Source organism: Eucalyptus grandis, chromosome 8 (genome assembly GCF_016545825.1).
Source record: "Eucalyptus grandis isolate ANBG69807.140 chromosome 8, ASM1654582v1, whole genome shotgun sequence".
NCBI lineage: Eukaryota > Viridiplantae > Streptophyta > Magnoliopsida > Myrtales > Myrtaceae > Eucalyptus > Eucalyptus grandis.
In genome coordinates this window covers 67,798,544-67,924,991 of record NC_052619.1, presented here as the reverse complement: position 1 = coordinate 67,924,991, position 126,448 = coordinate 67,798,544, and the positions used below count along the sequence as shown (strand labels likewise).

The 126,448-nt window shown below is 39.1% G+C and overlaps 6 protein-coding genes, 2 long non-coding RNA genes and 1 pseudogene across 8 annotated transcripts; 8 read left to right on the top strand and 1 right to left on the bottom strand.

Annotated features, from left to right (window-relative positions):
• The first annotated feature begins 6,568 nt into the window (after positions 1–6,568).
• On the top strand, positions 6,569–17,703 carry LOC104417774 (very-long-chain 3-oxoacyl-CoA reductase 1-like). Its single transcript, XM_039300276.1, has 5 exons — positions 6,569–6,697; positions 6,829–7,005; positions 8,758–8,939; positions 10,157–10,226; positions 17,551–17,703. Exons 1-5 carry the CDS (start codon positions 6,569–6,571, stop codon positions 17,701–17,703), a joined length of 711 nt encoding a protein of 236 aa, XP_039156210.1.
• Positions 17,704–41,949: 24,246 nt separating this feature from the next.
• On the top strand, positions 41,950–47,036 carry LOC120287472 (very-long-chain 3-oxoacyl-CoA reductase 1-like). The gene is made up of 4 exons (XM_039300275.1): positions 41,950–41,985; positions 42,144–42,466; positions 43,676–43,745; positions 46,800–47,036. Exons 1-4 carry the CDS (start codon positions 41,950–41,952, stop codon positions 47,034–47,036), a joined length of 666 nt encoding a protein of 221 aa, XP_039156209.1.
• A 3,647-nt stretch (positions 47,037–50,683) lies between these two features.
• LOC120287470 (very-long-chain 3-oxoacyl-CoA reductase 1-like) lies at positions 50,684–51,126 on the top strand. The gene is made up of 2 exons (XM_039300274.1): positions 50,684–50,893; positions 50,992–51,126. Exons 1-2 carry the CDS (start codon positions 50,684–50,686, stop codon positions 51,124–51,126), a joined length of 345 nt encoding a protein of 114 aa, XP_039156208.1.
• A 1,391-nt stretch (positions 51,127–52,517) lies between these two features.
• On the bottom strand, positions 52,518–53,949 carry LOC120286900. The gene is made up of 2 exons (XR_005545615.1): positions 52,940–53,949; positions 52,518–52,777 (listed from the first exon to the last, which is right to left on the bottom strand). It is a non-coding gene; the product is annotated as an uncharacterized LOC120286900 (long non-coding RNA).
• Positions 53,950–61,911: 7,962 nt separating this feature from the next.
• On the top strand, positions 61,912–80,278 carry LOC104415733 (very-long-chain 3-oxoacyl-CoA reductase 1). The gene is made up of 4 exons (XM_010027077.3): positions 61,912–62,394; positions 62,482–62,804; positions 63,160–63,229; positions 79,887–80,278. The coding sequence occupies exons 1-4, from the start codon at positions 62,101–62,103 to the stop codon at positions 80,124–80,126; spliced, it is 927 nt and encodes a 308-aa protein (XP_010025379.1). The 5' UTR covers positions 61,912–62,100; the 3' UTR covers positions 80,127–80,278.
• Positions 77,418–78,762, top strand: LOC120286728. The gene is made up of 3 exons (XM_039299182.1): positions 77,418–77,931; positions 78,003–78,234; positions 78,316–78,762. The coding sequence occupies exons 1-3, from the start codon at positions 77,839–77,841 to the stop codon at positions 78,753–78,755; spliced, it is 765 nt and encodes a 254-aa protein (XP_039155116.1). The 5' UTR covers positions 77,418–77,838; the 3' UTR covers positions 78,756–78,762.
• A 3,714-nt stretch (positions 80,279–83,992) lies between the features above and the next one.
• LOC104417771 lies at positions 83,993–85,009 on the top strand (annotated as a pseudogene).
• Positions 85,010–96,302: 11,293 nt separating this feature from the next.
• Positions 96,303–100,191, top strand: LOC104417770 (very-long-chain 3-oxoacyl-CoA reductase 1). The gene is given in 4 exon segments (XM_039298735.1): positions 96,303–96,691; positions 96,723–97,045; positions 98,584–98,653; positions 99,680–100,191. Coding segments are annotated over 4 exon segments (978 nt in total). The 5' UTR covers positions 96,303–96,343; the 3' UTR covers positions 99,917–100,191.
• A 16,549-nt stretch (positions 100,192–116,740) lies between these two features.
• On the top strand, positions 116,741–118,463 carry LOC108954609. Its single transcript, XR_001980386.2, has 2 exons — positions 116,741–116,911; positions 118,257–118,463. It is a non-coding gene; the product is annotated as an uncharacterized LOC108954609 (long non-coding RNA).
• Positions 118,464–126,448: the final 7,985 nt, after the last annotated feature.

Here is a 126,448-nt window from a genome sequence, read left to right as displayed (position 1 = left end):
CCTTTTTTTAAAATAAAAATCCCCTTGGCACTTTGCTTCACTTCGATCCTAAGGAAATAATTCATGAGATCATTATTAGTCATCTCAAATTCTTTCACCATCGATGCCTTAAAAGCGTCAACCATCTTAGCCCTGTCATTCTTTCCACCACGTTTTTTTGCATGGGAAGGTCTTAACTCTATTGGGTGCCTAATCAATCTCCTTCCATTTGTTGTTGAATTTATGGTTCCCCATACGCTTGAAGCTCGAAACTTTGTAGAAGCCCAATTTAGCAACATAAGCATGGACAGAGGATTTTGCAGCCTTTAGACATTCATTCTCAAATTCAAATGACGCGCTCTATCGTAAAAAATGATAATATTCTCATTATGCGTCATGTTGATTTTTATATGCTCAAAACTGTCAAAAAGAATCCTTATAATAGCATGAACTTGCTGTTCATTAGTAAGGAGTGTAACCTATCAACTTCATCTCACATATCATGTTTAACATTACTTGAAGATGCTGCCTCATCATTAGATTTGAGTGGTTTCAATATGTGTCAAATTTGATGATGAGTCTCCTTAACTTTATGGCGGATGTATTCATAATCTTATCTTTCAAGGCAGTCCACATTACTTGAGCTTTATCATAACCTTCAAATTCATATATGATATCAACCTACATACAACTCAGTAACGTGATGCAAGTAATACTATTTTTCTTTTTCCAAGCTTTATAAATTTTTTTATATCTTCTGTGCTGAAATGAGGTTCCATGCTCAAGTTTATCCATGGTGTTGTTGAGGGTTTCCAAAACCTCCTACCCGTTAAAGATGTACTGAACCTTTTAATGCAAACTATCATAATTATAACCATTCATCTTTTCACCCTTATTGAAGTCGGCCACAATGGTCTTTGATGCCGAAAACATAATCAATTTCTATAGCCACATTGACATAATAAACGCAGAATCAATAGTAGCACATTTTCTACATTAATACACATTTAATTTGTAGAAAAGACAAACTAAGTTAATGATAATTCAATAAAATGTACAGAAACAAAAATTCACTATATTCTCAATCAGCTTTTGTGTACAATTATTTTACTGTCATTAATTAGTTTAATTTGTGTAAATGTCAAGTTCTATGTAAAGACTCCTTTGAATACTTCCAACCTACAACTTTTACTAAAAAAAATAATTATATGACTTCATGTAATTTCTACATTTTCAATTAATATAAAAAATCATAGCATGATGTGAATAAATGTACAGACATTCATACAACAACTATAATCGAAAGCGGAATTCATGATGTAGTGAAAAGATCAAGGATCTACAACCATATTCGAGTTTATTCGAAACTAGGAAATTGCAAGCATATCAAAGCATATACATGCTATCATCAAGCCAAGCTCTACATGACATATATGTGGTCATTTACATGTAGACTAACTTATGTATTTCCAAAACCATAGAGAAATACAAGTTTGAAGGAATAAACAATTCGCTTATACCCTAAAAATTATGCGTATTTAGGGTTTTGTACGCATTTTTACACCTTTAAAAGATTCAAACATGTAAAACAAATACATCATAAGGTAGAGTATATTCATACGAACCAAACACCACCAACCACGCGCCAAGTGGACTCCCACACGCGCTGTTTGAGTGGTTAGTGCATGTGGCACATGCGACGGCAAGCCAATGTGGCTTATGGCCTATCCAATCGATCTAATTACCTAACCAATCAACATGGTCGAGTCTTATAGTTATGTCTTCATCCAGGTCAGATTGGATCTCTAGTTGGTCGGGTCACCAGTCGGTAGGTCAATTACCGACTGTTGGTAATGTCATCGTTGACGTCAGCCCACATTGATTCGCCAACGCATGCGTGGCGGTCATGTGCTGGGCATTCTCGGCATGTGGGTGGGGCTTACACACAGCGGCTTCTGGCACGTGTAAGCGCGTTTGGCGTCGTCCGGTGGCATGTCACCCACCGTTATGATCATCTCGACAAATACTTTCATTTCATATATTCAAAAATTGAATTTGGCCGAAAAATATTCCGAAAGATGGCCAAAACAAAGATGGTCGTCCACGACCTCCAAAGCCATTCATTGCTTTCGTTTGTTTTCGATGATTCATGTTGCAATTTCTAATCTATGAACATTCAAACAATATGAAATTCATCCTCTTAATCCTCATATCAAGTAGTTTGCGAGAAAATTCAACAAAAAAACAAGATAAATATCATGACACAGGCTCTAAGACCAATGAGGGATGAAAGATGGCGGAAGAAACAACTAACATGTTTATTGCGTAATAAATGAATTACCTAGGAACATATGTTGAATCACAAGTGAACGATGGACAATACGATTTCACAATGGTCCAAGTACAATTACGAAGAAAGTATTCACATTCTTCAGCATTAATGTTAATTGTTTTCTTAAAATAGAAATGAAATTGCCTTTTGTTCGTTCTTTTTTATGGAGTGTGAGAGAAAAAGGAAGATCATTTTTTTTTTGAAACATTCTATTATTAGCAGTTGACTATCTTCTAAAATCATCCTATTTATACTTCATTTAAAATATAACTATTCAGACTCCTCTTAACGACATCACATCACATCACATTAAGACAAACCGGCATCTTTATTGCATCTCATCATGCACATATCAACGAAATATAATATATATAGATCACTGCGAGAAAATAATTTACACTCTGACAATTTACAATAGGAATATCCGGGTACAAAACTATCTTTCGGACGGGTGAGGAGAGATGGTACATCGCGGAGTTGTCCAGAGCAGTGAGGTGAGAGACGTCTATAAATGATTGCCACCACTACTTTATCTGGTGAAACCACACTCCGCACAAAGCAATGGTACTTGCGGACTTCTTGATCGCCACGGCCACCGTACTATGCTTCATCTCGCTCTTCAAGAACCTACTCGCCTACGCCCGATGGCTGCATGCCACTTCCTGTTGTGATAGGGCGAGCGATCGAACAAATATAAACAAAAAAAGAAAATAAATCGGATACCAGATTTACGTGGTTCAGTTGTAAAGACCTACATCCACGGGAAAAGTAGCAATGAATTTCACTATAGATCAAACGATACAAGGAGATTACACACTCAAGTCACTCAAACACTTTCTCGGTGTTCTATAGATCAAATGATACAATGGGATTACACACTCAAGTCACTCAAACACTCTTTCAGTGTTTCCCAAGCCCCAATTACACCCAATACACCAATCTTTCTTGAATGTAAATCACGAATAAGTTTTGTTGCACGACAAACATGAAGACCCAAAGCCAAGCACCCAGCACCTATGAATGTCTCTCACAAACAAAGAAAACCATGGCACTCAAAATAAGAACGGCGCTTCGATCAACAACGATGCTTCGGTGGCATGCGGCTTCTCCTTTTACGTAGGTCTTCGGCCGCTCGACACACACTCTCTCGGAAGGAAATTATATTTTTTTTATATGTGTGCCCAGTTGGGCCCACGACCTGATTCTCTCTTCGATGACGTCTCACACAAGTAAGCTGAAGAACCCCTCCTATTTTCTTTATTGACAAATTCAGTTTCCAAATTCAAACTTGAGTCATATTTTAACAATCTCCACATTGGCTCGACGTTTGAGCCAAATTGCAATCGCTTCGCAAAAATTCAAATTATGCCGCTATTTTCTCATAGCCCCAATGGGCTCAACCGCCACAAATATTATCCAAGTCCAAGCCTCGCTTGAACTTCACCATAACCAAGGAGCTCATCAGAATACCAACTCCACATGCATCTTTAACTACTCCACAAGGATTTTCCGACGCAACCTCCTCAACCACAGATAAAGTAAAACTATTGTTGTATCCATATCTGTCAGGAGATCAAATCGTACCTTGTTAATTTCAGCAGTTACAGCAACCGTTGGCTCTATAAGCTCCACCTCGCTACAAGCACCATCTATGTTGATTACTTTGCTAGTACCTGTATACGCTACCTCAAGAGTTTCTGGTCGCAACTCCACCTCAAGCTGAACACCATCCAGATCCGTATTAACACTGCCACAAACACTCTTAGCCAGAAGTACTGGAGACTCATTAAGGGTAATTTCTCTACTGTTAATAGGTGAATTTTTATCTGGGCACCACAACCGATCGCCCCGCTCACATTGTGCATAGCCATGGAATATGCACCTTGCCCTCCAATCGAGCTTACCATCACTCACTCGAAAATAACATGGACAACTAAACATTCTAATAATGGAATAACCAGCAACGTTACCTAACCACACTTTTTCAGGAATCCGCCATTCAATAGTAGTTGATGGGGATCTTTTCACCAAGCAGCTTATCGTACTAAGCACATCAGCTAGGATTCTCCTAGCAATACCAGCACTAGAGATAATTTTGTGGGCCGTCTCTAGTAATGTTCTTCTCGTCAATTCTGCAAATTGTTGTGATTTATTGGCACTAGTGTGGTGTTTCACTATGCTCTCTTTCATGAAGAATTTATTTGTCAGCTCCGAGCAGAACTACATGTTATTGTCAGTCCGCACATGCTTGATCAACTTACTAGTCTCCATCTCGATCAAAGCTCTTGACTGCGAGATCCTAACACCAACATCAAACTTGTGCCTTGGCACAAACACCCAGGTCTTCCTCGAGCAGTCAAAAGACTCTCGAACAAATGCATCCAACGTCTCCATAGTGAAATTTGTCACTGTCTCACTTTGAAGTTTATATAGACCTCCATGCTTGATTCCTTTCATTATCACCAAGACACCTCGAACAACCTTCAGAACTCCACCTTTTGAAGAATACCTGCAACCAGCTAAATCTATGGCACCCAAAGAAATTAAAGTTCTTTTTCAATTCTGGAACATGCCTCACTCCAGTCAATGTCCTCACGATACCATCATGCATTCTGATTTTAACATCACCAACACCCACAACATCACACTCAACGTTATTCCCTAACTGGACTTTACCACTACCCGTGCACTGATAAGTGATAAACCAGTTTCTATTTGGTGTGACATGAAAAGAACAACCATAATCCATAATCCATCCATCAAACAATAAATCATTAGTAACAAACAAGACATAATCAGTATTTTCTGCTACAGCTGCAACATTATCTGTAGAATCAACTATAATTTCCTTACCCTTCTCATTTTTCAGCTTGAGGCAATCCCTTCTAAGATGCCCTCTCTTGCCATAACTCCAACAGACATAATCAACAACCCTAGATTGACTACGTATGTTCATATTAGTACCACTCTTACCCACACGTGTTCTAGATCTTCCTCTATTTTCACTTACTAAAGCAACAGATACAGGTTCGCCAAATTCTCTTCTACGAATATCCTCACTCAGAATCAAATCTCAAACCCCATCAAACATCAAACTTGTTGACCTAGAGGAATTACTAACAGTAGTAACAGTAGTATTCCAACTATTAGGCAATGAGGATAACAGAATCAAAGCACGTACCTCATCTTCAAAGTCAATCTCAACTGAACTCAATTGACTAACAATCACATTGAATTCATTGATATGATCTGCAACTGACGCACCTTCACTTATCTTCAAATTAAACAGACATCGCATCAAATGGACCTTATTGATCGTAGAGGGCTTCTCGTACATATCTGACAGGGCTTGCATCAAATCAGCAGTGGTCTTCTCCTTTAAGATGTTAAACGCGACATTACGAGCCAACGTCAGCTGAATAACACCCATAGCTCGTCTATCAAGCAAATCCCAATCAGCTTGCTTCATCGTCTCTGGTTTCTCCTCAGACAATGGCAAGTGCAGTTTCATCTGGTAAAGATAATCTTCAATCTGCATCTTCTAGAAACTAAAATCATTCCCATCAAATCTGTCAATTCTCACTTTTACTTCTTCTGTCGCCATCGATTCGCTTCAATTTAGCCAAGCCTGGCTCTGATACCACTTGTTGCGATAGGGCGAGCGATCGAATAAATATAAATAGAAAAAGAAAATAAATCGAACACCAGATTTACGTGGTTCAGTCGTAAAGACCTACATCCACGGGGAGAGCAGCAACGAATTTCACTATAGATGAAGCGATACAAAGAAATTACACACTCAAGTCACTCAAACACTCTCTCGGTGTTTCCCAAGCCCCAATTTACACCCAATACATCAATCTTTCTTGGATGTAAATCACGAATAAGCTTTGTCGCACGAAAAACATGAAGACCCAAAGCCAAGCACCCAGCACCTATGAATGTCTCTCACAAACAAAGAAAACCATGGCACTCAAAATAAGAATGGCGCTTCGATCAACAACGATGCTTCAGTGGCGTGCAGCTTCTCCTTTTACGTAGGTCTTCGGCCGCTCGACACACTCTCTCGAAAGGAAATTATATCTGTTTTATATGTGTGCCCACTTGGGCCCACAGCCAGATTCTCTCTTTGGTGACGTCTCACGTAGGTAAGCAGAAGAACCCCTCCTATTTTCTTTATTGACAAATTTGGTTTCCAAATTTAAACTCGAGTCATATTTTAACACTTCCTAAGGAACCCAAAGGACTTGTAGGACTATGGCTCATGGGCCGTTGTCACCAGCACCACCGACGGCATCAGGAAAGCCCTGGTCTTCGAGCTCGCCTCCAAGGGCCTCAACCTTGGGCTCATTAGCTGGAACCCCAGCAAACTCGAAGCCACCTCGAGTGAGCTGAGGGATAGATTCAGAGCAACGACCGAGGTCCATCACATAGTTAGCACTTCATATGCCATACGTTAAAAATTCGCCTGAATTCCCGAGTGATGGTATATCCGACGCATGAGATGGTTTGTCTAGGTCAAGACCGGGGTCACGGACCTCACGAAGCTGAGCGGAGAGGAGATAGAGGCAGCCATTGCGGGAGCCACAGAAGGGATCGACGTCGGGTTGCTCGTCAACAACGCGGGGTCGGCTTATCCGTACCCGAGGTGCTTTCACGAGGTGGATCGAGAGTTGATGGAGAGCATGTTGAGAGTGAACGTCAACGCAGCGTTGTGGGCGACGAAGGGAGTGATCAATGGAACGTTGAAGAGGAAGAGAGGAGCGATCTTTTTTTTTTGGTCAGTGAGAGGAGCGATCTTGAACAGTGGTTCTGGTTCCTCCGTGTGTATCCCTTCGTTTCCTCTTCTGACCTTGTATGCCTCCACCAAAGCGTACGTTTCGATTTTCCTCCAGTTTTGTGCCTTCTTTTTCGGTAATTTGTTAATATATATCGCAAAAGTCTTCACTTTCTTACTAATTTCCTTTTAGGACTGTAGCTATATCAGCATTGTAGCTATATACAAATTTGACATGGTAAACAATGTGATGGACTATAAGTAGTAATAAGAAGTTAATCAAATTCAACGACGGATAAAAGTTTGTGCATCGCTTAACGTTCCAGCTATTTAGTAGGTTTGACATTATTTAGATCTAAAAGGACCTTGCAACAGTGTCAAAGTCTAAATCATATTTATTATTATAGTTCAATCATGTGAACTTGATAGAACAATGTGATTTGTTGCAGTTATTTGGTAATGTTCTCAAAAGCATCAGTTTGAAGTACAAGAGACAAGGGATTGATATTAAGCTTTAGGTAAATATATGAGAAAAATCATATATCATTTAGATATTGTGATGATATGGTTAGAATTCTTGTGTCCCCTTTCTTTTGTCCTTTCTTTTGCTCTTTACTAAACACTCATAAATTCGCGGAAGAACATTGTTATAATGTTTACATTTTTTTTTCTTTTTAAAAAAAAGAAAATCAGACACTGATGAATTTTCCTTCATAACTCTCAATCACTTTATTGAAACTGATTGACTGATTTCTCCTCGTTAGTAGTAAAATGGATGCATAATATACTTTCTCTTCCAATAATGTGACAACCACTCATGTTCCAATAGATCAATTTAATCTTGTTCAATAAGTGATATTTAGCCCAAAGAATAAAGACTAGGGGCAAGTTCTCATTCTCCATGACTTCACAAATAGATAAAAGATGATTAGAAGCCCAGGTACTTGGCGATTAGCAACAATTCCGTAACGCATGTTGGGGGTCGTATAATCCAGCCTATTTCGTGGTCCATGGGAAAATATTGTCATGTTTCATTCCAGCCAGACTATGCAATCACTTATTTGCCGTTTCACTTGTGAGTTCTCCTAAAAGGTAGGTGTTCTCGAAAGATGCTATATTGTCCTGAAAGTATTAAATTTATTATACGAAGCCCAATTCAATACATTTCAATTGTATCAATTTAGTCATAAACATTCATCCAATTAGTCCTAAACGTTTTGATGATTTGGCAATGTGGCCCTTTCGGTTGAATATCCAAATAATAAGTTTAAGACTAAATCGACAAATCTTCAAAAGGTTTATAATAAAATTAGCACAATTAAAAAGTTTAGGACTAAGTAAATCGTCCAAAGGTTTATGATTAAATTGATATATTTAAAAGGTTTAAAACTAAATTGCTCACTGTATAATAGGTTTATGACTTTTTGGACAATTCTCATGGAGTGATATTATACTATAAAAACTACAAAAAAAAAAAAAAAAACATTCTATGGAAAGAAGCGTGCAATACTGATTGTATACTTTTGTAATAAGTGAAATGGGTCGGTAAATTTATTAACCCTGCATGCCTCACTCACTTACTGCTGACCCCCAAAACCGTACCCCAATACCAGCCATATACGGTCCAAAAAAGTGGAAATTGACATATTCTCGAATTCTCCTGATATAGGTCCCCCTTTTCATAGCTACAAAGATGACCATGTCGAGGAGGTGCTCGATGCTCTTGCCGTCTCCCGAGATGTTTAGCGGAGCAAGTGTGCGGTGGATCGGGTACGAGCGTCAGCGCAACCCTTACTGGTTACATGCGGTGCAAGGGTTCGTGGTGCGTGCCACAGAGGCATTCATCATTTGGTATGGTCAACGCTACGTAAAATGGATGAGAAAAGGAGGGGTTGGAGCACGATGGCCATCCATGGCCATGCGCCACAATAATTCTCGGACGGCACCGCCTTTGATGTTGGGTGTCTAGGGTGCATGGTCTTAAAAAGCCTGTCGTGGCTCTTTTGGAATTGTCATATTATGCTGTAAAAGCTCTTGGTTGTGTGCTTAATAAGGTTTCCACCACTGGGCCCGCTTAAAATCGTTGTCCTCTCCTATCTTTACTTCACTTATAATGAAATCAGATTCCGAAAATAAATAATAAATAAATAAATAAATAAATATGTATCTAAAAGTTGGTATAAGCATTGTTTTTGAGGTCTTTAGTAGTTAATATTATAAAAATCAAAAAATGGTGCGGGTTCCACAAATACTGTCCAATTACAGCTTCCATTTAGATGGAGTGTGGCGTTCCATGTTAGAGGGAGTGTGACATTTCATCGGTGGCCGAAAATTTTTAAGCATGAACCAAGAGTTTATGTACGAGGGACAATACTAGCCATGGGATGATTAGAAGCACAAGAAAGGAAGGGAAAGTTCATTGGATTGTAGTGTGCATTCCACGTTAAGGGAAGGAATAGTTTTTTTTTTTTTTTAATCTCTTTTTTTTCTTCTACAATGCCCGTCATGCCTATTTATACGGAGATTTACAAGAGGCAAAGACACAGGCTTCGTGTCTTCTTTTTAACCCATTCACTCATATCTTGTCTAAAATTTTTCTACAAAAGGTCTAGACAACTCCACGCACTTCAATTACCGCCTGATGACCAGATTTTTTTGTATAATTATCCTAGATTTCTCTAGTAAACCGATCACTTCTTAACAGTTATGCAACTAAGAAAGCTAGTCTTCAACTGGGACGACCGCTTCAGCTCATCCTCTCTACCTGGCCACCTTGCCGCCGCCACAGTCGCGACCGCCGGTCACCGTCCCAACCAATAGAAAGATGCGGCCTCGACATTTCCTCGTCCATAGACACCATCCACCACTTCTAAGCCGCCTCGCTCTCTCTGTCAAATAGCCGGCGTCACCTCACCTCCTCCGTCAATGGAGGAGACCAGACCGTATCATCGTGGACTTTGCATATGCTAAATGAGAATTCTTTTTTGTTTGTTAATTGCAGTTTTATGGTAATGTTCTCGAGGAGCATCGGTCTTGAGTAAGAATTGTAATTTGTTTGTTAATCGCAGTTTTATGGCAATGTTCTCGAGGAGCATCGACCTTGAGTACAAGGAGGCGGGGATTGATATTCAATGTCAAGTAAATATTTACTATAAATTGTTTATGTATAATATACAAAGATCATGTCGAAATTTTCAATACATGAACGTAAGTAAAACGATCAACCTAGCTCAAATTTTATGAACAACCTAACTAGCGAGCTTTCTTATATTTTCCATAACGACAAGTAAGGACCACCCTGGTTTTCATAGACAACCGCAATAGAGGGTGTCATTATTTCGAAGAAAATTTCATAATATAGGAAAATAATCTTCGGAAAATCAAACCCCAGGAAAATATTTTTCATTTTCAGATTAAAAAATTCATTTTCCTAACTTTTAGCATATATTGTAAGAGTTTTCCTAATGTGAACTACATTAATTGATATTGTAATTTACTGTTTTTATGGTTACTGTAAAATAGGGTTGGTCTAAGATGAGATAGAAGGTTTCTTAATTAGTCTAATATGGGACTGGCTAAGTGTGGGCCGAGTTGAGCTTAGCCGTAATAAGAGGGCCTGACTGGAAACTCTATAAATAGTACTCAAGTATCTCCTCTAACCATAATTCTCACGTATATCCTCACCTAAGGAGTGTTTAACTAACGCTAAACATGAGGGGGCTGCCTCATTGAGCCAGTGATACAGAGGGCAATAGAAGAGAAGGACTTACACGTGGAATATTGTGTTTCCGCTTCCACTTCAAGAACGATGGATCCCAAAACAAGTGCGTTAATCTTTCTACTAAATTATGCATGTTCTTGTTCTAGTTATGAAGATCTTGAGATTGTGCAATTTGCATCCAACATGTGGTATCAGAGAAACCATAACCTTAGAACTTGAACGCATAAGATTTTGCCCTAATTTGTGATTTTCATGATTTTTTGTTCAATAAAAATAAAATTAAATCACATATTCGGACTGGGCTTGATGAGATGAGCACAACCGTGGGCGGCACATCACCGGGGGAGGCCCCATGCGGCCCCACGCGCAGCCACGCGTGGCCTGGGCGTCAAGCACTCACCCTCACGCGTGGGCACGCGGGCGTGCGGCTCACACATGCGAAGCACGCGGGTGCTAACGTCACGATGACGTCAATGACCCGGACCCGACCCGATTCGCGAACGACCCGACCCGACCTATTGACCGATCCCGACCCGGTCAACCGTTGACCAAACCGATCAACCGGTCGGACCGGGTGGCTGGACCGGATGGTCGAGCTGGGAACCGATCGGACCGCGACCAGTCGAATCGGTTTTGACTAGTCTCTTGACGCCAGCGCATGAGCTCCATGCGCCACGCACTCTGGCGGTGCCTGCAGGGGCGTGGTTAGTGGCGTTGGATTCGTATTTCCATGCTCTATCTTGTGATGTATTTTTTTTATATGTTTGATGATTTTGTAGATGTGAAAATACATTTTCACAAAAAGCTGTAAATATGTGTATTTTAGTGTATTTTTACATATTTTTCTTTTATTTTCTGTGATTTTGAAAATATAAGTGTTGGGTTATAAGTATGTTATCACATAAACATTATAATGGTGTGATTCATTAATAAATTAAATTTTATTGTGAACTAAAGCCGGCTTAATGAGATACAATCACTATGAGATAGTAATTGAACTATGTATTGAGGTGATGAGAAATAGTAAAATGTTATGAAACTTTTGTTGCTTATGCATATTCTTTTACATGCTGGTAACCTTTGAATGATTGACATCTTAAGAACCTGTGACCAAACTGATTGTACTAATTAACATATCTGCTGAATGTGGGTAATGCATGTCAGTTAAGTTATTGCATATTGTACCTAAACTCATTTGGTCACTAGTTAATGTCCATTAATTTGAATTTTTTTGTTAAGAAATATGACAACATTTACGTAGAACAATAGTATCTACTATTATAGTTTAGATATTTGGTTCTCTAGTTTGATTCAATTAATAGGTCATTGGTTGATTACAATGATAATTTATTACTTAAAAATTAGCTAATAAATCGGTTGTTGGCCTTGAAGTCATTTTTTGCCTTATGAAACTCATGAGTCATAATAGATCAGTTGTTAGGCTTGTCAATTTGGCGTACCCTGTATTACTATTGATGTTAATTTATGGGAGATCTTCTAGATCAGCATTCTTTTATATTGTTCTGGTAATCTGTAATCGGGATGCATAAAAGATGCTTTCTTCTCTGTTATGAGAAGTTTCTTCTATTGCTGTGATCGGTGATCTCATTAGAATTTGTCTTTCAGGTTTGCTATATATATATATATAATTTTTATTAATGAATAAATATATGTATGATTAATTTTTATTAATGAATAAAGTAATGTAATTACATGACATGTGATTTTAGTGATTTACTGCCCATATTACTAAAGTTAAAATCACATGTATATGGTGATGTGAGAAGTAAAATTATATCCCTAGTATGAGAGAGTTTCATGGATTCAATTGAGTAGTGACTACCAAAGTGGCACGCTTGATTGAGTTTAAGAAATTTCGGTCTCATATATTGATTTGGATGTCTTCCTGGTCTAATGCGTGGTTATACTCCTCAATGAGGTGATTGTGTATTAGTTCATGGAGGGATACATGATGGTGTGGTGGATGAGTAACTAATCTTAGTGATTCATATACCCAAAGGTGATGAATTCACGAACATTGGAATATATTCTCATAACCGCTATCATGTGATGAGTGTACAACTATATGTCATGTATTCTGCCCAAAAGTAATTATATGATTATGCATGTAACTCTCTGGATGTGTACTAATACGTCAAGTTACACGGTACTCACATGATACTAATTATATATATTGCTTGTTTTTTAGTCACATTTTTCTATAATTAAAAATTCAACTATTATTGATGTTTTACTGCTTCAAATTTTAAGTTGTGAACATATGATTTATTGTTTGAGAAAAGAGTAATAGAATTTGTTTATTGTCCATGAAGCGTTCCATTCTGGAACATTTAAAAAGTGGTTTACCTACGGACTGCACTACTATAAGATGATGGAAGCCTTAGTGGCTTGTAATTATGTTTTGTCTAATATCGAAATTAGGACACATCTGCAAAGATTGTGTTTAAATCCTAATGGCATATACATCTGGTATATGGTTAAAATCTTGTTTCCAAAAATTTTCTATTTAAGGAAAATGACCCAGATAAAATATTTTAAAATTAAAAATAAAAAAAAAAAAAAAACAATCAGCCCTTAGCAGTGTACAATTAGTCTTAAAAGGTTGTTAGGTTTAAAAGTGGCCGTGAGTATTTTGGCAGGTATGACAATGCGAAATAGCTTAAATGGTCATTTGTCGAATACTTTGTAGATTCTGGGGTGGTAACTTAATTATTATACCTGAAAATCCTGACAAAAAATATTTGACCGAAAGGCATAAATGCACCATATTGAACATGGTGATGAGTATGATTAGTAAGACTAATTTATCCAGTCTTCTTTGAGCTGATATTTTAAAAGCAACATTTTCACATACAAAAGTTGTTTCATAAACTTCTTTTGAGTTATAGACTGGACATAAATTACTTGAATCATATTAAATTTAGAGGTGTCATGAAGAAGTGAGGTTATCTAATTCAATATTAAATAGGTTGGAATTTAGATCCACTTGGAATTGTTTTGTATCTTACTCAGATTATTCAATGGGTATTAATTTTATGACCCTAAAGAAGGTACAAGAATTATGAAATCACATATTATAAAGTTTCTACAGTTTGACATAATTGTAAATGATAGCTGCTCTTAGATTATTAAAGATAATAGTATGATGGAAAATCACTGTGTCTTTGTATTTGCTTATACAGATAATTGTGGTACAGACAATTGTGGAATTTCCTATACCATAGATTAAACTTGTTGAGATTCAAGATACTATTCTTGATATAGTTATGATGAAATTTTTTCAAACCTCTCAAGTATAAAATGAAGTGGTTATAGCTTTACTTAGGAGATTTGTTAGGAAAAGATGATAAGTTATTCCATTAGACTATATGGTCTATTTATGAGAGCATGACTGCAATATCCACTACATGGTTGATTTAGCGACATAAATAAATGTTGTTTTTTATCCTCAATCAAGTATGTGATTAGATGCCATAAAAAACGATATGCAATCTATGAAACATCATAATGTTTGGAAATTTACTGACTTGCCTAAAGATCACAAGTTCATTAGTTGTAAATTGGTGTACAAAACTAAAAGGATTTCAAAGAAAGATTATGGAGTTTAAAACTAAACTTGTAACTAATGTTTTCACTCTAAAAGAGGGGTGGATAGTTAATAATGAAGAAATAATTATTCTTTTCTAATATTTTTTAAAGATTCTTTCAGAGTGAACGTGACATTAATAATTTATTTTGATATGGAGTTACGCCAAATAAATAGATACAAAATTTATATAGTGCAACTGGAGGATTTTGTAGCAAATTCAAGTAAACTTGTGTGTAGACTGAAAAGTCTTATTCATAATTTTAAGCAAATTTCCAGACAATATTATTAAAGTTTCATAGTGTTGTTATTTTGTTTAATTGAGAACAAAGTAATTTAATATATACTGTAAGGTTAGTGGGAGGAAATTTATTTTTCTTGTACTCTATATACGTAATATTTTGCTTACTAATAGTGACCTTGAGACATTGCATCTTTTATCATTTGTACTAAGGTCCGTAAAAATTGTTTTCGCAATATTATATTAGATTTTCTCAGAGGACATTTTCTAATTGTATTTTGGAAATATACAATATACATCGTTGCAAGTTAGGAATTGCTCATGTTGTTAAGGGTGATTGACTTAATCTATCACATTGTATTTATTTAAATATTGAGAAAATCTAGTTAAATGGTGTACCTTGTGCCAATGCATTTAAAAGTATAATATATACTTGAATTTGCACTAGACTAAATATCGTCTTTACGACTAGACTTATAGGCAAATATCAGTCAAATTCAAGATGCGATCACTAAGTTGCTATCAATAAGGTTTTAAGGTACTTAAATAAGACAAGAGATTATATGATGTTTTACAAACATATTCAATTTTGCAGCTAGTAAGGTATTTATATATAAACTTTGCCGGCTGTTAAGATGATATGTGATCAATAAAATAATACATATTTATGTTAGCATAAAGTGCAGTAAATAAAGTTTTTTATCATTTTCTACTATGTAAACAAAGTTTGTAACATTTTTTTAGGTTGTTACTTGGGTCATTAGGCTCCAAAACCTCATGAAGAAATTGATTGTTTTTTAACTTTATCAATAAACCCATACGGTTGTATTGAAACAATAAATTTGTAGTATTATTTATGTACTACAAAGGTCTCAATGGGTCTAAATATATGGCGGTCAAAATTTTTTACCATAAAGAACCGGTACAAAAATGTGACGTTATAATATAACATATTTCCACGAATGATATGGTTGCAGATCCACTAATTAAAGGTCTACGCCCATGTGTATTTGAGTGACATGTCATTAGCATGGGCCTAGGAGTATCATGAGATATTGTTGTTTAGTGGAAGCTATTTTGGTTTTGTTCTGATAAAGATTTCATCCGTGTTCATTACATTTAGTAACGGTTTGATATGTATCAACTTTTACATTCAATAAAATATTTTTGAATGTGTTGTTATTATATTGAATACATATCGATAAAGTCTCAATGTATTATATAAACCTTGAGTGAAGGCTAGGGGCATCCGATTATTAGCATTGTGCATTTGCCTTGTTATACATAAAGAAAGATTAATCGTAAGGACAAGGCATATGGGGTTCATTGGAACCATAAAGACATTCTCTAGTGGTGCAAGTTTTTTTGTGTCGCCTAAGATAAGAGAATGGTGATTGACAAATGGAATTTCTCTATGAGAGATGTTATCCATTTGCCACACTACCATATTAAATCCATATCAATAAAGTTGAGAGCACTCATGACCATGGAAGGCTTTGTGTGTATACATGTAGTTACCGCCATGATTCGGTATTTAAGATTTTATGGGATGTGATTGACTATTAGAAATTATCTCAAGACCAAATGTCCGCACATACAATACGATTTCAATTAATATAGTCCAAGTGGGAGAATGTAGAGTTTTCCTAATGTGAACCACATTAATAGATATTGTAATTTACTATTTTTATGGTTAACGTAAAACATGGTTGGTCTAAGGTAAGATAGAAGGATTCTTAATTAATCTAATATGGAATTGGCTAGTGTGGGCCGAGTTGAGCCTAGCCCATAATGAGGGGGGCCTGACTAGAAACTCTATAAATAGTGCTCAAATCTCTCCTCTAACCCTAATTCTCACATGTATCCTCACCTAATGAGCGTTTACCTAACGCTAAACGTGATGAGGCCGCCTCATTGAGCCAGTGATACAGAGCGCAATAAAGAAGAATGACTTGCGCGTGGAACATTGTGTTTTGGCTTCCGCTTCAAGAACAATAGATCCCAAAACATGTGCGTTAATCTTTCTACTCAATTATGCATGTTCTTGTTCTAGTTATTGAGATCTTGGGATTGCGCAATTTGCATCCAACATATATATTTTCTTTGATCATAAATAATTTTTTGTTGACTGATCATTTTCAACAAACCAAAGTGTGAAAGTTAAGGAAATTAATTCGCTAAAAATTCTTTCACTTAAACTAACACACACCAAATAGTTCCACGAATTCAATGTTTTCTGAATATTTCTAATATATTAAGAAAGACCAACTTATCTAGTAAAATGAGGGCAATGTGTAAAGAATGGTCATACAATAAAAAATCCTCGTGTCATCGGTTCAGATATCATTTCTCACACATAATTAATTAGTATGAGCAATTCATGAATTAATTAATATCTACTACTTAACTGATAGTTCCGTACCGTCATCATTCCCATGTTACATCCTCTCTCTCTCTCTCTCTCTCTCTCTCTCTCTCTCACATGCGTGTAAGCATGTTCAGTAGCACCTGCTACCGTGCTGGTGTTATCACCTTCGTCTTTCTTCGCACATCAAACATCGTCTTCGAGCCCCATGTTGATTCCCCGGTTTGAAGGATGAAAACCCTGGTTTCTCCGTGTTATCCCAACCGTCGATTTGAACGATGAAACTTCGTGGAAATTAACACCATTACACCCCCATGTTTGTCTCCTAGGGCAAGGCCATGTGTAGCTACTGTGCTTGCAAGTTAAATTAATGCTACTCCATGCTGGGCTAAAGCTACGCATTAGATAATACATGTATAAAGCACCGGTCAAAAGAATCACTTTACACGTTGAATTAAGTTTACGTACAAGCCGTATACGGTACAGAAGAAGTTGAAACTGACATATTCTCGAATTCTCCAAATAAAGGTCCCCCTTTTCAAAGCTACAAAGATGACCATGTTGAGGAGGCGCCTGATGCTCGTGCCGTCTCCAGAGACGTTCAACAGAGCGAGCGTGCGGTGGATCGGGTGTGAGCGCCAGTGCAACCTTACTGGTTACATGCAGTGCAAGGGTTTGTGATACGTGCCACAAGTGCGTTCAACATTTGGTACGGTTAGCGCTACCTGAAATGGATGGGACAAGAGGGGCTAGAGCACGATGGCCTTCTTTAGGTCGATTATGGCCACGCAACACAAGAATTCTCGGACGGCACTGCCTTTGATGTTGTGTGGCTAGTGTGCATGGTCTAGTTATGAGAGTATGGGGTGTCAGATATTAATGGGAAATTCTTATTGTGGCTCTTTTGGAATTCACGTGTGATGCTGTAAAAGTTCTTGGTTATGTGGTGCTCGATTAGGTTTCCACCAATGAGCCCACTTAAATCGTTCTCCTCTCTTATGTTTACCTCACTTATAAACAAGTCAGATTTAAAAAAGAATTTTAAAAAAATATATGTATCCAAAAGTCAGTATAAGCAATTTTTTCAAGGTTTTGAGCATTTAATATTATAAAAAGTTAAAAGGTGTGTGATACCCTCCCCTTTTTTTTTGTCATAGAAAAATCCAGACTTATATATATATACATATACATCCATATATATATATATATATACATATACATATTTTAAATATATATACCATCCATGTATATGTATATAGTATATATATATATAACATATACATCCTCTATTTTAAATCCATCCGAGATACATTTGTCACACTAATATAAATTCAGTATTTTTTATAACACAAAAAAGTTTAAGATGTTTGTTTTACAATGAGCAAGTTTCTAATTTTTAGTGATACAAAAAAAAAGTTTGAGGCATTTGCATCATAGTAGACATAGTTTGAAATAATAACAAGAAAAACAAAGTTACTCAAAACATACATTCACATTCAAAAAGACAATGTAAAAGGAACGAGAAAAGTACATTACAAGTGTCATAACTTTGCTTCAAAATGACACTTAAGTGCCATAACTTACGAAATGTACACTTAAGTGCCACATTTGAAGAAAAGTGGGACATCCAAGTGCCATCTCCGGCGAAGCCAGCCGGAAATCATACGTGGCATTTAAATATTAATATTTCTCGTCAAGGTGGCCCGTCGGAGAGCTAACTCAGCTCTAATTCACCCAAAACGACGTCATTTCAAGAGTTGGCCAAAATAGAGCCCTTAAATCAATCAAAATGGCGTTGTCTCCCCAATTGCCCTAAATCTAAAACCCTAAATCGGGCAAAATGCCATTGAAGCATTGGAGCCCTAGTCCCGAACCCTAAATCGATTTGCCTCAAATTCTTCAGTCGAAATTGGAAATGGAGAGCATGACTTTTAACAGCGGCTCAAATTTATCTCGTCGATGCGAAGGAGAAGGCGAGCATTTCTGTTTTTGTGGGTTACCAAATCCAAGAAGAACATCGTGGACTCGAACAAATCCTAGGAGAAAATTCTATGGATGCGCTCGATACGGAGAAGAGTCAAAGTGCAAATATTTCAAATGAGTCGATGCGAAATTCTCTCACCGAGCCACAGAGGTGATATTGAACCTACTTGATGGATGTCATCAACCTCCATCTACACTTGTGGACAACTTGGACAATATTGACTCAATGCAAGCTCAAGCATCTTCTGCTAACCAATTGAAGAATGAAGTTTCAATGATGAAAATTGAACGGAAGTGTTATAAGCGTTTATTGTGTTGTTGTTTTTTTGTCTTTCCTACTTTATGATGAAATGTAAAGTACTAGAAGCTGAGAAGAAGTTTCTCCGACTGCTATAGTTGTAAATGAGTGGAGAAATGTACTTGTTTTGAATGAAATGTAACTTATCTTTTTGGAAGATGAGAAGAAGTTTTGTGTTGTCTATAAGATTGTTGTGGCTTTTTATTTTTTGGGCTATCATTGTATTATGTGTTACTTCTTGTGCTTGTGGGGAGGTCAAGGAAAATGAATGAATGAGATGTTGTTTGTACTACGTTTTTATTTATTTATTAATATAAATCGGTGATGATGGAATGTATATTTGGTCGATGTGTTGTGGTGACTTCTTTACTTGAACTGAATATAAACCGGCAGCAAACATTGAATTGAATGAAGTTGCCATATTAAACTAACAGCTTCTCTGGTTTGCTATAAACCACCATATACATAGGACAGACACGAGTGATTACTCGAGTGCTATAAGTTGTATGTAATGATCTCTTAAGTGCCAGTCATGATAAATAAAATAAAATAAAATAAAAAGAGTCATTTAAGTGTCAAGTTATTAGTAAAAGTGATCACTTAAGTGCCACTTGTAATTAAAAATGAACACTTAAATGCTAGGTTTTTTAGAATGTGATCAGTTAAGTGCCAATTTTTTTGTACATTTCCTCTATAAATTGCACCAGCCATTCAACTACTACCAGCCACCACCACCGCCCACCACTGGCCACCATTGGCCTCCAGCCATCACCACCAGCCACACCAAGCATCCCAGGCATCCACTTGAACCACCACCAGCCACCACTATGCTGGTGGTATGCTGCTGTAGAAATTGCTAGTGCAAGGTGCCTCACATCAGCTTGCACCATGTTGTAGCACAAACCCCAATCCAACCCCTATAATAGACCCACCATCAATAGGCATTAGCAGTCACCACCGACCACTACCACTAGCAACACCAACATCCCAGCTACCACACCAGCACATAGCCACCACCATAGACCTGTCATTAGCAGTCACTGTTGGTGGTGGGTTGTGGGTTCATTGTAAAGGGGCTCGTGCAAGCTAGGCTATGCATACTACACTCTTGCACCAGTAGTAGCTGCAGTAAGAGGCCCTAACCCAACCCCCACAATGCACCCACCACCACCGGGCTTCACTAGCCACCACCTCCAGCGACACGAGCATCCCATTCACCACCACAGATCCACCACCAGAAGCAATAAGTAAAAGTAAAAACACAATAAAAAAAAAAAAAAATGAAAATGCAAAAATGACAATCAATTAGATCGTTCCATTGATATTGAAATGAAGTCTGAAGTCTCATAAAGTCAATGACAAACTATTAAAAAAAAAAACATCCACAGTTGTTTAACTGACTCCTCAACCGCACAAATCATATCACATCCCATTTTATCAATCAATATGCACAATGCATCATGTTCGTGCTCTTTTTGATTGACTTTTCACTTGATTCATAATCCGTGCACTTTTTCTAACTGAATGTGAGACTTCTTCTTCAACTGTCTCGGTATGTGTTGATTCTGATGGAGCTGCAATTGTCATAGGCTGAATTGATTTAGAAGGAGCTACAACTGTCGTAGGCTGAACTGAATTAGATGGACCTGCGACTGGGTTCTTCTTACTCTTCTTTCTTGTTGGCGTAGCCAATGTCTTATTCTTTGTTAGTGCAGCCATTGATTCTTGAGTTGGGCCTTGAGAGATAAGAACCTCTAAACTTCTCTCATGCTTCAAAAAGAAAACTCAATTATCAACAACAATTTGCACTATAAATTAAATTAAATGCAGCCTATAAAACTTACATTAAGAATAACTATTCCAGAACGCTTATCTGTATAAAGGCCATAACCATATTATTTTAACCTCTTCCCAAGAGCCCTTCTTATTCGAAGGAGAGCGTCACTTTCAGGTACTTGTAATTGGTTGGCTCTTCTTCTCGCATTTGATTTCTTGGGCTCTTGCTCTTCTTAGGCCAATTCTTCGGCCAATTCTTCAATTAGGCGTTTTCTAGATGGCCTTTTTGTAGGTGGCTCTTGATTTGGCTTTCTTCTTGTTGTTTTTCTATTTAGCCCTTCAACTTCAGTGACACCTTCGATTGGCTTTTGTGGTGGCCCTTGTGATGACCCTTCTAGTGGCCTTTCTGGTGACCTTGGTGATGGATCTTGTGGTGGCCCTTCAAGTGGGTCCTCTATTGGCAGCTGAGCTATAGCTTGCCTTCTTCAAATCTAAGAAAAAGACAAAGGACATCATAAATATAACATCATGCCATATAACAACATCAAGGAAAACTAAACTCAAATTATTGAATTTACTGGGTATTTTTTTCTCTGCTGCTGCTAACGAATAGTCGACTTAACTGGCTCTCTAGTTGCTTCAGCCAATCCTGCAGCTGGCTGTCTTCTACCTTACCTTCTTTGAACAGGCCCTTTAGTTTCAGGTATAACAGAGGCTTCGGCCAATCCTTCACATAGCTGTCTTCTTCCTTGCGTTCTTTGAACAGGCCCTTCGGTTTCAAGTACAGTAGGAGCTTCAGCCAATTCTTCACGTGTCATTCCCGTGACCTGACAAAGACAAAAACATTACATACATGTCACTTATATAAATGTACATATTTGTAACCAACCATAAAGTAAAATAAACACAATTGTCAAGATTTACTGGGTTTATTGTCATGGATTGAAGAACAGTCGACTCACTTCGCCTTTCTTCTCCAACTGTCCCTTCACTAAGGCCTTTGGCCCTACTCAATTGTTCTTGCTGCTTCCTTAATTGACAACGCCTAGTATTGTGCCCTACTATGCGGCAAAAATAGCATTTTATCAGTACACCTATCTTATTCATCCTACGCTGACATGAGACCTCTCCCTCCATCATTCTCATTTTCTTCTTTATTGGCAAAGGTTGAGGTGTTTTGCGATCTGTTGGCTCCCAGAACTTGCTACTTCTGATTGGCTGCAACATGAATTGATACGAAGCAAGATATATCGGTTTATTGTACTAATCATCAATGTAGTCTTATGTGTTGTGGCCCTTCAATTCAATGGCACATGTGCACAAGAAATTCCACTTAGTTGTCATGCTCTACATAAACACTTCATTGTATCTAAATGGACAACATATTTATCGGAACCCTTCATAATCTCATATACTTCATCATCATTCCAAACGGGATAACAATACTTGCTTGCAGCCAAGTTCTCATCCAATTTCTTAGCAATCCTAGGACCACATTGCATAATCCACTTTGCAGTCTCATCTCTTTATCTGTGCAGCCGAGTCATGACCATAACCCGTATGTTTTCAAGTATCAAGGTAATTGGTTTGCATCTGGCCTCTATTATCCTCCCATTGAATGATTCTCAAATGTTGTTATCGATGTTATCGCGCTTGAATTCCTCGCTGAAGAACGCCCTACATCAATACTTCGGTTCTGTTTGGAATAGTGCATCATAACATTCCTTTGTCATTTGAAGTAGTTCTTCTTTGGCCATCCTAAAGTTAGTCATATTCGTGCTCTTTGCTAGCTGCCAAAAGTGTGACTGCAGCTTGTCCCCTTTAAATTTCTTTGCCCAATTTGCGTATATTTGCAGCGCACACAGTCTATGTTCAGCATAAGGCAACAACTCAGCTATTGCTAGAACCAATCCCTGCAATAATTCAAAATAATAAATGTAAACAAATAACATGTTGATATCAAAAAGCAAACAATTCACCAAATTTTTCAAAAAGCAAACATTACCTTTTGTTGGTCACTCATGAATGCCCACCCTACCCCATTTGTTATCTCCAAATCAGTTATCAATTTTTTTAGGAACCAAGACCAATTGTCCTTGTTCTCTACCTTCACAATAGCCCAAGCCAGTGGAAACATTTGGTTATTTGCATCTCTTCCAATTGTTGTCAACAATTATCCCTTGCACAAGCCCTTCAAAAAACACCCATCCAATCATATAATTCGTCGACAACCAAATAAAAATCCTCGTTTGCATGCATCGAAGCAAACATAAAACTTATCAAACTTAGTCCCAATATCAGGAAGTGGTCTCTCCGCGACATTTACATACACTCTACTTGAAGGATTTTGCAGCCTACACTCCCAAGCATAATCCCACAACTGTCCATATTCACTGCTGTATTGACTAATGAGTATTTTCATCACCTTTTGTTTCGATCTTTTGCATTGAGTCCTAGATATATTGATGCATATCTGCTCCTTCACCAGCATCTTGAACTGAGTAGTATTAATCTGAGGCATCAGCTTAATCAAGTCAAAGAAGTGGTTTGACAACCATGCACTTGTTACCATTTTATTTTGAAAATTAATGAAACAAGTATGTTCCTCTTGGTAGGTTCTAATCTGGAAAGATCCACTTCTCTTAACAAATGCGCCATAGATCTTCCATAGGCAATTTTGCTGCGAACACCTAGCTCTTACAAAGGTCTTAGTGTTTCTAATGAAGTCAATATTCTTCTGTACAGCAATGGAGTTCTTCAGTATAGCTTATCTAAATTGTTTTACATCATGAAATTTCATACCTACCGACAAAGTAGAAGAGGCAATGGATGGATCATAAGAAGGAAACTTATTTTTCCTTCTACACACAACTCCTTCATCTTCTTCAAGCTCATCCTAGAAGTAGCATTCTCGACGCTTTCTTCAAAATCAGTCTCCTCGCCAGCAGCACTAGCACCAACATCTACAGGGCCTTCGGCCCTATTTAAAACTTCATTAGCTACCTTCAAAGCTGCAAACTTATCTGTCAAAAAATCCCTTCGTTTTTTTCTTGACTCTATAAGCTCCTCCTTGTCGTTATCACTTATGAAATTTTCAGCAAGACAATCCTTCATCATCATCATTAGTTGATTCAACTACTTCCCACTCTAATCCAGTGATTGTGACATCATCTATGTTATCATCAATTTAGTGAACTGCATATGCTATCCTCTCTTGTCCATCATATCTATCCTGCCCTCCTTCGACCCTAATGTCAATACTACCTTAAATACCATCTCATGTTTGTCCTACTTGGGCACTCTCTCCATCATCATCTTTGTCCTCACTTTCACTATCGTACTCAACATATATTTTTACCTCTTCACTATGAATATAATGGTATAAAACATCCCCGAAACCATTATCATCTTCTAAGTATCTCAAACCATCTCTTAACTCTTTCCCAAGAATACAATACAACAACTTATGAACTTTACAAGGCAAATAAGTCCTTATATTCCTAACAAATCCTATATAAGATGCTTTCTTTATCTCAACAAAGATGGTGCCCTCATTTCCACCATCATACTCCCACTCATCCTCCTCAATCACAAATTCCCCACCGTAGCAAACTATGACAACAACATAATCCTTGTCATAAGCCAAATCTGCACCAAGAATAAGAAAAAGAATAATTAGTTTTTGGGACCACATCCACAAAGGACAATAGACAATTGCATATGGGAGTCCCCTCACTCTCATGAACTTTATTAAATAGAGGTCCCCACATTGACAATATGCCCTACATGACAGCCAAAAAAGAGGTCGCCACTTTAATTATTTGTCTTCCCTTCTCTTAAAATATTAACTAAAAACAGAGGTCCCCATAACAAGCACAACCCAAGCAATTTTGTCTACTATCTTTTGCCGAACTAAACCTGCGATGTGAGAGAATGTACATCAACTTAATCAAATCTATTTTTCACATGAAAACACATACAAAAAATTAAGGAAAGCTCGATGTAAAAATATAGGGTGAAAGTTCTGTTTCTCATCCAACTAGGAGAAATCATACTCTACTCTATGATGTCTGGCCATTAATATATTATGTCAAGAGGTCATTACACAAACCAAGAGAAATTCAGAGGAAAATCCAAGTCTTGAATTTATCCATTACACAATAGACTAATACTACATGTCAAAAGAGCTAATATAAACTTTAAAATGAGGTACTTACATGTAGTTCTAAATATGTCCCTTGTAGGTAAACGAGCTTATATAAAGTATCAAAACAAATTTTGCACTTCTCAATGTTCCCTACATATATGTTGACTATTTGATTAGAAACAACAATGGAAAGAAGAGTAAAAGAACAAAAGTAGATTGATAGCAAAGTTGCATGCTTTTTGCAAAGCACTTGAGGGCTATTATTTCACACTTTCCACCTTAATCTATCTATCATATCCCACCTAATTCAATATTTCGTTTCCCTCAAACAAACTAGTTCTTAGTTCCACCTTATTCAATATTTTGTTTCACTTGAGCATCGACTACAGAAATCATTGACCGAGGCGAGCATCTCCACACAAGGGAGTAGCCAAACAAAGCGCGCGCATATCAACAGAAATTCTATCGGAGCCCTAATAAAATAATTGAGCGAGCCCTAATAAAATAATCAAGCTAGCCCTAATAAAATAATTGAGCGAGCCCTAATAAAATAATCAAGCTAGCCCTAATAAAATAATCAAGCCCTAATTTCATCACAGGGGAGGGGAAGAAGGGGTTGAGCGAGCCCTAATAAAATAATTTAGCCCTAATTTCATCACAGGGGAGGGGGAGAAGGGGTCAAGCCAGCCCTAGTAAAATAATTGAGCCCTAATTTCATCACAGGGGAGGGGGAGAAGGGGTCGAACCAGCTCTAATAAAATAATCGAGCCCTAATTTCATCATAGGGGAGGGGGAGAAGGGGCCAAACATGGAGGAGCGACAATGGTGAGAACTGACGACGAGCGACGATGGTGAGCGGCGATGACGACCAACAACGACAATTGATGATGGCGACCGATGACCACCTCTGGGCGTGAACGGCGACGGAGAGAAGGGCCTGAGATCTAATGTGAACACGGACGGGGAGGAACGACGACGGCCAAGTGTGCTTAAGCAAAAATAACCTAACGACGTCATTTAGGTCAGCTCACTCAGTGTGGATGGACGACGTCGTTTTTGTCGTCCACGTGGGCTTTTAAAAAAAAAAAAACATTTGCCACATCAGTAAAAGAAGTCACCGGAAAATCCCACGTATGCAATTTGGCGGATTTTGCCTGGATTGGCACTCAAGTGATCCACTTTGCTCCGATTTTGACACTTAGGTGTAACTTTCGTAAGTTATGGCACTTAAGTGTCCATTTCTACAAAGTTATGGCACTCTAGGGGTCCGCAACTCTAAAAGAAACTTATGGGAGCTACTCTTTTTCTATATATGGAAAATTTTATAAAATTGTACATAACAATTTGCACCCATTACACTTTACCTCATCTATATTTAGGGATGAGCACGAGACTCAATTCGAACTGCCCGGTTTGCTAAGGTTACTAGTTGTTAGTTTATAAGTATAAGAAAAAGCCTTATTCTTTAAACTAGCTTATGGGGTGGTAGAGGCCAAAAACCACCCAAAATTAATATCAAAGCTGAGGTTGTCAACAAATCTAAACCCAATAGCCACACGGGAGATTGTTGAGATTGTCTCACATCGGTTGTGGGGTGGTCAATTTATAAGTGTGAAGGAAATACTCATCATTTAAGCTAATTTTTTTATGTGATAAAGATTTAAGACCACCCAACACGATTTTGGGAATTTCCCAATTCTAGAAATTTGGAACTAGTAAATATCGATTTAGTTCCTAATTTTATGTGTGGACCAAACCATCCAAACTAGATCGATATATATTAATTCTTTTTATTCCAAAACCCTAATTCTTATTCTCTTCCCATGATTTAGTCATACTCATCGCTCACGCCTATCACTCTCACTTCTTTTTAGTCACTCAGTGCTCATGCCTCCCTTGTAGCTCAACGCCTCTTGCTTATGTCTCTCTCATGCTCATGCCTATCACTCTCACTTCTTTTTAGCCACTCAGGTCTCGCTTGAATCGCATCCCTCTCACTCAACGCCTCCCTCTCATGGTCTTATCTCAAGACTCAACTCTCGCCTCTCTCTCTCTCTTGCTCTTGTCTCCTCTCACCAATTTAGAAACCGATCATATGTGTTAGTTAAAATGCTTGAATGAAATGCGTGAACAAATCTAAAAAGTATTCTTATGCTTAGTGTTTCAATTGATATTGTCAGTTCCTGAGAACACTAAAAAGCAAGACCGGACCCATTGATATGGTTCCTAGGTGGGTCCAGGCCTAGGTGGGCCAATCCTCGATTTCACAAACTAGGAACCGACCATTTTGGTTTGATTACCAGTTTTAGGGTGGGAATTGGCTCTCTCTAAAATCAGTCACCCCTGTCTATATCAAAGTCTTAGAAGTTAGAAATTAGAAGAAAGCTTCATAAGCAAAAAGATTTAACTACCCTTTGTTTATAGTATGATAAAATAACAAATGGTATATATACTTTGCCTTTTTTAGCCCAAAACACCTAAAAATTTCGACAATATACAATTACTGACTCATATATTTACATATAACTTGTTAAATATCCAACAACGGGTGGCACTATTCCCCCCGCGCACGAGAGAGGGAGAGTACTGAATTGATCGGCAGGCCCGTATTTTTTCAAGATGATGGCAATTTCTTATCTAAAAGTCACGAAGTTAAAATACCTATTGTCTAGTAACAAAACTCAAGATGCAAAATTGCTTTTTAGCTCTCTATTAATTTAGTGAATTGATAAGAGATTTTTTTTCCTCGAACAAAAACCATGATTTCTAATATGAAAGTTACAACGTTAACTCTAATAAATATTCGAGACACAGAATATAATCTTAGGAATGAAATTCTAATCTTATATTGTATGTGTATTTTAGTGCAAAAGAAATGAGATATCAATGGAACAAACAATTTTAACAAAGTTCTTTCCCTTGAAAACTAAAGAAATGTTTTAATTTAAAAATTAAAAAAATTAATGATATAAGGAGGTCCCAAAAATAATGATTATTTAGTTTTAGGGAATTCGAAATGGTCAACATTAAACAGAAGTTAAGATCTAATGCCGAGAGCTGAAAGTTAAAAAAAAAAAAAAAAACAAGGTCGATTCAGATAGTGCCTAACTCCATTTGGTTTATTACCCAAATAATTATTATTAAAGCAACTCCGACTTTAAAATCTGCAAAACAATTTTATCATCCTTCACCTTTAATTTGAATTTATCTTCTAGTCATGGTTCAATTTGCAAACCGGAATTATCTTATCTATTATGAGCACTTATAACCTTAGAATGGAGGTGCCCAAAAGGGAAAAAGTACAAAAAAAAAAAAAAATCCAAAGCTATTGCATCTATGCCAATTTAGTTTCAAATATTTCAATTGTGTCAATTAAATTTTAAATATTTTCACGTTTTACCAATATAGTCAATTTGACCAATTTTTGTTAAAAATCATTGACATGGAAATCGATTATATCACATGACATGGCTAGTACTAACGCAAATGTTTTTTTTTTCCCAAATTTGTTATTATTTTTTTCTTTTTCTACTTTTGTATTTTCTTTTCCTACTTTTTATATTTTCTTTTCTTTCATTTCTTTTTCTTTTCCCAACTATGGGTTGGCAAAGTCACCAGTCAACCCTCACTGGCCACAGGTGAGGTCTAAGAGAGGGCTTCCACCCCTTGTTAGCCACAGACAAGGGCCTCCATGCCCTTGTTGGCCACAGGTGAGGGCGTTAGGCCCTCATCTATTTGCCGACGAGGGCCATTATGCTCTCAGCTAGTCTAAGCGAGGGCCACATCACCCTCACTTGGATCTTAGCAACAATGATGGTGAGAACCATGACACCCTTGCTTGGCCGATGTCACGACTTAAATTTTGGGTGCACCATCTAAGGTTTAGGCTAATTGATTACTAAGTTTTTAAATTTAGGTCATGATTTTCCAAACTCATATTAATTTGCAACTTAAGATTCAAATATTTAATATACAAATGATTATCATTTAGGAGTCGCCACAAATCGGTTTACGGTAGGTCAATTAGACACATAAGTAAAATAATTGGAAAATTATTTCACTCCTACGAACCAAAGACTAAGAGTACGGGGATTTAATTACACTAAATTTCTCTAATGCTCTTTTAGTACCATTTCTTTTTAATTTTCAAAAATATTTTTGCAGGCAACTTGGATTTATTTTAACCTAAATTACTATCATACATTGTGGTGATCACACAGATGCTCAATCATTATTAAATATTGAATAAAATAAATTGTGCCAAAGGAATTCAACACACTAAAGCAAGTATTTTTTTTTGGATTTTTCCTTTAACTATAACTTTATCATAAATATCATTTAAATCATGCATTTAAACTTTACCAAAAAAAATATATGACCTAATTTTACTAACAAGTTATTTCTAATTAAATGAGCCTAACATGCAAACTAATTGACATGCACTTGATATTTTGTATTTTTCTTATTAAAATTCGGAATTAATAAAAACCTAAATGAAACTATCTAAAATGAATAATTTTCTAATATGTTTTAGGGATTAATTTGACTTAAACCCTATCATATCTTAAAAACTATTTTTTTTTAAAGAAAAATGAGATTATCTAAATGTGCTAACATTATTTAAGAGTCTTTTTCAATCCTAATTTATTCCAAAAATTATCTAAAAGTGCAACCCTAAAAAATGCAACCCTAAAAATTGCAATCCTAATTTATTAACACACTCCAATACAAGATTTGATTTTTTTTTAAATGTTTTTTAGTGTTTTTCCAAGATAAGCAACTATATCTAAACAATCAAAATATTCATCAAATGAGAATTAAAATAACCAAAAAATAATCCGTTGTCTCACAGGTTAAATTAACAGTTATTTTAACCCTAAACATCACAACATAAAATTCAAAATATTTAAAAATATGATTGAAATCTTATGGATCAAATTAATAACTATAATGACTTAATGATTAAAATACTATCAAAATCCCCAAAAATTAATATAATTAAAAAAATGATCCGACATTTTACGGATAAAATTAATAATTACAATAATTTTGGGCAAAATCCCTGCGGTTAATGCCTTAATATTCATCACCCAAAGGTTCCAATTTAAATAACTAAACTTAAAAGGATAAATAAAATAAAATAAAAAATAAATGAAAAATAAAATAAAAACTACCAAAGGGGAGCTTGAGAAAGCCAGCAACGAAGGGTGAAGCACGGCTAAAGCGGGGGCGCCGGTTCTCGGGCAGAGGCGGTGGTACGGATTGCTGCGGCGTCGGCGACGTCGGGCTCCGGCGACGAGCGGGCAGGGACAGCGGCGCGGCATCGGAGCTTCTGGCGAGGGCTTGCGGGTGGCGACGGTGAGGCCGGTGGCTGCTGCAGATTTGAGGTGAAGGGGCGTGCGATGGCTGGCGCGGCAAGCTACTACAGCTGGTTCGCGGCTGAGGACGCTGGCAGCAGCAACGACGACTGGCGTGGAGGTGCCCGCGGGATTGGCAGGCCGCGGGCTTCGAAGGCGCGACGTCGAGTAGCGGATCCGGAGCTGCAGGGAGACGGGCGAAGCAGAGTGAGGGGGCGTCGGATGCTGGTGCAGGCGCGGCAGAGGTGGCGCGGTGACGGAGCGACAGCAGCGGCGCGGCAATCAGAGGCTCGGGGGCACGGGTTGCTGGCGTCGGGGCGTCTGGTGGTGCTCAGAGATGTCGGCGTCAGTGCAGCGACGGCAGGGAACAGCGCTGGCTACAGGCACCGGGTGGAGGCCAGCGACGGGTGCTGCGGGTGTCAGGCGTTGGGCGCGGCCGCAGGGCTCGGGTAGAAGCTGCAGATCGGCGATGGTGCAGCGACGAGGGCCCGGTGACGGATTCTGGCGACGCGGGTCGCTACAGCTAGTCGCGGGTGGAGGCGCTACAGGGGCGTCGCACTGCGGCGATTCGGCGAAGGATCGAGTGCTGCAGGGGCGTCGCGGAGCGCATGGGCGCGGCACGGAAGTGACGAGCAGCAGCAGCGGGGGGAAGCTCCTGGAGAGGACGAACAGTAGCGCTATTTTTTTTTTTCTTTTTTTCTCTCTCCTCTGTCTATTCGCACGTCCTCTCTCTACCGCCTTTCTGCCCTCACGTCTCTTCTCTCTCACTCTTTTCTTTCTCTCCTTCCCTTCTTTTTTTTTTTTTTTTTTACTCTTTTTCCTCACGAATTCTATCCTCAAGCTTTTCTTCTCTCTTTTCATGAATTTTTCTCTCAATTTTTGCCCATTTGTCACGAAAATTGTGGCTCTTTTTATAGTGATTCCAGACAGCCACTTTCTATAGTATTTTTCAAGTTCCATCTTTTGTTGCATTGATTTGGCTGTGTATTGAAGCGTGATTTCACAATCAGTTCGATTTTGTTTCGATTCCTTCCCCTTAATCAAAATCCTTACCCTTTATTTACCTAATTTCTTAATTACTTCTGCATTTATCAAAATCTAAATATTTATCAAAATTGCGAACTTCCATGTATAATCAATCAAATTGATTTTCTCCATTTTTTTCCTTTTATTTGTTTTGATGTAATTTTTATTTTATTTCTTTTTTTAGAGATTAAAATTAATCCATAATTTTTATGCAATAAATCAATAAGTGGATTGTCAAAATTTGGGTGTCAACAGCCGGCTAACAGGCGAGAGTGTTGGCCCTCACTTGTGGCTAGCGATGGTTGGCCGATGACCTCACTACCCCGAGTTGTGAAAAAAAAAAAAAAGAAATGTTGGAAAAAAAATATTTAAAAATTGTAAATAAATTTCGCACTAGCGTCGGTCGTGCTATGTAGAACAATCGGTATTAATATTAACAATTTCCGGTCAAAATTGGCCAAATGGACTACGTTCACAAATAGTCAAAAGGCTTGGAACTCAATTGTTATAATTAAAAGTTTTAAGACTAAATTAGCACAAGTGTAATAAATTTAAAATCTTTTTGTACTTTTCCCACCCAAAAATGTAATACTATTTGCATTTAGTTATTGTTGACATCCAAAATTACCCTCGGAACCACATGCCAATCGCAAGAGATCATTGGATGAAACGCTTCATTTTGACTTGCGAAGTTAAGGGCAAAACAATTTTCGTGAAGCTACTTAAGTTGAGCCTCAATGGATTCTGAAAACCAACTCTAGAGTTGATGGCCTAGAGATTAATTGCCACGTGTCATGCTATAGGGGATAGTGCACCAGATTTGAAGACAAAGCAAAATTAACATTAGAACTCAACCAAGAATACCTATTGTGAGAAATGCACATAAAAATAGAGAGCGATTATTTGCTTGAGGAACAAGCCGCACAAGCATCATCGACGGGGCAAGAAACAATTATTAAAGGATAAGGTCATCAAGAAGAAGTGGAAAACATGGAGAATGCAAAGAGTAATGTCCAAGAAAGAGCAGCCAACTAAGGAACAATCAATCTACTCTATAAATGCTGCAGCCCTACTATTGAGAAACACCCCCCCAAACAATACAACAATTATCTTTACTTTATCTTTACTTTATTGCATCTTAGTTGTAGTTTCGATATTGCTGTCGCTAATTAAATTTCAACATGTATCTCTATCCAGTCCAGTATCGTCGATTAAATTCCAATGTTGTTCCACAAACCTAGTGTCATTAATTAAATTACAGCGTTATGTTTCCTACTTAGGAGTATTGTTGTTGGTTAAGTTCTAACTTTACACTTAAAACAAGTTTTGTTGTAGATTAAGCTCCAGCATAATTTGAGCTTGAGTTATAACTATTAGTGTCCAGATTACATAATTGATTAAATTCTAGTGTAATTTGAGTTCAAGAGCAGTTAGTTTTCAAGTCATTCGAGTATCAATTGTTAAGGCTGTATATATAAGTTGATAAATAAGGCTCTTTACTGCATTTGACATTCTTTGTCCAAGTTTAACACAGAACTTAAGTCTCCTATAATAAAAACCAAAACACAACATTTGATGAGAGTTTTAAACAGGGATCAACACTGTTGAAAGATTTTCACCGGATTCAAAAGTTAGCATGAAATTGACCATAGAAAAAAAAAGGACTAAATTCAATCTAATACAAAGAAAACATCAAAAGAATTATAATCCATATTTCCCGTTGATTTTTTCTTCTTTTTATTATAAATCACATAAGGATTACCACTAAAGTTAGAAGTCAAAGTTATTATCATTTTCCTATTGATTCGAAGTCCGGAGCATTTCAGACACCTGCTTGAATCATCATTGAAGAGGGTTTTCTAGAATATGTTCTCGTTTTGATAAAAGACATCTCTGCAATGAGTTGCCTCTCATTTTGGATGATGTCGATAATGGCAAGTAGAAGCCCTGGTGCTTTGAATATAATGATCTCACAAACCCAACCGCTGGTCTTCGTATCCGCCATGACACCCCTATGTAATTTTGACAATCTTATGCCGGTAAGCCTTTGCTCCCACTTGTCATTCTTCCTACAAAAGACCACCGGGTCAGCCTATAGTTTCCACTGGGTAAGATGCCCTCGTGATTTTTCGCCGTTGCATTGAAGTGCAGTGGATTTTGGTTGTTTGATAAATTTCAACCTGAACGGTTCAATTTTTTTTTTTTTTTTTTGTTTTTTTAAACAATGCTGAAAATTTACACGGACACGGTGCTCATAAAAGACCATAAAGTCTATTATGCAATGTATCTAAAACCACACGTTGTTTTGATCTGATTGACGTGACCTTGTTATTTCTGTTATCTTGTTTTCTTATTTACTTCTTCTCTATTTCATTTTGTGACGTTAAATTTTTAGAATAATTTTGAGAGTTCACCTCATAGGTGTCGCGACCTCCCCGAAGCGGGTTGGACCACCTAAGGGTTCGGCTAATGGATTGTTAAGCCTAGACTTAACTCGGGCTCTCCCAAGTCCATACCAATTCGCGACTTAAGGTTTGAGTTTTTAACACGCAGATGATTTTTATCCTGGAGTCACCACTAATCTATTTTTTGGTGGGTCGATTAGAAACCCAAGTAAAGTAATGGGAGAATTACTTTACTCCTACGAACCAGAGATTAAATGAGTTCGGGGACTTGATTACGCTAGATTTCTCTAACGCCCTTTCGGTACCTTTTCTCTTTTATTTTAGAAAAATGTTTTGCAGGCAGCTTGAATTGATTTTAGCCTAAAACACTAAAGTGATCATACGGTGCACAAACATTAAAGATAACATTCAAAAGGAAAAAAAAAACATTGCAGAATTAAACACAATAAGGCAATCAATTATTTTTGGGATTTTCTCTTGTTTTAAAATGAAAACTTACCTATATAACATGCATATGATATTTTTTTGGTATTTTTATTTATTGAAATTCAAATAATTACTGAAAATTGACTACAACACCCGACAAATTATCCTACTCAAGCTAGGAAATAATTTAGATTAAATCCCATTTTAATTCGGAAACTCGTCTTAATTAATTATCCATAACATGCAATCTAACAAATCTAATTAGATAAATTCTAAACATGCGGTCCAAACCTATTTAAGAAACCATCCTAATTTGTCATGCAATATGATTTTTTTTATGTTTTCCAAAACAAGCATTTCATCAAATATAAACATTATATCCAACAACTCAAGATATTTATCCAATGAAGGATTAAAATAATTGAAAAATAATCCGTTGTCTCACGGATTAAATTAACAATTATTTTATTCCTAAACATCACAACAGTCAAGAAAATCAAAATAATTAAAAAATTAATCCGAAGTCTCTCGGATTAACTTAATAATTATAATGATTTTAAAGCCAAGATATCATCAAAATCAACATAATTAAAATGGTCCGAAATCTTACGAACCAAATTAATAATTATGGTGATTTTTACCAATAATATCCTATTAGGTAATGCCTAAAACCTCAATTAACATCAAACATTCCAGTTTATATAATAATATTTAAAAGAAATTTGGTTAAAGAAAACTACCTTATTTGGATCCGCGCCAAAATTTCACGAACGGTGGTTCGCGTCGGGGTCGGGCTGTGGCGGTTGCAACGCAACAGCAGCTTCTGGTCAGGCTCGACGCGGGCTTTGTGGGTGCAGTTCAGGCGCAGCAACTCAGGAAGGAGAGCTGGTGGACTCGGTAGAGCAGCGAGCAGGCCGGGGTCGAGTCAGCGAGCTCAGGACAACGGGGGGTCGTGGCTGGTGGTGCTTGACACAGCTTGTCGTCGCTGGTGTACCTGCAGGGAAGGAGCAGCAGCAGCTGCTGTGGTGGCATCGTTCAAAAGGGGACGGCGGCTGGCGGTGCTAGGCGGGCTCGAGCAGAGGAAAGCGCGGCAGCAAGGGCGGAGCAGCTTGGGACACCGGGGCGGAAGTGCAGGCGTGGGCAGAGACGGTGACTTCACGGGCTGCTGGTGTCGCGAGGGACTGAGCGGCGGTGGAGAGCAATGGCGTCGGCTGGGTGGAGCGGCTTGGGTTGCAGCGTCGGGTTGCTGGTCTTCGACTCCGGGCAGCGTCGGCGTGGGCTCTGGACGCTGGGTCGCCGGTGGAGGTGCTGCTGTGCGGTGACGGGCCACTGCGGAGGTGCTGCTCGTCTCGCGAGGGATTGAGCGACGGTGGAGAGCAGTGGCGTCGGGCGTTGGTGCAGGTCGGGAGCTCGTGCAGCGGTGATGCAGAACGACAAACGGGCGCGGTGGTGCGGCGAGGAGGCTCACGGGCTGCTGCAGGTCGTGTTCGGGACGGTTGCAGCAGGAGGACCAGCAGCAGGTCGAACGGAGGCGTGGCTCTTTGTGGTCCCGGGAGTGGCGGTGACGCTCGAGGTTCCAGCGACCGCAAGTCAGCAGCTGTGGCGGTGTGACAGCGAGCGCGGCGACGGGCAGGACTCAGTGACGGGTGTTGCAGCTTGCGGGCGTTGCTCGTGGCTTCGAGATGTAGGAGGCGGGCGTGGTGCAACGACAGGGGCTCGGAACTCTGGCGATGGGCGTTGCAGGGACAAGTGGAGGTGCGGCTAGCGGCGTGCAAGCAAGGAACTCCCGAAGAAGATGACCTCCCCGGCAGAAGACATCCTCTCCCCTTTTTTAATCTTTTATTTTCTGTCTCTCACGTCCTTTCTCCCTCTCTGTTGCCCTCTCTGACTTCACATTCTTTTTGGTTTTTTCTCTGACACACTCCCTTCCCTTCACTCGTCTGACCGAAAGAGAAGCCCTTCACAATGAATTTTTTTCTTTTTCGCTCCCCTCACAGACCTCTCGAATGAATTTTTTTTTCTCCTCCTAAACAACCTCCTCCCTCCTCGCGTATTTATAGGGTTCTTGGAGTCCAACCGACTTTAGTGTGAAAAGGTGAACAGGAGGCAGCCGTAACTTTTCCTTGCTGTTCACGTTCGGCTCTCTTTTTTCAAATATGGTGGCCACCGCCTGACAAGCCACATATTTTATAATATTTTATGAGTTCATTTTGCTTCCTTGAGGTTCCTTACGTCCGCTGAATTGTGTGCATGCATGTGCATGCATTAATGAGCGTGAGACAATGGACGTGTAGGAACTTCTTTCTTCTCCAGCCGATTTGCTCTCTAGGAAGGAAAGTAATATAAAATGTCAGCCCATCTTTTTGCATGCGTCTGTAGAATTTTCACGTCCCCCATTCATGCGTGCATGTGCAGGCATTAATGAGGGGAAGAAAATGAACGTTCATCATGAATTCTTCTTTCTTCTTCATGCTTGGGGTTTCTTATACGGCTACTTGTCTCTCCCTTCTATAGGATAGCCACAACTTTTGACTTTTCTTGTTGGTTATTTGCTTCCTCCTTCAGCAAATTTCTCGTTGCTTCTCCTGACAACCCACACTTGAGAGAGAGCATATTATATAATATTATTTCATGGGCTCATTTTGCTTCTCTAAGGATTCCTCTCGTCCGCCGAATTTGTGCGTGCATGCGCATGCATTAATGAGGGAGAGACAACGGACGTGCAAGAACTTCCTTCCTTTTTTTTTTTTTTTTTTTTTTTGACTTTAGCTCTTTCGCATGTTCAGACCAGTGGAGAGAGACCATCCCTTCGATCGCAAGCCCCTGCTTCTTGTTGCCTTTTGGTACCGATGCAAATGCAACTACATGAAATGCAATTTTATTATTATTTTTATAGGGGTTAAAGATTAATCCCTAATTTTTTATGCAATTAATTACTAAATGATTAATCAAAATTTAGGTGTCAACAATAGGTTTTGAGCGAGTTCGCTTCTATGCGGTTTTACAGGTTTTACTCATATTGACGGTCCAATCAAATTTTTTAATTTTGAAAATTTCTCAAAAAAGCCATTACAGAATTTAGGACTCACTCGTAGGTAACCATGATGATTGGGTTTTACTATCTCATTGCAGAGGGAATGAGTTCGAATCTCCAAATGCTCACGACTTAAGTGGGGATCTCAAAGGTGGTTTATTGGGCCAGCCCCCGAGGATTTACGTTTAAATAGCAGCTTGCGATGAGGCTCCACCGGTGCTACCGAGCACCGGAGGGTTGTGTGATCCCTGAAGAGTAATCTTTGGCGATCCCTTGATCATCAAAAAAAAGCCATTACAGAATTTGGGGATGACAAGGATAAATAATCATATTTTGGGCATAAATGATTTTTTACATGTCACGTAATTAATTGACTAAAGAAAATATATGAAATGAATTCATAATCGGAGTACTTTTTGGTAAACATAAGACGACATGCATTGCATACATGTATAAATCAGTCCACTCCAATAGCGCGAATAATTGCAAAACGTGCGAAAGAGGGAATTTGTTTAAAAAGTACGTACGATTATTTTACGTAAAAATGCGAGTATTTTCCTAACAAAGAACATTGCATGGATGCAAGAAATTGACATTTAAAAGATAATATAAAACCAATTAATTGTAAATATTTCCATAAATAAATATTTAGAAAGAGAGTAGTACTACATAGAGATTCTATAAATATATTCAAAACGGATTTGAATTGTGTTCAACTTAAGATGGAGTTGCAACTAGAAACTCTTAAAATAACATATACAAATACTGACAAGATAATCGACATGGATTGTGTTTGTAGCAAGATGGAACCTATAAAGTCAACAGTTACTGTAATTACTAATATTGATAATGTATGTATTTAATCTCCTAATAAATATAGATGTAACAATGGTTTTGTTTTATCTGCAATTAAGGAGATTGCATTGAAAAATCTTTATGGAGGAGTTAAAGGTGCACGTGGAGTTGATGTTCTAATGAGGTCCAAAATTATGACGAAGTTTAAGCATGGCTTGGACTTGAAAAATATCTATGGCCATAGAGCCCATTGAGGACTAGGAGAGTAGCAATAGAGTTTAAATTTTAGCAAAGCGATTGTAACTTGTCACAAACGTCGAGTCAAGATGGAGATTGTTAAAATATATCTCGAATTTGGGCCCACAAACAAGTCCACATCCAAATTTGTGCCATGAAATTATATATTTCCTATTTCAGAGTTAAAGTCCACAAGTTGGATATTCTCTATACCAAGTTTGAATCCGCCGGGCAAAATAGAGGTGGTAATATAAGCAACAACTTATATTTGGATTGTTGAAGCCTTTGAACTAATATTGGAAATCCAACGTGTATTAGAATCGGAATTACTCGGTCAATTGATTTCCTTTCGTTGACCAAGACGCGACAGACTTGGACTTCTTCTCTGTGGCGGTGATACTAACATTCAAGGGTTTATTTTTGTGGGTCTTGCTTCTATATATGTAAAGCAAGTCTTGCCATGGCCGTGAGGTCTTCTTGAAGCACCGTTTGTGTACAAGTGCTTGGTGAACGAAGACGCACAGAGGAAACTCATGAATTACATTTATCACATTAGTATTTGTAACTGTGAAATTTTATGGTAAGATTTGTAAATTTATTTATGAGATTGAGAGATTATTTAACATAAATTTAAAGTTAAACATTACGTGAGTCATTTAGTATAATAGGCCCTCGAAAGTATTTAAGTGACTCAAGCGTATAATCTTTATTATATTGCATGATTTATAATGAAATTTGTCGTTATTATCCTGGAATGTACACCATTATAATTGGATTATGGTGTTTGATTTATTTATTTTTATATTTTATTTTTATTATTCGATCTGTCGGTTTCTTAGGGTGCGTTTGGCTGCACCCTATTTCTGTTCCCAGGAACAGAAATTTCTGTTTTTTTGTTCTTTTGTTCCCAGGAACAAAAAAGAAACAGAAACAAGAAACACAAAAAAGTTGTTTCTTGTTTCTGGAACAAAATCTAGAAACACTTCTCTTTTTTATTTTTTTTCTTTTCTTCTTCTTTTTTTCTTTCTTTTTCTTTGCCGATCGCCGGCCTTGGCCATGGCCGGCGACCGGCCGACGAGGGCCGGCGGCCTCGCCTAGCCACGGCGAGGCTCGCCGGCCCCGCCGAGGCCGAGCTCGGGCCGTGGCCGGGGCGAGGCTCGGCCTCGCCTTGGTTGGGCGAGCTCGAGCTCGCCAGATCCGGCGAGGCCGAGCTCGCCCGGCCGGCGAGGCTCGGCCTTGCCCGGCCACCGCCAGGTCGGCGTAGCTGGCGGTGGCCCAGCGAGGCCGAGCCTCGCCGCCGCCGGGCGAGCTCGACCTTGCCGGATCTAGGCGAGCTCGAGCTCGCCCCACCCACGGCCAGCTCGGCCTCGCGGGGCCGGCGAGCCTCGCCGTGGCTGGGCGAGGCCGCCGACCCTCGCCGGCCGGTCGCCGGCCATGGCCGAGGCCGGCGACCGGCCAAAGAAGAAAAAAGAAAAATAAGGAAAAATAAATAAGAAAAATAAGAAAGAAAATAGAAAAATAAAATAAAAATATTAAAAAATTAAAAGAAATAAAAATTATATAAATTTACCAAACGTGTTTCTATTCTTTTTATATTTCTGGAACAGATTTACCAAACGCATTTTTTTGTTCAAAAATTGTTCCCCGGGAACAAACACTTTTTTCTATTTCTGTTCCCGAAACAATTTTTAAACGAAAACGTTACCAAACGCACCCTTAATTTCTACCTGTATGAGTTGTGACAAAATGGGATGAAGCCAGCCTCGCCTGACTGACGAGACAAGTGCTTGGGACAAGTGCATCCAGCGCTTGGTAGATGTGCAATGTACGGCACTCGTCTAGTCATTTCTTTCGTCCTTCCCTTTGCCAAAATTGGTGACTGTTCCCAAACATTAGCTAGGTCTTTATCTCCATAGCACATTAACTTCATCCTAAACTAGGTCAAGAAGACGGCCGTAGTTATTGTTAGGGAAATCCCTTATGATGTTTTGAAGATGACAAAATAAATCAAATGCTACTAACATATTTGATGGTTGAGTAATAGGCCATGCAGATGTTAGAACATGTAGAGGATATTATCAAAGTCGAAGGCGCAGGACTCGAGACTCAAAGTCTGAAGATGCTAGACTCAAGACTCAAAGTCCGAAGACCGCAGACTCAAGACTCAAAGTCTGAAGACTGCCAGACTTTAGTGTCAAAGTCTGTTCTACATCATAAGTCTGCTCACTCTGATAAATTCCAGACTGAACGTGAAGTTGAACCAGAAGACAGACTCTATGCTGAAGTTGAACTGGGTACAGATCTTAAAGTCTACAGACCCAGATTGTAAAGTCTAGAGACTCAGATTGTAAAGTCTAGAGACTCATATTGTAAAGTCTACAGACTCAGACTTTACATCCAGATTCAATGAATCGTAACTCAAGCCCAATCATACAACGGCTAGTGATCCGGTTTGGATTCCACATCAAGATTGATTTGATTGATTCAATCTAATTGATTGACGATTGGATCTTGAAGACAAGAATTCTATACGAAGAAGCTTTACTTATGGAAACCAAGATTTCGTTTGTATGGGCGATCGGAATCAATTTGGGATTTTACCTTTGTCACTCAACGGCTACCAAATCTTCTAAGATACGAGCTGTCCAATGGGTATATTGGAAGACGATTCTCCGGGATACTGTCCAACGGTAGTTTGGAAGTAGAGGAGTATTTAAGAAGATCATGGACCGATGAGCAAGTAAGAGACGGAGCGTAGAATTTATAATTCCAAAGTCTGAGCGACTTTAGATCATATACTTGTCTCTTGAGAGCTTAAACGTTTGTAATCGTGAGAGAAATACCAAGAGAGTGACTTAGTGAGATAGTGTGATCTACTAAGTATTTGCACTCAGTTGTAATCTCTTGTTGATTACATAGTGGAATCCAGCCAAGAAGGCTGTTATCGTGGGAGAGTGGACGTAGGCTTGGATTAAGCCGAACCACTATAAATCTTGTGTTCTTATTCTCTTCCCTAACTCCTTTATTTTGTTCATACTAGCACTCTCAGTTATTACCCTCTCGACCAGACTTAAGACAGGAAATTGCTCCGGTCCGACGGGATTACTCCAACGCTTTAAGAGGTCTCTAAAGCCTAACGGAGGTGGGGCGTGGCGGCTGTGTGGCCGTGGGTTGCTGCGGGACTGTAACGAGCGAGTGGAGAGAGAGAGAGAGAGAGAGAGAGAGAGAGGGGGATGGGCTGTAGATCACTCTAAGAAAATAATTTACACACTGTCAATTTACACTAGGAAGATTCGAGTACAGAATATATTTGGATATGCGGTGAGGAGGAGAGCTGGTACGTCCCGGAGTTTTGGAGAGCAGTGAGGTGAGAGAGACGTCAATAAATGTTCAGCACTTGCCATTCCGAAGTCCTCTGGTGAAACTACACATCGCACAAAGCGATGGTTCTTGCGGACTTCTTGATCGCCACGGCCACCGTACTAGGCTCCATCTCGCTCTTGAGGCTACCTCGAGGGAGCTGAGGGATGGATTTGGAGAAACCACCGAGGTCCATTACATAGTTAGCACTTCATATGCCATTTACATTAAAATTCCCGAGTGATGGTACATCTGACGCACGAGACACTTTGTCCAGGTCAAGACCGTGGTCGCCGATCTCGCGAAGCTGAGCGGAGAGGAGATAGCGGCGGCCATTGCAGGAGCGACGGAAGGGATCGACGTCGGGTTGCTGGTCAACAACGCGGGGATGGCTTCTCTCCCGAAATACTTTCACGAGGTGGATCGAGAGTTGACGGAGAGCATGTTGAGAGTGAACGTCAACGCAGCGGTGTGGGCGACGAAGGGAGTGATCGATGGAATGTTGAAGAGGAAGAGAGGAGCGATCTTGAACATGGGATCTGGTTCCACCGTGTATATCTCTTCGTTTCCTCTTTTGAACTTGTATGCCTCCACCAAAGCGTAAGTTTCGATTTTCTTCCAGTTTTGTGTCTTTTATTTTTTTGTAATTTGTTAATCAAATTTATAATGCAAAAGTTTTCTCTTTCTTACTAATTTCCTTTTAGGATTGTAGCTATATCAGGATTCATATACAAATTTGACATTGTAAACAATGTGATGAACTTTAAGCAATAATAAAAGTGTCAAAAAAATTCTAAACATTTTGTATTTGTGCCAATTTAGTCATAAACCTTTTTTTGGTGTTAATTTAGTCATAAATCTTTTTACTTAGTGTTAATTCAGTTATGTTTTGGTTAATTTTAGTCGGATTTTACTGATTGGGCGTCGGCCGGCTGCATGATTTGATTGGCGGTGACGTTGACAACTATTATTAATATTATAATATTTTTAAATATATTTATTCTTTATTCTTTATTATTTTTTCCTCCTTCCTCCAACCGCTGGCTAGACCATGGCAATCGGCCAGAGGCAATGAAGCCTCTTCGGCCACCTCGCCAGTGGCCGCAAGCGTGCTGGGCGGCAAGGGTGAGCTTTGCCAGCGTAGCCTAGGCCGCAAGGGCGACCTAGCACCAGGTTGGCGAGGCTTGACCCTCGCCAACCCACGGGAGGTCGCCTCGTACCTAGCTGGTGAGGGTTAAGCCTTGCCCATGGCCGATGAGGCTTGACCTCGTCGAATTGCAGCTTGGGCGGCGCCGGAGAGGCTCGCCCTCGCCGCCCAGTGCAAGGTCGCCCTCGTGACCACTAGCGAGGGTTGGCAAGGTCGACCTCGTCGGTCGTCGCCTTTGGCCGATCGTCGTGGTCCGGCCAGCGGACAGAGGAAGGAGGAGAGAAAAAAAATAAGAAAAATAAGAAAAATAAATAAATAAAATTCAAAAATATTAAAATATTATTAAAAGTTGTCAACGTTAGCACTAATTAGCCCACGTCAGCTGGCCGGTGTCTAGTTAGCAAAATCCGGCCAAAATTGGTTGGAAATGACTAAATTGGCACTAAAAAGTTTTAAATTTTTTTTACACATTTCCCATAATAATAAGTTAATCAAATTCAATGCCAGACAAAAATTGATACATCACTTAATGTTCCAACAATTTAGTATGTTTTACATTATTTGGATCTAAAAGGACCTTTCAATGGTGTCAAAGTCTATATCCAATCTATTCTTATAGTTCAATCATGTGAACTTAGATATATCAATGTGATTCGTTGCAGTTTTCTGGCAACATTCTCAAAAAGCATCAGTTTGGAGTACGAAGGACAAGGGATTGATATTCAATGTCAGGTAAATGTATGAGAAAAATCATATATCTTTTGGGTGTTGTGATGATATGGTTAGAATTCTTGTGTCCCTTTGTTCCGTCCTCTTTTCCACTCCTAACTAAACACTCATAAATTTGCGAGAGAACATTGTTATAATGTTTACTTTTTTCTTTTAAAAAAAGAAAATCAAACGCCAATGAATTTCCCTTCATAACACAATCACTTTATTGAAACTAATTGACTCACTTCTCCACGTCGGTAGTAAAATGGATGCATAATATACTTTCTCCTTCAATGACGTAATAACCACTCAAGTTCCAATAGATCAATTTAATCTTGTTCAATGAGTGATATTTAGCCCCAAAAAATAAAGACTAGGAGCAAGGTCTCATTATCCATGACTTCACAAATATAGGGAATATGATTAGAAGCCTCGGTACTTCGTGATTAGTGACAATTCCACAACGCATGTTGGGGGTCATATAATCCAATCTATGCGCTGGTCCGTGCGATTATCTTACTGGTCATGTTTCATGTTAGCCAGACCATGCAATCACTTATTTGCTCTTTCACTTGTGAGTTCTCCACATGAAAAAAAATTGTTCAAAAAATCTTAAATTTATTGTACGAAGGTCAATTCAGTACCTTTCAATTATGCCAAATTAGTCCTAAAATTTTCGATTTTGCCAAATTAATCTTTATACTTTTGTGCCAATTTAATCGTAAACCTTTTGAAATTTTGGTAATGTAGTCATTTTGGCCAAATAATAGATTTAAGATTAAATTGTCAAATCTTCAAAATGTTTAAGACTAATTTGACACAATTGAAAGGTTTATAACTAAATTGACAAATCGTTAAAAATTTGAGAACTAAATTGGCACAATTGAAAAGTTTATAATTGAATTGATAAATATATAATAAGTTTAAGACTTTCACCCTATAAGAACTCAAAAAGGTTCCTCAAGAAGAAGTGAAATGAGTCTGTAAATTTATTGACCCTGCATGCCTCATTCACTAGCCCCTAACCCCCAAAATATTCCCTAGCTATCAACTGTACTCGCTAGTTAAATGCCACTCAATGCCCTTTGCTAATTGGTGAAACAAGACATTATATGAGCTAAAGGAGAACGGTTTTTCTAGCATTGTATCTTGCAAAGGTATAATTCTGAATCTTAGGGTGCGTTGGGTAACGATTCTATTCCCAGGAGCAAGTTTTGATAAAAAATGATTATTTTTTTATTATATTCCTGAGAACAATTTTTAAGAATTTTAAGTCGTTTGGTAACTATCTAAAATTTATTATTCCAGAATAGAATTGCGTTTGGTACTATGCTCATTGATTCTGTCCTAATCAATTTCTTTTAATTTTTAAATATTTTTTTCCTTTTTTTTTCTTTTCTTTTTTTTCCTTTCTCTCTCTTGTTCTTCTTCTTTCGGTGGCCGGTCGCTGGTCCAACGGCCTCACTGGAGCGTCGCCGGCCCTCGGTGAGGTCGGCCCTTACCGAGCTGAGCCTTGTCGACAGCAAGGCAAGGCTCGCCCAACCTCACCTGTGGCTAGGCCGGCCTCGCCAAGGCTGGGCAAGCCTCGTCAGGGCTAGGCGAGGCCCACCTGGCCACCGGCAGGGCTGGGCGAGCCTCGCCGATGGTTGGGCTTGCCTTCGACTAGCTCGTTAGACCTCGCCTTAGCCTGGCGAGCTCGCCGAATTGGTTGCCGGTGATTGGCGGCAGTGATCGATGGCGGATGGCGGCGATCGGCAGCAGATAGCAAAAGATAGTAACTGTGGGATGTCGGTAGATGAAGAAGAAGAAGAAGAAGAGAAATATGATTTTGATTCTTAGATTTGTTCTCAGAATAAAATTTGACTTTTTTTTTAATTCTTGATTCTATTCTAAATCTAATTCCTGGGAACAAAAAACTAGAAATTTGTTTCTAATAACAAAATTTTTACCAAACGTGATTATGTTCCCCAACTGCTCCCGAGAACAAAAAATCAAAATCAGGCACTATTTGGATGATTACCAAACAGTGCGTTAATATGCGTTCTTTTGTTTATGGTCTTGTTATTGTGCTTGTTTTCTTCTCCTTGACTGTTTGTTTGAAACTATGAGATAAACGGTTATGCTTGGATTTAGAGATTCACTTCAAATGTGTAATTAAGTTTTCATAGAAATTAATGAATTGCAAGTCCCAAGGAAAAAGCTTTTAGAATTAAGGTTTCGTTTGTTTTGCGAAAAATAATTTCCGGATTTTTTTGGCGTTCGTTTCACGGAAAATGAATTTCTTGGGGAAAATGTTTTCCGTGAAAGGAAAAAAATCTTATAAATTGATCTCTCTTATCTCACATCTCTACAAATTCTCACTTCCTCCTCTCCTTTCTTTTTTGTTTGAATTATTTTTTAATTTTATTTTTTTATTCGAATTATTTTAATTTCATTTTTCTTTTCTTTTCTTTTTCTTTTTTTCCCATCTTCTTTTTTCTTGGCTAGTCGTCAGCTGTTGCTAGGTGAACCTTGAACATGTCGATCTCAAGCTCGCACTCTGTACTCTTGCTTATCATTTTCTTTATTTATTCTACCATACAGTTGTACATTGCTCAAGCAAATGGCTCTACATACTTTACTTCTTCTTCTTTTTTTATTAGAACACAAAAGACGTAGGGGGAGAACAGGCCACTCAACTGGAAGATTCTCATGAGGGTTGTACATGCTTTGCTTCTAATATCTTTTACTTCTTTTTAAAATCCATACGAACATTTTTTTAGAGTAAATAAGTGTTTGGTGACAATGAGGGAACAAAGATATGAAGTAAGTTTGCCAGGATTTAAAGGTAAGTTCATATTTGATGGATTTATAGGTTTATAAGTAATGCATGCTTAAGTGGTAAAGTCTTAGAAAATATTTTCCTTACCGAATATCAGAAAGTATTTTCCGAAACATTTTTAGGTTTTAGCCGAACACCAAAAATATTGTCATTTTCCTAAAAAATGACTTGTGGGAAAATATTTTCCGAAAATGGTCCATTTTCCGTGAAACAAATAGACCTAACGCTGCGATTGAATTCCAATTATATTGCAGGCTCCTCTTTTTGTTGCCACCAAAATGACTAGGATGAACAGATGGTACGTCTTCATACCTTCGGCGAAGATGTTCAGCAGAGCAAGCGTGCGATGGATCGGGTACAACCGGGTGTGCAACCCCTATTGGTCGCACTCGGTTCAGGCGTTCGTGGCACGCACGATGGACACAATCATCGTTTGGGGTCTCGAATGTTACGCGAAATGGTTGAGAGCTCGAGAAAGATCGCGTCGTTAGGTCATCGAACATGGTATTCGCATTTTCAGACGCACCCCAATGTAATTGCAGCTTGTGTGCATGACTTGGATATGAAAGCTTGGAGTGGCGTGATATGGGTCTGTGGTCGAGCCTTGAATATGGCATGTGATATGAAGACTTTCTATTTTTCATTCGGTATGCATAAGTTTTCATTTATACACTGTGTTTTCGGGTCTTTCAACAAAGATTGTGCTTCTACTTTGGACCCTCTTAAGCACGATGCACTTTTTACATTCAAATGCTTACGTGGCAGTGCCCACAAGATCGTTAAAGGATAGTGTTCACTATTCTATATGTACCTTCCATTATCAAGTTTACATGTCGATAGAGTGACATTAGGTTGCTTCTTTAATAACCACGTGAAAGCATTTTCACATAAGAAAAATACAAAATCTGTAGTGGTCTTTCGATCATTGATATCTCCAACATAATCACTATCTGAATGAGTTCTAAGTTGGAAGGATTCAGAACGATAGTAGTGTAGGCCATGAGAAGTGGTAACTTTGATGCACCAAAGTATCTTTTTTACATCTTTAAGATGAGATGATTTCAGCTTCTCCATATATCAACTTATAATTCCAACAATATACATAATATCCAATCCCGTGCATATCAAGTATCTCAAACTCCCAATCAAGCTTCTATAATATATCAAATTAACATCGGCACCATCATCAAACTTTGAAAGTTTGGTTCCACACTCAATTAGTGCATTGATCAAAGTACATTTTTTTATATAAAATTTTCAATGATATTTTCTGCATATCCCTTTTGGGAAATCAAAATGCCCTTGGCACTTTGCTTCACTTCGATCCTAAGAAAATAATTCATGAGATCATTATCAGTCATCTCAAATACTTTCACCATCGATGCTTTAAAAGCATCAATCATCTTAGTATTGTCCTTCTTTCCATCACATTTTTTGCGTCAGAATTTCTTAACTCTATTGGGTGCCTAATCAATCTCATTCCCTTTGTTGTTGAATTTATGGTTCCCCATATGCTTGAAGCTGGAAACTTTGTAGAAGCCCAATTTAGCAACATAAACATGGACAGAAGATTTTGTAGCCTTTAAATACTCATCCTCTAATTCCAAATGACGCACTATATTGTAAAAAAATGATAATATTCTCATTGTGCGTCTAAAGAATAAAAAAAACTGTCGGAAAGAAACCTTATAATAGCATGAACTTGCTATTTATTAGTAAGGAGTGTAACTTGTCGACTTCAGCTCATATTTCATGTTTAACATTTCTTGAAGATGCTGCTTCATCATCAAATTTGAGTGCTTTTGGTATGTGTCAAACTTGATAATGAGTCTCATCAACTTTATGACAGATATATTCATAATCTTATCTTTCAAGACAGTCCACATTACTTAAGCTTTATCATAACCTTCAAATTCATATATGATATTATTCTACATACAACTTAGTATCGTGATGCAAGCAATGCTATTTTTCTTTTTCCAAGCTTTATAAATTTCTTGATCTCTTCTGTGCTGAATTGAGGTTCCATGCTTGAATTCACCCTTATTAAAGTCGGTCACAATGGTCTTTGATGCCGAAAACTTAATCAATTGCTACAGTCGCATTGACATAATAAACATAAAATCAATATTAGCACATTTTCCACATTAATACACATTTAATTTGCAGTAAAGACAAACTAAATTAATGATAATTTAATAAAATGTACATAAATGAAAATTCACTATGTTCCCAATCAGCTTTTGTGTATGATTATTTTACTGTTATCAATTAGTTTAATTTGTGAAAATGTTAGGTTCTATATAAGGACACATTTGAATTCTACCAACCTACACCTTTCACTAAAAAAAATAATTATATGACTTAATGTAATTTCTACATTTCTATTAATATCAAAAAGCATACCACAATGTGAATAAACGTACAAAAATTCATACAACAACTATTATCGAAAGCGGGATTCATGATGTAGTGAAAAGATCAATGATCTACAACCATTGTTTGAGTTTATTTGGAACTAGGAAATTGCAAGCATATTAAAGCATATACATACAGTCATCGAGTCAAGCTCTACACGACATATATGTGGTCATTTACATGTAGACTAACTTCTGTATTTCCAAAACCATAGAGAAATACAAGTTTGAAGGAATAAACAATTCACTTATACCCCAAAAATTATGCATATTTAGGGTTTTGTATGCATTTTTACACCTTTAAAAGATTCAAACATGTAAAATAAATACTTCACAATGTAGAGCACATTCATACAAACCAAGCACCACCAACTACGCGCTGATTAGACTCCCACACGCTTACACGTGTTGTTTGAGTGCTTGGCGCATGTGGCGCATGTGACAGCAAGCCAATATGGCTTCTGGCCTGTCCAATCGATCCAACTGCTTGATCGATCAACTTGGTCGGGTCTTCGTGTTAAGTCTTCATCCAATTCAGATTGGATCTCCAATCGGTCGGGTCGCCGGTCAGGAGGTCAGTTATCGACCATTGGTAATGTCATCATTGACATCAGCCCACATTGATTCGCCAACAAATGCGTGGCGCTCATGTGCTGGGCATTCTCAATGTGTGGCTAGCGCTTACTCACAACGGCTTCTGGCACGTGTAGGCATGTCTGGCATCGTCTGGTGGCATGTCACCCACCATTATAATCGTCTCAGCAAATACTTTCATTTCATATATTCAAAAATTGAATTTGGCTGAAAAATATTCAAAAAAATGGGCAAAACAGAGATGGTCGTCCACGACCTCCAAAGCCATTCATTGCTTTGGTTCGTTTTCAATGATTCATGTTGCACTTTCCAATCAATGAGCATTCAAACAATATGAAATTCATCCTCTTAATCCCCATATCAAACAATTTGTGAGAAAATTCGACAGAAAAACAAAATAAATATCAGAACACAAGCTCTGAGACCAATGAGGGATGAAAGATGGCGGAAAAAACAACTAACATTTTTATTGTGTAATAAATGAATTACCTAGGAACATACGTGAATCACAAGTGAATGATGGACAATACAATTTCATGATGGTCCGAGTACAATCACGAAGAAAGTATTCACGTTCTTCAGTGTTAATGTTAATTGTTTTCTTAAAGTGGAAATGAAATTGCCTTTTGTTCGTTCTTTTTTTCTGGAGTGTGAGAGAAAAAGGAAGTGCATTCTGTTTTGAAACATTCTATTATTAGCAGTTGGCCATCTTCTAAAATCATCCTATTTATATTTCATGTAAAATATAATCATTCATACCCCTCTTGACCACATCACATCACATCACATTAAGACAAACGGGTGTCTTTGTTGCATCTCATCATGAACATATCAACGTTGTATATATATAGATCACTGCGAGAAAATAATTTACACTGACAATTTACAATGGGAATGTCTGGGTACAAAACTATCCTTCGAACGGGTGAGGAGAGATGGTACTTCGCGGAGTTGTGGAGAGCAGTGAGGTGAGGGACACGTCTATAAATGTTTAGCAAATGCCACCACTACTTTATCTGGTGAAACCACACTCCGCACAAAGCGATGGTACTTGCGGACTTCTTGATCGCCACGGCCACCGTACTATGCTTCATCTCGCTCTTCAAGAACCTGCTCGCCTTCGCCTGATGGCTGCACGCCACTTCCTGAGGAACCCGAAGGACTTGCAAGACTACGGCTCATGGGCCATTGCTACCGGCACCACCGACGACATCAGGAAAGCCCTGGTCTTCGAGCTCGCCTCCAAGGGCCTCAACCTTGGGCTCATTGGCTGGAACCCCAGCAAACTCGAAGCCACCTCGAGTGAGCTGAGGGATAGATTCGGAGCAACCACCGAGGTCCATCACATAGTTAGCACTTCATATGCCATTTACGTTAAAAATTCGCGTGAATTCCCGAGTGATGGTATATCTGACGCATGAGATAGTTTGTCCAGGTCAAGACTGGGGTCGCAGACCTCACGAAGCTGAGCGGAGAGGAGATAGCGGCAGCCATTGCGAGAGCCACGGAAGGGATCGACGTTGGGTTGCTCGTCAACAACGCGGGGTCGGCTTATAAAATTTATCCTTGATCTCTTATAAAATTTAAGTGCATTGCCAAGAATTATGTTCTTGAGGTGTTTGTTGCTATGTACCTTTAGTATTTGCTAGAAAATAACATTGTTCACCCAATTTCGTCGATAGTGAAGACTTTTGGGTGGACTCTGGTCCCGTGATTTTTTTATCTCCTCACATCGAGGAGGTTTTCCACGTAAAAAAATCATCTTGTGTTCGCGTGCTTGGTATTTATTTTACTCTACTATATCAATTCCTATTAGGTTTAGACAAAAGGGAATATTATTTTATTCCGAGGCGTTAATTCGATATTATTCGAATTGTTACTGTTCTCCTATCAGAGAGGAGCGATCTTGAACAGTGGTTCTGGTTCCTCAGTGTGTATCCCTTTGTTTCCTCTTCTGACCACGTATGCCTCCACCAAAGCGTACATTTCGATTTTCCTCCAATTTTGTGCCTTCTTTTTTTGGTAATTTGTTAATATATATCACAAAAGTCTTCACTTTCTTACTAATTTCCTTTTAGGATTGTAGCTATATCAGCATTGTAGCTATATACAAATTTGACATGGTAAACAATGTGATGGACTATAAGTAGTAATAAGAAGTTAATCAAATTCAACGACAGATAAAAGTTTGTGCATCGCTTAATGTTCCAGCTATTTAGTAGGTTTGACATTATTTGGATCTAAAAGGACCTTGCAACAGTGTCAAAGTCTATATCATATTTACTATTATAGTTTAATCATGTGAACTTGATAGAACAATGTGATTCGTTGCAGTTTTCTGATAATGTTCTCAAAAAGCATCAATCTAAAGTACAAGATACAATGGATCGATATTAAAGGCCAGGTAAATATATGAGAAAAATCATATATCATTTAGGTATTGTGATGATATGGTTAGAATTCTTGAGTCCCCTTTATTTCATCCTTTCTTTTGCTCTTTACTAAACACTAATGTTTACATTTTTCTTTTAAATATATATCTATATCTATATATATATATATATATATATATATATATATATATATATATATATATCTATCAAACACCGATGAATTTCCCTTCATAACTCTCAATCACTTTATTGAAACCGATTGACTCAAGATAGTGAAACAATAGGGTTCACTGTTCTATGTGTATCTTCCGCTATCGAGTTCATATCCTTCGGACTTGAGAAGGTTAGCACAACCAAATGAAGGGCATCATCACACTTTTTTCATTTCCAATCAACTAGCTTAATTAAACTTTAATTCAAGCTGCATACACATTGAGAGTTTATGATTATTGCGTAATGTGAGAGTTGAATATGAGTTGTGTACTCTTATGAATCATTTAGCTCGATTAATGCACCATCAAACTAGTCAATATGCTTCACATGATATGACATAGAAGTTGATCCATGCTAATAATAAAGGGTTTTTATTCTGGACATTCAGTGTAAAATATGTAATTCAATGATGAGCCACGGCCGTATGATTGATCGTATTGATAGCACATCAAACAGACAAGGTACTTAAGCTACATATAAGACATAGAAGTTGAAAGGTACTTAATAATAAAGGGTTTTTCTTCTGGACATACAGTGTAAAATATGTAATTCAATGATGAGCCACGGCCATATGATTGATCGTATTGATACCACTCCCATAATTCCTTATCTAACCTGGGCAGCAGTTCAACCTAGTTCAGAAGCTATGCGAAGTCCACAAAGAATTATAGAAAAGGTCAATCACGCCTTAGGTATAAACAACATCCCCCAAATCTCGAGCACCAGTGAGAAAATGTTTCTACCTAAACCAAATCAGAAAACACGAAGAGCACAAACCTGGGAATGGCGACCCCTGCACCCAACCAGTGGATTAGACCAAACCACCCTTATCAGACAGCGCTTAAAGCATCCTCCACTATCATGCAGACCGACCATAGATGATAGGGGATCAATGGATCTGGTGAGTGAATTTGATGTTGCCGCACTTCAACTACCTATACGCCATGTGATTACTTATGAGGTGGATCTGAACCAAGAAGTTGGCGATGATTGCTTCGAGCCAACCAGCCGGGCCCTAAGTTTGATCAACTCCCTTGTCCACTTAGTAACTCAAATGAAGATCACAGCGGAAAAAGAGTTCTAAAAGGAAAACAGAGTGATGATAGCAGCTGCCTTCATACCAGCCCAGATCTAATCGGGAAAGAAAACAGTGGAATCTCCGGCAAAAAGCAACAAAATCCCCTCTCCAATGCTAGCCCCATCTTTAGCAGCCAAGTTGCAGTCGTCCCGTCGCTATCCAATGTGGTGGACAACGAATGAAGTCGCAGAACATATCTAGGAAAAGCTATGGTAGACGGTGGTACCTGCAACATCCGTGGGTCAGAAGAGAGGTTCGAGAGTGAAGATTGCAGTACCGTTAACGCCAGCTTCGAGAAAGAGATGGATCTGCGCAGATCCGAGAATGCAGTAGGAAGTGAGTGCTCCACAAGTTCAGATCTGGATTTTGAAGACGAAGGCCACGCTTCAGACTCCCAACAGCAACTGCCCCCCCCTCATCTGCAGCTGTGGCTTGTATATGCAAGGACGCCCTTGGGAGGATCATTGATGAGTTTTCTAAATCCATAGAGGCAAAATCAGCTGAAATAGCAGAGGCTCAAGTGCTGGTCGAAACCCTAGATTTTATCTCCTCAAAGATTGCCCCAAATAGACTAGAAAGAGAGATAATTATACACTCTGACTGCAGTACGCTGGTGGATGTGGTTCTCTCTGCAAAAATCCTAAGTTGGGAGGTTCAGCCTTTAGTGAATAGGGCCAAGCGTAAACTGGAAGAATCCTCAGTATTTTCTTAGCCCATTGCAATCGAGATACGAACAAAGTGGCTGACCGGCTAGCCAAAGCCCAACGAATGGGTTGCCTTATTAGAAATTGGGTTAATAGTCCCCCGTCTGCTCTTTTGGATTTATTATGTGCTAATGCTAGAGACGTTTGTACTAAACACTTTTCTTCTTAATGCATTTCAGTATGTTTGTTAAAAATAAAAAAAAAAAAAAAAGCTACATATAAACCCTAATTCATATAATTCTCCAATTTTACAATGGATTTTTATTCCATTGGCCATTGGCATAAAAATCCAATCTCCAAAACCGTGTCATCTGGATGACCCATCTGGTTCTAAATCAAGAAAAATAGTAAGTCATCGAAGATTCGAAAGTTGAATCTTGGAATGAACAAGTTGATGGACAATTTTTTTAGGCGTGTTGCGGGCTCCATGAAATAGGCCCAATTACAGCTTGCATGTTTAGAGAAAGTGCGACATTACATTGAGGCTCCGTTCGTTTCGCGGAAAATAACTTCCAGGAAAATATTTTCCGAATTTTCCGGTGTTCGGATGGCGGAAAATACACGGTCAACGGAAAATATTTTCCGTTGACTGGAAAATCCTTCTTGAAATCACGGAAAATGATTTCCTCTTTTGAAAAGAGGAAATCATTTTCCGCACCTCTCGCGAGCTCACGCTGCTCTCTCCTTCCTTCATCAGTTCACGTTCTCTCTCTCTTTCTTGCTCTCCCTGCTACAATGGCTTCGACAACGTCCTTCTCCGGGATCAGCCTCCGCCCTCCCCGGCCGCTCCTGCCCGCCTGCTCCGGTCGGGCGCCCGCCGCCGCCGCCGCGCTCCGCTTCTCCGGCAGCTCGAAGCCGCTCCGCCTCGGGCCGGCGCGACTCGCCTAGCCCGATCGTGGAAGCCCAGCTCGCCCGAGCTCGGCGAGCTCGAGCCTCACCAGATCGGGCGAGGCGGAGCCTCACCGGCTTGGGGCGGAGCGGGCCTCACCAGATCCGGCGAGGCCCGAGCCCCGCCCAGCTCGCCGGATCTGGCGACCGGACCTTGGTCGGCCGGATCTGGCGACCAAATCTTGGTCGGCTCGCCATCTTCGGGCGTGCGGCGGCGGAGGAAGGAGGAAGGAGGAGGAAGAAGGAGGAGCGGCGGCGGAGGAAGGAGGAAGGAGGAAGGAGGAGGAAGAAGGAGCGGCGGCGGAGGAAGGAGGAAGGATGAAGGAGGAGGAAGAAGGAGGAGCGGCGGTGGAGGAAGGAGGAAGGAGGAGGAAGAAGGAGGAGCGGCGGCGGAGGAAGGAGGAAGGAGGAGCGGCGGTGAAGGAAGGAGGAAGGAGGAGGAAGAAGGAGGAAGAAGAATGAAAAGAAAAGGAAAAAATTAAAAAAAAATTAAAAAAGAAAAAGAAAAAAATTAGTTAACGAACGGTGGAAAATGTTTTCCACTCAAAATTTAAGAATTAGCCGAACACCGGAAAATATAGCCATTTTCCTGGAAAATAACTTCCGGGAAAATATTTTCCGGAGATGGTCAATTTTCCGTGAAACGAACGCAGCCTGAAAGAAAGAGAGGGACGGTCGTAGGTAGGTGAAATAAATCAACAATGGGAACCGCCATTTTCAGTATGAGTTAGGTATATATTTATGAGACCTTTTTCATCCAACCATTTCATCGGCTCTATAAGTATCAAATAAATGGACATGTTGTGCAACGAAAAGTCTGAGAAGATCGCTTTTCCACACGTTGTTTCATGCACGCAATTCATGCTAAAAACATTTTATTAGCAAAATAGACTAGATCGCGAAACAAGAAATTGATGACGGACTATTCAACATGCACATGGGGACGTAGTGATTGCAATCTTGATCGATCAGCTCTCAAATTGGTCGTGACCTGAACTGAGCTAGTCTTATTGTTGCGCGGTCAGGAAGTGGGTTCACTATCCCCTGCACACGAAGCTCTCGTAGCCCCACTCCACCATTTAATTCGTATCGTCATTACTTTCATTGGCGGTTGGAAAATAGTCGGGGCGTAAATTCGGAACACAGAACCGTACGAAGTGGAGAAGTCTTCATCCCTCCGGTCGGGGACGACGCATTATTGGTTTCTAGCGCGCATAATGTTAGTTGGACCCTTCAAGCTAAGACGGATCGGCAAGGTGAGTTGCTAACGATGCTTTTTGATTGCTTCCTCTGAGGTTGGTGCCCTGATGATAAATACAGAAGAACTTCGTGCTCTCCACGGTGGTTTCTCTGGTTTAGGTTTAGTTTGCAAGTGCGGTTCAGAAAGGTATCCAAAGGCTTATCTCTATCATGGGAAAGTCCTCAAAATTTGCTCGTTTTGTACTAGATGGTCGCGTCAGTACTGAGTAGTATTTATTGTCAATGGTCTCGGAATAGAAAGCGAGAGGAAGACGAACGCAAGTGAAAGTAACAGAGTAACGCACGCCGAACTGGTTGACTGATTCCTTGACTCTCTTGAGATGTGTAGCGCGAGGTTTCGTGTGGGATTGTAATAAACCAGGTTTAGATGATGCATGATCGTTTTACTAGTTGCAATAAAGTGGAAAGTTTAGGACAGCTGATAATGTCTATTGGAGTTATGGCAAGAGAGGCTATTTTAGAAAGAATTACCTTAAGCTAAAGAACAATAAGGGTAAAGGAATTTTAGTTGATTTTGGAGATGCTATTGCAACTGTAGCTAATGATAATTCAAATAATGTTGTTTTTGTCCTGTTTGTTACTAATGATTAGTTGTTTGATGGATAGATTATGAATTTTAGTTGTATTTTTCATACTACACCAAATAAATTGATTTACTACTTATCAATGCACAAATAGCAGTAAAGTGCAATTGAGACCAATACTGAATGCTTAGTTGTCAGTATTGGTAATGTTAGAATTAGAATGCATGATCGTATAGTGATGACATTGACTGGTGTAAGGCGTGTCCCAAAGTTGAAAAAAAAAAACTTAATTTCCTTAAATGCCCTGGATTCAATCGAGTGTCTATGTATTTTAGAATGTGGAATTTTGAAAATTAGTCGTGATGCTTTGGTAATAATGAAAGGAATCAAGCATAGTGGTGTGTATGAACTTCAAGATGAAACAATGACAGATTTCGCCGCAGAGACATCAAGTGCATCTTCTCAAGAGTCTGAATTATGGCATATGCATTTGGGGAATATTGACGAGAGAAACTTGAACGTTGTAAGTGAAAGAAATCTGTTAGGTGATTATGTTGCTAATGAACTGAATGTATACAAGTGCTATGATTTATATCAATAACGGAAAATGCAATTCAGTACGATTATCATGGAAACCACAAAAATTACAAATTATTGTGATTTTCTTCAAGGGAGAGTATCAGATATATATTAATGGTTATTGATGATTATTCGTTGAAGACGTGGGTGTTTGTGCTTAGACACAAGTTTGATATTATTATCAAGATCATGCAATTGAAAGCTTTGATTGAAAATGAAAATAGTAAAACGATCATGCATGTGTGGATTGATAGTAGCATGAAGTTTTGCTCGAAATTATTAAATGAATTCTGATGAAGTAAGGCATAGTAAGACATTGCACTAGTGTCAATGAATTACAACAAGTTGCAGAATTGATGAACAAAATGTTACTAAAGATGGCCCATAAAATGCTCTTTAATGCTAGTATAGTTACAATATTCCTAGCAAATGTGCTTAGTACGGCGAGCTATCTGATAAATAGATCATCATCGAATAAGATTAGATGTTGGACAACCGAAGAAGTGTGTTTGGGTAATATTGCTGATTATTTGGTTCTTAGAATATTTGGTTGCCTTTATTATGTTTGAGTTAGTAATGGTAAGCTCAATGGACGAGTACAAAAATATATATTCCTAAGTTATGTATAAGGTAAGCATGATTATTGATTATGGTGCCCAAAACTAAATTCGCTTGTTATTAGTATAGAAATTACGTTTGATGAGTCTTTGATTTTTCTAGCTATGAGTGATTATAATAGTATTTATACATATTTGAATGGTGTTCAACTTAAGGTGGAGTTGCAACTAGAAACTCTTGGATATGAGTATTAACGGGATAATAGACATGGATAGTGCTTGTAGCGAGGTGGAACCTAAAAAGCCAACAATTTATGTAACTGCTGATATTAACAAAGTATATATTTGATGTTTTGACTGATATAGACGTAACAATAGTTGTTGACATCTAAATTTTTTGCAATCCATTTAATTATTTATCGCATTAAAAATTAGGGATCATTTTTTAACCCCTAAGGAGAAAATATAGAATTAAGTTGCATAGTAGATAATTTTAGGAGCATTTTTATTTGCATTGGACCAGTGATGGATGAGTTCAACTTGATAGTTGAGAGCTTTAATTTGATAAGTTGGACTAAGCTAACGAAAAGAGCAAATTGGCTCAAATCTTTTTTTTTACCAAAATTTTATTATAAGAAATAGATATTTGGAATTTTTCGGAATATGATGGAGGTTTTTTTAATATCTTTAGATAGGGCAAGTGTGAAAAAATTATTGTGAGCTCATTTTTGCAGAATTTGAAATTTGAAAAAAAAAAAATCCTCTTGTAATCCTAAATCTTTAGCAATACGTATCAAGAACAAATATTGCATTCGAAAAAAATCTTCATAGATGTTGATTTAAAACCCTAATCCACTCATCTATAAATAGGTTGCTATAATACATAAGAGGGGGGTTTTTTTATTGGGATAAGTGTTGAAGTCTCTGTTAACTGTGAAAATATATTTCAGTCTTAAAACTTACAAAAAGTGCATTTAAGTCCTAAAACTTATCAAATTATTTCAAATGAGTCCTAAGATCGACATCGTTAGCATTTTCCGTTAAAAATGTTGACGTGGCATTTTAAATAATTTTTATTTTCTAGGTTTATTTTTTAATTATTTTTTATTCATTTTTTAAAAAAAATAGATTTAAAAACTAAAAAATTAAATTTATTCTTATCTTATTTTCAACAAAAACTAAAAAGAAAACTTAAAAATTTTATTTTAAATTATTTTTAAAAATAAATTAAAAAATAATGTTAACTTTTTAAATATGTTTTTTATAAATATTTTAACTAAAAAAATTATTTTTAATTAAAATGTTTTTAATAAATATTTTAAATTTTTTTAAAATTTTTGGTGAAAACAAGATAAAATGAATAAATGTGATTTTTTTAGTTTTTAAATCTAAATTTTTTTAAAAAAATAATTTAAAATAATTTAAAAATCACGTGAAAAATAAAAATTATTTAAATGTCACGTCGCATTTTTAATGAAAAGGCTAACGGTGTCGATCTTAAGACTTGTTTGAAACAGTTTGATAAGTTTTAGAACTTAAATATACTTTTTGTAAGTTTTAGGACTGAAATGCATTTTCGTGACAAATTGTAGGATTTTTGAAACATTTATCCCTTTTTTATTTGATCACGTCGAAGGCTTTCCTCTCGATCAAAAACTGAAGACAAAAGAAAGAATTTTTCGTTTCCGTGGAAAAAGGGAAAAATGAAAAAGTCAGCGGAAGCTTTTCCCTTCTGCTGAAAGGACAGCAGAGAGAGAGAGAGAAACAGGTGAGGGACGTGGGGCAGAAGGCTGGAAAAAAGAGAAAAGAAAAGGAAAAAACGTGAATGTTCATCTTCTTCGTTGCTTCGCCCTGCGCCTGCTCGAGGCCTCCGCTGCGCCGGCCATCGCCACCCCAGCCGCTCGTCCGCGAGCACCGCGCGACACCAGCAACCCGCCTGCCGTCACCCGTCGTCGCCTGCCTGCACTGGCCCGCGACGACCCGACGCTGCTCCTGCTCCGCCCGCTGCTGCTGCCTCGCCGCTCCGCCCGCGCCTCAGCCGATCTCCTTCGGCGATGCCTGCTGCAGCCGCGCCAAACCCTGCCGCCCGAGTCACCAGCCACGTGAGTTTAAGGTTAAACACTATGTGAATTATTTGATATAATGAAATCTACAAAAGATTTGAATGTATAATGTATAATCTTCGTTGTATCGTGTGATTTATAACAAAATATATATATATTATATATATTTATAAATGTAAATTATTATAATTAATTATGATATTCGATCTATTTTTTATTTATTTTATTTATTTATTATTTGATATGTCGGTTTCCATAATAATTTCTATCTTTATGAGTTTTGACAGAATAGGACGAAGCCAGCCTCGCTTGACTAATGGGACAAGTGCATCCAGCGCTTGGTAAACGTGGAAGGTACGGCACTCGTCTAGTCATTTCTTCCTTCCTTTTTTTTTTTTTTTTTTTGGTCAGAAGTCATTTCTTCCTTCCTTCGCTTTGCCATAATAATGACTGTTTCCAAACAAACGTTAGTTAGGCCTCTATCTCTATTAGCAACCCCCGAGTTAAAGAACGTTAACTTCATCCTAAACTAGGTCAAGAAGAAGGCTATGGTCATTACCCTGTTGACCAGACTTAAAAGACAGAAAATTGCTCTAGTCCGACGGGATTACTCCAATGCTTTAAGAGGTCTCAAAAGCCTAACGAAGGTGGGGCGCGACGGCTGTGTGGCCGTGGGTTTCTGCGGGCTATGAAGCACGGACACACTGTCGGAGCATCTGTGTCGTGTCGACGTGTTCGACACGTGCCGATTTGCCCAACACGCCCCGGACATGTTAGGACACGCGGTCAACACGTGATGGATTTTTTGACACGTGGTTAATTTTTCTTTAACACGTTCTGACATGTGTCCAGGAGAGATTGTTGAAAAAGATAATGGAGAGTGGAGACGAGGGCGAGGGAGCGAAGGCGATGCCGTGATGATGAGGGAGGGTTAGAGGAAGAGCAGAAACCATGGCGATCGTCGTGATTACAAAGCTGCGATGGAGGTCTAGTGGCGAGGCTGAGGCTGCGGTTACGAAGGAGGAGGGATTTGAGGGGTGGGAGGGGGCGGTGAGGCGACCAAAAGAGAGCAAAGAGGATCATGTGAGAAGGAGGAGGAGGTTGCGGTTGATAGGTGATGGGGGAAGGGGGAAGAAAGGGAAAGAACAGTAGGTGGAGAGGAGGGAGGCGGGGGAGGAGAAACAACGGGTGATGGATGGGAGGGTGGAAGAAAGGGAAGAAATGAGGCGGGGGGGCCCGGGGGTTGGGGGTGGCGTGGGGTGAAGGGGGAAGAGAGAAACAAACAGGTAATGGCGGACCAAGCTGCGGGGTGGCGTGAGGGGGAGTGGGGAGAGAGAAATGATGGAATTGACACATTGGGAGGCACAAAATCAGAGGGGTGGCGTGGGGCGGTAGAGAACATCTTGGGAAGTGGCAGGCCATTGGGAGAGAAAATGAGGAAAAGAAACTGAGGGAGAGGGGGTGTTTGAGGTGACCTGGGAGAGAGAAAATAATGGGGGAATAAATTTTGGGGTTAGGTGGGAGCTAAAATTCAGGGAAATGACAGATCATTGTGAGGGAGAAAGGAAGAAGCTGAGGGGAAGGGGAGTGTCTGAAGTGGCGTGAGAGACAGAAATGAGGGAGCAAAACAAATTTTGGGGAGCAGGGGTTTGAAAAAGAAAGAAAACAATTTTTAAAAATAAAAATATTGAAAATTAAATTTTATTAAATTTTAATTATTATAAAATATCATAGTTCTTTTAAATAAGTTGATTATAATATTTTCTTAGTTATTATTTCATTTATAATTTTTGTTAAAGCTAGAAATATATTCCTAAATATGGGTATGCATTAATTATTAATATACCTTTTAAATTTTCTATAAATAGATTTATTAATATTATTAATGTAAATTCATTATAAGTTCTTTTTATTATTTATTTATGAATTTAAATTAAATTAATAAAAAATAAAAATATTATTTTAATATATAACATGTCAGAATTTTTCACTTTTAAAAATAATGTACCAACATATGGAGTCATCTTCATGTGTCCATATCGCGTGTCGGAAGAGAGAAGGAACAGAGAGAAAGAGAGGGGATGGGGTGTAGATCACCCTAAATTCGAGTACAGAATATCTTTGGAAGAGAGAAGGAAGAGAGAGAAAGAGAGGGGATGGGGTGATATGCGGTGAGGAGAGCCGCTCCGTCGCGGAGTTTTGGAGAGCAGTGAGGTGAGAGAGACGTCAATAAATGTTCAGCAGTTGCCGTCCCGAAGTCCTCTGGTTACACACCGCACAAAGCGATGGCTCTTGCGGACTTCTTGATCGCCACGGCCGCCGTACTAGGCTTCTTCTCGCTCTTCAAGAACCTACTCGCCTTTGCCCGATGGCTGTACGCCGCGTTCCTCAGGAAGCCGAAGGACTTGCGCGACTACGGCTCGTGGGCCATCGTCACCGGCGCCACCGACGGCATCGGGAAAGCCCTGGTGTTCGAGCTCGCCTCCAAGGGCCTCAACCTCGTGCTCGTCGGTCGGAACCCCAGCAAACTCGAGGCCACCTCGAGGGAGCTGAGGGATAGATTCGGAGCAACCACCGAGGTCCATTACATAGTTAGCACTTCATATGCCATTCACGTTAAAATTCCCGAGTGATGGTACATCTGACGCACGAGACACTTTGTCCAGGTCAAGACCGTGGTCGCCGATCTCGCGAAGCTGAGCGGAGAGGAGATAGCGGCGGCCATTGCAGGAGCGACGGAAGGGATCGACGTCGGGTTGCTGGTCAACAACGCGGGGATGGCTTCTCGCCCGAAATACTTTCACGAGGTGGATCGAGAGTTGACGGAGAGCATGTTGAGAGTGAACGTCAACGCAGCGGTGTGGGCGACGAAGGGAGTGATCGATGGAATGTTGAAGAGGAAGAGAGGAGCGATCTTGAACATGGGATCTGGTTCCGCCATGTATATCTCTTCGTATCCTCTTTTGACCTTGTATGCGTCCACCAAAGCGTAAGTTTCGATTTTCTCCCAGTTTTGTGTCCTCTTTTTTCGGTAGTTTGTTAATCAAATTTATAATGCAAATTTTTTCTCTTTCTTACTAATTTCCTTTTAGGATTGTAGCTATATCAGGATTGATATACAAATTTGACATTGTAAACAATGTGATGGACTATAAGCAGTAATAAGAAGTTAATCAAATTCAATGCCGGACAAAAGTTTATACATCGCTTAATGTTCCAACAGTTTAGTATGTTTCACATTATTTGGATCTAAAAGGACCTTTCAACAGTGTCAAAGTCTATATCCAATCTATTCTTATAGTTCAATCATGTGAACTTAGATATATCAATGTGATTCGTTGCAGTTTTCTAGCAACATTCTCAAGAAGCATCAGTCTGGAGTACAAGGGACAAGGGATTGATATTCAATGTCAGGTAAATGTATGAGAAAAATCATATATCATTTAGGTATTGTGATAATATGGTTAGAATTCTTGTGTCGCCTTTGTTCTGTCTTATTTTCTTCTCCTAGCTAAATACTCATAAATTTGCGAGAGAATATTGTTATAATGTTTACTTTTTCCTTTTAAAAAAAGAAAATCAGATGCCAATGAATTTCCTTTCATAACACAATCACTTTATTGAGACTAATTAACTCACTTCTCCACATTGGTAATAAAATGGATGCATAATATACTTTCTCCTTCAATGACGTAATAACTGCTCAAGTTCCAATAGATCAATTTAATCTTGTTCAATGGGTGATATTCAGCCCAAAAAAATAAAGACTAGGAGCAAGGTCTCATTCTCCATGACTTCACAAATAGAGGGAAGATGATTAGAAGCCTAGGTACTTCATGATTAGCGACAATTCCACAATGCATGTTGGGGCTCATATAATCCAATCTATGCGTTGGTCCGTTTGATTATCTTACTGGTCATGTTTCATATCAGCTGGACCATGCAATCACTTATTTGCTCTTTCACTTGTGAGTTCTCCACGAGGAAAATTGTTCAAAAAGTCCTAAATTTATTGTATAGAGGTCAATTCAGTACCTTTCAATTATACCAAATTAGTCCTAAAATTTTAATCTTTATACTTTTAATTGTATCAATTTAATCATAAATACTTTGATAATTTTTCCAATTAATCATAAACCTTTTGAAATTTTGGCTATGTAGTCCTTTTGGCCAAATAATAGATTTATGACTAAATTGTCAAATTTTCAAAAAGTTTAAGACTAAATTGACAAATCGTTAAAAAGTTTAGAACTAAATTATTACAATTAAAAGGTTTATGATTGAATTGGCTAACATATAATAAATTTAAGACTTTCATCCTATACAAACTCAAAATAGTTCCTCTGTGGAAAGAAGGGTGCAATACCGATTATGTACTTCTGTAAGAAGAAGAGAAATGGGTCCGTAAATTTATTGACCCTGCAGGCCTCATTCACTCCCTAGCTGTATTGATTGTACTTGCTAGTTAAATGCCACTCGATGCCCTTTGCTAATTGGTGAAACAAGACATTATATGGGTGCGTTTGGATGGGCATTTAGAAAGCCCATCCAGCCCCCAAAGCCCCTTCAGCCAAAGAGAGGCGTTTGGCAACCAATTCCGAAGGAGCTTTCAAATGAAAGCTGGCCCTTGGGAATGCTGAAGGCTTCAATTAATGAAAAAATTAAAGTTGTCGATTTTGCCCTCAAAATTTGTTGAAAACCCACTTTTGTCCATTTTGAAAATAGAAAAAAAAAACCCTAGCTCATCCGCACTCCTCTCTCCTCCCCTTCCCGTCGCTTCGCTCTCTCCTCGTCGCTTCGCTCTCTCCTCCCCTTCTCCCCTTCCGTCGCTCTCTCCTCCCTCGTGATACCAGTTCTTGCTCGAGCGACAGAGAGTCCAAGGGAAAGCGGCGACCTAGAGCGGCAGAGCTTGAGTCGACACCTCGCCCGCGCGCCAGCTCCACCGACGACTCCTTCCGACTCTCTCCTCCCCTTCTCCCCTTCCGTCGCTCTCTCCTCCCTCGTGATACTAGTTCTTGCTCGAGCAACAGAGAGTCCAAGGGAAAGCGGCAAGCTAGAGCGGCGAGCTTGAGTCGACACACCTCGCCCGCGCGCCGCCTCCACCGACGACTCCTTCCGACTCTCTCTTCCCCTTCTCCCCTTCCGTCGCTCTCTCCTCCCTCGTGATACCAGTTCTTGCTCGAGCGACAGAGAGTCCAAGGGAAAGCGGCGACCTAGAGCGGCAGAGCTTGAGTCGACACCTCGCCCGCGCGCCAGCTCCACCGACGAGTCCTTCCAATCGGCACCATCGAGCCGGCCGAACTGGTAAGCCCTTCGTCCGTGCCCTATTTCTTGAGGTTCAAGTATAGACTGAGATGGTGATTGTAGTCGTGATTGTGGTCATGATGGTGGTCATGATTGTGGCCCTAGTCGGTATTCTGGTGGTAAACATGCTTTAGCAATTGCAAATGCAACTGAGATCAATCTTGGTCGACTTCTACAAAGTGGCATTTGTGAGCGTGGAGTGCAAACAGCTTTTTGGTGTCTAGATGGCTCTTTTGAGGATAGGGCAAGAGATTCACCTGTGGAAGTAATGCGTTTTTTCTATGCAAAGGAGAAGCTGCCTTAGAAATGAATGCTCTTTTTGGCTACAAATTTTCAGATGTCTTTCTTTTTGAAAAGGACTTATTAAGCGGCTAAGCTCTATATTTTCTTATAGACATTTAGTTAGCACTCTATTAATACTGCTAGCTCATGGCAGGATTCTTGGCTGTTTGTGGTGTTTTGATACACGGTCACGCTGCTTTCATGTCATATGACATGACTGTAGTCTTAAAAATGCTGAAAAGTCCTTTTGGCTTCAAGAAGCTATTCCTTTATGCAATTAACTCTGTAAAATCCTATCTCACGTTCCCTCAAGCTAACCTCTTGGGCGTCCTACGTTGGTGATTTATAAGTTTTGGTGGCTTTTGGGGACTGCTATGACCTGGTGGGACTAATTGGGTCATTTAAAAGGTCCAAACTTTCAATGCCATATGGAAGAAATAGTGAGTACAGGAAAAGGAGAAACCAGATTTTTGTACATTGTTAGGGATTCTCAAGGAAAAAGAACAAAGATAGATTTTTCTATCCATGACTTGGACCAAGCACTTTGGGCACCAAGTATATATGTTTTCCTGATTGGATATTTAAAACATGTGATGTTCATGAGAATAAAAAAAGTAGTTCTTATTTCGTTTCTGTGGTGTGTATTTCTATGTCTTATTAGTTCTAATATCATTTTTTGCCTTGGCGTCTATGCTTGTTTTCTTCCATCCAATCAAATTTGGTATCACATTCACTTTTGGCAATCTGCTTGCTCTTGGGAGGTTTGTAATTTGACTAAATACTGCCTTTTCTTTTCTTACCTAGATAACTTAATTCTGCTTTTGGTTCTTAGTCATTTGCTGTGCATGCTTTGTACATTTCTGCAATTTGATCCCCATTGGTTGTGTCAGTATCTTATAATTGTTTGATTTCCTAGAAGTTAATGATGCTGTTTTCACAATTGAGTTTGCTGCTCTTCTGATTTTCCTGATCACATTTAGTTGTTTTTCTTCTTTTGGATATTTATATTCTTCTTCCCATGGATCCTTATCATCTTTATTACTGTTATGTAGTTATTGCTAGCCCGAATACTTGTAATTTGAACTCAATTGCTTACTTTTCAAAAAAACAGATACACTGCTCAAGAGGTGGAAATAAGCTCATCCAGGATCCGACCAGCAATCTCTTCTTCTAGAGCCAAAAAGGTTAGTCCCAATTCTATATTTTTCTTCTGGGGTTTCAAACAAACATATCTATGATGTGTATTCATGTTCCTTGATGTTTGGTGATTGAAAGCTATCTTAAATGGTGAACTAAGTATGAAGTCCACACCACATGTCTCACCTGCATTTGTTTATATTGCATTTATTAGTAGATGGCAAGTTCATCAAAAGAAAAGGCATTTTGGAGCCCTGAAGATGTTGAAACTGATATTGCTAGTATAAACACCTAGAGGGGGGGTGAATAGGCGCACAAACAATTTGTCGATATACGGAAGCAATTCTTAACAAATTGAAATACGATCAAGGTAGGAAGAGAGAAATTGGAACACAGGATTTATAGTGGTTCAGCTTTTTCCAAGCCTACGTCCACTCTTCCGCACCGACAGCCCACCGGCTGGATTTCACTATGATCAAAAGAGTAGTTACAAGCACAGCTTTGCCTTCATTCCACACAGTGTAGATGTCTTGCCACACCTCCTCAAGGTCTCTCACAAATATAGACTCTCTTTTGTATAAAAGTATTCGCTCAAAGGATTTATCTAAACAAATAGGAGCTTCAGACTTTGGAATTTTTCTATCGCGCACTTCCTCGAACAACTAAGGACGTCTTCCTTATATACTCCTTTATGCCATCATACCCGTTGGCACTTACCAAAGGAATTCCTCCAATTTACCCATTGGACGGAATCAATTAGGAAGATCATTCGAGCTATTAAAGGAACGTGTTGATAGTCCATCAATCATGTTCGCCCATACAATCGGGATCTCGGTTTCCATAAGTAGAACCTTCCAATAATATTTAGACAATCATCGAATCTTCAGTCATTGAATCAAATTTGATCAATCAAAGGATTACGATACGTCTTCTCCAGCCATGAGATCTTCTCCGGATGATAAGGTTGAATCGAGCAAAACATTCAGTTCGGGATAACCTTTCTTCAACGGATCGCTGTGTCAATGAGGATAGACTTTGAGTCTTGAGTCCGGCTGTCCGGAAGTCTTCGACTTTAACCAACGAGTCCGCCGACCTTCGACTAGACCGATGGAAACGTTTTGTCAACTTCAAAACTCTTCACGAGGATTTCTCCAACAATCTCCCCATTTTTGATGGTGACAAAACCTTCAGATTTGGATAACTTTGACCTGCAAAACATTTCTCAACCACATATGCATATCTTATAGAAATAAATGGCTAATAGAATAACACTAGAATCTGCAACCACAGAAAATAGGTTAGTCCAATATATGATTAAGCCATTCATAAGATATCAATATTGATCAATAAAAGCAGTAAAGTCAAGTCCAAGTCTAGGCAGTTCTTGTCCAGACACAAAACAAAGTCAAACACAATCCAACAAACAGTTAAAAAAGATTGAAAGTTTTTTTCAAATCATGCATCTCTCCCCCTTTTTGTCATCATTTAAAAAGGATGAGATGAAATCAAGATTGCTTGGGAACGCGGACAAGCTGGAAATCTTCCATAGACTCGAACAATGCCTTCCGGCCTTTTAAAGTCTTCATTCAATTGTACAACCTCCTCACTCTTGGCATTGGCCTGATTCGAATAGAGAGGGCTTGCATCTTTTCATTTAATGAACAGGAAGAAGCTTGACCTTCATTCTTCAAGCTTTGAACTTCGCATCCCAAGGCATAAATCTGACCTTTCATCTCCAAGAGAATATCCATGATTCTGCGAAAATCTGCTCAATTATCAGTTTGAGTACTTGCTTCGGCTCGATCTGGAGTATAAGCAGACGATGGTGGATCAGCATAATCTCGCAGGTTTGGTGATGAAGCTTCATGACCTTCTTCTGGAAATTGAGATGCATAAACATCTTCCGGGTGCACGGGCGAGCGATCGACTCCTTCACTTGCATCCGGATGTGAAGACGTCACTCCTTTCTCCCGATCTCCCCCGTTTCCATGCCTACTGGTGGAGAAGAGATTTCCTCGGGTTCTCCTCCTTCTCTTCTTTCTTCTTCGATCTTTCTTTCTCTCGCTTCTTGCTCGCTTCTCTTTCTCCTTCTTCCTTCTCCTCTCGCTTCTTTTGTCTTTTGTTCCGATTCTTTCGTGGAACAGGACGACCTAAATTCCTCAAAGCCATTGCAGAGATTGTGATGTCTTCGTCATCATCTTCATCCTCAACAAGGAGAGCTCTTCTTTTCTTTGATGAAGCAACCATGGGCTCCTTCCCTTTTCTCTTAGCGGCAGAAGAGAATTGATGAGATTTGGTAGGAGTCTTCTCCTTGAATTTCTCCAATTCCTTGCTCGGTTCATTCGGACGCATTTTGGTTACCATTTTCAGTCCTACCACCATATGATCGCATGATCGAACACAAAAGATTTGCGGAGGCTGAATATTCAGATGTCTGAATAACTTCGTAACAAGGCTTGGGTAAGGGAGTTGACCTCTGTCCTTCATCACCGCTCTATACATATGAAACATAACGGTATGAGGGAGAGAAAACTTCTTACCACGAGAGGATGGCATACATCAACTTTGCCTCGAACTTGACACATCGGTTTTGGAAGTTGATTTCGGCCGAAGGCAATTGATCACAATTTTGTGAAGCAAGATGTTGAATGCATTCATCCGTGAGTAAGTGATATTCTCATCTGTTCTCCTGTCCTTCACCAGTTCAAGTGTAGCCCCAGCAATAGAAACTTTGATTGGTTGATATCTGCCTCTCTCAACTTCTAGCACATCTGCCAGCATGTTCATATCCACAACATAGTCTTGATCTTTAACACTGAAGGAGAATCTATTCGCATCCAAAAAGCTAAGATTTGAATAGAAATATGCAAATCAATTCAGTATAAGCCTCGGTAGAGTCGGAGCAAAACTTTTCAAGTTGAAGATAATCGAACTTTTCCCTCAAGTTCACTTTCACAAAGCATCCAGAAAATCAAAGTCCACACTTCTAAGGTTTATTACCCCACGCTTCAAAGCAATTTCGAGTACGAGATCCTTTTGTTCCTTTGATCTGAACAAATCTCCCATTTTTCCTTGAATTTCAGCCGCAATACCCATTTTCGGTTGAAATAGACTGAATGATTGTCATCATCATTCCCATCTACAGATTCGGCCCCCGATCACGAGGATCACTTGGGATATTCGCAAGGGTTTCCTCACCACCCCTTTACGAGCGATTCCCAAACTTTCCATTTTTCGAAAGATATATTCGTTCCTATATCCTTTGTCTCTAAGAAACTCATCAACATAGTTCAAAGGAGTACGAATTCCTTTTAAGGCACGATATAGCTTGTAAATAAAAGCGGGCTTTTGAACTCTTACGGGTCCGCCTCCTCGATGATTTCTTCCGATGCGATCAACAACGCCTTGAGGACTAGATGGTGGAGAGTGACGCCGCGAGAATGTTGTGGGCTCGGTTGCTGATCTGGAGTAACTTCATCTTCAGTAAGATCGAAGTGCGTAGGCCCCTCACTCATTCTCTGTGGTCCCCTGCTTGCGATTCTTGACGACTTTCGTGAAGAAGACATCTTTAATAGTGTTTGGAAGTTTCCTTGCTTGACTTTCCCAGAAAAGATGACAACTTTTTGAAGATTTACCGAAGAAGACAAACGGGAATGGAGGATTGATGCTTTCTAGGGTTTTTGAGAGAGTAGAAAAGTGAAGAGAAATCGACGGTGCTCGTTCGGTTAAAAAGAAGAGTAAACAAACCGTCACAAAAGAAATAAAAATATGCCTTTTCAAAATAACTGTCTTTATCCGCAAAAATAGTTATTTCAAAAATAACTTCCCTTTTGAAAATGAATCGATGCAATATTTATGTTAATTAAATATAGCAACAATTTAAACATAGTCTGATGATCGTACCTTTTCAAGATAAGATTGGAGAGAGAAAGACTTACAATCGAAGGTCGAGCCAAGACAAGTAGATAAAGTCTTGTAAGCTCGAGTCGAAAGTCTTTAGACTTTGATATCCTCATACCTCAAAATGTTGAGTCCGGGACCGTATAGACTCAAATTGATTTTTCTCCAAAGGCTTTGTGAATATATCCGCCAGTTGATTCTTTGAGTCAACAAATTGAATTGAAACATCTCCATTTTGAACATGGTCTCTTATAAAGTGATGTCGAATCTCTATATGCTTTGCTCTTGAGTGGAGAATTGGATTTTTGGTGAGGTTGATAGCGCTGGTGTTGTCGCAATTAATCTCCGTGCATGAGTCTTCAATTTCAAAGTCTCTTAGCTGTTGTTTTATCCATAGAATTTGCGAACAGCAGCTTCCAAGAGCTACATACTCGCTTCGTTGTTGAAAGAGACACAAGTGCTTTGTTTCCTTGAAAACCAAGACACCGTCCTGCTTCCAAGCAACCGGCAAGTTCTCGAAGTGCTCTTTCTATCAACTCGCAACCGGCCAGATCTGCGTCGAATATCCCAGGAAGATTAAAGTCTCCTTCTTAGGATACCAAAGACCGATGCTTGATGATGAAGCGACGTATTTAATGATGCGTTTCGCAGCACCGAGATGAGATTCTCTAGGATCGATTGAAACCTAGCACGAGATGCAAACACTCAACAAAATATCAGGTCTAGAGGCAGTAAGATAAAGAAGTGATCCAATAATGCTCTGTACAGCTTTTGATCAACTTTCTTCCATTCTTCATCTTTGTCTATCTTTAAAGAACTTGACATTGGAATGTCGACCTTTTGCAATTCTCCAGTCCAAACCTTTTGACAAGATCATTCACATATTTTTCTTGAAAAATAAAAGTTCATTCCTTCAATTGTTTTATTTGAAGACCAAGAAAGAATGTTAATTCTCCCATCATACTCATTTCAAACTCATCCCGCATAGACTTAGAAAATTTCTTGCACTGATTCTCATTAGAGGATCCGAAAATAATGTCATCCACATATATTTGAACAAGTAAGAAACTTTTGTTTTCCTTCTTGATAAATAAGGTCGTATCTACTTTACCTTTGACAAAACCATTTTGAATTAAAAACTTACTCAATCTGTCGTACCAAGCCCGAGGTGCTTGCTTTAAACCATACAAAGCCTTTTCGGTCCAAGACCGAGTCGGCTTCTTTGGGTCTTCAAACCCTGGTGGTTGTTCCACATATACTTCCTCATGGATAAATCCATTTAGGAAGGCGCTTTTTACGTCCATTTGGAATAACCTGAAATTCTTATAACAGGCAAACACAAGTAATAGTCGAATAGCTTCTAACCTTGCCACCGGAGCGTAAGTCTCATCATAGTCTATTCCTTCTTCTTGCATATATCCCTTGGCCACGAGTCTTGCTTTATTTCGTACGACTTTTCCTTTTCGTTCATCTTGTTTCGAAAACCCATTTAGCTCCAATAACAGTTTTACCTTTAGGTTTGGATGTCAATTTCAGACATCATTTATGCTGAACTATGCGAGCTCTTCTTGCATAGCTTCAATCCAGCTTTCATCGATAAAGCTTCTTCTATGCTCTTTGGTTCAATTTCGAAACGAGTGCCACAAAGACACTAGACTATTCTCGCCTTTTGGATCTCGGTGCGAATTCCTTCATTAATTTCGCCGATTATAAGATCTTTGGGATGACTAGACTTATGCTTCCAGTTACTCGTTGATTTGTCTGGTTGATGATCTCTTTCTTTGTTTAGATCTTCACGAACATCCCGAAGCTGGTTTTCCAGTCCGAGATGCTTCTTGAGTTGTAGACTTTGGAGGGTGCATAGCGAGTTCGAGACTCTTCTTGATGAGTCGACTTGATTCATCTTGCGTTGAGTCTTGAAATTTGACATTCATTGACTCCTCCACACCGGCTCTTCTTGTTATAGACTCTGTAGGCTTTGCTTGAAGTAGAATATCCAAGGAAGATACCTTCATCGATCGTTCTTCAAACTTACCAACTCGATCTTTTGCATTTTTCAATATGAAACATTTGCACCCAAATACATGAAAGTATGAAACAATAGGTTTCTTATCTTTGAATAACTCATAAGGGGTTTTCGAAGAATAGATCTTAAGAAGACTCTATTGATGATATAGCAAGCTGTTGAAACAAACTTGCCCAAAATCGAGAAGAAATTTTACTTTCAATTAAAAGAGTTCTAGCCATTTCTTGAAGAGATCTTCTTTCTTTCTTTCCACAACTCCATTTTTTGAGGAGTATATGGAGAGGAAAACACATGCTTACAGCAGATTCATCACGGAATTTTGTAAAATCTTGATTTTCAAATTCACCTCCATGATCTGTTCTTATACTTGATATAACACATCCTTTTTCATTTTGAATCATTTTAGCAAATTTTTAAAATACGAAAAGGTTTCAGACTTACTTGCAAGGAAATATACCCAAGTAAAACGGGAGTAATCATCAACAATTACTAGGCAATACTTCTTACCCCAATGCTTTGAGTTCTGGTTGGTCCGAAGAAATCCATATGCAGCAACCGTAGTACATGATTAGTAGAGACATAATTAATTGGCTTAAAAGAATTTCTTACCTGCTTTCCCGAGAATACATGGAGTGCATGAATCAGTCTTTTGGTATGGCAACTGGGTAGTCCTCGAACAAGCTGTTTTGAAGAAATTTTGGCTAATTGCTTCATGTTGACATGACCAAGCTTTTTGTGCCATAAGCTTGCTTCGTCTTGAATTGAGATAAGGCATTGCGATTCATTTGGTTTCACATCCAGAAGATAGATATTTCCATGTCTTCGACCCATGAAAGATTGAGTAGTCTTTACTGATTCCAGAACATGTTCATTCTTGAAAGAAGATCTTGAAACCAGTATCACACAATTAACTAATGCTGAGAAGATTGTAATTGAGTCCTTCCACTAGGGAGACATTACTTATTGTGAGAGTACCAATTTTCACGGTTCCAAATCCCACAATACTTCCTTTGCTATTTCCTCCAAATGAAACTTTTCCACCATTTACTTGAGCAAGCTTTATAAAACAATTTGAGTCTCCTGTCATGTGTCTTGAGCATCCGCTGTCAAGATACCACTTTACCTGTTTCTTGACAGAGACCTGCATTTAAAATAAAGTCTCAAGCTTTCTTTGGTACCCAAACTTTCTTGGGTCCTTTGGTGTTAGTAATATAAAACAGTATTAGCCCATACTTTCTTAACAGGTTTCCATACCATAGGACACTCTTTTTCAAAGTGATCCGGACTATTACACTTTGAACATTTGAGAGCATTTCTTCCTACGGGTTTAACAAAAACTCTTTTGAAGTGATTTTTGTAAACTTCACTCGAAAACCTTTTCTTGATTCTTTCTTTTACTTTAGGAAAATCAATCAAGGGAATTGTTTCTTCTGTCATACCTAGACCAGACTTATTGAAGTAATGTCTTTGCGCTGAAAGAATTTTCTCAAGTTTTTCAGACCCCATAGAAAATTTCTTTGATATATTAGATAAGTCTGTTTTTAAACAAGCATTTTCTTTCAAAAGATTGGAAACAGACATGTCTAGACTTTTAACTCTTTCTTCTAAAACATTTTCTTTTAGTTTTAGAGCTGAGTTTTCTTTTTCAGTTTGGAAATTCTTTTGAGAGAAATCTTAAGACTAAAGCATAGTTCATCAATATATTTAGAAACTTTGACAGGAATTTTAAAATTACTTGCCTCAAATTCACCGTCGAGTCGATCCAGTCCGATCCAGTCCGAGTCCGATTGTGCCATCGGACATAGATTGGCATATTCATTATCACTTTCTTCACACTCGGTATCACTCCGGGTTTCAGCTTTGAGAGCTTTTCGAAATTTTTCAGCTTTTCCTTTCTTCTTCTTCAAAAGAGGACAGTTGGGTCGATGTGTCCCTTTTTCTTGCATTCAAAAGCGAGACTACATCTTTATTTGGTTCCTCATCATCAACAGACTTGGTCTGCTGTCTTTGAAAGCCTTGTTTCTTTGAGTTGAACCTTCTTCCTTTTCTGTTTAGTTTTCTGAATCTTCTTATCATGAGAGCAAGCTCCTCATCGTCCATATCATCTTCAGAATCTGTATCATCAGAATCATCATTTGATTTTAATGCAATGGATTTCTTACCTTTTGGATCTTTATCTTCATTGATCATTTCCACTTCATAGGACTGAAGAGTTCCAATCAGCTCGTCGACAGATAGTGGCATAATTCTCTGCGTCTCTCTTATCGAAGTCTTTATGTGATTCCAATCCCTTGAGAGTCCACGCAGTAGCTTGTTTACCTTCATGGGATCAGAAGTTGGTTGACCTTGATTTTCAAGACCATTCACAATATCTGTAAAACGACTAAACATGTCGGTTATTGATTCTCTGGTTTCATTACGAAGGCTTCGTATTGACCAAGAAGAATGTTGATTCTTGTTTCCTTTACTCGTCTGTTCCTTCATAGGTGATATGCAATCTGTCCCAAACTTCTTTTGCTGTACCACAAGAAGATATTCTATTATATTCAGTTGGTGATAAAGCACAATATAAGGAGTAAATTGCTTTTGCATCGAGTGTCTATCTCTTGGTTTTTTCTTCCTGAGACATTCCGCTGGATTCTTCAGTTTCTTTTCCTCTTTCAGAGACTGATGCAGTGGTAGGAGTAATTCCTTTTCTACAACGTCCCATTCCAGAGGATCCTTTGATCGTAGGAAAGCTTTCATTTTGTTCTTCCGGATGTTGTAATCCTTTCCATCAAAGTAGGGTGGTCTGGTATTGCTTTGCCCTTCCATCAGCCCTGGTGCTAACATACTAGCAATGGATCTTTTACTATGAAGTAAAACACTTCAAATAAAGTAAGTACACGAGCTCTGATACCAATTGATATTGCTAGTATAAACACCTAGAGGGGGGTGAATAGGCGCACAAACAATTTGTCGATATACGGAAGCAATTCTTAACAAATTGAAATACGATCAAGGTAGGAAGAGAGAAATTGGAACACAGGATTTATAGTGGTTCAGCTTTTCCAAACCTATGTCCACTCTTCCGCACTAACAGCCCACCGGCTGGATTTCACTATGATCAAAAGAGTAGTTACAGCACAGCTTTGCCTTCATTCCACAGTGTAGATGTACTGCCACACCTCCTCAAGGTCTCTCACAAATATAGACTCTCTTTTGTATAAAAGTATTCGCTCAAAGGATTTATCTAAACAAATAGGAGCTTCAGACTTTGGAATTTTTCTATCGCGCACTTCCTCGAACAACTAAGGACGTCTTCCTTATATACTCCTTTATGCCATCATACCCGTTGGCACTTACCAAAGGAATTCCTCCAATCTACCCATTGGACGGAATCAATTAGGAAGATCATTTGAGCTATTAAAGGAACGTGTTGATAGCCCATCAATCTGTTCGCCCATACAATCAGGATCTCGGTTTCCATAAGTAGAACCTTCCAATAATATTTAGACAATCATCGAATCTTCAGTCATTGAATCAAATTTGATCAATCAAAGGATTCTGATACGTCTTCTCCAGCCATGAGATCTTCTCCGGATGATAAGGTTGAATCTGAGCAAAACATTCAGTTCGGGATAACCTTTCTTCAACGGATCGTGATGTCAATGAGGATAGACTTTGAGTCTTGAGTCGGCTGTCCGGAAGTCTTGAGACTTTAACCAACGAGTCTGCGACCTTCGAGACTAGGCGATGGAAACGTTTTGTCAACTTCAAAACTCTTCACGAGGATTTCTCCAACAGAAACATTTTGTAAGTTATGCGTTGAACAAATTGACAATGGCAATCGTCCTGCAAACAACAAAAGGGATGGATGGACGGTTATAATTAAGAAGTTTGAGGACCTAAGGGGCAAAAAGTATGATAAAGGTCAAATGAAAAGTAAGTGGGATAATCTGAAGGAAGATTGGAAAAGATGGAAGACATTGGTTCATAAGGAAACTGGATTAGGATGGGATCCAAGAAAGAATACCATTGATGCAAGTGATGAATGGTGGGAGATGAAAATTCAGGTTTTTTCCATTCTTTTATTAAATTTTTTTAAGTTCATTTTTTTACTATAAAACTCATGAAAATGTTTATTACAACAGGAAAATCCTAAGGTTAGACCTTTTAGGATGAAAGGCATACATCCAGATCTTCAAGCTTTATTGGATAGAATGTTTGGAGATACTGTTGCCCTTTGGGAGCATCCCATGGAATCCTGCACAAGGCTTACATATTGATGAGGATGTTGTCGCCACACAATTTGACATTGGTGGTTCAGCAGGAGCAGGATTTACTAATGATAATATAGAGGACGATATAGGTGGAAAGAGCAGTGACCAACATCGAAGTGATAAAAGAACGTCACAGAGTTCGGTGAGACAATCTCAAGAAAAGAAATAAAAGAAAAGTACGGCTGATAAGCTAGCATTGCAAATGGAGAGGATTTGTTCAGCTATTGAATGTAGAAGTTATGCCAAAGAGGTTGATCCTTACAAGGAACTCATGGAGACGTTGAAAGCTATACCTGAGATAAAGCAAAATCAAGAGTTATATTTTTTTGCACTAGATTATTTTTCAGAAATGAAAGATAATAGGCAAATCTTTATGAACTTAGATGATGATCAAGAAAAAGTCACGTGGCTCAAGTATAAGTTCGCACAACGTAGGGCTCACTAGGATATTTGCTATTTATATTTTTCACGTGTAATGTTATTGTAATTTAATATATATTTGCACTACTTATTTGTATTAGTTGGTGAGACATATTTATGCTACGTTATCAGACTTGTTTTTAATTGGTGTTTTTTTATCGAATGGAGTTTGCATACATATATATGATAAGTGTTTTTTTGTTAATGAATGATTTAAATAATTCATTATATATCTTATTCTAATTCTATTTTGTTACTTTGATCAGTTATGGATGACTCTTCTGAAAGGGAAAACCATGAAAAAGAGGAAGAAGAATATTGGCAACTTTGTGTAGCTGCACATACTTGCGGTGTTAGTGTTTATCAGTCAATATATGGTGAAAAAATACCGTGCATGACCTCATCATTTACTGGAAATGCATGGTTGAGAGAGTTGATGGATATAGATGCTAATCCAGAAAGGTTTTATCAAATGTTTAGAATGGATAGAATTGTGTTTAATAATTTAATGAATGATTTAGTGACACGATATGGTTTGAAAGGAACTAGAAATATTGATGTTGTAGAAATGTTAGGATTATTTCTTCATATTTTAGGACATAATATAGGTAATAGGTTAGCACAAGAGCGCTTTCAGCATTCTGGGAAACCATATCCAGGCTATTTAGCTTAGTTTTGGATAAAGTATGTGAATGGGAGCAAACTTGATCCAACCATCCGATCGACAATTCAAGGAAGTTCCAAAGAAGATCAGGAATAATACAAGATTTTTTCCACAATTTAAGGTAAGTTATGATTATACAATACAAAATATGAATTAAATATAAATCAAATAATATTCTTCTTCTTGTTCTAGGATTGTATTGGAGCTATAGATGGTACTCATATTCCAGCGGTGGTACCTACAAGTGAGCAGCTTCGTTTTATTGGTCGAAAAGGAACACCGACGCAAAATGTGATGGCAATGTGTAATTTTAACATGGAATTTACTTACATGTGGGCCGGTTGGGAGGGAACAGCTCATGACACTCGTATCTTTTATGAAGCTATCAGGAGACATGATTTACAATTTCCTCATCCTCCAAAAGGTTAGTTAATTAATAGTTTTTATGCATTAATATACGTATGTGTTATATGTTGATTAAATTTACAATTTTTTTTTTGTGTAGGTAAATATTATTTGGTCGATGCTGGATATCCAAATCCCACAGATTATTTGGGGCCATATAAAGAAGTTAGATATCATTTACCTGAGTTTCAACAAGGTCCTCAACCGACAGGTTATAAAGAAGTGTTCAATCGTGCTCACTCCTCACTACGATCAGAAATTGAGCGAGCTTTTGGCGTATTGAAGAAGAAGTGGAAAATTTTAAAGGGCATGCCAAGTTATCCATATACAAAGCAAGTGAAAATTGTGATAGCAACGATGACTTTGCACAATTATATACGAAGAAATGCCTTGAATGATACACATTTTGCTATAGTAGATTTGGATCCCAATTTATATACAATTGATCCTGATAATGTAAATGGGGAGGGTAATGCTTCAAATGATGATGTAGCATCTGATATGGCATGTTTACGTGATCAAATAGCTATGCATTTATGAAGTAATTAAGGATATTTGTAATTTTTAAGGATAATGAACTCTTTCCTCAAAGCATATGTTATCATGTTTTTATTGTAATTAAAGTATTTTTATTTTAATTGAGAAAGAGCGCACGTAAATTTTTTCTATTTGATGTCTACGTGATCAAATAGCTATGCATTTATGAAGTAATTAAGGATATTTGTAATTTTTAAGGATAATGAACTCTTTCCTCAAATCATATGTTATCATGTTTTTATTGTAATTAAAGTATTTTTATTTTAATTGAGAAAGAGCGCACGTAAATTTTTTTCTATTTGATGTCTACGTGATCAAATAGCTATGCATTTACGAAGTAATTAAGGATATTTGTAATTTTTAAGGATAATGAACTCTTTCCTCAAATCATATGTTATCATGTTTTTATTGTAATTAAAATATTTTTATCACAATTGAGAAATAGCGCACGTAAATTTTTTCTATTTGATGTCTACGTGATCAAATAGCTATGCATTTATGAAGTAATTAAGGATATTTGTAATTTTTAAGGATAATGAACTCTTTCCTCAAAGCATATGTTATTATGTTTTTATTGTAATTAAAGTATTTTTAATTTAATTGAGAAATAGCGCACGTAAATTTTTTCTATTTGATGTCTTTTAGTAAAAAAAAAAAAAATGAATTTTAATTTTAATAAAATTGTTTACACAACATCTTTAAAATTGTTATCAAATATAAATTAAAAAGGTTACAAACATTATTTTCTTAATTTTAAACAAATAAAAAAAATTACATTAATCACCAAATGGGCTTTATAAATGTGTTTTTTTTACCAAACAACATTTATCTCAAAGTTGCTTTTCAAAGCAGAATTTACCAAACAATCTTTGCATTCCCTCCAAAGCCCTTTAGGCTAAACTGCTTTGCATTTTCCCAATGGGCTTTCCAAATGCCGAACCAAACGCACCCTATGAGCTAAAGGAAAACGGTTTTTCTGGCATTGTATCTCGCAAAGGTATAAACAGTTATGCCTGGATGTTAGAGATTCACTTCAAATGTGTAATTAAGTTTTCATAGAAATTAATGAATCGCAAGTCCCAAGGAAAAAGCTTTTAGAACTAACGCTGCGCTTGAATCCCAATTATATTGCAGGCTCCCCTTTTCATTGCCACCAAAATGACCAGGATGAAGAGACGGTATCTCTTCATACCTTCGGCGGAGATATTCAGCAGAGCTAGCGTGCGGTGGATCGGGTACGACCGGGTGTGCAACCCCTATTGGTCGCACTCGGTTCAGGCGTTCGTGGCACGCACGCTGGACACAATCATCGTTTGGGGTCTCGAATGCTACGCGAAATGGTTGAGAGGGGCTCGAGAAAGATCGCGTCGTTAGGTCATCGAACATGGTAATCGCATTTTCAGACGCACCCCGACGTAATTGCAGCTTGTGTACATGACTTGGATATGAAAGCTTGGAGTGGCGTGATATGGGTCTGTGGTCGAGCCTTGAATATGGCATGTGATATGAAGACTTTCTATTTTTCATTCGGTACGCATAAGTTTTCGTTTATACACTGTGTTTTCGGGTCTTTCAACAAAGATCACGCTTCTACTTTGGACCCTCTTAAGCACGATTCACTTTTTACATTCAAATACTTACGCGGTGGTGCCCACAAGATTGTTAAAAGATAGTGTTTACTATTCTATTTGTACCTTCCATTATCAAGTTTACATGTCGATAGAGTGACATTGACACTGGCTTGCTTCTTTGATAATCACGTGAAAGCATTTTCACATAAGAAAAATACAAAATCTGTAGTGCTCTTTCGATCATTGATATCTCCAACATAATCACTATCTAAATGAGCTCTAAGTTAGAAGGATTCAAAACGATAGTAGTGTAGGCCATGAGAAGTAGTACATTTGATGCACTGAAGTATATTTTTTATATCTTTAAGATGAGATGACTTTGGCTTCTCTATATATCAACTCATAATTCCAACAATATACATAATATCTGGTCTCGTGCATGTCAAGTATCTCAAACTCCCAATCAAGCTTCTATAATATATCAAATTAATATCGGCACCATCATCAAACTTTGAAAGTTTGGTTCCACACTCAATTAGTGCATTGATCAAAGTACAATTCTTTATATAGATTTTTCAATGATATTTTCTGCATATCATTTTTGGGAAATAAAAAATCCCTTGGCACTTTGCTTCACTTCGATCCTAAGGAAATAATTCATGAGATCATTATCAGTCATCTCAGATTCTTTCACCATCGATGCCTTAAAAGCATTAATCATCTTAGTCTTGTCCTTCTTTCCATCACATTTTTTGCGTCGGAATTTCTTAACTCTCTATTGGGTGCCTAATCAATCTTATTCCCTTTGTTGTTGAATTTATGTTTCCCTGTATGCTTGAAGCTCGAAACTTTGTAGAAGCGCAATTTAGCAACATAAGCATGGACAGAGGATTTTGTAGCTTTTAGACACTCATCCTCCAATTCCAAATGACATGTTATATTGTCAAAAATTATAATATTCTCATTATACGTCATATTGATTTTTATATGCACCAAACTGTCGAAAAGATACCTTATAATAGCATGAACTTGTTGTTCATTAGTAAGGAGCGTAACCTGTCGACTTCAGTTCACATATCATGTTTAACATTTCTTGAAGATGCTACCTCATCATTAGATTTGAGTGTTTTTGATATGTGTTAAACTTGATGATGAGTCTTCTCAACTTTATGGCAGATATATTCCTAATCTTATCTTTCAAGGCGATATTACTTAAGCTTTATTATAACCTTCAAATTCATATATGATATCATTTTACATACAAATCAGTAACGTAATGCAAGCGATGCTATTTTTCTTTTTCCAAGCTTTATAAATTTCTTGATCCCTTCTATGTTGAACTGAGATTCCATGCTCAAGTTTATTCATGGTGCGGTTGAGGGTTTACAAAACCTCCTACTCATTAAAAATGTACTGAACCTTTTAATGCAAAATATCATAATTATAACCATTCATCTTTTCACCCTTATTGAAGTCAGTCACAATGGTCTTTGATGTCAAAAACATAATCAATTGCTATAGCCGTGTTGACATAATAAATGCAGAATCAATATTAACACATTTTCTAGATTAATACACATTTAATTTGCAGTAAAGACAAACTAAATTAATGATAATTCAATAAAATGTACAGAAACGAAAATTCACTATGTTCCCAATCAGCTTTTGTATATTATTATTTTACTATCATTAATTAGTTTAATTTGTGCAAATGTCAAGTTCTATGCAAGGACTCATTTGAATTATGAAAGAAAGCAAAATTAAGGAAGGAAAGATGGAGAAGGACATAGTCCAAAGAGAAGACATAGGAAAATTTTTATGTATTGTCTTCAATGTAATTGTAAATGTACAAGTCTCCTTAGATATAATACAAGGTGTAAATTGTGAAAAGAAGTAAATGATCCTAAGTATCAATCTAGATCTAAATCTAATATTTAATTGATATACATACAAATTATGATCAAATTAGATCAAAACTTCCAACAATGTGTTGGGCAATCATGCACACAATCACGGCATATCTTCCAACAAATTCTACCAACCTACAACTTTCACTAAAAAAAAAAATAATTACATGACTTCATGTAATTTCTACATTTTCTATTAATATCAAAAAGCATAGCACGATGTGAATAAACGTACAAACATTCATACAACAGCTACAATCGAAAGCGGAATTCATGATGTAGTGAAAAGATCAATGATCTACAGCCATTGTTTGAGTTTATTCGAAACTAGGAAATTGCAAGCATATTAAAGCATATACATGTTGTCATCAAGTCAAGTTCTACACGACATATCTGTGGTCATTTACATGTAAACTAACTTATGTATTTCCAAAACCATAGAGAAATACAAGTTTGAAAGAATAAACAATTTGCTTATACCCCAAAAATTATGCGTATTTAGGGTTTTGTACGCATTTTTACACCTTTAAAAGATTCAAACATATAAAATAAATACATCACAATGTAGAGCACATTTATACAAACCAAACACCACCAACTACAGGCCGATTGGACTCCCACACACTTACACATGTTGTTGGAGTGCTTGGCACATGTGGTGCATGTGACGGCAAGCCAATATGGCTTCTGGCCTGTCCAATCGATCGGATTGCCTGACCAATCAACTTGGTCGGGTCTTCGAGTTAGGTCTTCATGCAGGTCAGATTGGATCTTCGGTTGGTCGAGTCGCTGGTTAGTAGGTCAGTTACCGACTATTGGTAATGTCATCATTGACGTCGGCCCACATTGATTCGCCAACGCACGTGTGGCACTCATGTGCTGGGCATTCTCAGCGTGTGGGTGGCGCTTACACACAACGGCTTCTGGCACGTGTAGGCGCATCTAGCGTCGTCCGATGGCATGTCACCTGCCATTATGATCGTCTCGACAAATACTTTCATTTCATATATTCAAAAATTGAATTTGGACGAAAAATATTCCGAAAAATGGCCAAAACAAAGATGGTTGTCTAGGACCTCTAAAGCCATTCATTGCTTTGGTTCGTTTTCGATGATTCATGTTGCAATTTCTAATCAATGAACATTCAAACAATATGAAATTCATTCTCTTAATCCCCATATTAAACAGTTTGCAAGAAATTCGACAGAAAAACAAGATAAATATCATGACATAGGCTCTGAGACCAATGAGGGATGAAAGATGGCGGAAGAAACAACTAACATTTTTATTGTGTAATAAATGAATTACCTATGAATATACGTTGAATCACAAGTGAACGATGGACAATACGATTTCATGATGGTCGGTACAATCACGAAGAAAGTATTCACATTCTTCAGCGTTAATGTTAATTGTTTTCTTAAAATAGAAATGAAATTGCCTTTTGTTCGTTCTTTTTTTATGGAGTGTGAGAGAAAAAGGGGGAGCATTCTTTTTTGAAACGTTCTATTATTAGCAGTTGGCTATCTTCTAAAACCATCCTATTTATACTTCATTTAAAATATAATTATTCAGACCCCTCTTAACCACATCACATCACATCACATTAAGACAAACCGGTGTCTTTATTGCATCTCATCATGCACATATCAACAAAATATAATATATATATATATAGATCACTGCGAGAAAATAATTTACACTATGACAATTTACAATAGGAATATCTGGGTACAAAACTAGCTTTCGGGCGGGTGAGGAGAGATGGTACGTCGCGGAGTTGTGCAGAGCAGTGAGGTGAGAGACACGTCTATAAATGTTTAGCAATTGCCAACACTACCTTATGTGGTGATACCATACTCCGCACAAAGCGATGGTACTTGCGGACTTCTTGATCGCCACGGCCACCGTACTATGCTTCATCTCGCTCTTCAAGAACCTGCTCGCCTTCGCCCGATGGCTGCACGCCACTTCCTGAGGAACCTGAAGGACTTGCAGGACTACGGCTCGTGGGCCGTTGTCACCGGCACCACCGACGGCATCAGGAAAGCCCTGGTCTTCGAGCTCGCCTCCAAGGGCCTCAACCTTGGGCTCATTAGCTGGAACCCCAGCAAACTCGAAGCCACCTCGAGTGAGCTGAGGGATAGATTCGGAGCAACCACCGAGGTCCATCACATAGTTAGCACTTCATATGCCATTTACGTTAAAAATTCGCGTGAATTCCTGAGTGATGGTATATCCGATGCATGAGATAGTTTGTCCAGGTCCAGACTGGGGTCGCGGACCTCACGAAGCTGAGCGAAGAGGAGATAGCGGCAGCCATTGCAGGAGCCACGGAAGGGATCGACGTCGGGTTGCTCATCAACAATGCGGGGTCGGCTTATCCATACCCGAGGTGCTTTCATGAGGTGGATCGAGAGTTGATGGAGAGCATGTTGAGAGTGAACGTCAATGCAGCGGTGTGGGCGACGAAGGGAGTGATCGATGGAATGTTGAAGAGGAAGAGAGGAGCGATCTTGAACAGTGGTTCTGGTTCCTCAGTGTGTATCCCTTCGTTTCCTCTTCTGACCACGTATGCCTCCACCAAAGCGTACGTTTCGATTTTCCTCCAGTTTTGTGCCTTCTTTTTTCGGTAATTCGTTGATATATATCGCAAAAGTCCTCACTTTCTTACTAATTTCCTTTTAGGATTGTAGCTATATCAGCATTGTAGCTATATACAAATTTGACATGGTAAACAATGTGATGGACTATAAGTAGTAATAAGAAGTTAATCAAATTCAACGACCGATAAAAGTTTGTGCATCGCTTAACGTTCCAGCTATTTAGTAGATTTGACATTATTTGGATCTAAAAGGACCTTGCAACAGTGTCAAAGTCTTTATCATATTTACTATTATAGTTCAATCATGTGAACTTGATAGAACAATGTGATTCATTGCAGTTTTCAAGTAATGTTCTCAAAAAGCATAAGTCTGAAGTACAAGATACAATGGATCGATATTAAATGTTAGGTAAATATATGAGAAAAATCATATATCATTTAGGTATTGTGATGACATGGTTAGAATTCTTGAGTCCCCTTTATTTCATCCTTTCTTTTGCTCTTTACTAAACACTCATAAATTCACGGAAGAACATTGTTATAATGTTTACATTTTTCTTTAAAAAAAAAGAAAAGAGCAAACACCGATGAATTTCCCTTCATAACTCTCAATCACTTTATTGATACCGATTGACTCAAGATTGTGAAACGATAGGGTTCACTATTTTATATGTATCTTCCGCTATCGAGTTCATATCTTTCGGACTTGAGAAGGTTAGCACAACCAAAATGAAGGGCATCATCACACTTTTTTCATTTCCAATCAACTAGATTAATTAAACTTTAATTCAAGCTGCATACACATTGAGAGTTTATGATTATTGCGTAATGAGAGAGTTGAATATGAGTTGTGTACTCTTACGAATCATTTAGCTCGATTAATGCACCATCAAACTAGTCAATATGCTTCACATGATATGACATGGAAGTTGATCCATGCTAATAATAAAGGGTTTTTATTCTGGACATTCAGTGTAAAATATGTAATTCAATGATGAGCCACGGCCATATGATTTGATCATATCGATAGCACATCAAACAGACAAGGTACTTAAGCTACATATAAACCTTAATTCATATAATTCTCCAATTTTACAATGGATTTTTATTCCATAGGCCATTGGAAAAAAAATCCAATCTCCAAAACCGTGTCATCCGGATGACCCATCTGGTTCTAAATCAAGAAATATAGTAAGTCATAGAAGATTTGAAAGTTGAATCTTGGAATGAGCAAGTTGATGGACAATTTTTTTTAGGCGTGGTGCGGGCTCCATGAAATAGGCCCAATCACAGCTTGCATGTTTAGAGAAAGTGCGACATTACATTGAAAGAAAGAGAGGGACGGTCGTAGCTAGGTGAAATAAGTCGGCAGTGGGAACCGCCATTTTCAGTATGAGTTAGGTATATATTTATGAGACCTTTTTCATCCAACCATTTCATCGGCTCTATAAGTATCAAATAAATGGACATGTCGTGCAACAAAAAGTCTGAGAAGATCGCTTTTCCACACGTTGTTTATTAGCAAAATAGACTTGATCGCGAAAAGAGAAATTGATGACGGACTATTCAACATGCACATGGGGACGTGATGATTGCAATCTTGGCCGATCAGCTCTCGAATTGGCTGTTGCCCGGTCAGGAAGTGGGTTCACTATCCCCTGCACACAAAGCTCTCGTAGCCCCACTCCACCATTTAATTCGTATCGTCATTACTTTCACTGGCGGTTGGAAAATAGTCGGGCCGCAAATTCGGAACACTGAACCGTACGAAGTGGAGAAATCTTCATTCCTCCTGGTCGGGGACGACGCATTATTGGTTTCTAGCGCGCATAATGTTAGTTGGACCCTTCAAGCTAAGACGGATCGGCAAGGTGAGTTGCTAACGATGCTGTTTGATTGCTTCCTCTGAGGTTGGTGCCCTGATGATAAATACAGAAGAACTTCGTGCTCTCCACGGTGGTTTCTCTGGTTTAGGTTTAGTTTGCAAGTGCGGTTCAGAAAGGTATCCGAAGGCTTAACTGTATCATGGGAAAGTCCTCAAAGTTTGCTCGTTTTGTACTAGATGGTCGCGTCAGTACTGAGTAGTGTTTATTGTCAGTGGTCTCGGAATAGAAAGCGAGAAGAAGATGTACGCAAGTTGAAGTGAAAGAGTAACGCACGCCGAACTGGTCGACTGATTCTCTTGAGATGTGTAGCGCGAGGTTTCGTGTGGGATTGTAATAAACCAGATTTAGACGTATGGATAAGATTATCATATTGCTTGAAGACTATATGGCAGTGTGGTCATCATATTGACCAGGAGAGAAGGTTGAGTGTGGAATTGATGTAAGTAAGTTTTGATTTTTCTTGAGCGTTAATATTATGAAAAATCCAAAATTGATATATTTGTAATAAAATTATTTTAAGTTAAATTTTTAGTTATCAAAAACTTTCAATTGGTACATCTATCACAAATTTATTTAAAATTAATTTTTGAGTCATTAAAAATTTCAAACTAGTATATATGTGATAAATGTATTTTAAACTGATATGGATTTTCACATGGACTTTAACATTATCGCTTTATGTAATCCGACTTAGCAATTTCAAGAAAAAATTTGACGGAAGTTAATGGATGGTACATATATCATAAGTGTACCGGTTTTGAGTTTTTAGTGATCCAAAAATTATTTTTGGTTAAATTTACTTTGGGTATACCAATTTGAAATTTTTCGTTGATACTAACTGTTTTCTAAACCTATTTCCCTTTCTATCCCTTTTCATGATATTCTCGATGCTAAAGGAAATTATTAAAGGACATATGACATATGTCACTTCCTCCCTCCTTTTTTGTTAGTTTTATATTTTTTTTTCCTAACTTTCATTTTACTAAATTCACTAAACTTTAACTTTTTCCCTTTGTTCCATTATCTCCTTTTAGTCACTTTTTTTCTTATCGAAATTCTTATACTTTACTTTACAAGCTATGTTATATTTGTATTTTTCTTATCAAATGTTACATGATCATTAAGTCACATAACTTATAGTGCCATTATGAGTTTTAACGTCAATAATTTATAAGTGCCCAAATTTCTATTTAAGCTCTTAAATAAAATAAATTCTCAAAATTGATATCATTTGGTACTGTCAGCGCTACCTGAAATGGATGAGACAAGAGGGGCTTGAACATGATGGCCTTCTTTAGGTCGACTATGGCCACGCACCACAAGAATTCTCGAACGGCACTGCCTTTGATGTTGTGTGGCTAGTATGCATGGTCTAGATATGAGATAATGAGGTGTTAGGTATTAATGTGAAATTCTTACTGTGGCTCTTTTGGAATTGACGTGTGATGCTGTAAAAGCTCTTGGTTATGTGGTACTCGATTAGGTTTCCACCATTGAGCCCACTTAAATCGTTGTCCTCTCTTATGTTTATTTCATTTACAAAGAAGTCAGATTTCAAAAAATAATTAAAAAAAATATATATGTATGTATCCAAAAGTCAGTATAAGCAACTTTTTCAAGGTTTTGAGCATTTAATATTATAAAAAGTTAAAAGGTGTGTGATACCCTCCCCTTTTTTTCGTCATAGAAAAATCCAGACTTAATATATATATCATAAACACCCTCTATTTTAATTCCATCCGAGATATATTTGTCACACTAATATAATTTATAACATGAAAAAGTTTAGGATGTTCGTTTTACAATGAGCAAGTTTCTGATTTTTAGTGATACAAAAAAAAAATGGGGCATTTGCATCATAGTAGACATAGTTTGAAATAATAACAAGAAAAGAAAAAGTCACTCAAAACATACATTCACATTCACAAAGACAATGTAAAGAGAACTTATGAGAGCTCCTCGTTTTCTATTTATGGGAAAATTTTATAAAACCGCACATAACAATTTGCACCATTACACTTGACCTCATCTATATTTAGGGGTGAGCACGAGACTCAATTCGAACTGCCTAGTTTGTTGAGGTTATTGGTGGTCGGTTTATAAGTATAAGAAAAAGCCTTATTCTTTAAACTAGTTTATAGGGTGGTAGAGGCCAAAAACCACCCAACATTAGTATCTAAGCTGAGGTTGCCAACAAATCTAAAGACAATAGCCACACGAGAGATTGTTGAAATTGTCCAACATCGGTTGTGGGGTGGTCAATTCATAAGTGTGAGGGAAAACTCATCATTTGAGCTAATTTTTAGGTGAAAGAGATTTAAGACCACCCAACACGATTTTGGGCATTTCCTAGTTCTAGAAATTTGGAACTAGTAAATATTGATTTAGTTCTTGATTTTATGTGTGGACCCAACCATCCGAATTATATATATATATTAATTCTTTTTATTCCAAAACCCTAATTCTTATTCTCTTCTCACGATTTAGTCATACTCATCGCTCACGCCTATCACTCTCACTTCTTTTCAGTCACTCAGTGCTCATGCCTCCTTTGCGGCTCAACGCCTCTTGCTTATGTCTCTCTCATGCTCATGCCTATCACTCTGACTTCTTTTTAGCCACTCGGGTCTCACTTGAATCACATCCCTCTCGCTCAACGCCTCCTTCTCACAGTCTTATCTCAAGACTCAACTCTCGCCTCTCTCTTTCTCTCTTGCGCATCTCCTCTCACTAATTTAGCAACCGATCTTATGTGTTAGTTAAAATGCTTGAATGAAATGCGTGAACAAATCTGAAAAGTATTCTTATGCTTAGTGTTTCGATTGATATTGTTGGTTCCTAAGTGCACTCAAAAACCAGACCGGATCCATCGATATGGTTCCTAGGTGCATCCAGGCCTAGGTGGGCCGATTCTCGATTTCACAAACTAGGAATTGGCCATTTTGGTTTGATTACCAGTTTTAGGGTGGGAATTGGCTCTCTCTAAAATCAATCACCCCTATCTATATCAAAGTTGTAGAAGTTAGAAATTAGAAGAAAGCTTCATAAGCAAAAAGATTTAACTACCCTTCGTTTATAGTATGATAAAATAGCATATGGTATATATACTTTGCCTTTTTTAGCCCAAAACCCCTAAAATTTTCGACAATATACAAATATTGACTCGTATATTTACATATAATTTGTTAAATATCCAACAACGGGTGGCACTATTCCCCCACGCACGAGAGAGAGAGAGAGAGAGAGAGAGAGAGAGAGAGAGAGAGAGAGAGATTTTTTTCATTGATCAGTAGGCCCATATTTTTTTCAAGATAATAGCAATTTCTTATATAAAAGTCATGAACTTAAAATACCTAGTGTCTAGTAACAAAACTCAAGATGCAAAATTGCCTTTTAGCTCTCTATTAATTCAGTGAATTGATAAGAGATTTTTTTTTTCCTTGAACAAAAACCATGATTTCTAATATGAAAGTCACAACGTTAACTGTAAAAAATATTCGTGACGCATAATATAATCTCACGAATGAAATTCTAATCTTATATCGTATGTGTATTTTAGTGCAAAAGCAATGAGATATCATTGATTCACATGTGTTCATATCTCTACGAGTGGCACATGTCCCGTGAAGTATTCGTTTTTTATTCGAACCATTGTACCTTTTATTTTTCTTTCAAATATTAAAAATTAATCAACGGAACAAACAATTAACAAAGTTCTTTCCCTTGAAAACTAAAGAAAGGTTTTAATTTAAAAATAATAAAAACATTTAATGATATAAGGAGGTCCCAAAAATCAATGATTATTTAGTTTTAGGAATTCGAAGTGGTCAACATTAAACAGAAGTTAAAGATCAAATGCTGAGAGCTGAAAGTTAAAAAAAAAAACAATGTCCATTAAGATAGTGCCTAACTCCATTTGGTTTATTACCCAAATAATTATTATTAAAGCAACTCGAGTTCAAAATCTGCAAAACAATTTTATCATCCTTCACCTCTAATTTGAATTTATCTTCTAGTCATGGTTCACTTTGCAAACCGAAATTATCTTATCCATTATGAGCACTTATATCCTTAGAATGGAGGTGCCCAAAAGGGAAAAAGTACCCCAAAAAAAAAAAAAATCCAAAGCTATTGCATCTATGCCAATTCAATTTTAAATATTTCAATTGTGTCAATTAAATTTTAAACATTTTACGTTTTACCAATATAGTTAATTCGACCAATTTTGGTTGAAAATCGTTGACATGGAAGTTGATTATCTCATATGAAATGGCTAGTACTAATATAGATATTTTTTTTTTCCCAAATTTGTTATTACTTTTTTCTTTGTCGACTTTTGTATTTTCTTTTCCTACCTTTGTATTTTCTTTTCTTTCATTTCTTTTTCTTTTCCCAACTATGGGTTGGCAAAATCACCAATCAACCCTCACCAGCCACAGGTGAGGTCTAAGAGAGGGCTTCCACCCCTCATTAGCCACGGGTGGGGGCCTCCACGCCCTTGTTGGCCATAGGTGAGGGTGTCGGGCCCTCATCTATTTGCCGACAAGGACCACTATGCTCTCGGCTGGTTTGGGCGAGGGCTACGTCGCCCTCACTTGGATCTTAGCAATAACGATGGTGAGAACCGAGACACCCTTGCTTGGCCAGCTAACAGGCGAGAGTGTTGGCCCTCACTTGTGGCTAGTGATAGTTGGCCAACAACCTTGCTACCCCAGAGTTGTGAAAAAATAAAAAATAAAATAAAATAAATGTTGGAAAAAAAATATTTAAAAATTGTAAACAAAATTTGGCACTAGCGTTGGTCATGCTATGTAGAATGATAGGTATTTATGTTAACGATTTTTTTATCAAAATTGATCGGATGGACTACATTAGCAAATCGTCAAAAGGCTTGGAACTCAATTGTTATAATTAAAAGTTTAAGACTAAATTAGCACAAGTGTAATAAATTAAAACTCTTTTTGTATTTTTCCGACCCAAAAATGTAATACAATTTGCATTTAGTTATTGTTGACATCCAAAATTACCCTTGGAACCACGTGCCAATCACAAGAGATCACTGGACGAAACACTCCATTTTGACTTGTGAAGTTAAGGGTAAAACATTTTTCGTGAAGGCTACTTAAGCTAAGCCTCAATGGGATTCTGAAAACCAACTCTAGAGTCAATAGCTTGGAGATTAATTGCCACGTGTCATGCTACAGGGACAGTGCACTGGATTTGATGATAAAGCAAAAATAGCATTATAATTTGAGCGAGAATAACTATTGCAAGAAATGCGCATAAAAATAGTGAGCGATTATTTGCTTGAGGAACAAGCCGCACCAGCATCATTGGCGGGGCAAGAAATGGTTATTAAAGGATAAGGTAACCAAGAAGAAGTGGAAAACGTGGAGAATGCAAAGAGTAGTGTCCAAGAAAGAGCAGCCGACTAAGGAACAATCAGTCTACTCTATAAATACCACAGACCTACCATTGATAAGCACCCCTCGAATAACAGAACAATTATATTTACTTTATCTTTACTTTATCACATCTTAGCCATAGTTTCCATATTCCCATCATTAATCAATTTTCAGTGTGTATCTTTATCCGATCTAGCATCATCGACTAGATTCTAGTGTTGTTCTACAAATCCAACGTCGTTAATTAAATTCCAGCATTATGTTTTTACTCAAGAGTATTGCTATTGATTAAATTTCAGCTTTACACTTAAAATAAGTTGTGTCGTAAATTAAGTTCCGGCATAATTTGAGCTTGAAGCATAACTATTAGTGTCCAGATTACATAATTGATTAAATTTAGGTGTAATTTATGCTAAGAAGCAATTAGTCTTCAAGTCATTCGAGTATCAATTGTTAAGGTTGTATATATAAGTTGATAAATAAGGGTCCTTCTCGCATTTGACATTCTCTATCCAAGCTCAATATAGAACTTGAGTCTCCTATAATAAAACCAAAACGCAACATTTGGTTAAAGATTTTCACTAGGTTCAAAAGTTAGCATGAAATTGACCATAGAAAAAAAGGACTAAATTCAATCTAAAACAAAGAAAACATCAAAAGAATTATAATCCATATTTCCGGTTGATTTTTTCTTCTTTTTATTATAAATCATAAGGATTACCACTAAAGTTAGAAGTTAAAGTTATTATCCTTTTCCTATTGATTCGAAGTCCGGAGCATTTCAGACACCAGCTTGAATCATCATTGAAGAGGGTTTTCTAGAATGTGTTCTCGATTTGATAAAGGACATCTCTGCAATGAGTTGCTTCCCATTTTGGATGATGTCGATAATGGCAAGTAGAAGCCTTGGCGCTTTGAATATAAGGATCTCACAACCCAACCGCTGGTCTTCGTATCCGCCATGACACCCCTATGGATTTTCACAATCTTATATGCCGGTAAGCCTTTGCTCCCATTTGTCATTCTTCCTACAAAGAGACCACCGGGTCAGCCTATAGTTTCCGCTGGGTACGATGCCCTCGTGATTTTTCGCCGTTGCATTCAAGTGCAGCGGATTTTGGTTGTTTGATAAATTTCAACCTGAACGGTTCTAATTTTTTTTTTTTTTTTTTTACTTTTTTAATCAAATGCTGAAAATTTACACGGACATGGTGCTCATAAAAGACCATAAACTCTATTATGCTATGTATCTAAAACCGCACATTGTTTTCATCTTATTGACGTGACCTTGTCATTTCAATTATCTTGCTTTCTTATTTACTTTTTCTCTCTTTCATTTTCTGACGTTAAATTTTTAGAATAACTTTGAGAGTTCACCTCATAGGTGTCGAGCGAGTTGTGCTTCTATGTGTTTTTACAGGTTTTACTCGTATCGAAGGTTCAATCAAATTTTTAAATTTTGAAAATTTCTCAGAAAAGCTGTTACAGAATTTGGGGATGACAAGGATAAATAATCATATTTTGGGCATAAATGATTTTTTACAAGTCACGTAATTAATTGACTAAAGAAAATATATGAAATGAATTCATAACTGGAGTACTTTTTGGTAAACATAATACATGTATTGCATACATGTATAAATCAGTCCACTCCAATAGCGCGAATAATTGTAAAACGTGCGAAAGAGGGAATTTGTTTTAAAAGTACGTATGAGTATTTTATGTAAAAATGCGAGTATTTTCCTAACAAAGAACAATGCATGGATGCAAGAAATTGACATTTAAAAGATAATGTAAAACCAATTAATTGTAAATATTTCCATAAAGAAATATCTGGAAAGAGAGTAGTACAGCAGAGATTTTTAAATATATTCGAAACGGATCTAAATGGTGTTCAACTTGAGATGGAATTGCAATTAAAAACTCTTGAAGTAACGTATATGAATACTAACGAGATAATTGATATGGATGGTGTTTGTAGCGACATGGGACCTATAAAGCCAACTGTTACTGTAACTGTTGATATATATATACATATATATATTGTGTATATTTTTATTCTAACTCTCACTCTCAGAGTTATACGAATACTAACGAGATAATTGACATGGATGGTGTTTGTAGCGACATAAGACCTATAAAGCCAACGGTTATTGCAACTACTGATATTTTTTTTTTTTGTCGATCCTACTATATTATTATTCTAACTCTCACTCTCAAAACTTATATGAATACTAACGAGATAATTGACATGGATGGTGTTTGTAGTGACATGGGACCTATAAAGCCAACGGTTACTATAATTGCTGATTTTTTTTTTTGGTCAATCCTACTCTATTCATATTCTCACTCTCAGACTTTTATCTTGCTTTCTTGCAGGGTGTAGGAGTTGAAACCCACACTTGAAATTAATTCATCCCACTCCAAACCTCCTTTGAGAAGGTGGGGGTTCGAACTCCCCATCTCCCCCTTCCATGTTGGAAATGTGACTACTGGGGCAAACCCTAGTGGTTAACTACTGATATTGATAATGTATGTATTTAATCTCCTGATAGATATAGATGTAACAATCGTTTTGTTTTATCTACGGTTAAGAAAATTGCGTCGAAAAATCCTTGTGAAGTAGCTAAAGGTGCATGTGGAGTTGATGTTCTAATGAGGTCCATGATTATGATGAAGTTTAAGCACGGCTTGGACTTGAAAAATATCTATGGCCAATGAACCCATTGAGGGATAGGAGAGTAGCAATAGAGTTTAAATTTTAGCAAAGCGATTGTGACTTGTCTCAAACGTTGAGTCAAGGTGGAGATTATTAAAATATATCTCGAGTTTGGACCTACAAACGAATCCTAATCTAAGATATATTGTTATTTATGGACATCCAAATTTGTGCCATGAAATTACATATTTCCTATTTCAGAGTTAAAGTCCAAGTTGGATATTTTCTGATATCAAATTTGAATCCACCGGGCAAAGTAGCGGAGGTAATATAAGCAACAACTTATATTTGGATTGTCGAAGCCTTTGAACAAATATTGGAAATCAAACATGTATTACAATCGCAATTACTCGGTCAATTGATTTCCTTTTTTTGACCAAGACGCGACAGACTTGGACTTCTTCTCTGTGGCGGTGATACTAACATTCAAGGGTTTATTTTTGTGGGTCTTGCTTCTATATATGTAAAGCAAGTCTTGCCGTGGTCGTGAGGTCTCCTTGAAGTGCTGTTTGTGTACGAGTGCTTGGTGAATGAAGACGCACAAAGGAAACTGGTAAATTACATTCATCAAATTAGTGTTTGTAACTATGAAATTTTATGGTGAAATTTGTAAATTTTTTCTTAAGATTGAGAGATTATTTAGCGATGAATTTAAAGTTAAACACTAGGCGAGTTATTTAGTATAATGAATCTTTAAATGTATTTAAATGACTTGAGCGTGTAATCTTTTATTATATCACGTAATCTATAATAAAATTTATCGCTACTCTCCTTGAAAGAAAATCATTATCATCGAATTATGGTGTTCGATTTATTTATTTTGATTTATTTATTTTATTATTCAATCTGTCAATTTCCGTAGTAATTTCTATCTTAATGAGTTTTGACAAAATGGGACGAAGCCAGCCTCGCCTGACTGATGGCACAAGTGCATCCAGCGCGCATGGTAGATGTGCAACGCCCGGCACTCATCTAGTCATTTCTTTTCTTCCTTCGCTTTGTCAAAATTGGTGACTGTTCCCAAACATTGGCTAGGTCTTTATCTCCATAGCGACCCCCGCGTTAAAGAACATTAACTTAATCCTAAACTGGGTCAAGAAGAAGGCCATGGTCATTACCTTGTCGACCAGACCTAAGACAGGAAATTGCTCCGGTCCGACGGGATTACTCCAGCGCTTTAAGAGGTCTCAAAAGCCTAACGGAGGTGGGGCGCGGCGGCTGTGTGGCCGTGGGTTGCTGCGGGATTGTAACGGAGCGAGTGGAGATAGAAGGAAGAGAGAGACAGAGAGGGGATGGGCTGTAGATCACTCCAAGAAAATAATTTAAACACTGTCAATTTACACTAGGAAGATTCGAGTACAAAATATCTCTGGACATGCGGTCAGGAGAGCTGGTACGTCGCGGGGTTTTGGAGAGCAGTGAGTGAGAGAGACGTCAACAAATGTTTAGCACTTGCCATCCCGAAGTCCTCTGGTGAAAGTACACACCGCACAAAACGATGGTTCTTGCGGACTTCTTGATCGCCTCGGCCACCGTACTAGGCTTCATCTCGCTCTTCAAGAACGTACTCACCTTCGCCCGATGGCTGTACGCCGCGTTCCTGAGGAAGCCGAAGGACTTGCGCGACTACGGCTCGTGGGCCATTGTCACCGGCGCCACCGACGGCATCGGGAAAGCACTGGTGTTCGAGCTCGCCTCCAAGGGCCTCAACCTCGTGCTCGTCGGTCGGAACCCCAGCAAACTCGAGGCCACCTCGAGGGAGCTGGGATAGATTCGGAGCAACCACCGAGGTCCATTACATAGTTAGCACTTCATATGCCATTTACATAAAAATTCCCGAGCGATCGTACATCTGACGCACGAGACACTTTGTCCAGGTCAAGACAGTGGTCGCCGATCTCGCGAAGCTGAGCGGAGAGGAGATAGCGGCGGCCATTGCAGGAGCGACGGAAGGGATCGACGTCGGGTTGCTGGTCAACAACGCGGGGATGGCTTCTCTCCCGAAATACTTTCACGAGGTGGATCGAGAGTTGACGGAGAGCACGTTGAGAGTGAACGTCAACGCAGCGGTGTGGGCGACGAAGGGAGTGATCGATGGAATGTTGAAGAGGAAGAGAGGAGCGATCTTGAACATGGGATCTGGTTCCGCCGTGTATGTCTCTTCGTATCCTCTTTGGACCTTGTATGCCTCCACCAAAGCGTAAGTTTCGATTTTCTCCCAGTTTTGTGTCTTATTTTTTCGGTAATTTGTTAATCAAATTTATAATGCAAAAGTTTTCTCTTTCTTACTAATTTCCTTTTAGGATTGTAGCTATATCAGGATTGATATACAAATTTGACATTGTAAACAATGCGATGGACTATAAGCAGTAATAAGAAGTTTATCAAATTCAATGCCGGACAAAAGTTTATACATCGCTTAATGTTCCAACAATTTAGTATGTTTCACATTATTTAGAGGGAAAAAGCCACGAAAAACCCTGAACTTTGCCCAAAGTGACACATTTACCCCAAACTTTTTTTTGTGACGTGAAAAACCCCGAACTTTGCCAACCGTGACACATTTACCCCAAACTCTTTTTTGTGACGTGAAAAACCCCGAACTTTCGTTATGTGACACATTTACCCCAAAATTAGAGGGCATTTTGGTCTTTTCATTTTTAAAAATTTTTAAAATTTTTTTTTCTCTCTCCCCTCCACCGGGCTGGCGGCGAAGGGAAGCCGGCATCCGGCGAGGGCTGCCCTCGCCGGCGTCGGGCGAGGGTCACCCTCGCCAGCCTCGGGCTAGGGCGGCCCTCGCCGGCCTCGTGCTAGGCGGCCCTCGCCGGCCTCGGGCTAGGCGGCCCTCGCCGGCCTCGGGCGAGCCCCCTCGCCGGCGTCGGGCGGGCCGCCCTCGCTGCGTCGGGCGAGGGCCGCCCCGCTGCGTCGGGCGAGGGCCGCCCCGCTGCGTCGGGCGAGGACGGCCCTTCCCTGCGTCGGGTGAGGGTGTCCCTGCCCTCGCCGGATCCGGCGAGGGCCGTCCTCGCCCGTCGCCGGCGAGGCCGCCCTCGCTGCGTCGGGCGAGGTGCCCTCGCAGATCGGCAAGGGCCGTCCTCGCCCGACGCCGGCGAGGCCGCCCTCGCTGCGTCGGGCGAGGGCCTTCCCTCGCCCTCGCTGCGTCGGGCGAGGGTGTCTGCCCTCGCTAGATCCGGCGAGGGCCGTCCCGCCGTCCCGGCGAGGGCCGCCCTCGCTGCGTCGGGCGAGGTGTCTCGCCCTCGCTAGATCGGCGAGGCCGTCCTCGCCCGTCGCCGGCGAGGGCCGCCCTCACTGCGTCGGGCGAGGGTGTCCCGCCTTCGCCGGATCGGCGAGGGCCGTCCTTGCCCGTCGCCGGCGAGGGCCGCCCCGCGCGGGCGAGGGTGTCCTCGCCCTCGCCCGACGCCGGCGAGGTCGCGGACGCCGGCTTCCCTCCGCCGGCCATGGCGGAGGGAAGAAGAAAAAAAAAGAAAAGGAAAAACAGAATAAAAAGACAAAAATGCCCTTCTTTGGGGGTAAATGTGTCACGGTTTGGAAAGTTTGGGGTTTTCACGTCACAAAAAAAGTTTGGGGTAAATGTGTCACTTTGGGCAAAGTTCGGGTTTTTCATGGCTTTTTCCCTTATTTAGATCTAAAAGGACCTTTCAACAGTGTCAAAGTCTATAACCAATCTATTCTTATAGTTCAATCATGTGAACTTAGATATATCAATGTGATTTGTTGCAGTTTTCTGGCAACATTCTCAAAAAGCATCAGTCTGGAGTATGAGGGACAATGGATTGATATTCAATGTCAGGTAAATGTATGAGAAACATCATATATCATTTATGTATTGTGATGATTTGGTTAGAATTCTTGTGTCCCCTTTGTTCTGTCCTCTTCTCCGCTCCTAACTAAACTCTCATAAATTTGCGAGAGAACATTGTTATAATGTTTACTTTTTCCTTTTAAAAAAAGAAAATCAGACGTCAATGAATTTCCCTTCATAACACAATCACTTTATTGAAACTAATTGACTCACTTCTCCACATCGGTAGTAAAATGGATGCATAATATACTTTCTCCTTCAATGACGTAATAACCACTCAAGTTTCAATGGATCAACTTAATCTTGTTCAACGGGTGATATTCAGCCCAAAAAAATAAAGACTAGGAGCATGGTCTCATTCTCCATGACTTCACAAATAGAGGGAAGATGATTAGAAGCCTAGGTACTTCGTGATTAGTGACAATTCCACAATGCATGTTGGGGGTCATATAATCCAATCTATGCAGTGGTCCGTGCGATTAACTTACTGGTCATGTTTCATATCAGCCAGACCATGCAATCACTTATTTGCTCTCTCTATTCTCCACAGGAGGAAAATTGTTCAAAAGTCCTAAATTCACTATTCTGTAAGAAGAAGTGAAATGGGTCGGTAAATTTATTGACCTTGCATGCCTCATTCACTAACCCATGACCTCCAAAACATTCCTTAGCTGTATCGATTGTACTTGCTAGTTAAATGCCACACGATGCCCTTTGCTAATTGGTGAAACAAGGCATTATATGAGCTAAAGGAGAACGGTTTTTCTGGCATTGTATCTTGCAAAGGTATAATTTCGAATCTTAATGTGCGTTCTTTTGTTTATGGTCTTGTTATTGTGCTTGTTTTCTTCTCCTTGACTGTTTGTTTCAAACTATGAGATAAACAGTTATGCTTGGATTTTAGAGATTCACTTCAAATGTGTAATTAAGTTTTCATAGAAATTAATGAATCGCAGGTTCCAAGGAAAAAGCTTTTAGAACTAACGCTGCGCTTGAATTCCAATTATATTGCAGGCTCCTCTTTTCATTGCCACCAAAATGACCAGGATGAAGAGACGGTATCTCTTCATACCTTCGGCGGAGACATTCAGCAGAGCTAGCGTGCGGTGGATCGGGTACGACCGGGTGTGCAACCCCTATTGGTCGCACTCGGTTCAGGCGTTCGTGGCACGCACGCTGGACACAATCACCGTTTGGGGTCTCGAATGTTACACGAAATGGGTGAGAGATCAAGAAAGATCGCGTCGTTAGGTCATCGAACATGGTAATCGCATTTTCAGACGCACCCCGACGTAATTGCAACTTGTGTGCATGACTTGGATATGAAAGCTTGGAGTGGTCGAGCCTTGAATATGGCATGTGATATGAAGACTTTCTATTTTTCATTCGGTATGCATAAGTTTTCATTTATACTCTGTGTTTCCGAGTCTTTCAACAAAGTTCGTGCTTCTACTTTGGACCCTCTTAAGCACGATTCACTTTTTACATTCAAATGCTTACGCGGTGGTGCCCACAAGATCATTAAAGGATAGTGTTCACTATTCTATATGTACCTTCCATTATTGAGTTTACATGTCAACAGAGTGACACTGGGTTATTTCTTTGATAACCGTGTGAAAGCATTTTTACATAACAAAAATACAAAATTTGTAATGCTTTTTCGATCATTGATATCTCCAACATAATCACTATCTAAATGAGCTCTAAGTTGGAAGGATTCATAATGATAGTAATGTAGGCCATGAGAAGTAGTACCTTTGATGCATCGAAGTATCTTTTTTACATCTTTAAAATGAGATAACTTCGGCTTCTCCATATATCAACTTATAATTCCAACACTATACATAATATCCGGTCCCGTGCATGTCAAGTATCTCAAACTCCCCATCAAGCTTCTATAAATATCAAATCAACATTAACACCATCATCAAAAGTTTGGTCCTGCACTCAATTAGTGCATTGATCAGAGTACAATTCTTCATATTAAATTTGTCAATGATATTTTCTGCATATCCTTTTTTAGAAATAAAAATCTCCTTGGCACTTTGCTTCACTTCGATCCTAAGGAAATAATTCATGAGATTATTATCAGTCATCTCAAATTCATTCACCATCGATGCCTTAAAAGCGTCAGCCATCTTAGTCATGTCCTTCTTTTCACCACGTTTTTTGCATTGGAAGGTTTTAACGCTATTGGGTACCTAATCAATCTCCTTCCATTTTTTGTTGAATTTATGGTTCCCCATACGCTTGAAGCTCGAAAATTTGTAGAAGCCCAATTTAGCAATATAAGCATGGACAAAGGATTTTGCAGCTTTTAGACACTCATTCTGTGACATCCCGATTTTTCCGATTCTATTTTCAATAAATTGAGACGGGCATTTCATTAGCACGCGTATAGTTCTTTTCCTTGAGTCGGCCACTCATGTGGAAACTAGTCTATCGGGTGAAGCTGTTAAAAATTTCTAATGCATCAGACTCGAGAATTTGACCGGAAGCGATCTTTCGACCGAGTTAATCTGCAAGGGTCATTACGGCACAATTAAAATCGATTAGAGATCCGAGATAGGTCGACTCGACGAGGCATGTGATCGAGTGTGGGTGATTCCACCGGATCGCACAATTCTTGTCGATCGACGACTTTGGACCGACTTTTCTATCGATTGGGTACCCTGTGTTCGTATTTGAAACCTTGAGATTACCCCGACAACCGAAAGTCGCAAATGTTTCAAAGATGTATATTGTGGCTTGAGATGATCAACCACAGGTCAAATGCATGAAAATTTCTAAATGCTACCCGGTAGGTTGGCGCGCTAGTATCGTGCCAAAGTGAAATTAACCGTGGAATTGAGATCGAATTCGAAATTGGAAAACGGGTGTGTCACAAATCATTTTAGGATCATTAATTCATCTTGGAAGATTTTTCATGTAAGCCGAGTTTTTCAGCAATTAAATCAAGGAAAATGGTTAATTGGTTTGGAAAATTAGTAGGCCCGCCTTTGGTATTGCTATTAAGACTTAAGTTGGTTCTATGGACAAGTGAAGATGTAAATTGAAGTGTGGTGACATTGGATTAATTTTATGAACTTCAATTGGGTTCAATTGGAAGAGAATTGATGGAATTGAAGAAAGTGAATGTACAAAATTGGATGCGGAAAATGAGATTTGCAACCATTGGAATAAGGTTGTGGGAGTTTTGAGTGAGTGGAGTATGATGTCATGGATGATGTCATGTGGTGGGCCAATTTGTTGGATTAAAGAAAAGAAAAAAAGAAAAGGGAATGGTCCCATCTCTCTCTCTCCTCCTTCTCTCTTCTTCCTCTCTCCCGTTGGCTTCTCCTCCATCTTCATTGTGCGAAGACCAGAAAATTTCAGAGAAGAAGGAGCTGCAGCCATGGTCGTCCACTCCCGCTCGCACGCCGCCGTCGCCACCGTCGCCGTGTGTCCGCCTCGCGCCGCCCGTGCGCCGCTCGCCGGTCCGCTCGCGTCCGCGCTCCGCCCGCGCTTGGCCGGCACCCCGAGCTGCTGTTCAGCTCGTGGAGGAGCTACCAGCTCTTCCCCGCCGCCGTGAACCGCCGTTCGTCGCCGCCTTGCCCGCCGAGCTGCAGTCGCCGCTTCCTCCGCCGTTCCTCCGTCGAACCAGCCCCGGATCCGCCTCTTCTCGGCCTCAACCGGAAGTTGCAGAAAATGGGTATGGCAGCCCTTCGTGGCCCGTTTTGGCCGCCTTCCCGAGCCCGGATGCTCGGCCCGCTTTGAGGAAACTTGTTCTCCTCAGCGTCCTCGTCGTTTTGGTCCGCTCGGCTCGCTAATCCGGTGAGTTTAACTCACTAAACCTCGCTTAGAGGGTTAATGATGCTTTAGGTGTGTTTAGTTTATGTTAATTGTTATTAGGTGGATAGTTTAATTTATTTAAGTATAGATTATATTAAGATGTTTGATTAACTTAAATTGTGTTTAATTTAAAGTTAAGTGGGGGTTTATATTAATATAAACATTGATGTGACATAAAGGAATTTACTTTTGATTTATTTAAATATCCCGAAATCATTAAATAATTTAATAATATATTATTATTCGAAATTATTAAAATATTATTATTTAATTATTTTCGGAATAAATTTAATTATTTATTAAATTCAGAAAATTTTTTCGGGACCCTAAATTCTCAGAATTTCGTGCCGGTCGCTATGGTACATTCAGATTTTGAAATTGATGATTGGATATTATAAATTGAGTGTGGATTTCGAAAACTATGGATATTATTATTTAATTATTTTCGGAATAAATTTAATTATTTATTAAATTCCGAAAATTTTCATTGGGACCTTATTTGCTCAGAATTTTGTGCCGATCGTTGTTGTGCATTTAGAATTTGAAATTTATGATTGGTTGTGATGAATTGAGTGTGATTGTGATTTATAGGGATTCTTTACGATATCCTAAGTGTAGAAATTGATGGGAGATTGGTCGTGATTAACCACCTATTAGAGGTCGTGCCTAGTGAGGCCGTGATTAACCACCGATTGGAGGTCGTGCCTAGTGAGGCCGTGATGAACCACCTATGAGAGGTCGTGCCTAATAGGGCGCGATGAACCACCTAAGAGAGGTCGTGCCTAATGGGGCCGTGATTGACCACCTATTAGAGGTCGTGCCTAGTGAGGCCGTGATGGACCACCTATGAGAGGTCGTGCCCAGTGAGGCCGGGATGGACCACCTATGAGAGGTCGTGCCCAGTGAGGCCGTGATGGACCACCTAATTAAAGGTCGTGCCGAGTGGGGCCGTGATTGCCACTGGTTATTAAGCCTTCCTATAGGGTCGAGATTGGAAGTAGTGATTGATTCACTAGAATTGACATGTAATCGGCCAAGTCGATTGATCGCTGAGACGATCCAAGTGGTTGAATTGTTTGATAATGTGGTTGTGCCATGGTTGTTTGGTTATCATAATTGCACGTGGTTGGTTTATATAAATTGTGCTAACCTGCAGATAAAGGCTGAGGCGAGGTAAGTCTTCTGTGTGATGTGGCTAGGCCACCCGGGCGTATTTTCTTTCTAATAGGGGTTTAGGGGTTGAACTTGCTTTGAGACGTTGTCTCGGTGGTTATTGAATAACCATTTCGGGTCCGAGTGGACGGAGCGGCCGGATAGCTTTGGTTGGCCTTGAGGAGTTGGAGATGTGAAGTCATAAAGATTGGAGATCGTGTACGACTTGTAGGTCGTAGGATAACCTCTTTTTAAGAGCCAGTCCTTTGTAGACTTGTTGGCCGTAAACCCCGTTTGTAATTCTATTGAATTATGTTTAAGTGTTATGTTGTGGTTTGCTTCTGCTTTTCTATCCCGTATTTTATTGTCGGGGATTTGTTTTGCTTCCGCATGCGTAAATAAATGAATGGGGTCGGCGACGTGTCGGGAAGTCGCATTTGAATCGACAGTGGGATGCGCGCGCTCGGGGTTCGGGCGTGACATCCCGGTTTAAGTGGTATCGAGCATGGTTTGTGTATGGAGTGATAAGGTGCGATGAGTCTTGGGATAGTTAGTAGGAAAGGCTTTTAATATGTTGATGCATGTGGTTGATAGCTGTTTGGTAGCTTGTTTGTGGGGTCACTCAAATTCTAACCTGATGTTGGAATCGGAAAACAGGTTTCTATAAAGAGCCTGTAGGATGAGTGACCAGGAGTGGAGGACTCCTTGGAAGAGGTCGATAGGACACATACCTCGGGGTAGGATGCGACAAGAGTTGGTACCCGAGGTAAGCGCAGCTTAGACCGGCGTGTGTGTGAAAGTACCGCCGTAGGCTGGTACTGAGAGTGTAGCAGCACTAAGTGATCCTAGGTTTAATGGGATCGTTAAGGCGCTAGTGTTCCTTGGAAGCTTGTTGGGTCAGTAAGTTCAGGATCGAGCCGCCGCTATTGCCGTTGTTTCTACCGCTGCCAGTGTTGTGACCGTTGTTATTGTCATGCCTATTGAGGCCTAATCTGGAGTTGTGATCGAGGATCAAGCCTCCGTAACTGAGTCAAAGTTCAGTTTAAGCAGAAATGGAAATTGATTGGAGGAAATGCTGATGTCAGAAGAAAGATGCCCTGTTTCACCCAACCGGAAGAGTAGAGTTGGAAGGTCAGTGCTCAACTCGATCGATGCGTGTCGTGTACGTAAGAAAAGACATGGATTCGTTCCGTCTTTGTAAGAGAGAAAGGACTTGTTACGGTATGTCGCCGGTAAAGCCATTTGATCATAGGTGGCTCGTATAGATGGATGGAACCATAGTTGTTTTTGCACCGCCGTTGATGAGACGAATAGAGAAACATGCTTCGGGACATTTAATGGGGTACTTGGAAGAGACCCAGTGCAAAGAATGGTGCATGATATTCCTTGATGGGAGGTAAATGACTCCATGATTGTGTCTGAGATTGTGGGAAGGAGGCTTGAGTCATCCCAATGTGTTAAAGTAAAAAGGAAACATGCTTTGAGTGTGGCCTAGCATATCATTCGGGTTAGAATTGTCCGTGTAAGTTCAAGAGAGTGTAACTTACCTATTGCGAGATAGAACGCCACTAGGATGGCGAAAAGAATAATAATGGATTGACTATGCATTAGTCAAAGGGAAAATGTTCTTGAGGGAATTTTATCATAGTAGTGCAGCAGAATTTTCGATGAAAGTTGTAGGATCTTTGTTGTGGTAATAAAGTGATAGAAAGATGGATCTTGCTATAATTGTATCGATGGGTTTGCTTATGTATGACTTGGAAGTCATTTATAAAAAGGTTTGGCTCGAGGAGCTTTATGCTATTATGAATCATGTTGGCAATGACATAATTCAGCTTGTTCAGTTAGCGTGTGAAAGTTTTGAATCATTAAAAGTCGAAGAGGAACTTCGACCCTTGTTATTCGTCACTGAAGATGACCCGATCTGGTTGTTGGTTATCGAATCTGCATGGCAGCTGTAATAGACGCGTCAGTTGATGAGCCGAATATGGAGAACGTAATCGTGGTACGTGAGTTTTCTAAGGTAATCTCTGGAGAATTGTCAAGTTTCTTTGTCGAAAGAGAAATAAGGTTCGTGATTGAATTAGCACCGGATCGAGCGGTTCCTAAGGCTCCTTACCGGATGGTGTTACCCGAGTTAAAAGGACTGAAGGTGTAGATGCAGGAAGTGTTGGATAGGGGATTCATACTTTCCAGTGCATAACCTTGGGGAGCACCAGTTCTGTTCATGAAGGAGAAATGTGGTTCGTTGTGGTTGTGTATCGATATTCCTCAAGATCGACTTGAGGTCAGGGTATCATCAGTTGAGGATCAGGAAGAAAGACATACCAAAGTTAAGACCTCGCACTCGATACAGTAGTTATGAGTTCACTGTAACGCCGTGTGGTTTGATGGATACCATAGCTATTTGTTTGGGTCTAATGAGCAGAATGTTTAAGGGTACTTGAATCAGTTGTGATCGTGTTCATTGAAGTTATCCCAATGTGTTCAAAGAGTGCTGAGGAGCACGAGAGACATTTGAGGATGGTACTTGGACTTGGATGACTCTTGAATCTTACGCTAAGTTTAGCAAGTGCGAGTTTTGGATGACTCGTATTGCCTTCCTAGGTCACGTGATTTCAGGCAAAGAAATCTCCGTAGACCTTGTTTAAGATTGAAACAGTGAACAGTTGGCCGAGATTGTCTACAGTGATAGAGATCAAAAGTTTCTGAAAATTAGCAGGATCTTACAGAAGTTTTATGGAAGGGTTTTCAGTGTCAGCGTTGCAGGTAATTCAACTACTGAGGAAGTAAGGAAAGTTTGTGTGGATAGATGAGTGCGAGCGTAGTTTTCAAGAGCTTAAGCAGAAGCTGACTACCGCACCTGTGCTGATCATTCCATCTGGTCTTGAAAGTTATGAGGTCTGCAATGATGTGTCGTTTAAAGGATTTGGTTGCTTGTTGATGTAGCATGATAGAGTTATTGCATACGCGTTCCGTCAGTTGAGATCTTGTGAGTTAAATCATTCGACGCACATCGTAGAACTTGCAGTGGTTATGTTCGTTTGTAATTTTTAGGCACTATAAGAATATTGCATATCGTCAATGACTATCAAAGTCTCAAGTATGTATTCTCAAAAAGGGAGTTGTATATGAGATAGCATCGCTGGATGGAACTCATTAAGGATTGCGATTATGGTATTTCGTATCACTCTGGAAATGTGAGCAAAGTTACAGACGTACTGAATCGAGAGTCCTTAGTTGCACGAGTTCGGTACTCAAGGATTTAGATATTATTTGAGAAAGTTCGAAATTCAATTTTCAAATCTAAGGTAGGCCACCTTTTGGAATCTTATGACCACCTCGGAATTGAGCGGAAGTATAGATCATAATCAAATCGCTTCAAAGTGGACAAATTCAGAAATTCAGAAGATTCTATAAGAGAATGCAATGAGAGAGAGGTTGATTTTCAGATTTTCGATGACGAACGCTAAGGTTCGAGGACGATTGTATGTAATTGAGAATGCGAGATTAAAGAATAAATCTTATGAGAAGCTCATCATAGCAACTTCAGCGTTGTCCAGACAGTGCGAAGATGAGTCAGAATATATATCATCGGGATTGGTAGATCGGTATGACGATAGATATCGCCGAACAAGTTGTAAGTGTTGGATGCGCCAGTAAGTGAGAATTTGGTAATGTAAGCTAGGAAAGCTTTTTCAAATCTTTGGAGAGAGGTTTGTGTGGGAATGAAAGTATAACATGATGGAATGTTATGACGGGTTATTAAGGAGTCGGGAAGAGCATTGATTCCTTATGAGGTTGTAGTCGATAGGAGGATCGAGCCAACTCACCTTAATGCACGAAAAGATCTCGATTGGAATAGGTATACCGAAGTGTGTGTATATCATATAAATCACCGGCATTGAGTGCCAAGGATAAATTGTATTTCAAATCTAGATCGGATGTTCCAAGTTTGCGAGCTTTCGGATGGTTCCTTCTTAAGCGGTGCATAGCGGAGAGTGCAGAATTTCGATTGCCGAGATGAAATCGGGGAAAGAAAGATCACGAGGCCAAGGTCGAACGGTGAGTCGTAATCGCGATTGCCGAAATCGGTGTCGAGTTATATCGGATCTTGACCGAGAGGTTTCGGCTTCAGCAAGTAGATCAACCGGATAGTCCCTTTTTGATCAGTGTAGAGCAGAGTGTTCAGAACTTCAGTTATTGAGATGAGATCAGAAATCAGAAAATTGCAGGTCCAGAGTTGGTTCGGAAATCAGTGATTCAGTCGCAATTATCAAAGATAGTTTAGACACTGCTTAGAATCGCCAGTTTAGCTTCGTAGATCTGGTGTTAAAGACCTTTGGAATTTTAAGTGGGCAAGTGTTTAGTATTTTGCATCCGAAGTGGTTTGGGCAAGATAGCAGTGATCTAACAGCATTGGTACGAAAAGAGCAACCTGAGAAAGAGAAGATTATATGAGACGATGGTACCTCCCCCTTTTTTGTCTAAGAATTGGTAAATGTTTAAATTTCGAGGACGAAATTTTTATAAGAGGGGAAGAGTTGTGACATTTCAGATTTTTCCGATTCTATTTTCAATAAATTGAGACGGGCATTTCATTAGCACGCGTATAGTTCTTTTCCTTGAGTCGGCCACTCATGTGGAAACTAGTCTATCGGGTGAAGCTGTTAAGAATTTCTAATGCATCAGACTCGAGAATTTGACCAGGAAGCGATCTTTCGACCGAGTTAATCTGCAAGGGTCATTACGGCACAATTAAAATCGATTAGAGATCTGAGATAGGTCGACTCGACGGAGGCATGTGATCGAGTGTGGGTGATTCCACCGGATCGCACAATTCTTGTCGATCGATCTTTGGACCGACTTTTCTATCGATTGGGTACCTGTGTTCGTATTTGAAACCTTGAGATTACCCCGACAACCGAAAGTCGCAAATGTTTCAAAGATGTACATTGTGGCTTGAGATGATCAACCACGAGGTCAAATGCATGAAAATTTCTAAATGCTACCCGGTAGGTTGGGCCGCGCTAGTATCGTGCCAAAGTGAAATTAACCGTGGAATTGAGATCGAATTCGAAATTGAAAGTGCGGGTGTGTCACAAATCGTTTTAGGATCATTAATTCATCTTCGGAAGATTTTTCATGCAAGCCGAGTTTTTCAGCAATTAAATCAGAAAATGGTTAATTGGTTTGGAAAATTAGTAGGCCCGCCTTTGGTATTGCTATTAAGACTTAAGTTGGTTCTATGGACAAGTGAAGATGTAAATTGAAGTGTGGTGACATTGGATTAATTTTATGAACTTCAATTGGGTTCAATTGGAAGAGAATTGATGAGAATTGAAGAAAGTGAATGTACAAGAATTGGACCCCGGCGGAAAATGGAATTGAACCCATTGGAATAAGGTTGTGGGAGTTTTGAGTGAGTGGAGTATGACATCATGGATGATGTCATGGTGGGCCATTTTGTGGGATTAAAGAAAAAGAAAAAAGAAAAGGGAATGGTCCCATCTCTCTCTCTCCTCCTTCTCTCTTCTTCCTCTCTCCCGTTGGCTTCTCCTCCATCTTCATTGTGCGAAGACCAGAAAATTTCAGAGAAGAAGCCGAAGCAGCCGGCCATGGTCGTCCGCCACTCCCGCTCGCACGCCGCCCGTCGCCACCGCTCGCCGTGTGTCCGCCTCGCGCCGCCCGTGCGCCGCTTCCCCGTTCGCTCGCGTCCGCGCTCCGTCCGCGTTTGGGAGGCTGCTGTTCGGCTCGTGCGAGAGCTACGAGCTCTTCCCCGCCGCCGTGAACCGCCGTTCGCCGCCGCCTTGCCCGCCGGAGCTGCGTCGCCGCTTCCTCCGCCCGTTCCTCCGTCGAACCAGCCCGGATCCGCCTCTTCTCGGCCTCAGCAGGAAGTTGCAGAAAATGGGTATGGCAGCCCTTCGTGGCCCGTTTTGGCCGCCTTCCCGAGCCCGGATGCTCGGCCCGCTTTGAGGAAAGTTGTTCTCCTCGGCGTCCTCGTCGTTTTGGTCCGCTCGGCTCGCTAATCCGGTGAGTTTAACTCACTAAACCTCGCTTAGAGGGTTAATGATGCTTTAGGTGTGTTTAGTTTATGTTAAGTGTTATTAGGTGGATAGTTTAATTTATTTAAGTATAGATTATATTAATGTGTTTGATTAACTTAAATTGTGTTTAATTTAAAGTTAAGTGGGGGTTTATATTAATATAAACATTGATGTGACATAAAGGAATTTACTTTTGATTTATTTAAATATCCCGAAATCATTAAATAATTTAATAATATATTATTATTCGAAATTATTAAAATATTATTATTTAATTATTTTCGGAATAAATTTAATTATTTATTAAATTCCGAAAATTTTGGTCGGGACCCTAAATTCTCAGAATTTCGTGCCGGTCGCTATGGTACATTCGGATTTTGAAATTGATGATTGGATATTATAAATTGAGTGTGGATTTCGAAAACTATGGATATTATTATTTAATTATTTTCGGAATAAATTTAATTATTTATTAAATTCCGAAAATTTTCATTGGGACCTTATTTGCTCATAATTTTGTGCCGATCGTTGCTGTGCATTTAGAATTTGAAATTTATGATTGGTTGTGATGAATTGAGTGTGATTGTGATTTATAGGGATTCTTTACGATATCCTAAGTGTAGAAATTGATGGGAGATTGGTCGTGATTAACCACCTATTAGAGGTCGTGCCTAGTGAGGCCGTGATTAACCACCGATTGGAGGTCGTGCCTAGTGAGGCCGTGATGAACCACCTATGAGAGGTCGTGCCTAATAGGGCCGCGATGAACCACCTAAGAGAGGTCGTGCCTAATGGGGCCGTGATTGACCACCTATTAGAGGTCGTGCCTAGTGAGGCCGTGATGGACCACCTATGAGAGGTCGTGCCTAGTGAGGCCGTGATGGACCACCTATGAGAGGTCGTGCCCAGTGAGGCCGGGATGGACCACCTATGAGAGGTCGTGCCCAGTGAGGCCGTGATGGACCACCTAATTAAAGGTCGTGCCGAGTGGGGCCGTGATTGCCACTGGTTATCAAGCCTTCCTATAGGGTCGAGATTGGAAGTAGTGATTGATTCACTAGAATTGACATGTAATCGGCCAAGTCGATTGATCGGCGAGACGATCCAAGTGGTTGAATTGTTTGATAATGTGGTTGTGCCATGGTTGTTTGGTTATCATAATTGCACGTGGTTGGTTTATATAAATTGTGCTAACTGCGAGATAAAGGCCGAGGCGAGTAAGTCTTCGTGTGTGATGTGGCTAGGCCACCGGGCGTATTTTCTTTCTAATAGGGGTTTAGGGGTTGAACTTTGAGACGTTGTCTCGGTGGTTATTGAATAACCATTTCGGGTCCCACGGTGGACGGAGCGGCCGGATAGCTTTGGTTGGCCTTGAGGAGTTGGAGATGTGAAGTCATAAAGATTGGAGATCGTGTCCGACTTGTAGGTCGTAGGATAACCTCTTTTTAAGAGCCAGTCCTTTGTAGACTTTTGGCCGTAAACCCGTTTGTAATTCTATTGAATTATGTTTAAGTGTTATGTTGTGGTTTTGCTTCCCTTTTCTATCCCGTATTTTATTGTCGGGGATTTGTTTTGCTTCCGCATGCGTAAATAAATAAATGGGGTCGGCGACGTGTCCTGGGAAGTCGCATTTGAATCGACCAGAGTGGGATGTGCGCGCGCTCGGGGTTCGGGGCGTGACATCCCAGTTTAAGTGGTATCAGAGCATGGTCTGTGTATGGAGTGATAAGGTGCGATGAGTCTTGGGATAGTTAGTAGGAAAGGCTTTTAATATGTTGATGCATGTGGTTGATAGTTGTTTGGTAGCTTGTTTGTGGGGTCACTCAAATTCTAACCCGATGTTGGAATCGGAAAACGAGGTTTCTATAAAGAGCTTTGTAGGATGAGTGACCGAGTGGAGGACTCCTTGGAAGAGGTCGATAGGACTGTACCTCGGGGGGTAGGATGCGACAAGAGTTGGTACCCCGAGGTAAAGCGCGAGCTTAGACCGGCGTGTGTGTGAAAGTACCGCCATAGGTTGGTATTGAGTGTAGCGGCACTAAGTGATCCTAGGTTTAATGGGATCGTTAAGGCGCTAGTGTTCCTTGGAAGCTTGTTGGGTCGGTAAGTTCGGGGATCGAGCCGCCGCTATTGCCGTTGTTTCTACCATTGCCGGTGTTGTGACCGTTGTTATTGTCATGCCTATTGAGGCCTAACTGGAGTTGTGATCGAGGATCAAGCCTCCGTGAATCGAGTCAAAGTTCAGTTTAAGCGAAATGGAAATTGATTGGAGGAAATGCTGATGTCAAAAAGAAAGATGCCTGTTTCACCCAACCTGAAGAGTAGAGTTGGAAGGTCAGTGCTCAACTCGATCGATGCGTGTCGTGTCTGTAAGAAAAGACATGGATCTGTTCCGTGCTGTAAGAGAGAAAGGACTTGTTACAGCTGTCGCCAGTAAAGCCATTTGATCATAGGTGGCTCGTATAGATGGATGGAACCATAGTTGTTTTTGCACCGCCGTTGATGAGACAGAATAGAGGAAACATGCTTCGGGACATTTAATGGGGTACTTGGAACAGACCCCAGTGCAAAGAAGGGTGCATGATATTCCTTGATGGGAGGTAAATGACTCCCTGATTGTGTGCTGAGATTGTGGGAAGGAGGCTTGAGTCATCCAATGGTGTTAAAGTAAAAGGGAAACATGCTTGAGTGTGGCCAGCATATCATTGGGTTAGAATTGTCCGTGTAAGTTCAAGAGAGTGTAAGCACTGCTACTGCAGATAGAACGCCACTAGGATGGCGAAAAGAATAATAATGGATTGACTATGCATTAGTCAAAGGGAAAATGTTCTTGAGGGAATTTTATCATAGTAGTGCAGCAGAATTTTCGATGAAAGTTGTAGGATCTTTGTTGTGGTAATAAAGTGATAGAAAGATGGATCTGCTATAATTGTATCGATGGGTTTGCTTATGTATGACTTGGAAGTCATTTATAAAAAGGTTTGGCTCGAGGAGCTTTATGCTATTATGAATCGTGGCAATGACATAATTCAGCTTGTTCAGTTAGCGTGTGAAAGTTTTGAATCATTGAAAGTCGAAGAGGAACTTCGACCCTTGTTATTCGTCACTGAAGATGACCCGATCTGGTTGTTGGTTATCGAATCTACGCATGGTATTTGTAATAGACGCGTCGGTTGATGAGCCGAATATGGAGAACGTAATCGTGGTACGTGAGTTTTCTAAGGTAATCTCGGAGAATTGTCAAGTTTTTTGTCGAAAGAGAAATAAGGTTCGTGATTGAATTAGCACCCGGAACAGAGCCAGTTCCTAAGGCTCTTTACCGGATGGTGTTACCCGAGTTAAAAGGACTGAAGGTGCAGATGCAGGAAGTGTTGGATAGGGGATTCATACTTTCCAAAGTGCATAACCTTGGGGAGCACCGTTCTGTTCATGAAGGAGAAATGTGGTTCGTTGTGGTTGTGTATCGATATTCCTCAAGATCGACTTGAGGTTAGGGTATCATCAGTTGAGGATTAGGAAGAAAGACATATCGAAGTTAGCACCTCATGCTCGATACGGCAGTTATGAGTTCACTGTAATACCGTGTGGTTTGATGGACACCATAACTATTCGTTTGGGTCTAATGAGCAGAATGTTTAAGGGTACTTGAATCAGTTGTGATCGTGTTCATTGAAGTTATCCCAATGTGTTCAAAGAGTGCTGAGGAGCACGAGAGACATTTGAGGATGGTACTTCAGACCTGGATGACTCTTGAATCTTACGCTAAGTTTAGCAAGTGCGAGTTTTGGATGACTCGTATTGCCTTCCTAGGTCACGTGATTTCAGGCAAAGAAATCTCCGTAGACCTTGTTTAAGATTGAAACAGTGAACAGTTGGCCGAGATTGTCTACAAGTGATAGAGATCAAAGTTTCGAAAATTAGCAAAGGATCTTACGAAGTTTTATGGAAGGGTTTTCGGTGTCGGCGCCAGGTAATTCAACTACCGAGGAAGTAAGGAAAGTTTGTGTGGATAGATGAGTGCGGCGTAGTTTTCAAGAGCTTAGCGAAGAGGCGACTACCGCTTTGTGCTTGATCATTCCATCTGGTCTTGAAAGTTATGAGGTCTACGCAATGATGTGTCGTTTAAAGGATTTGGTTGCTTGTTGATGTAGCATGATAGAGTTATTGCATACGCGTTCGTCGGTTGAGATCTTGTGAGTTAAATCATTCGACGCACATCGTAGAACTTGCAGTGGTTATGTTCGTTTGTAATTTTTTAGGCACTATCGGTACAGAGGAATATTGCATATCGTCAATGACTATCAAAGTCTCAAGTATGTATTCTCAAAAAGGGAGTTGTATATGAGATAGCATCGCTGGATGGAACTCATTAAGGATTGCGATTATGGTATTTCGTATCACTCTGGAAATGTGAGCAAAGTTACAGACGTACTGAATCGAGAGTCCTTAGTTGCACAGTCGGTACTCAAGGATTTAGATATTATTTGAGAAAGTTCGAAATTCAATTTTCAAATCTAAGGTAGGCCACCTTTTGGAATCTTATGACCACCCTCAGAATTGAGCGGAGAGTATAGATCATAATCAAATCGCTTCAGTGGACAAATTCAGAAATTCAGAAGATTCTATAAGAGAATGCAATTGAGAGAGAGGTTGATTTTCAGATTTCGTGTGAACGCTAAGGTTCCGAGGACGATTGTATGTAATTGAGAATGCTGAGATTAAAGAATAAATCTTATGAGAAGCTCATCATAGCAACTTCAACGTTGTCCAAACAGTGCGAAGATGAGTCAGAATATATATCATCGGGATTGGTAGATCGGTATGACGATAGATATCGCCGAACAAGTTGTAAGTGTTGGATGCGCCAGTAAGTGAGAATTTGGTAATGTAAGCTAGGAAAGCTTTTTCAAATACTGGAGAGAGGTTTGTGTGGGAATGAAAGTATAACATGATGGAATGTTATGACAGGTTATTAAGGAGTCGGGAAGAGCATTGATTCCTTATGAGGTTGTAGTCGATAGGAGGATCGAGCCAACTCACCTTAATGCACGAAAAGATCTCGATTGGAATAGGTATACCGAAGTGTGTGTATATCATATAAATCACCGGCATTGAGTGCCAAGGATAAATTGTATTTCAAATCTAGATCAGATGTTCCAAGTTTGCAGAGCTTTCAGATGGTTCCTTCTTAAGCAGTGCATAGCAGAGAGTGCAGAATTTCGATTGCTGAGATGAAATCAGGGAAAGAAAGATCACAGGCCAAGGTCAGAACAGTAGTCAGTAATCGCAGTTACCGAAATCAGTGTCAGAGTTATATCAGATCTTGACCAGAGGTTTTCAGTTTCAGATCAACCGAGATAGTTTTTTGATCGGTGTAGAGCGAGTGTTCAGAACTTGATTATTGAGATGAGATCGAAATCAGAAAATTGCAGGTCCGAGTTGGTTCGGAAATCGGTGATTCGGTCGCAATTATCAAAGATAGTTTAGACACCGCTAGAATCGCCGTTTAGCTTCGTAGATCCGGGTGTTAAAGACCTTTGGAATTTTAAGTGGGCAAGTGTTTAGTATTTTGCATCCGAAGTGGTTTGGGCAAGATAGCAGTGATCTAACAGCATTGGTACGAAAAGAGCAACCTGAGAAAGAGAAGATTATATGAGACGATGGTACCTCCCCCTTTTTTGTCTAAGAATTGGTAAATGTTTAAATTTCGAGGACGAAATTTTTATAAGAGGGGAAGAGTTGTGACATCCCGAGATTTTTCCGATTCTATTTTCAATAAATTGAGACGGGCATTTCATTAGCACGCGTATAGTTCTTTTCCTTGAGTCGGCCACTCATGTGGAAACTAGTCTATCGGGTGAAGTCTGTTAAGAATTTCTAATGCATCGGACTCGAGAATTTGACCGGAAGCGATCTTTCGACCGAGTTAATCTGCAAGGGTCATTACGGCACAATTAAAATCGATTAGAGATCCGAGATAGGTCGACTCGACAAAGAGGCATGTGATCGGTGTGGGTGATTCCACCGGATCGCACAATTCTTGTCGATCGACTTTGGACCGACTTTTCTATCGATTGGGTACCCTGTGTTCGTATTTGAAACCTTGAGATTACCCCGACAACCGAAAGTCGCAAATGTTTCAAAGATGTACATTGTGGCTTGAGATGATCAACCACAGGTCAAATGCATGAAAATTTCTAAATGCTACCCGGTAGGTTGGGCCGCGCTAGTATCGTGCCAAAGTGAAATTAACCGTGGAATTGAGATCGAATTCAGAAATTGGAAGTCTGGGTGTGTCACAAATCGTTTTAGGATCATTAATTCATCTTCGGAAGATTTTTCATGTAAGCCGAGTTTTTCAGCAATTAAATCAGAAAATGGTTAATTCGACCCGAGAAATTAGTAGGCCCGCCTTTGGTATTGCTATTAAGACTTAAGTTGGTTCTATGGACAAGTGAAGATGTAAATTGAAGTGTGGTGACATTGGATTAATTTTATGAACTTCAATTGGGTTCAATTGGAAGAGAATTGATGAGAATTGAAGAAAGTGAATGTACAAGAATTGGACCGGCGGAAAATGGAATTGAACCCATTGGAATAAGGTTGTGGGAGTTTTGAGTGAGTGGAGTATGACATCATGGATGATGTCATGGTGGGCCATTTTGTGGGATTAAAGAAAAAGAAAAAGAAAAGGGAATGGTCCCATCTCTCTCTCTCTCCTCCTCTCTCTTCTTCCTCTCCCGTTGGCTTCTCCTCCATCTTCATTGTGCGAAGACCAGAAAATTTCAGAGAAGAAGGCTGCAGCCATGGTCGTCCACTCCCGCTCGCACGCCGCCGTCGCCACCGTCGCCGTGTGTCCGCCTCGCGCCGCCGTGCGCCGCTCGCCGGTCCGCTCGCGTCCGCGCTCCGCCCCGCTGGCCGGCACAGCTTTGGGAGCTCGTGCGAGAGCCAGCGGAGCTCTTCCCGCCGCCGTGAACCGCCGTTCGTCGCCGCCTTGCCCGCCGAGCTGCAGTCGCCGCTTCCTCCGCCGTTCCTCCGTCGAACCGGCCCGGATCCGCCTCTTCTCGGCCTCAACCGGAAGTTGCAGAAAATGGGTATGGCAGCCCTTCGTGGCCCGTTTTGGCCGCCTTCCCGAGCCCGGATGCTCGGCCCGCTTTGAGGAAAGTTGTTCTCCTCCGCGTCCTCGTCGTTTTGGTCCGCTCGGCTCGCTAATCCGGTGAGTTTAACTCACTAAACCTCGCTTAGAGGGTTAATGATGCTTTAGGTGTGTTTAGTTTATGTTAAGTGTTATTAGGTGGATAGTTTAATTTATTTAAGTATAGATTATATTAATGTGCTTGATTAACTTAAATTGTGTTTAATTTAAAGTTAAGTGGGGGTTTATATTAATATAAACATTGATGTGACATAAAGGAATTTACTTTTGATTTATTTAAATATCCCGAAATCATTAAATAATTTAATAATATATTATTATTCGAAATTATTAAAATATTATTATTTAATTATTTTCGGAATAAATTTAATTATTTATTAAATTCCGAAAATTTTGGTCGGGACCCTAAATTCTCAGAATTTCGTGCCGGTCGCTATGGTACATTCGGATTTTGAAATTGATGATTGGATATTATAAATTGAGTGTGGATTTCGAAAACTATGGATATTATTATTTAATTATTTTCGGAATAAATTTAATTATTTATTAAATTCCGAAAATTTTCATTGGGACCTTATTTGCTCATAATTTTGTGCCGATCGTTGCTGTGCATTTAGAATTTGAAATTTATGATTGGTTGTGATGAATTGAGTGTGATTGTGATTTATAGGGATTCTTTACGATATCCTAAGTGTAGAAATTGATGGGAGATTGGTCGTGATTAACCACCTATTAGAGGTCGTGCCTAGTGAGGCTGTGATTAACCACCGATTGGAGGTCGTGCCTAGTGAGGCCGTGATGAACCACCTATGAGAGGTCGTGCCTAATAGGGCCGCGATGAACCACCTAAGAGAGGTCGTGCCTAATGGGGCCGTGATTGACCACCTATTAGAGGTCGTGCCTAGTGAGGCCGTGATGGACCACCTATGAGAGGTCGTGCCTAGTGAGGCCGTGATGGACCACCTATGAGAGGTCGTGTGAGGTAGGGATGGACCACCTATGAGAGGTCGTGCCCAGTGAGGCCGTGATGGACCACCTAATTAAAGGTCGTGCCGAGTGGGGCCGTGATTGCCACTGGTTATTAAGCCTTCCTATAGGGTCGAGATTGGAAGTAGTGATTGATTCACTAGAATTGACATGTAATCGGCCAAGTCGATTGATCGCTGAGACGATCCAAGTGGTTGAATTGTTTGATAATGTGGTTGTGCCATGGTTGTTTGGTTATCATAATTGCACGTGGTTGGTTTATATAAATTGTGCTAACACGCGAGATAAAGGCTGAGGCGAGGTAAGTCTTCTGTGTGATGTGGCTAGGCCACCCGGGGCGTATTTTCTTTCTAATAGGGGTTTAGGGGGTTGAACTTGCTGAGACGTTGTCTCAGTGGTTATTGAATAACCATTTCAGGTCCCTGGTGGACGGAGCGGCCGGATAGCTTTGGTTGGCCTTGAGGAGTTGGAGATGTGAAGTCATAAAGATTGGAGATCGTGTACGACTTGTAGGTCGTAGGATAACCTCTTTTTAAGAGCCAGTCCTTTGTAGACTGTTGGCCGTAAACCCCTGTTTGTAATTCTATTGAATTATGTTTAAGTGTTATGTTGTGGTTTTGCTTCCTGCTTTTCTATCCCGTATTTTATTGTCAGGGGATTTGTTTTGCTTCCGCATGCGTAAATAAATGAATGGGGTCGGCGACGTGTCCTGGGAAGTCGCATTTGAATCGACCAGAGTGGGATGTGCGCGCGCTCGGGGTTCGGGGCGTGACACATTCTCTAATTCCAAATGACACATTATATCGTAAAAAATGATAATATTCTCATTGTACGTCATGTTGATTTTTATATGCTCCAAACTGTTGAGAAGAATCATTATATTAGCATGAACTTGCTGTTAATTAGTAAGGAGTGTAACCTATCCACTTCAACTCACATATCATGTTTAACATTTCTTGAAGATGCTGCATCATCACTAGATTTGAGTGCTTTCGATATGTGTCAAATTTGATGATGAGTCTCCTTAACTTTATGGCAGATGTATTCCTAATTTTATCTTTCAAGGCAGTTCATATTACTTGAGCTTTATCAGAACCTTCAAATTCTTATATGATATCAACCTACATACAACTCAATAACGTGATGCAAGTAATGCTATTTTTCTTTTTCTAAGCTTTATAAATTTTTTGATATCTTCTGTGTTGAACTGAGGTTCCATGCTCGAGTTTATCCGTGGTGTGGTTGAGGGTTTCCAAAACCTCCTACCCATTAAAGATGTATTGAACCTTTTAATGCAAAATATCATAATTATAACCATTCATCTTTTCACCCTTATTGAAGTCCTCCACAATGGTCTTTGATGTCGAAAACATAATCAATTGCTACAGCCACATTGACATAATAAACGCAAAATCAATAGTAGCACATTTTCTACATTAATACACATTTAATTTGCAGAAAAGACAAACTAAATTAATGATAATTCAATAAAATGTACGGAAATGAAAATTCACTATGTTCTCAATCAGCTTTTGTGTACAATTATTTTACTAAAATTAATTAGTTTAATATGTGCAAATGTCAAGCTCTATGTAAGGACTCATTTGAATTCTACCAACCTACAACTTTTACTAAAAAAAATAATTATATGACTTCATGTAATTTCTACATTTTCAATTAATATCAAAAAACATAGCACGATGTGAATAAACATACAGACATTCATACAACAACTATAATCGAAAGAGAAATTCATGATGTAGTGAAAAGGTCAAGGATCTACCGCCATTGTTCGAGTTTATTCGAAACTAGGAAATTGCAAGCATATCAATGCATATAAATGCTATCATCAAGCCAGCTCTACACGACATATATGTGGTCATTTACATGTAGACTAACTTATATATTTCCAAAACCATAGAGAAATACAAGCTTGAAGGAATAAACAATTCGCGTATACCCTAAAAATTATGTGTATTTAGGGTTTTGTACGCATTTTTACACCTTTAAAAGATTCAAACATGTAAAATAAATACATCATAATGTAGAGCATATTCATATGAACCAAACACCACCAACCACGCACTGAGTAGACTCCCACACGCTTACACATGCTGTTTGAGTGCTTGGCGCATGTGGCGCATGCAACGGCAAGCCAATATGGCTTCTGGCCTGTCCAATCGATCTAACTACCTGACCAATCAACCTAGTCGGGTCTTCGAGTTAGGTCTTCATCCAGGTCAAATTGGATCTCTAATCGGTTGGGTCACCGGTCGGTAGGTCAATTACCAACCATTGGTAATGTCATCGTGGACGTAGACATCCCTGCGAAGTAATTTGCGATTTTGTGTAAATCTGAGAATATGATGTGATTTAATAATCTCATTATCGCGTAGACTCTATTTCGCTTACGTTTCATTTTTGTTAAGATCGAAAATCTGAGCATATATATATTTGTCATTCTTTGTTTCTCTGTATCATGGAGTAATCCCATGTCTGTCCATGGTGATCGTCGGAGAGGGATGTCTGAGTGGGTGTGGATGCGCATACAGAGGAATCAATGGCCGGAAAATGAGAGAAATTGATCGGCGACGCTGCCAAGAACCTGGTCACCATGAATCCCACCAACACCGTCTTCGATGCGAATCGGTTGCTCGGGAGGAGATTCAGCGATCGTTCGGTCTAGAGTAATATGAGGCATTTGCCGTCCAAGGTCATTGCTGTCCCGGACTCAAGCCCATGATTGTCATCATTTACAAGGGCTGTCAATCACAAGGGTGAAGGGAAGCAATTTTGCTGCAGAGGAAATCTTATTCATGGTCCTCACGAACATCCATGAGATCACTGAGGCTCATCTCGAATTTGTCCACGAGCATTGCAAATATGATCCTTGTCAAGCGAATGAGAGAGACGCTCTGTACCAGTCTCTCCTTTTACAGGATATATCATCCTTTGATGGGCAAACACTGATTCATCAAGGAATGGGTCATTTACAACGCCCGAATTGGAAGAAATTGTCAAGTGAAGAAGCGTATGGTTGTTCTTGATGGTTTTGGGGGCAATGCTTCGAAAGGACTTCTCGCCCAGGGGACTAATCAAGGAATAAGATATGGCATGTGGGCAACTGAAATGTGCTAAATTGCTTATCGGCTCATACACTAAGGTATACGATGTTTTCATCTCCATGTTTAGCACGTAAACTATTACACTATTTGTCATTGATGGTTTCATACTTGCTTTTAGTCTTTATTCATCTTTTGGCATGGGTGTTCAATTTCATATGTGGGATAATGATAGAATTGAAGAGATGCGATACATGCCCCATTTAAGACTTCCATAACAAAGAAAATGATACGCATGCCACATGTCTATGCTTGGGCTGTTGATCATTGTAGGCGGCAAACCAAGGAAGGTGAGTTCAATCTCAATGAACTACAAGAAGCTATGTGTATATGTGATGTGACCTGAAATATGTTCTTAATGGGTCTCTTTCAAAGTGATTGTCGATTGATTATGATCGGATGTTGTCTGCTTGTGCAATGGAGACAATGTTACTCCTTTTGATATGCTGCATAACTTTGGGTCACCTATGGTTTAGTACAAAGTTACCTTCCTAGAGGTGCATATAAGCAGGGTGCATTTTATTGATATGAAGCAAATTATCTGTTGCAATTTATTTAGGCATTTTTCAATTTGAGTTCATTACAGCCGAAACCATTTCATAGTCTTAAAAGGAATACGGATTTATGGATTTGGTGCTTAGTGACTTATGTGAACTAAATGCCTTGATAGTTATGTCATGGGTGGGTTACTCAATGCTTGCGCACAATTGGGAGCACTGGAGTTAGGCTGTTGGGCCAATAACTTAATAAATAGAGACAAGTTTTTGAATAATCCCATCTTTGGCCCAGAATTGATCTACATGAATGCAAAATGTGGATGCGTGGCTTGAGACTGAGGAGTTTTCATAGAAATGAGATAAAGTGGTGTGGACTTACAATGAATGGGCATGTCAATCCTACATTTGGGTTGTTTGGCCAAGTAGAGAAGCTTGGGTATTTAAAAGTTAAAAACGTAATGAGGGTTATTCTTTGAGATAAAGTGATGACATGTAAAAAGACGTTGAATATATTTAAACATCTTGGCTTCAAAGAAATAAGTAACCCATTTGATTATAGTATTAAATTAAATTATAAAACCAGTGGAGCAATAGCACTATTTGAATATGCCAGTGCTATAGGGTCTTTAATGTATGCGATGCATTATATTAGACCCGATATTACTTATTCCATATAAGTTGAGTACATATGTTTGTGATCCAAGTATAAAACATCGGAAAGTTATTACCCGAAATTTTGATTATTATTGAGAACTAAAATTTGGGATTGTTCTATAATAATTATTCGGGTATATAAGAAGGATGTGCCAATGTTATTTAGGTTACAAGTGTGAGAAATAAACGATCCATTACTAGATGGATTTTCACATTACGTGAATGAGTTGTTTCTTAGATGAGCAAGAAACAAATGTACATAACTCACCAAACTATGGAATCTAAAGTCATTGCTTTAGCGGCAACTGGGAAAGAGGCTCAATGGATTAAGAATTTGTTGTTAGATATCAAATTATGGGCTAATCCTATGCCTTCTATTTCTATCCACTATGATAGTTAGGCTACTTTGGCAAGAGCCTATAATAGCACCTATAATGGTAAGTCTAGACATATTAGTTTAAGACATGAATATGTGAGACAATTGATTAAATATGGTATCATAACAATTGTCTACGTGAAGTCAAGTAATAATCTTGCCAATCATTTGATGAAGGCTTTACCAAGACACATGGTAATAATGATCTCACAAGAAATGGGGTTGAAACCCTTTAATTGAAATCACCAATAATGGTAACCCGACATTTTTCTAGAATATCACTAGTTATAAGGTTTAATGGGTAAGAACAAATTATTGAATGTAATTGTTTGATACTGATGTAGCCTTGATATGAGAAGTCAATATCGTCTGTCACGTTTTGTAGGTTGAATTGAATTCTTAATAAAGTATAATTCAAACTTGTAATGTGTTGATAGTAATAGAAACGCATGGTAGATACTTCACCTATATGAGCTTAAAAGTGGTGCCGCTTCTTACGAAAGTTAGGGTTGCTTTCTAGATAACTCATGAAACAGGATCAACCGCAATGCCATAATAGTGCAGAGTAATATAGAACTTCTCGCTAAAATAAGAGGTTAATGTATGTGCAGTATGTCCGGTTCTATTATATAAAAGTATAAGTTTAAAGCCAAGGTACTTGTCACTTTGATAGAGCTTTGAGATACTTGCACTAAGTAAAGGTTTAACTCAAAAGAGACCTTTATGAATGTATATTAATCTCACGGAAATTTTGGCTGTATATTTCTAATGTTTTATTTCTTGTTTTTGTTTTACAAACAAAAGTGGGGGATTGTTGGTAATTTGTTTATAAAACAAATGAAGAGGTGTGTTGTCCCACATCAAAAAGATGTGAGTGTGCACGTGGACGAGATTTAGCACTAACAGATGATCATTATTTATTGAAAATTTGGATTTATTTCTATAAAAATTAATTATAAAATCTTATTGAAACAGTGCGACTGTTTACGAAAAGTTACAATTATTTTTTATTTTTTATTTATTTAATTTCGAATTTTTATGTCTTTTCAATGTAAAACACGTACTTGTTCACGAAAAGTTGCATTTGTTCTTTTGCAACCTTTTGAAGGATTGTCTCTATTTGAAAAACAAAGATAAGTACGTTTTTTTTTAGATCAAAAACAATTATCTTCTTCCTTTTTCGTCTTCTTTCGAAAGAATATATAGCCATTGTTTTTCAATTGTTTTCCATGAAAGACCCTGGAGAAATACTAGAATTGATATCTAGTATTCTCATTTTGAGACTTTATTGTATCCTAGAGGATTTTTTCCGATGACCATTAGCAATATTGTGGGACAAATAAATCTTTAAATAAAGTGACATCATGCCTCAAAGTCCGACTTAAGTACTCTAAATATCTGTCTTCATTGTTCTACCCAATTCGAAACCATATTTTACTAACACTTATAACTGACCTACTACGTGTTTGCTCCACTGAACATCTTGACAAACGGTATGAGAACCGTACGCCTTCTCAACATAGTCATCTTTGTTGCTAGGAAAAGGGGAATATACCTACAGAATTCAAGAATACATCCGTTTGAACTCCTTTTGCGCTATATACGACTTGCATATAAACTTAATTCAACATAGATAGTGAATCTTTTGACACGTGGTTAAGAATTAATGATTCATACAAGACTTTATGCACGTATAATCTAACGAGTAGCATTAATGTAACTTGCAAGCACAGTTGTTATACATAACTATGTAGGGTAGCCTGCCCTTAACGAGAGAAGCACATAAGATGAATACGTAAAAAAAAATCTTAAATTATATTCATTGTGACATAAGTACTTCGATTTTTTTTTGTATCATCAAAAACTTTATACTTGTCCATACAAATACCCCTACTTTTTTAAAAGACTCAAGCTTAAGTATATGTAACATATGTACTTTCTATTTTAGTTCCATTCATACTAAATTTAGATTTTTATGACAAAGAAAAAGTTGAGGGTATATGTGTCTCGATGTGTAAGTTTATGATCTTTTGTGATATAAAAAAAAGTTCAGAATGTATGTGTCATAGTGGATGAAGTTTGGAATTTTCTCTGGTATTAATTCTAATGTAAATTTCCACGGAGTTTCATCCTTTCCAATCTAGGATAACATGCAGAAACCATAGCTAGGTTGGTCATTTTAATTACATTCATGTACTGGAAGGTTCAATAGAATCTATCTATATTATATATAGTGACATATAACATTCAGTTACCCGATATTGAATATCGACCCCACGTTCCTTGCACTCAAGACCGATGCTCCTCGAGAACATTGCCATAAAACTGCAATTAACAAACAGAATACAATTCTCAATTAGCATATGTAGAGTCCACGATGATACGGTCTGGTCTCCTCCATTGACGGAGGAGGCGAGGTGACGCCGGCTATTTCACAGAGAGGGCGAGGCGGCTTGGAAGTGGTGGAAAGTGACTATGGACGAGGAAACATCGAGGCTGCATCTTTCTATTGGTTGGGACGGTGACCGGCAGTCGCGACTGTGGCGGTGGCAGGGTGACCAAGTAGAGAGGATGAGCTGAAGCGGTCGTCCCGGTTGAAGACTAGCATTCTCAGTTGCATAACTGTTAAGAAGTGATCCATTTACTAGAGAAATCTAGGATAATTATACAAAAAATATCTGGTCATCAGGCGGTAATTGAAGTGCGTGGAGTTGTCCCGACCTTTTTGTAGAAAAATCTTAGACAAATGTAAAAGAGTGAATGGGTTAAAAAGAAGACACGTAGCCTGTGTCTTTACCTCATGTAAATCTCCATATAAATAGGCTTGATGGGCGTTGTAGAATATATATATCGTGGAATGCACACTACAATCCAATGAACTTCCCCTTCCTTTCTTGTGCTTCTAATCATCTCATGGCTAGTATTGTCCCGCGTACATAAACTCTTGGTTCATGCTTAAAAATTTTCGGCCACCGATGAAATGTCACACTTCCTCTAACTTGGAACGTCATACTCCAACTAACATGCTTCACCTTGCCACGACCACCCTTTCTCTTTCTCTCAGTGGAACGTCACACTCCATCTAAATGGAAGCTGTAATTGGACAGTATCTGTGGAACCCGCACCATTCAAAGAGGAATTATCAATCTATCCTGCTCATTCTAAATTCCATCTTTCAAATCTCGTATGACTTTCAAGTAATCAAATTATTTCTCTTGATTCGGAATCAGATAGGTCATCCACGATTCAAGGACGACCATTAAAAATTAATGTGCCAAATATATATTAGATGCAACTAAAATAGATGGTATATATGTCATATCCATATAAGTTGGGGGTATTTGTGTATAATAGGTATAGTTTAGGATCTTTTCATCACATCTGCCTCATTACTCATGACCTCAAAAACAATGCTTATACTAACTTTTAGATACATATTTATTTATTTATTTATTTATTTATTTATTTTTGGAATCTGATTTATTTATAAGTGAAGTAAAGATAGGAGAGGACAACGATTTTAAGCGGGCCCATTGGTGGAAACCTTATTAGGCACACAACCAAGAGCTTTTATAGCATAACATGACAATTCCGAAAGAGCCACGACAGGGTTTCTAAGACCATGCACCCTAGACACCCAACGTCAAAGGCGGTGCCGTCCGAGAATTATTGTGGCGCATGGCCATGGATGGCCATCGTGCTCCAACCCCTCCTTTTCTCATCCATTTTACGTAGCGTTGACCATACCAAATGATGAATGCCTCTGTGGCACGCACCACGAACCCTTGCACCGCATGTAACCAGTAAGGGTTGCGCTGACGCTCGTACCCGATCCACCGCAAACTTGCTCCGCCAAACATCTCGAGAGACGGCAAGAGCATTGAGCACCTCCTCGACATGGTCATCTTTGTAGCTATGAAAAGGGGGACCTATATCAGGAGAATTCGAGAATACGTCAATT

Bases quoted from the DNA above. Each gene is read 5' to 3' on its own strand.
- LOC104417774 (XM_039300276.1), top strand. From the start codon at position 6,569: ATGGCTCATGGGCCGTTGTCACCAGCACCACCGACGGCATCAGGAAAG. The intron at 6,698-6,828 runs GTGAGCTGAGGG...TGGTTTGTCTAG, and splicing joins CAAACTCGAAGCCACCTCGA to GTCAAGACCGGGGTCACGGA. The intron at 10,227-17,550 runs GTAAATATTTAC...CTCCAAATAAAG, and splicing joins GGATTGATATTCAATGTCAA to GTCCCCCTTTTCAAAGCTAC.
- LOC120287472 (XM_039300275.1), top strand. From the start codon at position 41,950: ATGGTTCTTGCGGACTTCTTGATCGCCACGGCCACC. The intron at 42,467-43,675 runs GTAAGTTTCGAT...GATTCGTTGCAG, and splicing joins TTGTATGCCTCCACCAAAGC to TTTTCTGGCAACATTCTCAA. The intron at 43,746-46,799 runs GTAAATGTATGA...ATTATATTGCAG, and splicing joins GGATTGATATTCAATGTCAG to GCTCCTCTTTTTGTTGCCAC.
- LOC120287470 (XM_039300274.1), top strand. From the start codon at position 50,684: ATGGCTGCACGCCACTTCCTGAGGAACCCGAAGGACTTGCAAGACTAC. The intron at 50,894-50,991 runs GTCCATCACATA...TAGTTTGTCCAG, and splicing joins GATTCGGAGCAACCACCGAG to GTCAAGACTGGGGTCGCAGA.
- LOC104415733 (XM_010027077.3), top strand. From the start codon at position 62,101: ATGGCTCTTGCGGACTTCTTGATCGCCACGGCCGCCGTACTAGGCTTC. The intron at 62,395-62,481 runs GTCCATTACATA...CACTTTGTCCAG, and splicing joins GATTCGGAGCAACCACCGAG to GTCAAGACCGTGGTCGCCGA. The intron at 62,805-63,159 runs GTAAGTTTCGAT...GATTCGTTGCAG, and splicing joins TTGTATGCGTCCACCAAAGC to TTTTCTAGCAACATTCTCAA.
- LOC120286728 (XM_039299182.1), top strand. From the start codon at position 77,839: ATGGGAGCAAACTTGATCCAACCATCCGATCGACAATTCAAGGAAGTT. The intron at 77,932-78,002 runs GTAAGTTATGAT...TTCTTGTTCTAG, and splicing joins GATTTTTTCCACAATTTAAG to GATTGTATTGGAGCTATAGA. The intron at 78,235-78,315 runs GTTAGTTAATTA...TTTTTTGTGTAG, and splicing joins ATTTCCTCATCCTCCAAAAG to GTAAATATTATTTGGTCGAT.